The sequence below is a fragment of the Spermophilus citellus genome (assembly GCF_964194105.1).
Source record: "Spermophilus citellus genome assembly, chromosome: 6".
Classification (NCBI taxonomy): Eukaryota; Metazoa; Chordata; class Mammalia; order Rodentia; family Sciuridae; genus Spermophilus; species Spermophilus citellus.
Window position 1 is genome coordinate 89,763,430 of NC_138187.1, and position 144,179 is coordinate 89,907,608.

The 144,179-nt window shown below is 40.3% G+C and overlaps 3 protein-coding genes across 14 annotated transcripts; 2 read left to right on the plus strand and 1 right to left on the minus strand.

Annotated features, from left to right (window-relative positions):
• Positions 1-1,353: 1,353 nt before the first annotated feature.
• IL15RA (interleukin 15 receptor subunit alpha) lies at positions 1,354-42,176 on the plus strand. 7 transcript variants are annotated; one of them, XM_081299794.1, is made up of 7 exons: positions 1,354-2,281; positions 29,465-29,659; positions 31,446-31,550; positions 33,507-33,704; positions 34,237-34,269; positions 38,375-38,447; positions 40,875-42,176. In XM_081299794.1, the coding sequence occupies exons 2-7, from the start codon at positions 29,485-29,487 to the stop codon at positions 41,110-41,112; spliced, it is 822 nt and encodes a 273-aa protein (XP_081155920.1). In that variant the 5' UTR covers positions 1,354-2,281; positions 29,465-29,484; the 3' UTR covers positions 41,113-42,176. The 7 variants fall into 7 exon arrangements, with proteins under 7 accessions (XP_081155920.1, XP_081155917.1, XP_081155915.1 ...); XM_081299791.1 differs by having other exon boundaries at positions 1,363-2,667; XM_081299789.1 differs by lacking the exon at positions 1,354-2,281 and adding an exon at positions 2,594-2,962.
• A 10,666-nt stretch (positions 42,177-52,842) lies between these two features.
• Positions 52,843-109,783, minus strand: FBH1 (F-box DNA helicase 1). Of its 5 annotated transcripts, XM_081299305.1 has the most exons (22): positions 109,628-109,783; positions 108,012-108,112; positions 96,900-97,055; positions 94,241-94,839; positions 90,235-90,365; positions 89,994-90,129; positions 88,557-88,747; positions 85,996-86,082; positions 85,611-85,702; positions 83,594-83,762; positions 82,708-82,930; positions 81,810-81,897; positions 81,642-81,728; positions 80,641-80,777; positions 69,379-69,478; positions 69,163-69,284; positions 67,365-67,440; positions 66,578-66,775; positions 65,938-66,063; positions 64,140-64,246; positions 53,972-54,103; positions 52,843-53,351 (listed from the first exon to the last, which is right to left on the minus strand). In XM_081299305.1, exons 4-22 carry the CDS (start codon positions 94,772-94,774, stop codon positions 53,181-53,183), a joined length of 2,907 nt encoding a protein of 968 aa, XP_081155431.1. In that variant the 5' UTR covers positions 94,775-94,839; positions 96,900-97,055; positions 108,012-108,112; positions 109,628-109,783; the 3' UTR covers positions 52,843-53,180. The 5 variants fall into 5 exon arrangements, with proteins under 5 accessions (XP_081155431.1, XP_081155429.1, XP_081155432.1 ...); XM_081299303.1 differs by lacking the exon at positions 108,012-108,112; XM_081299306.1 differs by lacking the exons at positions 108,012-108,112; positions 109,628-109,783 and adding an exon at positions 109,334-109,562.
• Positions 109,784-109,965: 182 nt separating this feature from the next.
• ANKRD16 (ankyrin repeat domain 16) lies at positions 109,966-120,432 on the plus strand. Of its 2 annotated transcripts, XM_081299309.1 has the most exons (7): positions 109,966-111,011; positions 112,067-112,287; positions 113,118-113,160; positions 115,540-115,648; positions 117,508-117,669; positions 118,752-118,830; positions 120,234-120,432. In XM_081299309.1, exons 1-7 carry the CDS (start codon positions 110,698-110,700, stop codon positions 120,389-120,391), a joined length of 1,086 nt encoding a protein of 361 aa, XP_081155435.1. In that variant the 5' UTR covers positions 109,966-110,697; the 3' UTR covers positions 120,392-120,432. The 2 variants fall into 2 exon arrangements, with proteins under 2 accessions (XP_081155435.1, XP_081155436.1); XM_081299310.1 differs by lacking the exon at positions 118,752-118,830 and having other exon boundaries at positions 109,967-111,011.
• Positions 120,433-144,179: the final 23,747 nt, after the last annotated feature.

A 144,179-nucleotide genomic window follows, 5' to 3' on the forward strand; every position in this document is an offset into this window, starting at 1 on the left:
CAGTATCCAGAACTGTAAGAAATAAATCCCTGTTTTTATTAATTACCCAGTCTCAGGTATTCTGTTACAGTGACAGAAAAAGGACTAAGAGAGGCACAAGACTTGGAAAATAGGGCTGGGAATGTGGCTCAGGAGGTAGCGCGCTCGCCTGGCATGCGTGCGGCCCGGGTTCGATCCTCAGCACCACATACCAACAAAGATGTTGTGTCCGCCGAGAACTAGAAAATAAATATTAAAAATTCTCTCTCTCTCTCTCTCTCTCTCTCTCTCTCTCTCTCCTCTCTCACTCTCTCTTTATAAAAAAAAAAAAAAGACTTGGAAAATAAGCTGGCGCATTTGTATAAAAGAAAAAAGTCGGAGCTGGGGATGTGGCTCAAGCGGTAGAGCGCTCGCCTGGCATGCGTTCGGCCCGGGTTCGATCCCCAGCACCACATACAGAACAAAGATGTTGTGTCGGCCGATAACTAAAAAATAAATATTAAAAATTCAAAAAAAAAAAAAAAAAAGAAAAAAGTCTGGGCTCAATGGTAGAGCACTTGACTGGCATGTGTGAGGCAATGGGTTCCAGCCTCAGCACCACATAAAAATAAAAATAAAGTAAATGTACTGTGTTCATCTACAACTAAAGAAGAAAATTTTAAAAAGAGAGAGAAAAGTCTTTAAACATTAATTTCCTGCCAATCAAGAATTCCACAGTAGAAAATTTATTTTAGACAAACTTAAATTCACTAGGTGAATTTTGTAGAAAGATATTCATTGCAATGTTATTTTAAATAAGAAATAAGAGAGGGAGTGTTAAATTATGATAATTTACTGCCACTAAAATGTTTTCAAGGAGTTTGTAATAATAGGGAAATCCTTATTTTTGTAAGTTCAAAGACTATAGAAAGGGTCATTTTAGGCATAATGTGATTAATATGCCTTCAATAAAACCTGGATATGTTTGACAGTATCAAGGAATATTAATTTTTTATTTTCCCTCATCATCTGTACATACTTAAGAATTCAGGGAGGAAATGAAAGGATATCTAAGCTTGCCCCAGTTGGAGATGGGAGCTATTCCTGCTTAGATGAGAGAGTGGGTCTCCTGTGGTCACTGCCATGCCAGGTGTTGAGTACCTTGATTACATTATGCCACTTTTTTTTTTTTTTTTTTTTTGGTGGTGCTGGGGACTGAGCCCAGGGACTTGTGCATGCTAGGCAAGCACTCTACCAACTGAGCCATATCCCCAGCCCCACTCTTTCTGCTTTTAATGTTCGAAACTGTCCACAATAAAAGAGCCTTACAAGTCTGAAGCACACAAAACGCTGGCATTGGACCTTGGGTGATTTCCAATCCTCTGAATTCCTTTATTGTATGTGTTGGTGGGGATTGAACCCAGGGCCTTCTGCGTGAGAGGCCCGCATTCTACTAACTGAGCTATATCCCCAGTCCTGTGCATATTTCACACTCATCATGTTAATCATAAACTTTTTAGTGAAAAGAGAGCAAGTATAGGCAAAACCTGCTCCTTCTTCCATTGTGCCTGGGGAGTGGGAAATAACCTCAATCCACACATCATTCAAGTCTTTTCAAAGAGAATTTGTATGTATTCTTTCACAAAAGCCTCATAATCATACTGGGAGATTTTATTTAGGAAGCCACAGGTGGAAGCGAAGGAATGTCTGGTCTTACTAACTCCACGCCTAGACTTGGGCATTCCTGACCGCGCTTCGGAATTTTCCCAGCACAGAGCAGGTTGCTGGGATTTCAAGGAGTGGGGGGAGAGGCACCTGCAAAAGAGGTTGGTAGACTGGGAGAACTAGTCTAAGGAAATAAAACGAAGCACAAAGATGGGTTCCTCTCCTCCTGTTCTTCCGGCCCCGACCCCTTCAAACATTTGACATTATTTTGGGGGAAGAAAGAAGAGCCGGAACAAGGCAAAGTGGCGGAGTCAGTCGCGGCCACCGCTGGAGGGAGCAGGTAGCCAGTACAGCGTTCCCACCGCCCCAGCCCGCGGGAGCCACGCGGGACAACACCTCCTCAGTCTCCCACCCACGCGGAGCGCAGATTGACAAACGCAGTGCCACCTGAGGGAAACTTGGGAGTAGGAGTAGTAGGAGCTACCAGAAGACAGGAGCGAGGGGAGCCGAAGAAGTCAGGAGTGAACGCCGAGCCGCAGAGTGTACAAGAAGGAGTTTGCCCTTGCTTGGCTATGCACTGCCTCTCCATGGGACCCTAGCCCTAAAAGACTTTGGGAGTCCCCTGGAGCGAGAAGGGGAAGATGCTGCGCTCGAGCAGGTGAGGTCCCTAGTACTCTCTGCGCACTGCCCGGGGCTCTCCCGCTACAGGAGCGATGGCGCAGGGGTCACGGCGTCTGCCGGGGCTTCTTCCAAAGTTGGGGTGGGGATGCTGAGTCACTGATCTGTCACTACTTTGCACCTCTCCTCAGCCCTCCGGGGGCTAAAGCAAAAGCGAAAGCGAATGCGGCTGGCGGGCGGCCGGTCCTGGAGCTGCGCTCGCCACTTTCCCGAGGCCTGGGCATTGCACTAGCGGCTGTCCTGGGGCGTCCTGGCGGGGCACCGCGGGCCGCGCGGCCATGGCCCGGCGGCGGTTCCTAGGCTCTGGAGTACACGCCCTCCGTGGACTACTGCTGCTGCTGCTGCTCCGGCTGCCGGTGACGCCGGGTAGGGAGCGGCTTGCGCTCGGGCGGGGCTGCGAGCGAGGCCGGGGCACCGAGCGGGATGGCACCGAGCGCCCCACCTCCCCGGGCCGGGCCAGAAGTCGGGCCCCGGAGGAACGCGGAGTGTGCTGACTCCGGGCGGGAGGGACACGTGGAGGAGTCGCGGAGAGGGCAGGGTAGAGCGCCGCCGTCTGCCCTGCTCCAACGAGCAGAGCTTCCAGCTGTGCACGCAGGAAGGAGAAGCCGGGTTTGGCAATGGGAGTGGAGTGTCAGTGTTGCACGGCAAGTTCCAGAAGTGTGTGAGTGCACCTCGGTGCGGGGCTGGTACTGCACACGGTCCCCCGAGAGGTCCGGGGACACGACCCCTCTTGACGTTCAGGCAAAAAATAGATTACATGGATGGGCAACTGGAAGAGCAGGGTAAGGACTGTGTCCCCGGGGAGGAAAAACGTGTCGGGCAAGTTGCACACCTGGGGACCTGGAACCAACTCCCAGTTCTTAAATGGGCAGGAAATCGGGAGCCGGGATGGTACCGGCAGCTCCTAGTAAAGGGGGAAGAAACGAAGCTGGTGATCATTTGGTGTGTTCGAGAATGTGTGTCTCGTAGATCTGAGAATCTATTGAGTGACTCGTGGGTTGTTGTTTTTTTTTTTCCGGGACCTATAGAAAGGAAGAGAAAAGATAGATGAATCCACTGTGTTCTTGTAGGTTTTTCTTATCGTTTTATAGTGAAGGAGCTTTATCAGCGTCTGATAAAAAGCTATAAATTCTCTCTCCCTCTCCCTCTCCCCCCCCCCTCATCTCTCTCTCAAAAATGCATGAATATACACATTTAGAAAAATGTTCATGGGATTTGGGGGTCAAGGACCTACCGAATGTCACCCAAGGATATCCATGAAAGTTAGCAACCCCCACTGTCTCCATGCGCTTTTAACCAAGACCTCCAATAATTTACATGCAGTCCAGTGGGGCAAATCTGCCTGCTGGGTTTTAGCCAGAACCAGCCCTTTCACAGTTGCTGCTGCCTGGCTTGATCTGAACCCCGTAGTTCCACTAAGTTTTATGAAGTTTCATTTTTGAAAGACAGTGATTCTGGATTTTCCCCTACATATGAGAAGCTGAGTTATGTTGGAGACTTGGTCATTTCCTCCCAACTGTGTAAACAGTGTCCTGTGATGATTTCTGAGGAGATGCTAGAAATAACCAGCAATAGGCTGCTCTATTACATAATGTGAAAGTGAAATGCAGCTTTGGTCAGCACCGAGCTGAACTGCAGGTGTCTGTCCATCTGAAAGTAATAGGCGAGCACTGAAGCTTGTGGACAACACATAGGCTTGCACTCTGACCTTGCAAAGGTGTTGTTGGATCTTGATGTTTGTTCGTTCCTTTAAATAGCCTTATTAAAGTATAGTTGACAGATAATAAAGTGCATATATTTAAATTGTGCAATTCAATAAGGTTAGAGGTAAATACTACACTCATGAGACCACATAATCCATTGCTACCGCCTGTCCTCATACTCTGCATAATCTTTACCACCCACCCCACCCTGCCTCCAGCAATTACTGTCAATAGTTTTGATACACTTTCTAGAATTTCATATAAATATATGGAATTATACAATAGATACTCTTTCTTGTTTGACTTCTTTCACTCAGTATTTTTTCTGAGAATTCACGATATTGTAATGGTTGTGTATATAGTCATGTGATGCTCAGGAAAGGGACCATAGTCTTATTTAAATCACTACTCTTGATGCCTACAGTAAAATACCTGTCACATGGTAGGCATACCATAAAATTTTGTTGCTCATTTGAGTAAGATGCCTATATGAAATTAGGCTTAAAGGAAAGTTCACAGATATTAAACTAACAGAATGATAGTTAAAGTCAAAATAAGATTTTATATTCCTGCTTATCTTTTTAAAAATTAATTTATTTTTAATTTATTCTGATTTGTTATACATGATAACAGAATACAGTTCATTTCATATTATACATATAGAGCACAATTTTTCAAGACACTGTACACAGAATATTTTCGCACCATTCATTTCTTATACATGTACTTAGGGTAATGATGTCTAACTCATTCCACCATCTTTCCCACCATCTTGTCCCCTCCTTTCCCCTCCCTCGCCTTTGCTCTATCTAAAGTTCCTCCATTCCTCCCATGCTCGCAGTACCCGCTCATCCCCATTATGCCTGTGTGCATCTGAGTCCTCATATCAGGGAAAACATTCGGCTTTTGGTTTTCTGGGATTGGCTTGCTTCACTTAGCATTATATTCTCCAATTTCATCCATTTACCTGCAAATGTCATGATTTTATTCTCTTTTAATGCTAAATGTTCCATTGTGTATATATATCAAAGTTTCCCTATCCATTCATCTACTGAAGGGCATCTAGGTTGGTCCCATAATTTAGCTATTGTAAATTGGGCTGCTATAAATGTTGTTATGGCTGTGTCCCTATAGTATGCTGATTTTAAGTCCTTTGTGTATAAACCAAGGAGTGGGATAGCTGGGTCAAATGGTGGTTCCATTCCCAGTTTTCCAAGGAATCTTCATACACCTTTCCAGATAGGTTGTACCAATTTGCAGTCCCACCAGCAATGTATGAGTATGCCTTTCCTCCCACATCCTCGCCCATACTTATTGTTTGTATTCTTAAGAACTGCCATTCTGACTGGAGTGAGATGAAATTTTAGAGTAATTTTGATTTGCATTTCTTTAATTGCTAGAGATGTTGAACATTTTTTCATATGTTTATTGATTGATTGTATATCCTCTTCCAAGAAGTGTCTGTTCAGTTCCCTGGCCCATTTATTCATTGGGTTATTTGTGTTTTGTTTGTTTGTTTGTTTTGGTGTTAAGGTTTTTGAGTGCTTTATATATCCTAGAGATTAGTGCTCTATCTGATGTGCTTGTGGTAAAGATTTGCTTCCATTCTGTAGGCTCTCTAGTCACCTCACTGATTGTTTCTTTTGCTGAGAAGCTTTTTAGTTTGAATCCATCTCATTTATTGATTCTTGTTTTTTTTAAATTAATTGATTTATTTATATATGACAGCAGAATGCATTGCAATTCTTATTACACATATAGAGCACAATTTTGGTTGTATACAAAGTATATTCACACCAGTTCGTGTCTTCATAATTCTTGTGCTATAGGAGTTTTATTAAGAAAGTTGGGGCCTAAACCAACATGATGGAGATTTGGGCTTACTTTTTCTTCCACTAAGTGCAAGGTCTCTGGTTTAATTCCAGATCAAGGACCACTTTGATCCACTTTGAGTTGAGTTTTGTGTATGGGAAAGAGGTTTAATTTCATTTTGTTACATGTGGATTTCCAGTTTTCCCAGCACCATTTGTTGAAGAGGCTATCTTTTCTTCAATGTATGTTTTTGGCACCTTTATCTAATATAATATAACTTAAGTTATGTGGGTTAGACTGTGTCCTCTCTTCTGTACCATTGGTTTACAGGTCTATTTTGGTGACAATACCATGCTGTTTTAGTTACTATTGCTCTGTAGTATAGTTTTAGGTCTGGAATAGTAATGCCACCAGCTTCATTCTTCTTGCTAAGGATTGCTTTGGCTATTCTGGATCTCTTATTTTTCCAGATGAATTTCATGATTGTTTTCTCTATTTCTGTAAGGAATGCCACTGGGATTTTGATTGGGATTGCATTGATCTGTATAGTGCATTTGGTAGTATGGTCATTTTGATAATATTAATTCTGCCTATCCAAGAACAAGGTAAATTTTTCCATCTTCTAAGGTCTTCTTTAATTCATTTCTTTAGCATGTTGTAGTTTTCATTGTAGAGGTCTTTCACCTCTTTTGTTAAATTTATTCACCTCTTTTATTAAATTTATTTTTTTTTAGGCTATTGTAAACGGGGTGAATTTCCTAGCTTCACTTTCAGCGGATTTGTCACTGATGTACAGAAATTGATTTATGGGTGTTTGATTTATGGGTGTTGATTTTATATCCAGCTACTTTGCTGAATTCATTTATTAATTCTAGGAGATTTCTGGGGGAATGTTTTGGGTCTTCTAGGTATAGAATCATATCGTCCTCAAGTAGAGATAATTTGAGTTCTGCTTTTCCTATCCATATTCCTTCCCTGCTTATCTTATAATGTTCTACTGTAGAGTATTGGAGTAATGATATAGGAAAATTCTATAGAATTATTGGAATTAGGGGCCAGGGTTGTGGCTTAGCGGTGGAGTGCTTGCCTTGCATGTGCGAGACCCTGGGTTCGATTCTCAGCACCACATAAAAATAAAATAAAGATGTTGTGTTCACCAAAAAACTAAAAAATAAATATTAAAAAAAGAATTAATTGGAATTATTGGCCTACTTTAAAAAAAAAAGAATTCGCCGTATTGTAACGTGTGTCTAATAGTTCAGTCCCTTCTGTTGCTAAATTGTATTTCATTCCATGGCTGTCCAGTCACATGTTAATGAATGTTTGCCTTGTTTCCATTATTTTGGCTTTTACATATAAAGCTGTTAAGAATATTCATGCTACATGTTTTCTTGTGGCCCTATGTGCCTTCATTTCTCTTGGGTAGAGAATGGATAGGAGAAGAGCAGCTGGATTGGATGTTGGGCATAATGTTTGACTTTTAAGAATGTGCCGAACCAGTGTCCAAAGCGGTGGTACTATTTCACATTCCCACCAGCAGTGTGAGAGTTACAGTTCTTCCATGTCCAGGTCAGCACTGGATATGATGAGTCTTTTTTTTTTTAATAAACTTTTTTAAAAACATTTATTTTTTAGAAGTAGTTGGAAATAAACCTTTATTTCATTTATTTATTTTTATGTGGTGCTAAGGATCGAACCCAGGGCCTCGAACAATGCTAGGTGAGCACTCTACCGCTGAGCCACAATCCCAGCCCCTGATGAGTCTTTTTAATTATGTCCAATCTAATAGGTAATGCAATGGTCTCTTGTTCTAGTTTTAATTTGCGTTTTCCTAATATGTAGAAATGTTGAGCATCTTTTTCATGTGCTTCTGTGCCTTGTACACACCTTCTTTGGTGAAGTGTCTGTTTAAATTCTTTGCTCTTTTATAAATTGAGTTGCACTTTTATTGAGTTTTAAGAGTTTTTTATGTATTTTGGACACAAGACTTTTATCAGATAAATGATTTGCAAATATTCTCTCGGTCTCTGGCTTGTCTTTACCTTCTCTTAGCAGTGCATTATGAAGAACAGAAGTTTTTAATTTTGATGAATTCCAGTTATTTGTTCTTTTATATTTTATGCTTATGTTACTATATAATGAAATCTTTGCCTAGCTCAAGATTATGAAGATTTTCTTTGATGTGTTCACCTAGAAGTGAATAAATTCTATTTATGCCTTTGATCCATTTTGATTTAACTTTGTGTATAATGTGAGGTATAGATTGAACGTGGTTTATGTTTGTTGCATATGAATATCTAATTATTCCAGAACCATTTGTTGAAAAGATTATCTCCACTGACTTGCTCTTACATCTTTTGAATATCAGTTATCCACACATGTGTGAGCTGGTGGCAGTGCACAAAACATCAACATGCAAAAGTCAATCGTTTCAATCGTATTACTGTATATTCCTGATGAACAGTTGGAAATTAAAACTTCAGAAATATGTCATTTGCAGTAACTTCGAAAAGTGTAAAGTTCTCAGCAATAAATCTGACAAGAGAGGTGAAAGACCTGTATACAGAAAAGTACAGACAATTGCTTAGAGAACTTGAAGAAATAAATCAATAGAAAAATATGACATGTTCATGGATTGGGCCAATCAATATCCTTAAGATGCCAAATCAAAGTCCTAAAGGACTTTCTTGTAGAAATTGACAAACTGATTCTAAAATTTACAGGTAAATGCAAAAAAGAAGTAGCTTTGCCTAAACAGCTTGGCAAAGAACCGCATTGGAGGAACAAGGTTCTCTGATTGAGAGAATTGTTATAAAGTTACAGTACTCAAGACAGTGTACTATTGGAATAAAGATGGACAAAGAAATCATAGGACAAAATGGAGGATGCCTGATGGCTTTAAATGAGCTTAGAAGGGAAGAAAACTCAAATTATTAAACTTGATACTTGGTGGGATGATCTGGTCAGAAATTATAGAGAACAGCACATTTCCTATCACTGAATAAATTATAGTGTCTGACCTGTTCGTGCCCCCATCCATAGGAGGTGCAGGAAGTTGTCATTAAAAGGTCTAAATTGGAGGGAAATCCACCATCCTGGGCAAAAGGTCATTAACTTCCTAAACAAATGCATCCTCATCTGAAAGACCACAGGTGATTTAGCCAAGAGCTACTAGAGTAGTAATGATTGGTTGATGTCCCTGGTTCCCAGTTTTTCTTTGATTCTAATGTATAGGGTATTAGTATGCTTGAGGGTGTTCATTCATGTTATGTTCCTTAAACTCCCTTTTCTGGCAGGGGAGGATTACCAGGGATCAAAGGGCCCTTGACCACTGTCTGAGCCAATTGTTCATTTAGTTTCATACTATTTTACAAAACTGACTGGTCAAGGTCTGTTTTGTAGGTTTTTTTTTTTTTTTTACTTTTTTTTATATGGTACTGAGGATTGAACCCAGTGCCTCACATGTGCTAGGTAAGCACTCTACCACTGAGCCACTACCCCAGCCCCCTATTGTGTATCTTATTTAGAGACAGGGATTTACTGAGTTGCTTAGCACCTTGCTTTTTTAAAAATATTACTTTAATTGTAGGTGGACACAATACCTTGATTTTATTTGTTTATATGTGATGCTAAGGATTGAACCCTGTGCCTGTCACATGCTAGGTCAGTGCTCCATTGCTGAGCCACAACCCCAGCCCAGCACCTCACTCTTGCTGAGGAGGCTTTGAACTTGCAATCCTCCTGCCTCAGCCTCCTGAGCTGCTGTGATTACAAGCATGTGCCACAGTGTCTGGAGCATTAAGCTTTTTATAAGTCATTTTTTCATAGCTTGGGGGGGCTTTGCCTGAAGCATCTATTATTTATTCCAAACCAATTTTATCTGGTTATTACTGCTTTTTTGCCACAATTTTTTTAAAATTTATTTTATTTTTTTATTGGTTGTTCACAACATTACAAAGCTCTTGACATATCATATTTCATACATTAGACTGAAGTGGGTTATGAACCCCCAATTTTACCCCAAATGCAGATTGCAGAATCACGTCGGTTACACATCCACAATTTTACATAATGCCCTATTAGTAATTGTTGTATTCTGCTACCTTTCCTATCCCCTACTATCCCCCCTCCCCTCCCCTCCCATCTTCTCTCTCTACCCCATCTACTGTAATTCATTTCTCTCCTTGTTTATTTTCCCATTCCCCTCACAACCTCTTATATGTAATTTTGTATAGCAATGAGGGTCTCCCTTCATTTCCATGCAATTTCCCTTTTCTCTCCCTTTCCCTCCCATCTCATGTCTCTGTTTAATGTTAATCTTTTCTTCCTGCTCTTCCTCCCTGATCTGTTCATAGTTGCTCTCATTATATCAAAGAAGACATTTGGTATTTGTTTTTTAGGGATTGGCTAGCTTCACTAAGCATAATCTGCTCTAGTGCCATCCATTTCCCTGCAAATTCTATGATTTTGTCATTTTTTATTGCTGCATAGTACTCCATTGTGTATAGATACCACATATTTTTATCCATTCATCTATTGAAGGGCATCTGGGTTGGTTCCACAGTCTAGCTATTGTGAATTGTGCTGCTATGAACATAGATGTGGCAGTATCCCTGTAGCATGCTCTTTTAAGGTCTTCAGGGAATAGTCTGAGAAGGGCAATAGCAGGGTCAAATGGTGGTTCCATTCCCAGCTTTCCCAGGAATCTCCAAACTGCTTTCCAAATTGGCCGCACCAATTTGCAGTCCCACCAGCAATGTACAAGTGTACCCTTTTCTCCACATCCTCGCCAGCACTTGTTGTTCTTTGACTTCATAGTGGCTGCCAATCTTACTTGGTTGAGATGGTATCTTAGGGTGGTTTTGATTTGCATTTCTCTGACTGCTAGAGATGGTGAGCATTTTTTCATGTACTTGTTGATTGATTGTATGTCCTCCTCTGAGAAGTGTCTGTTCAGGTCCTTGGCCCATTTGTTGATTGGGTTATTTGTTATCTTATTGTCTAATTTTTTGAGTTCTTTGTATACTCTGGATATTAGGGCTCTATCTGAAGTGTGAGGAGTAAAAATTTGTTCCCAGGATGTAGGCTCTCTATTTACCTCTCTTATTGTTTCTCTTGCTGAGAAAAAACTTTTTAGTTTAATTAAGTCCCATTTGTTGATTCTTGTTCTTAACTCTTATGCTATGGGTGTCCTATTAAGGAATTTGGAGCCCGACCCCACAATATGTAGATCGGAGCCAAATTTTTCTTCTATCAGGCGCAGAGTCTCTGATTTGATATCAAGCTCCTTGATCCATTTTGAGTTAACTTTTGTGCATGGCGAGAGAAAGGGATTCAGTTTCATTTTGTTGCATATGGATTTCCAGTTTTCCCAACACCATTTGTTGAAGATGCTATCTTTCCTCCATTGCATGCTTTTAGCCCCTTTATCAAATATAAGATAGTTGTAACTTTGTGGATTAGTCTCTGTGTCCTCTATTCTATACCATTGGTCCACCCGCCTGTTTTGGTACCAGTACCATGCTGTTTTTGTCACTATTGCTCTGTAATATAGTTTGAAATCTGGTATTGCTATACCGCCTGATTCACACTTCCTGCTTAGAATTGCTTTTGCTATTCTGGGTCTTTTATTTTTCCATATGAATTTCATGATTGCTTTATCTATTTCTACAAGAAATGCCATTGGGATTTTGATTGGCATTGCATTAAACCTATAGAGAACTTTTGGTAATATCGCCATTTTGATGATGTTAGTTCTGCCTATCCATGAACAGGGTATATTTTTCCATCTTCTAAGATCTTCTTCTACTTCTCTCTTTAGGGTTCTGTAGTTTTCATTGTATAAATCTTTCACCTCTTTTGTTAGGTTGATTCCCAAGTATTTTATTTTTTTGGAGGATATTGTGAATGGAGTGTTTTTCCTCATTTCCGTTTCAGAAGTTTTATCGCTGATATACAGAAATGCCTTTGATTTATGCGTGTTGATTTTATATACTGCCACTTTGCTGAATTCATTTATTAGTTCTAGTAGTTTCTTTGTAGACCCTTTTGGGTCTTCTAGGTATAGAATCATGTCATCTGCAAATAGTGATAATTTAAGTTCTTCTTTTCCAATTTTTATGCCTTTAATTTCTTTCATCTAATTGCTCTGGCCAGTGTTTCGAGAACTATATTGAATAGAAGTGGTGATAGAGGGCATCCCTGTCTTGTTCCGGATTTTAGAGGGAATGCCTTCAACTTTTGTCCATTCAGAATGATGCTAGCCTGAGGCTTAGCATAGATAGCTTTTACAATGTCAAGGTAAGTTCCTGTTATCCCTAGTTTTTCTAATGTTTTGAACATAAAGGGATGCTGTACTTTGTCGAATGTTTTCTCTGCGTCTATCGAGATGATCATATGGTTCTTATCTTTAAGTCTATTGATGTGGTGAATAACATTTATTGATTTCCGTATATTGAACCATCCTTGCATCCCAGGGATGAATCCTACTTGATCATGGTGCACAATTTTTTTGATGTGTTTTTGTATTCGATTCACCAGAATTTTATTGAGGATTTTTGCATCTAGGTTCATTAGAGATATTGGTCTGTAGTTTTCTTTCTTTGAGGTGTCTTTGTCTGGTTTCAGAATCAGGGTGATGTTGGCCTCATAGAATGAATTTGGAAGAGCTCCCTCTTTTTCTATTTCCTGAAATAACTTGAAAAGTATTGGTATTAATTCTTCTTTAAAGGTTTTGTAAAACTCCGCTGTATACCTATCCGGTCCTGGGCTTTTCTTGGTTGGTAGTCTTTTGATGGCTTCTTCTATTTCATCCATTGATATTGGTCTGTTCAAATTGTGTGTATCCTCCTGACTCAGTCTGGGCAAATCATATGACTTAAGAAATTTATCGATGTCTTCACTATCTTCTATTTTATTGGAATATAGGTTTTCAAAATAATTTCTAATTGTCTTCTGTATTTCTGTAGCATCTGTTGTGATATTGCCTTTTTCATCCCGTATGTTAGTAATTTGAGTTCTCTCTCTTCTTCTCTTCATTAGCATGGCTAAAGGTCTGTCGATCTTATTTATTTTTTCGAAGAACCAACTTTTAGTTTTGTTAATTTTTTCAATAGTTTCTTTTGTTTCAATTTCATTGATTTCCACTCTGATTTTAATTATTTCTTGCCTTCTGCTACATTTGCTGTTGTTTTGCTCTTCCTTTTCTAGGGCTTTGAGATGAAGTGTGAGCTCATTTATTTGTTGGTTTTTTCTTTTTTTGAGGAATGACCACCAGCAATGAATTTTCCTCTTAAAACTGCTTTCATTGTGTCCCATAGATTCCGATATGTTGTGTCTGTATTTTCATTTATCTCTAAGAATTTTTTGATTTCCTACTTTATGTCTTCTGTAACCCATTGATCATTCAGTAACATATTGTTCATTTTCCATGTGATGTAGGATTTTTCCTTCCTTCTTTTATCATTGATTTCCAGTTTCATTCCATTATGATCAGATAAAATGCAAGGTATTATCTCCACCCCTTTATATTTACTGAGGGTTGCCCTATGGCATAATATATGGTCTATTTTTGAGAAGGATCCATGTGCTGCTGAGAAAAAAGTATATCCATTTGATGATGGTTGATATATTCTATATATGTCAGTTAAGTCTAGGTTATTGATTGTGATATTGAGTTCTATAGTTTCTTTATTCAACTTTTGTTTGGAGGATCTGTCCAATGGTGAGAGAGGTGTGTTGAAGTCACCCATAATTATTGTGTTGTGGTCTATTTGATTCTTGAACTTGAGGAGAATTTGTTTTATGAATGTCGCAGCACCATTATTTGGTGCATAAATATTGATAATTGTTATGTCTTATTGGTGAGTGGTTCCTTTTAACAGTATATAATGTCCTTCTTTATCCCTTTTGATTAACTTAGTCTTGAAGTCGATTTTATTCGATATGAGGATGGCCACCCCTGCTTGCTTATGAGGACCGTGTGCTTGGTATATTTTTTCCCATCCTTTCACCTTCAGCCTGTGTATGTCTTTTCCAATCAGATGTGTCTCCTGGAGGCAGCATATTGTTGGATTTGTTTTTTTAATCCATGATACCAGCCTATGTCGCTTTATTGGAGAGTTTAAGCCATTAACATTCAGAGTTACTATTGATATATGGTTTGTACTTCCATCCATGTTTGATTATTTATCCTTTTTGTAAAAAATTTAGTTTGTTTCTCCATGATTATCTTTCCCCTCGCCCTCTGTCTTTACCGAGGCACTTCCTACTGATGGTTTTGGTTATTGTTTTTCATTTCTTCCTCGTGCTCAAAATGCTTTGCAATGCTGGTTTTCTGGCTGCAAATTCTTTTAACTTTTGTTTATCATGAAAGATTTTTATTTCATTGTCATACCTGAAGCTTAATTTTGCTGGATACAGAATTCTTGGTTGGCATCCATTGTCTTTCAGTGTTTGAAATACATTGTTCCATGACCTTCTTGCTTTCAGCGTCTGTGATGAAAAATCCGTTGTTAACCTTATTGGTTTACCCCTGAATGTAATCTGTCTCCTTTCTCTTGTAGCTTTTAATATTTTCTCTTTGTTCTGTATATTGGATATCTTCATAACAATGTGTCTTGGCGTTGGTCTACTGTGATTTTGTGTGCTCAGTGTCCTGTATGCATCTTCAATTTGTATATCTGTTTCCTTTTTTATTTCTGGAAAGTTTTCTGTAATTATTTCATTCAGCAGGTTACTCATTCCCTTGGTTTGAATCTCTGTACCTTCTTCTATCCCGATGACTCGTAAGTTTGGTTTCTTTTATGTTATCCCATAACTCTTGGATGTTTTTCTCATGATTTTTTACCAGCCTTTCTGAGTTGGCTAGACTCTTTTCAAGATGATATATTTTGTCTTCATTATCTGACGTTCTGACTTCTACTTGCTCCACTCTGTTAGTGATACTCTCAATTGAGTTTTTAATTTGGTTTATCATTTCCTTCATTTCTAGAATTATTGTTTGATTATTTTTTTATAATCTCTATCTCCTGATAAAGATGCTTAACTTCTTCTTTTATCTGTTTATGTAATTCATTCTCAATGTGTTCTTTCGCTGCTTGAATTTGCTGTCTTGTATCCTCTTTAAGGTTCCATTCCATCTGTCTAAGGTGTTCCTTGAGTTCTTTATATGACCATTTTTCTGATGACTCTAGGTCCTCCTGAATATTTAGGCTGTCCTGCATTGTTTGTACTCCTTTTCTTCCTTGCTTTTTCAAGCTGCTCATGTTACTTCTTGTTCTGTTTGACTGATGAGTTACTGTTTACTCCTATGAATTTATTAGATGCTTGGGAGGAAAGGTATTAGAAGGGAAGGGAAGAAGTCACTAAAGAGAATGAGAGTAAGCAGGTAGAATTCAAGGAAGGTAAGATAATTGAAAAGAAATGAAAAGACAAAAGAAGAAAAAAATAGGAAATAAAAAAAGAAAAACAAATTTTTTAAAAAAAATAATTAAAAAAAATTAAAAGTAGAAGAAAAAGAAATTTTTTTAAAAAATTGTAAAAAAAAATTTAAAAAAAAAACAAGAAAGAAAAATGAAAATGAAAGAAAAACCCAAATCAAAAAAAAAGAGAGAAAAGAAAAAAAGAAAAAAAAAACTAATAAATGCAGTCTTAGAGTTTGATTAACTTCTCTTCCAGTAGCTGGCGCTGTGCCCACCAGGCCAAGTTTCTCCTGTCAATATGCGGGAACCAATCACTGTGCAGCAGCTCCTCCCAGACTGGGCGAGTCTCCAATCCTGAGTGCCTAGGGCCTCCTCTTGTGTCTAGTCACTTCCCACTTTTCCTCTAGCCAGGCCCCTCTCACAGGTGCCGCTCACCACAATACTGGCTACACGCCAGGTCTGCTGCTCCTGGGAGCCCTGTTTTCATGAACGACTGGGCACACTCTTCCAGTTTGCCATTCCCTCAGACCCTAAGTTTGTAGAGCTTGGGGCTGAGAATCCTCAGCGAATTTTACTTGCCCCCCGGTAGCCACGCCCCCGGTAGCTGGTGCAAGAGACCTCAGCAGTCAGCACTGGTGGGAGCGGTAGTTCCGCGTCGCGGGACCCGGGCCACCTCAGATTCCCTCGGTCTGGCTATCATGCTCACGGGAGAGCTGGGAGGGGCCCTTAAGGTTTCCCCGATGTGTGGAGAGGGAAGGCTAGGGAATTACACACCTGTAGCCGCAGGTTTCAATGAAGTTATCTCCTCCACCGCAGTCTGATGACGTCAGTTTTCTGCCATGGTGGTGTCTCTTGCTAATGGCGACAGTTCGTTTCCCTTTGCTGGGCGACCAATGCAACGGGTGGGTCCTTACTGTCTCTCCCAAGCCCCGTTTCAAACCTGTTGCCACTACCTATGAAGGCTCGGTAGGCATTTACCTCCGTAGGATGAGAAGGGCTGACCAGTTGTTTCAGCCGGATGGATTAGTGGTGAGTCACAGCTGTTTGTCTGCGGGAAGCAGGCGAACGGGAGCTTGAATTCAGCCGATCCGGGCTCAGTGTGTGTTCTGAGAGGCCCAGACTGTTCGCCCCAGATCCACGTCAGCTCAGCATTGCCTAGTGATCCTGAGCAAACAGATTTAGGTTGTTTACGACTCCCTATGCCTGCACAGCTAAAGAGGTCAGAGACTTGATCTCTCTGCGCCCGCCGCCATGTTGGAATCCTTTTGCCACCATTGATAGCAAAAGAGTGGTAAAAACTTTGTCATAAATTGAATTGGTTTTGTAATAACAAAAGTAAATAAATAAAACTACAAAATAAATAATAATAAATATCTACAATTTAGGACTTTTCCCTCCACCTTTAATTAGTATTCTCTGATTTATTAGTACTCCCTGATCTCTGGCAGTGTTTTCATAACTTTACACGTTTTGCAGATTGCTTAATATAAAGTCACTACATCTAATATCTGTGAATACTATACATACTATTTTATAAAGTTTTACAAATTATTTAAACAATTCTTTATCATGGGTAGGCTTCAGTTACCTCCCGATTCTTGCATATTTAGCTTATTTTAATGTGTTTGATGTTCTAAACAGCAAGGAATAACTGGATGAAAATAAACTCTATGGGGATGGGGGGGAGAAGCAAAGGGCAACCCCTTGGGTTTATGAAATAAAACTCTGGGAATTCTCTTATTCAATCAAATCATTTTACAAATTAACTTCCTTTGGGGTGAGTCACTTTTGCCCAGTCAGTTTTGTAAAATTGTATGAAACTAAATGAACAATATATGGGATTCCTCAGTGTGTATTCTAGAGGTGTGTCTGTGTCACTCATTACACATGGTTGATGTGATTGGAAAGCGCTCTCCTTGGAAGACTCGATGCCCTTATGGGCAGTAGGGAGCTCCTGAGGGATCTGTGCCGGGGAGACAGTACTGGAGTCCATGGAGGAAAGGCTACTTCTGTCAAGAGTATGGATGATGAACTGTAGTCAGGGGATCTGGAGGCTGGAAGCTAAGCTGAGGTTTTGTAATAGTTCCAGTGAGTGTTGGTGAAATCCTGAACCAGGGCAGCATCAACACTGAGAGGAGCAGGGGTTCTCTTCAGGCCTACGGTACAGATTGTATTTTATTCTTTTCCTTTGGTTTTCTTTTGATTGTTAACTGTTCAACCTTCCAAGTCTCTAATAGTCATTATTTAAGGGACTAAATGATAATGAAATTCACTGACACAGTAAGATGGGTTGGGAAGACCAGTTTATTAAGCCCTGAGAGAGAAAGAGTTTGGGGCCATGAGCTGAATACAGTCTGTACTCCAGGAAGTGTGTCGAATTGGCTGGCATTTCAGCTAGAAAACAAGGACAGAAAATAGATTACTGGGAGCCCAGAGGCCCAGACTCTTATGATATGTCAGTTTCATACTGAGCTTCATGAGAGCAGGAACCACACTTATGCTTCTTTGGAAATCTAGCACCTTGCAGGCATTTGAATGGTAGAGTAAGTAAAATAACATGTTGGAATGGATTCTGGCTCTGCTTAAAGAATGGGAGGGTCAGGCTAACCTGACGACTTTTGAACTCTGGATATGAGAGTAGGCCAGAGCTCCTTGCCCATGTTAGGCTCTGTAAACTGACTTGATAAACACGCCTGATTCACAGATTCTGGGAAGCAGAAAGAGGTGTGGCCTTACACACTGTTTTGGTGACTTTCTTAACAAATGATCATGGGGCTAGTATGTGTTTTTTGTCTACTTGAGAGTATTGAAAGTCCTAAAATCTCAATCTGGTTCCAAATGCCTTTTCCGAGGGTGCATGTAAAGATAACCCCTCTATGATATAGGATAAAAGATGGGACACAGCAGGAACATTGGGGAAAACACTGATACTCCAGTTCCTGCCCTAAGCTCCAGATAATACTAGAGCAATTTGAGATCAAGGTGCTCCAACAGTAACCATAGCAACTGCAAGACCCAAAAGCTTCTCAACAACTGACTAGCTTGGCCCTATGTCCCACACTTTCAGGCCAGATGAAGATGGGTCCCCATGACAATGGGGAGCCGTGGTAACCACCCTTGGGCAGCAAATGCCTAAACTGGAAATAAATCAAGGACTACCACTCTTGCTGGAAAGAAGCCCTAGGTGTTAAATTGAAAGAACCACCTGAAGTGTAAGGATACTCCTGCCCACCCTGATCATTAAAGGGATTTGCACAAGGAACCTTGATATGGGATCCTCAAACTTCAGAAGCAAGAGGGAATTCAAGGAATTCTGACAAAGATGTGGTAGTGAGGTTTGGGAAATTTTTTTGAATAGACACTTGTAAATCACCCATTATATCCTTGGCCCAGATTCCATTAGGGTACTTATCTTTGTATTGATTTTGTGAAAGTTCTTTACATACTAAGAATCTTAACTTTTTGATGTTTGTTGTAAACATTTTCTTTATTTAATTGTCTTTTAGTTCTTTTGTTTCATTTAAATGTTTACATGGTCATTTTCTTTAAAGGTTTCTGACTTGGTTACTGTGGCAAGGAAGCCTTCCTTATTAATTGAGAAATACTCTCTGGTGTGTTCTTCTCATTCTAGGCTCATTAGAGGCTGGAATCATTTCTTCTGTATCTTTCCCCAGGCTCTGCATGGGGATTCCTGTAGGATAGATGGGAATTCCCAGTATTTTGGTGAAAAAGTTGGAGATTACCAATGTAGAGTGACAGAGGGGTACACAGAGATGATGATTACTTATATTTGAGTTACGGTTCACAAAGTGCATTTCATGCTCAGAAGCCCTAGGACTTCTCATCGGCCTTGTGAATTATCGTGCTCAACTCACACATAAGGAAACCGGAGTGGAGTGTGATTAATAGATATACCCAGTCACTCAGCCTCTAATTCCAGTACTCTTTCTACTAAACTTTCCTATTGTCTTCTAGTCTCTTATTACTCTTTTATTCAGCAAATAGAAGTCATTGGTTGATTTGTAGATGGACTGGATAACTGGTCGTACCCCACATTCACCAAGTCTGAGTTTTTATGGAACAAGAACAAGTGTGTTGGATCTGTGTGCCCCAGACCCACCCCTGAGTCCTCATTAATTAACCTGCTCCATGAGTGAGAGTGGTAGGGCAGGGGTCCACCCTGGAGACCTGTTCTGACAGTCAGCTATGTTGATAAGAAGGGATCAGAGTATCTGCTCCTCTGTGTATAGAAGCACAGCCTTAAAAACTATAAATCACTGGGTTGGGTCCCTGCATTGATGTTATAGGCTGTAGTCTCCCATCTCACCTCCCCATCAAGCTTCTTCTCTCCTGGGTCCTTGGGTACCTGCTCATTCCTCTATCTGGAATACTCCTTTCCTGCTCCTCCCTTATTCACTTGGCCATTTTCCTGCCCATTCTTGCACTTTTTCAGGGGCTTTTGCCAGCCCTTGCAACTAAGTAACAATGTCTATCACTCCCAGCAGAGCTGGGCTATGTCTACCTGGTTTATCCACTATTCCCTCTATTCTTCATCCCAGGAAGAGAAAGCACTGCAAAATTTGTGAAGGAACAACCAGAACTGAAAGCAACATCATCCTTCAGAAAAAGGGTGCTCCATGTGGAGTGAGGGACCTCTGTGGCCAGTGAAAGGAGTAACAAAGTGTGAGGTATTTGTGTGAGGAAGGGGTTCATAGGCTCCCTTGACCTTGGAGGTTGCAGAATCACCTGTGGTAGGGGCCGTCAGTCCTCTGGAGGTGAGGAGCTGACTATGACCTCACAGATCCTTTCAGGCCCAAGACAACAATGTAAAAGACCAGATATGAAGCAAGCAAGGGAAAGGCCAGGTAAGGAATATTAGTCACAGTCCTGCGAACTAAAACCTAGTCTTTGTGTAGCTTTTCCTCCTGGAGACTTAAATGTCTCTCTTAGTCTCTGGAGAGAGACTGTCAAGCCACAGATGATGTAATAGCACCCAGAAAGGTCCGAAGGTCTGAAGTTCCAAGGTTAGTTCAGGCTTTCTCAAAAACGATTTATCACAGAGCAGGCCTCATGTTTTTATGGGACTCTCCGTTCTGGTTTACTGCCAAATATTTCCAGGGTTGATTTGAGTTGATTTTTATGGTCATTCCTCCCCACCCAACCCCACTCCCCCACCCCTAAGTATTTTTTACCAGCCGTGTAACATACAACAAAGCACCACAGATACAGATTTAAGTAGTTTTGAAATGGAGAAGCAGAGTTAGATCCAGTTTGAAGTAGTAGAACAGAAATTCAGAAGAGCACAGCAAGAGGAACGTGTAAACACAGTCCTCATCAATGGCATCAATGACCAGAAAAAGGGTATGAGCAAACCATTCTTCATAACTTCAATGAATTTTGTGTGTGTGTGTGTTGCTGGGGATTGAACCTAGGGCCTTGTGCATGCCAGACAAGCACTCTACCAACTGAGCTATATCCCGAACCTGGGAAATTTTTAATTAGTGTTAAAAAGCCACTTGCTGAGATGCATCTGTGAGTACCATCCAGCACTGGTTCCCAGAACATGGGTTCCTGGATCAACAATATCACCATCACCGGAACTTGCAAATGCAGATTCTTGGGCCCTACCTCAGACCTCCTGACTAAGGAGCTTTGTGGTGGGCCCAGAACTCTGTGTTTTCACCAGCCCTCCAGGTGGGTCTGATGCAAGATAACACTGAGAACTGGTGTCAGAGGATTGAGGTGAAGAGAGGCAATAAGAAGTAGGGCAAAGACTCCCGTGTGGCAATGATGAAGTTGTTCAGGAAACCAAAGCTTCCCCTGAAATATCAAATGTCAAATGAGTGGAATCAAAACTACTAGAGCCTGGTCATAGAAGAAGGAGCTCTAAAAGGTGTGAAAAGGTGGTGAGAAAAAGAGGACAAACCAACACTCTGAAAGCTACTATTAAGGAAATTAAGAAAAATTTCTCATCAATCTTGGCCTGAGTTGTCAAGGACTCCTAGAATTTTCTTAAAAGAAGGATCTTCAAAGGTCCCAGTCTTAGCCCATTTTATATTGATATAACAGAATACCTGAGACTGGTATATACTGGTATAGACTGGTATATACAGAATAGAGAGGTTTATTTGGATTGCAGTTCAGGAGGAAGTCCAAAAGCATGGCATCTTTGCATCTGGTGGGGGCCTCTCCCTACATTGTAACATGAGGGAATCACTTGGTGAGACAGGGCAAGGATGCTAGCTTAAATTTTCCTTTTGTTATAAAGCCACCAATACCATCATGCCCCCCCCCACACTCTGATGACCTTGACCATCCTAATTACCACCCACAGGCCCCACCTTCAAATACTATCAACATGTGACTCTGGGGATTGAGTTTTTCATACTGGAGTTCTCAAGCCCACACTGAAACCAGGGCAGGCCTCAGACACCACCTTTCAAGTGGTTTTTATTTGGTTACTCAATTTGCTTCTTTTTAAACTTTTAAATTCTGATTTAAAGTCAAATTTACAGTGAAGTTGCAAGACCTCCTGAATACCTTTTGCCCAGCTTCACCAACTCTTTTCATTATACTGTTTAATTTATCATTCCTCCTCTCTATCCATAAATATTTTTATGCATGTGCTTTTCCTTCTAAGCCATTTTAAGCTATTGACATTATGTCTTTCTTTGCCAAACTTCTTCATGTATTTTTCCCAACAATGGCATCCTCTTCTAAAAAGTCACGTGTATCACAGCACTGTTACGAAAAGCAGGAAGTAACCTTGACACTGTATCATTATCTAATACTCAGTCCGTGTTCAAATTCTGTCAGTTGTCCCAACATTGTCCATTTTAGTGACTTTCTTTCTAAATCTGGACCTAATCCAGGGTCACCTGTTGCATTTGGTTGTCTTTCTAGTGTCCTTCAAGCTGGAACGCTTCCTCAACCTTCTCTCTTGAGCTTGTCTACGGGTCAGCTAATTGCTGAAAGCCTCTCAGGCAGGTACCTCTGATGTTTCCTCTTAGATTCAAGTTACGGGTTTTAAAGGGAATACCGCAGGAATGATACATGTGTCCTTTTCAGTGAGTTACATGATACCCATCTGTCCCATTTTGGTCTTGTTAACTATGATTTCCTACTTAAGGTGTGTTTTCCAGCTGATGTCATTTCCCCCATCATCACTGGTCACTGGTTTGTGGGAAGATACTTTGAGGTTGTGTGGATCCATCAGAATTCTGATCCAAGAATCAGAGAGCAACAGAACCCACACATGCAGTGGTTGGAACTGGTCACGTAGCCTGTGCAAACTGTCCTCTGTGTGCCTGGCCTGGAGCTTGAAGTCTGTGGGAAGCCAGTCTAAATGGGAAGAGTGACGTGGAGGAAGCAAGAGTCACCTGGAACTTGTGGGGCTGAGTTGTTACCCTGTGGGTTCTTAACCTTGACCTTCAAGACTCCAGCATTCATGATGGGGTACCCTGCTGGGCCCCCCATTATAGAACTAAATAGGCACCTGGCCAAAGAGTGAGAAATGGCAGTAAAGACCCCACCCACTAGAGGAGCTGTCCTACCCATGAAGCATGGGGACACCCAGTGGCCAGCAGATCTCAGAGCTACAACAGCAGGGAAAAGCCTGCTTCACTCCCTTTCTCTTCTTTTGACCAAGTTGACTGAGCTTTGCAGAGAGGGAAGGGGAGAATGTGCGTCTGGCTGAGCTAAATGCACACAAAAAACCCCGCTTTGTATTAGTTTCCTTTTCATTGAAAAATCCTTATTCCATATCAAACTTTAGCATCCCTGATCTCTTTTCTTATTCCATCATTCTTTTTTTTTCAAAGATGGACACAGTATCTTATTTAATTTACTTATTTATTTTTTATGTGGTGCTGAGGATTGAACCCAGAACCTCACAAGTGCGAGGCAAGCATTCTACCGCTGAGCTATAACCCCAGCCCCCATCATTCTTTTTATGTTTATTAGTTAACATCTGTAAGGAGGGCTTTTTCTTCTCCCTTACTTATTTATATATTTGTTTATTTATATTAGCATAGACAAAGCAGTATCATTTAATTTTGTTCCATTAGTTATAATCTGTTTTTGTCTTGATTGTTTGATGCTTAAATCATCCTGGATTTGGCCAGCAAGAGTCTGTTCAGTTAGGCTATTGCAGCCTTTTGACATCTTACCCTCATTCTTTGAGCACTTCCTCACTTTCTGGGATAACAAGATGTTCCAGGCTCATCTTCTGCTTTCTCCATCCTATCCCTAGATTCTGCCTTTTCCCTGAGGACCCCTGACTCCTTACATTGCAGACCAAGATCTGGCAGCAGGTACTTAGTGCCAATATGCCATTGTTACTAGGCACCAACAGAGAATGGAGCAGGAGCACACACATGTACACTCACACAAACACATGTGGATACACATCACATACACAGGCAAGCATCCAAATACCCTCCACACACATACATACATACAAATAAACATGTGCATGCACACACTGTAATTACACAGGACTCCTTCAACCCCAATTATGTTCCAGCACCATAGGGTACATGTTAGTTGGCCCTTCCCCTCGTTGTAGTTGAAACTTCTTTTTTCAACAGTAGGAAACCTAGACTTAGTTTATTTTACTCATTGATGACAACTAGTTCTTTAGATTATCAAGAAGAAAAAGAATGATAACAATGACTTTAGATCTTTTGTAAAAAATGTTTTTAGTTATACATGGACACAATATCTTTATTTTGTTTATTTATCTTTTATGTGGTGCTAAGGATCGAACCTGGTGCCTCACATGCACGAGGCAAGCACTCTGCCACTGAGCCATAATCCCAGCCTGTGACTTTAGATCTTTACCCCCAGCCTGAACAGCCTAGTCACACTTAGGAGGAAAAATCTCCAGATGAAGAACAGTTACTATTTCTCCAGGATCAGATGAGTTTCCTTTTCATTTAAAAACAGTGGTATCATTTGTGTACATAGCACAGTTACGGTGAATCACTTCCTATTAGCTATGTAAAATTTGTTGTGCTATAACTGAATACCCATACAGAAATAGCAATGTTAGCAGGAGGGTTGCTGAGTTCAGATGAGGACTACTCACAGCGAGTTGAAAGTAAAGAACAGGTTGAGCATCATCTAAGGAGATCGTGTGTTTATTGAAGTACATGAGAACCTTCAGTCTTCTTAGATACGTGATACACTGTTTCACTTACGTAGCAACCAGCACTGAAAGATGACCAAAGGAATCACACAGTGACACTGAATCTCATGGAACTCATGGGCAGTGACTATATTACATTGACATTTTAAATTCCCTTGAGTAATCAGCCACAAATGTTTCATTTCAAAGTGTGCTACAAATGCTAGGAGTTGAAAAACACCGGGAGGGAATATTTCAAGACTTAGAAGATGTGAAAAGATTTCCTGGCAGAAATCCCAAATCTGAGCACAACCCAGAAAACAGTGAAGACTGAAAAAAAAGTGACCCAAGAGAGAGCAGGAGATTCCAAACAATAATTTGAAATTAAAAGCTGTTGCAAAATTAAACATGAAGCCTATGCAGGAAGGTGTTTTTGAAGGAATTCCAAACAAGGTACTATCTGGACAGTTGGTGGGAGAGAGAGAGAAAGAAAGAAGGTCAACAACAAATATGGCACTCCCAAAATGGAAGAGGCCCACATTACAGCCCCTCCTTTTCTTTTTAGATCCTTAGGTATTAATGTGTAAAACTAAATTTTTTGTAGAGCACAGCTAGTGTACAACTTCTGGGATTTTAAACTAGAGTTTAGAGTCTGAGTTTAACTCCAACTATTATGAAAGCAGAATGTTCAAGGCAGTCCACTTCTCTCCTGGTTTCTTCTGACAATGTGGTAGTAATTAAATAAGCTGGCTATACAGGTAGAAATAAAATAAATTGAACTCACTTGCATTCGGTGGTCAGATTCAAGCCTATTATTAAGGAAGAGAAAGCATCCATTCATTTTTAAAAAATATTTTTAGCTACAGATGGACACAATATCTTTATTTTTTTATGTGGTGCTGAGAATTGAATCCAATGCCTCACACGTGCTAGGAAAGCATTCTACCACTGAGCCATAACCCCAGCCCCATTCATTCATTTTTAAAACAAGTTTGTTTGATTTTTTTTTTTCCAGTACTGGAGATTGAACCCAGGGGCCCTTTATCACTGAGATGCATCCCTAGCCCTTTTTCATTTTCTTTTTTGAGATAGGTTCTCCTAAGTTGCCAAGGCTGGCCTCAAATATGCAATCTCCTGCCTCAACCTCCTAAGTAGCTAGGATTACAGGTATTCACCACCATGCCTTGCTAAGCAAGTTTTCATGTGTACCTACTATTTCCAGCTTCTATACTAGGCTCAGGAATATAATGTTGAGCAAAACAAACAGAACCTTTACCCTCACATAGCATTGCAGATGATAAGATGTGAGTTAATTATATAATCTTTACATCTTAGGTATAAACTGGGAAAGTCTATAGAAGGAAAGAACACAGAGCATAGGAGATGAAGGAAGCTTTTACTGAAGGTGTAGTTGCAGTCAGCCAGGAAGGATGGTGGAGACAGGTGGCCAAGAGCATGATGGTGGGTTGGGTTGGGGGGTGAGAGGGGGTTGGCATGATGAGTGGCACAGGGAAAACAAAGGCTGGTGTGTCCAGGGCAAAGAGAGCTAGAGAGGCAGGCAGGGCTGGACCTGACAGAGCCTTGGGACTTCTTAAGGGATTGCAGGGTTTTGTTTGTTATTTGCAGTGCTGGGGATGAACTCAGGGCTTCACACATGCTAGGCAAACACTCTACCACTGAGCCACATCTTCAACCTACAGGGTTTTTTGTTTGTTTGTTTGTTTTTTGTACACAATTGCAGCACAACTTTACATTTCTATGGCTGTACACAATGTAGCATCACACCATATGTACAGTTATACTTGTACCTAGGGTAATGATGTCCATCTCATTCCATCATCTTTCCTATCTCTAATACTCACTTCCCACCCTTCCTCCCCTTTCCTCCATCAAAGTTCCTCTATTTTTCCCATGCCCCCCCCATTATGGATCAGCATTCACTTATCAGAACATTTGGCCTTTGGATTTTGGGGATTGGCTTACTTCACTTAACACAATATTCTCCAACGGCATCCATTTATCTGCAAATGCCATGATTTTATTCTCTTTTAATGCTGAGTAATATCCCAATGTATATATATACACACACACCACATTTATTTTTATCCATTCATCTATTGAAGGGCATTAGGTTGCTTCCACAGTTTAGCTATTGTGAATTGAGCTGCTATAAACATTGATGTGGCTGTGTCCCTGCAGAATGCTGATTTTAAGTCCTTTGGGTATAGACCAAGGAGTGGGATAGCTGGGTCAAATGGTGGTTCCATTCTAAGTTTTCTAAGGACTCTCCATACTACTTTCCAGATTGGTTGCACCAATTTGCAGTCCCACTAGCAATGTATGAGTGTACCTTTCCCCCCACATCCTCGCCAACATTTATTGTTGCCTGTATTCTTGATGATTGCCATTCTGATAGGAGTGAGATGGAATCCTAGCCTAGTTTTGATTTACATTTCTCTAATTGCTAGAGATGATGAACATTTTTTCATATATTTGTTGATCAAATGTATATCTTCTTCTGAGAAGTGTCTGTACAGCTTCTTAGCCCATTTATTGATTGAGCTGTTTGTTTTTTTGGTGTTAAGTTTTTTGAGTTCTTCATATATACTGGAGATTAATGCTCTATTTGGTGTGCATGTGGCAAAAGTTTGTTCCCAAAATGTAGGCTCTTTATTCACCTCAGTGATTGCTTCTTTCACTGAGAAGAGATTTTTAGTCTGAATCCATCCCCATTTATTCTTGATTTTATTTCCTGTGCTTTAGGAGTCTTGTTAAGGAAGTCGGGCCTAATCAGATGTGATGAAGATTTGGGCTTACTTTTACCTCTATTAGGCACAGGATCTCTGGCCTAATTCCTAGGTCCTTGATCCATTTGAGTTGAGTTTTATGCATGATGAGAGATAGGGGTTTAGTTTCATTTTGCTGCATATGGATTTCCAGTTCTCCGAGCACAATTTGAAGAGGCTATCTTTTCTCCAAAAGCATTTGACAAAATATAGCACCTTTTCATGTTCAAAGCACTAGAAAAACTAGGGAGAGTAGGAACATACCTCAATATTGTAAAAGTCATATATGCTAAACCCAACGTCATTCTAAATGGAGAAAAATTGGAAGCATTCCCTCTAACAAACTGAAATAGACAGGGATGCGCCCTTTCGCCACTTCTAAGAACTATTCAACATAGTTCTTGAAACTCCAGCCAGAGCAATTAGAAGAAAGAAATTAAAGGGTTATAAATAGGAAAAGAAGAATTCAAACTATCATTATTTGCTGATGGCATGATTCTATATGTAGACAATCCAAAAAACTCCACCAGAAAACTTCTGGAATTAATTAATGAATTCAGCAAAGTAGCAGGATATAAAATCAATACCCATAAATCAAATGCATTTCTATACATCAGTGATGAATCCTCTGAAAGAGAAATTAGGAAAACTACCCAATTCACAATAGCCTCAAACAAACAAACAAACACTTTGGGAATCAACAAAAGAGGTGAAAGACCTCTACTATGAAAACTACAGAACACTATAGAAAGAAATTGAAGAAGACTTTAGAAGATGGAAAGATATCCCATGCTCTTAGATAAGCAAAATTAATATTGTCAAAATGACCATACTACCCAAAGTGCTATACAGATTCAATATGATTCCAACTAAAATCCTAACATCATTTCTTATAGAAATAGAAAAAGTAGTCATGAAATTCATTTGGAAAAATAAGAAACCCAGAATAGCCAAAGCAATCCTTAGCAAAAAAAGAGTGAAGCAGGAGGCATCACAATACTAGACCCTAAACTATAATACAGAGCTTTAGTAACAAAAATGACATGGTATTAGCACCAAAATAGTCATGTAGACCAATGGTACAGAATAGAAGACACAGAGACAAACCCTCATAAATACAGTTATCTCATACTAGACAAAGGTGCCAAAAAATACATTAAAGAAAAGCCTTCAGTTTTTATGTTTTTATTCTTAAGAGCAGCAGGCAGTTGTTGTAGGAGAGATGAGGCTGGACACAGAGGAATTAGCAGGAATCAGGTTTGTTGACTGCAACCAGGTCCAGAGGCAGCTTTTGCCTATATCAATTTGTCCCTCTGAATCCCAAGTCCAGAAATTTTTAGAACTTTTATACCCAGTGTGTAGGGGGAGGGGCTCAGAGGCTCACAATCTGCAGAAGTCCACATAAAAGTAGGCACCCAACCTAGGTCTGAATACAAAAATAATACAAAAATAACTCAAGGACACACTCTGCGAAATCAATGCCTGAGTAAAGGAGAGTCCTGTGGGGTCCCTGCCCCTCCCCACTTCAACCCCCACCCCCCACCCGCCCCACCAGCTGGTTTTCAAGGAACCATAGGAACCTAATTTGCACCATTCACTCTTATCTTTTGGATTGTAAAGGACTTTCCCTGGGATATGATTGCTTTTCTTTGAAGCCCTGTGAAGGCAAGGCTTGGCTAGAGGCCTTGAGTTAGTCTCCCTTCTCATAGTCTGCTTCTATAAACACACTTCCCACCTGAAAACTCTCGCAGAAATTCTCGCTAATAGTCTAAGAACAATTCGGTAGTGGTGGGGGGTGCAACTACACAGCCAGGGAGGAGTGAAGCTATCAAATATTCATCTCTAAGGATTATTCTGTCCCTTGTTTCTCCCCCCCCCCCCCCCCGCCCCCTTTGGCTGCCCTGTGGAAATGGACCAATTGCTTGTGTTGAGGGGGCAGGGGAGGAGATATGGGGAAAGCCTGTGAAGGTTATTACTGTTGACCAGCAAATCAGTAAAATGTGACGCCACCAAATGGGTTCAGAGGCTTGGTCCAGATTGAGAGCAAGTGAGGGCTGGAAACAGGTGGAAAATGGAGGGGTGGGCATGGGAGTGATTTGCCTGTCTCTGGCTGTCTGGATGACTGGCATTTAAGACAAGTTCCTGACAGGCGAAGGGGAGCCTTTCCTGATCACCTTCCACATGCTTGGAGGGGCCTCTTGGCTAAGTGGACCCTGGCTATACAATCACTTCCTGTTGCCTGCAGGTCCCCTGGAGGATGCCTCCTAACATGCCCAGGTCTCTTCATCTCTCCTCTCTTGTGCACTTTCACAGGCACCACGTGCCCTACCCCCATGTCTGTTGAACATGCAGATATCCGGGTCAAGAGTTACACCTTGAACTCCAGGGAGCGGTACGTTTGTAACTCTGGTTTCAGGCGGAAGGCCGGCACATCCAGCCTCACCGAGTGTGTGTTGAACAAGACCACGAACACCGCCCACTGGACTACGCCCAGTCTCAAGTGCATCAGTAAGTAGCCAGTACCAGGACTGTCCCCACCCCTTCTGCCCAGGCTTAACACGGAGCACAGCGGCATTGTGGGAGTTGGACGAGCCAGTCTCTGGGCAAAGAGATACGTATTGGGGTCTGAGGCTAAATATGCCCATGAGGCTGAGCAACATCTGCCAGAGGTGGAGATACTAGGTGTTGGGGTCACAGAATTTTGGATTCAAATACTGGTTGTGCTGCTTATCACGTTGAGGCCTCCGGCAAGGCTTTTAGCCTGTTGGAACTCTGGTTGGACATCTAGAAAATGAACCTGATGTCAACACTGTGGGTTGTAGGAGGATTAAAAGGAGTCTGGTAAATATGAGCTATTACTACTATCCATGTGGGTTGTAAAATCAGCAAGAGAATTGGCTGATTCTGATTCTCAATCACATCCCTAACAAGGGTGTGCTTGCTTCCTGGAGAGCTTTTTGGATTTCTCATGAGAAGCTGAACTCTCTTGAGATCTTGATAATTGGTAGCCAACCCAGTAGGCTGAAGTAGGCCCAGACAGCAGAATTTTTCTTGGCCTAGTCACCATATTTGGTATTCAGCGAATGCTCAAGAGCAAGGAGATGAGGAAGTTACAAGAATTTAAAAAATAAAATAAAATAAAAATTACCTATCCACTACTGAACTGCCATCCCAGAGGAAGTCAAATAATTTTGGAATGGAAACTAAGCCATTCAGTGATATTTCCAGAAATACTTAAGTCCTGTTCTGCTCCCCTTATTCCTCTGGGAAAATAAACGTTAACCCAGGGTCTTCCAAGAGAATTCTGATTGAACAAACATTCATGACATGCTCACTGCTGCCCAGCAGCAGCTAGATGCATTCTCATAGAGCATCTGTGGAGATGTCTGACTCCTTTCTGGGACACAGGATGGGAAGTGGGGGTCCTTTAGCAAATTTCCTCTGTTGGAAACTCCCAGAAGAGCCATACTTTCTTACTGGATTTGTAGTGTTAGATTACCCCTCTCCCTTTCCAGCTGCTCAGAATGAGTTAGTTATACAGATGTCAAGAGAAGGGAAGGAGGGAATCCTACCACTAGTTCCAAGGAACTGCAGGACTGGAGAACACTGCACTCCACGGCATTGGGTACAGTTGAAGGGAAAAACCCAGGGTGGCCAGGGACAAGCAGTGTCCGTGGAGCCAGAAGTGGAAAAATCAGGGCTTTTTCAGTGTTGGGAAAATTATGTTGACTCAAAGCTCCACATCTTTGGGTGAATGAGTAGGATGGAGAAGAAGTACGGCTCTGAACAGGGCCAAGAGGGGAGAGGAAACAAAGAATTTTAAACCAGATTTTAGAGCCCACCGATTGGAGGCATCTTTAGGTTTCCTCTGGACCAAAGTTTCCTCCCTCACAAATCTTTACCACTAGCAACTCTGTTCATTGTGTTTCCCAACCCCTTATGCTTTGGATGATTTTTTTTTTCTGTTAGGCAAATGGAATCTATTTTGATCACTCATTTTCCTGTGGGAAAACCAGGATTATAAACCTGAGTTGATATCAGATGTATTCCAACCAAAAATAAATTTGATGTTTCACCTGTGCAGTCTTTTTTTAGAAATGCTAGAAAAATTGTAATCTGTCTTTGCATTTGGGTTGGGAAACACTGTTTCCTTCCTGTGCTTCTAACCTGTCCTAAGAAGCCAGCTATTTCCATTGTAAATTTATGTATTGATCTTTTATTTATATCCAGTTCTGATGCCACCTTAGTGTTCACGCTCAGGATCATAAATGCCATGTGGTTGTCCTTTCTCTAGGAGACCCCTCCCTGACTCACCAAAGGCCAGTGCCAGTGCCACACTCCACAGTAGTGACGGCAAGGGTGACCCCACAGCCAGAGAGCCCCTCCCCTTCTGGAAAAGGTAGGAATAAAGGAAAATTTTTAGGAACTACCATCTAGATCCCTCCTTCTCCACCAATCCTGCAGATTCATGGACCTCTGATGATGTTCCAGTGACAATTTGAGCGATAGAGCAAAATTTTATTAAAATCAAAAATAAGACTTACAATAGCTTAATTGTTTAAGTCAAAGTGGCTTGAGATCTAGGTTTCATATGTACATAAATAATAGTATTTAGAATCTACTATTAATATGCCAAACCATATTTAGTTGTACACATTTATCATTGTCAAGAATTGGAAACAGTCTGAAATTTGACCTCACTTGTTAGTCTGTCACTTTGTCATGGGTGCTGACATTCTTGGAGGGTAAACAAATAACTTTTTCACTTGGTGCACAAGTAGCAAGAGCATCAGCATGTTAGCAACAATCCCTTGACTCTCAGGCCCACAGGGCAACTTCGATGGGCCTAAATAAATGCATGCATTGTTCAGCAGGCTGCACTGTCTGGGAGGAAGGCTGAACTCAGGGAATCTGAATGTTTTATACTTGGCAGCAAATATGTCTGCCCTTTCCTAGAAAGAGGCACTGTCACTATCTTCAAAGGTACTTGCAATATATGTGTCCTTAAGCAGATAGTTCAGAGAAAGGTCTATCAGGCCCTTGTTTGCAAGATGTGTAGCAATGTGAGGGACCCAGGAAGAGTTGTCACCCCTTGGTCCTAGGCATCACCAAATTAACAATAGTGCTCTATTATAGAAGCACTGCATGAAACCACCAATGTTCTGTATTTTAACTAAGTCTTGGGTAATCTTTTAGCCCAATTTCCTCAACACTTTCTCAATTGGAAACATTGGAAGCTAAATATCTTGGCTAATATGCCTCATATCCCATGGCACCCTTATTTTACATTTAACTCTTGTTTTTTTTAGGGCCAAATCATTCAATCTCTGACTTTACCTGGCTCTTTCTTCCCTCCTTCTCGCCAGATGTGGTCATCTTTCTTTTCATTCATTCTGTTCTCTTCAGGCACACCTTCCCAGAGCTTTGGTTCTCAGCCTTGGAGGCACAGTGAGAATACCAAGAAACTCCACATGGTCCAGGGAATGATCTGGAGTCAGAGGCTATAGAACAAGAACCATGTGGTTCTAGGGTAGCCCAGGCTAAGAACCATTGCTCAAAGCAGGACAGAGAGGCTGAAGGGAGGCTTCCTCTTTGTAATGGGTTGCTTGCAAACAAAAATAAGGAGTTAAAGTATTAGCTCCATTTATGTTGAGGGTAATTCCCAAACTCCTTTGATCTGAATCACACACAGTTCAGAGAGATAAGAATGACCAAGTAACCTTTCCCAGTCCTGCCTCCATGCCCGCAACACTTGGTCAAATAGCTGTTGCTGAGACAAACCTCAGATGTAAGAGAAACCTTTAACACAAATTATGTGACTGTGGGTGATTGGATGTGAATGCTCCAGTGTCTTGATCTGCAGGGCACCTGGAGTGTGGGCAGCTTGGGTAGGGTTAGGTGGAAGTGAGGTAATGACAAAAGATTGGAGGGTATGAGGACTTCTCACAATGTGTGTGGCTGGGAAAGAATGGGAACTCAGGCCACAACTGTGTATCCAGAGCCTGATGAAAAAATATAATCAGCATCCCAGCTGCCTTCAGCAAATACAGCTCTACTTGTGTTTTGGAGCCAAGTCTATCAGTATTTCATGAGCTTTTCTAGGAAACAGCTGAATGTACTTAACTGTGAGGGATCTTTTCTTTCTATGCACCACGGTAAATAACAGTATTTTTTAGAGTTATCACACATCCCATGACTCAAATGGAGGATATGTTGCTCACTTAAAGGACAGTTTGCTGGGAGTGAATGGGCTGCCATGGTGGGTTCACCAAAGTCGGTCTTTAGGTCCACCCTCTGCTGGAGCTGAGAAGGCACTAGTCTAAATATTTATGTTCTGTCTTGGAATTTCCTACAGAGCCAGCAGTTTTATCTCCCAAGTCAGATACCACAGTGGCCATAGAGACAGCTATGGTACCAGGCTCCCAGTCGATGCCATCCCAACCAACCTCCTCAGGAACCACAAGCATAGGCAGCCATGAGTCCTCCCAAGCCCCATCCCAGACTACAGCAAAGACCTTGGAACTTACACCCTCAAACTCCCACGAGACACCAGGTTAGCACTAGCTTTGCATGAGAACCAGTTCCTCAAGGGCTGCTTCTGAGACTTGGGTTGAGACCTGGCCCAAGATAACTGCATGGCTTTATAACATTCAATCTCAAGCTGCAACTCACAGAGCTACCCTCTTGCCCTCTGCCTCCCACAGGCCCCTTGCCTGGTCTCTGTTTTTGATGTTCCACCTGGCCTGGTCCAGTTGGGACAGCTGGAAATGAAATCCCCCTCCCAGATATGACATGGCTAACCTTACTAGCCAGCACTGCAGAGACTGGACTAGGACTCTAAATGCCATCTGCAGCCTCCACCATGGGAGGGCCCTTCTGGAAAGCATGTCCGACTCTTAGGCATGGTCCAGCACCTCAGTCAATTACCCTGCTTGTTCTTTGCTAAGAAGAGTTTGGTTATGCCAGCCATGAATCTCCTAAGGGTCTAAGATGGTAGCTCAGTTGTCCCTTATTTCTCCAGCTTCATGACACACTAGTACCTTTAGGACTCTATCCTTGACTGAGCTGTCCTCTCTTCTCTGCAGATGCTTCTTCATACAGCTCCAGAGAGACCACTGGTAAGTATTGTCCTTTGACCAGTATATTTATGACCAGGGTGATTGCAGACACAGAGTGTTGAACAGTCCTTGTCCTGGATGGCCCATGCCACTGTCCCAGCATGTTCACTGGAGGCTTCCCCTTTCCCTCTCAGAAATGTCTCCATTATCTGATGGGGACATTCATTGCATTCCTCATATGATATAACTGTTTTTCGTAATAGTGATAGTTTCTGTCAAGCTACTGATATTGACGGAACTGATGCACCAAGGGCTTTGTGGATCAGCTACTTAGTTCTCAGCAGGGCTAGACTCATGTCAGGGCCTGTTAGGAAGACACAAGTGCCTGATGCTGCTACTAACATGACGTCATTCTTTGTCAGAACCTGCCTTGACCTCTCTCAGGGTGGGCATGGTGCACTGTCCGGAGAGACTGCCAAGATTTCTCAGTAAAGAAGGCTGTTTACCCTAGACGCACAGCTTAGGACTCCAAGAGAAAGAAAAAGAATGTGCAAGTGAGTCTAAGAGGAAAATAGAAAAAAGTGTGAGAATGAAAGAAAAAGATGAAGACAGAAGATAGCTCAGAAAAGAGAGGAGAGAACACCTACAATGAACAAAGATAATTCTATGGGAGATCCAGGGGCAGGGAGAGAGCAGGGTGTGCAGCTTGGTGGAAAAGTGCTAGCCTGCCAGGGGTCGGGTTTCATCCCCAGCACTGCAAACACAACAAAAAACCCAAGATGCTCGGAGACAGATGCAGATAGCAAGAAAAAACCTAATACTTAGTAGTCTGATGAGCTTTCAAAGGAACAAAAAGAACAACACAACTGTAATACAACTGTAATTTGAAATGGGTAAAAACTATTTCTATTTTCTAGTCATAAGTTCACATTTTTTGTGGTCCCATTTTACTTGTGTCAGGTGTCATCTGGGAAAAAAAAGTAACATTGGGCATATTAGCAGTTAATTGTTTTTAGAATCCTTTTTTTTTTTTTTTTTTTTTTAAGGATCAAAACATAAGCCAAGGCAAGACATTTTAGAAGGCCTCTTTGGGAATATTTTCAGAGAAACACTGTGCCATTTAGTGACAGGGATATGGAAACAAAAATATGTTCATGATTTAAGAGAACAGTACCTGGGCATGGTCGTACATGCTTGCAATCCCATTAGCTTGGGAGCCTGAGGCAGGAGGATCACAACTTCAAAGCCAGCCTCAGCAACTTAGTAAGGCATTAAGCAACTCAGAAGACCCTGTCTCAGAATAAATAAAAGAGGAATGTGACTCAGTAGTTAAGCACCTCTGGGTTCAATCTCTGGTACCACAAAAAAAAAGAAAAAAAACAACAACAACAGTAAATAGCCAACCTAATTTTTCTCCTGACATCACAATCTACATTAATCTTTGTGCATAGTTTTACATTTTTTATTTACTTTTTAAAAATTGGTAATATTTTCACAGGGTCTAAAAATGAAAAGTTACAAAGGATCTGCAGTAAAAAAAAAAAAAAATCAAATCCTATATCTGACTCAAAATCTTGCAGAAAGGAAACAGATACCTGTGCATCCTCCCATACAGGCTGTATATAAACAAGTACATAAAAAGTAAATGATGCTGACAGCTGGGTTTTTGTTGTTTGTTTTTTACTGTTTTGCCCCTAGTTGTCACTTAGTGGCATATCTTGGAGATCCTTCCCTATCAGTACATAACTCCCACTTCATGCTTTTAGCAACTACATCTTATGGATCTGTCACATCTTATTTAGTCAGTTTGCTCTTTGGGCATGTGATTACTTGTATACTTTGGTTATATTATGAATAGCAATTGTAAACCTCTTGGTGAGAGTGTACCTATAGGATAAAATCCTACATGCAAAATTTTCTAAGTAGATCTTTGAACAAACTATTTGATTATAGGCTATAATCTGTCATCAATTTTTTTTTCTAGTTTAGGACTTTCACTGTGTTAAAATACCAAAAATTCTCTCAAATGTCTGAAATATGACATAATAAACATTAACTGAATACCTACAATGAACAAAGATAATTCTATGGGAGGAACTGTGAAAATACAAAGATTAAAAAAAAAAAACATGTCTTTCATGTATGAATACGGTTTCCTTCCTTTAAGATGCTTAAACATAAGAGCAAATGGTCACTAGGCATGAAAATGAGAGCTAAATTTATCGCTAATAAGAGATACTAAAATAAAAATTGTGTTAGTTTTCTAAAAATTCTAAGTAATGGTGCCTTCAAAGTATGTCACATGCCATCCACCCCAGCCACCCTGTGAATGAGAAGTCATTATGTGTGGCCAAGATGCTCACTGGACATTGGGGCTGCTGTTATTTCTGCATGAGTAAGCAATCAGTTGAGCTCATCTCTGTATAAAAATATTAATAATGCTTGGCCATCATTGTTGCTTAGTAAAAATTGACATTTTACTCTACCTTTTGATCTACCATTGTCATATTTTTTAAATGAGTTAAATGAATGATTATCATTGCTTTAAAGAGTTGCTCTTTTAATTCAGTAGAAAATGGTCCACAGCAGATGCTCAATAAATATTGAATGGGTAGGCAAATGAATAAGTGAATTTGAGTGCTGCACATTTTAATAAATATTTAAGAAATGTGATTCAAAGCTCCATTCTTTTAAACATATATTGGCTCACTTGGCAGCCCTTTTTGTCAATAAATTTATTCAGTTGTTCCAATATCACATCTCTGGCCCTAACGAAGCTATTCTTAAAGAGTCCTGGTTGTAAAATAAGAGGTTAGCAAGCAAAATACAGCGGCCTTCACACAGCCATGCCCATTTAGTACACTAGAAATGAAGGGTTTATTTTTCAGAATATTACTGTGCCTTTGACAGGGGCTGCTCCTGTCATGTCACTCATCTACCCTCAGTATAAATTAAGTTCTTATTCTGTACCAAGTATGGCCCCATACTGCTATGAAATGCAGATTTCTCATTACAAATCAAATGTCACTTCAGTTTTGGAATTTTAAAGGTTGAACCCAAACAATTAAGTATTTATTTTCTAGTTCAAACCCAATACTTTTTTTTTTTGGTGGTACTGGGGATGGGATGCAGGGCCTCACGTGTGCTAGGCAAGCACTCTACAAATGAGTTACTCTCCCAGCCCTGAACCTGACATTCGGCAATGAGAAAGAAAAAGAAACACCTGCCCAGGAGCAATGGTTGATGATCTCCTTCAAAATCATCTCCATCTGACACAGGCACATAGCACTGTGGTCTCAGCGTGGTGGGCGTTGCTACCCTGTGCTGGGCCTGGCCTGTTGAGGAGCTACCAGGGAATGACTTCTCCATCCTTACTGAACCTGGGCTCTGGCTGTCTCAGCTGCCTTCTCCAGCTTCCATCAGCACCATGGGCTGAAGTCAGTGGCCTTCCGCATAAGCACCAGCTTCTCCGCCCTCTCCTTCCTCCCCTCTTCTCTTCCTTTTTCTCCAGTCCACACCCTACAGGAAGCAAAGGGTAGAGAACTTGGCAGGTGTTTCCATGGTTGTGGCTTCCATTTCTTTACTAACTTTGCTTGGCTATAATCAAAACAGAGAGGCTCAAGACCTGGGTTAAGTCATTGAATTCCAATGGCTTTGTTTTATCATTGACCCAGGAGCCTTCCTCTCCCTTGCTTTTGATTCTGCCGTTTTTATTTTTATTCAAAACGAAACAGGAAGAAACATTGTGAAAGTAGAACCATCATTTCTATTCACTCGCCTTTCCCATAAACCTCTCCACAGACAGTAAATGCATGTCAAGCCTATTAGCCAATGTGGGAACATAGTTCACCATTGAGTATAACATCTCTGCTATAAATAAATAAATAAGTAAAATTATATGACTTCTTTTTTTAAGTCCTAATGATAATTAATGTTAAGTTTCTGTTATTTCTTTTCTAACACCTTTTCTATGCTTGCATTTTTGCCCAGATGTGGAATAGATCAAATTGCATGGCCCTCAAGAAATGTTAGTAACAGCAAGCTAATGGGAAGGCATTTAGACCATTCTATAAGAATGTAAATTGCCAAGAGTTTACCAATTCTTAGCAATGAACATGATCCTGGGATTCTCAGATGGTTTAAGCTGAGTTTTATTGTTTTACAGTGATCATCTCCACATCTGTCACACTTTCTGTAGTGTTTGTGGTGTCTGCCCTGGTGACGTGCATCAAATTAAGGTAAGTGGCACAAGAGAACCACAGGACCAGATTCTTTCTTCCCAAGAGAAAAGAGCTACATCAGAATGATTCTGGGATGCCCTCACAAAGAAGAATCCCTTTCTCAGCCATAGACTTTCATGCTGAGCCTCTTCTGTATCAGCCAAAAGGAGCTTCAGAGTGGAGCAGGACTAAGCCAGTCCTAGAGAGCCTTAGAGTGACCTAGAGAGCCCTAGAGAACCCTAGAGTGCCTTTCACTTCTCACAGTTCTCAGACCACTGCTCTGAAATGGGAGCAGCAGAAACCAGGTCGGCCATGCAGGGGCCAATCTGCCAAGTCAGAAGGAAAGGATGGGGCTGGGCATACAGCACAGGGATAGAGCAGGTGCTTAGACTGTGTGGTGCAAGGCTGTAGGTTCAAGCCCAGCACCCACCCCTGCCTCCAAAGAAAAAGAAAGAATACACCCAATGCCAAATTGAATGAGAATACACCCAATGCCAAATTGAATGAATACGCAATTTGTATCAGTTCTTCTTATGACATCAATATTTTCTTCTCATATGTACTTTTTAAATATGATTTCTTATAAATATATTCATTCACCAGCAATTAATTCTGTATTTCTAATCATTGAAATCTGCATTTCAGCATTTATGAAAAGTCTGTTTTTTGTCAACATTTGTTCTTTTGTGTTTTTTTTGTCTTTATATTTTTGGTACTAGAGATTGAACCCAGAGGCACTTACCACTGAGCCACATGCCCAGTCTTTTTTATTTTGTATTTAGAGCAGGATCTCGCTAAGTGCTTAGGGCCTCCCCAAGTTGCTGAGGCTGTCTTTGAACTTGTTATCCTCCTGTCTCAGCCTCCAGAGCTGCTGGGATTATAGGTTTATGCCACTGCACCACATAGACATTTGTTTTTATATTTTCATTTTTCTAATCTTTAGGCATTTTATCTTTCTTTTGTCAAACCCCAATAACATATACAAAACCCCATTTTGTAATTCTGTCAGTACCAGTATTTTAGTATTCCATACTGATAGGTTGCTCTGAATTTTTCCTCAGCATTATTCTATGTATAAATGTCAAGATTTGTTAAAACTCATTTTTAGTTTCTACTAGTAAAATAGTACATGTTATGTCAATATAAAATTATATGACCCTTGGAGCCTGATTTTGACAAAATAAAGAGTCCATGACAAGCCAAAATGAAAAGCAATTATCGAAAACATTCCATAAATCTTCAAAAGCTGATAATTCCAGACCAACTAATAAGAAATACAATAAACATAATAAATGATTTATTTATTACTCAAGAATTTGTTGAAACAATTCAAAAAATACTAAATATCAACAAAATAGAAAGTGATTTTTTAAAGGACTTTCAAAATATTGTTATAATTTTCATATAAAATGCTGTAATTGGAGTTATATTCTTAAGAACTTACATCTATTAAATATATTCATTGACTATATTAACAGGAATGCCCATACTATCTTTCTAATAAGTATATTAAAATATATTCTTAAAAAAAGAATTTGTTACTTTGATATATACAACCAATAAATATGCTCATAAGAGGAAAATATCAATTTATTTACTATATTAAAAATGTATAAATATGTCTTTAAGAAGAACTGATAAATATATGTAATTTCTTGGTCGTTTCGTGAATTGACTCTTTCCATAAACTTTTTTTTTTAAACTGGATAATAGGTACATTTGCCATCCAACAAATTGTTTTTTTACCAAATTTTTGGAAAACTGACCTAAAGTCCTCATTTAGTTTAGCTCCCATTCCAAGAAACTCAAACTGCTTCTCTTCTCATGGCCTAGGGAGCTGTTCATCTGCAGGCGGGACATTCCATAAGCCATGGAAGAAAGTGCTGAGGTAGCCACTCAGGGCCTGAACACTGAGATAGCTCCATGACAGACAGGCAAATGTAATCGGACTCTGTCTCTCTATTCTTATTATCCAGGAACTGATTTATTTATTCATTTGTTGAATACTTCTTAAATTCTAGGAACTGGTTCAAAAGTTTCATGAATATTAAATCACTTTTACCAGCATGATCAAGCCTAGTTCAACCAGGCCCCTGGTTACTCTTTCCTTTTCTTGTCCCTCTACCTGCAAGGCTATTTAGGAAGAGGATTTGGCTAGTGGGAAGTGAGGGTGGGAATTTCTCCAGCAGCATTGGTGAATCTTTGCAGATGAGGAATTGAGAATGCCAAAATAGGATTTAGATACCATGTGCACATTTAGGTTTTTGCCAGTCTTTGAGCAACACAGACCACTGAGGATTAGGTATTTTATAACACTTGCAGGAAGGGCCTATGTCTGCTTATGTCACCCACCCAGTGCTGGACATACACTTTCAATAAGAAGTATCTTTGACTGGGGGATGACTGTGTCCTCTTTTCAAAACCTGTAAATCATTGGCTTTGCAGGCGAATTTTCCAGCCAACTGCTGTTGAAATGGAGAATTTGGAAGCGATGCCAATGACTAGGGGGAGCAGCAGCAGAGAGGAAGACCAGAGAAACTACCCGCAAAACTCTGAAACTCCTGGAAACCAGCCCAGCAAAGGATGGAGCCAAGGAGCCAGCTCTATTGTAGCTAAAGAGGGCCTGGAAGATATACAAGGAGCTGGGCATCAGGAAAAAGCCCACCAAGATCATCAAATGTGATGACCCATATGGACTGTGCCTGGGTGCCTCTTGTCTTAGTGAGTAGGTTCTCCAGCACTCAGATGGACACCACTCAGGGACCCAGGGGCCTGCTTCCCAAACTCTCAGCTGCTGAAGCTCTCCTGGGAGGCCAAAGGCTCCAGGAAGCTGCTGGTTTCACTTACACTGACTCAGGACAGCTTCTCCGCTGGACCATCTATTCTGTCCCTATTCTGACTTGTAGTTTACAAAGGACAGGAGTCAACCTGAGGCTCTCAATTCATCCCACGGCTCCTCCTGGATTGGGAGATATCTGCAGGGAAGACTCCAGCATTTGTGCTCCTAACAATCCTGTCTCCAGTGCTCTGTGTTCACTGAAGGGGAGCAAGGGAAGGCAGAACAGATTCAGAGAGAAATCTGAACCCAGTGACATTTTACATACATACGCATTCATATTTATACTTCCTTGTATATTATACCTACATATTATATATGATTTGTATTTTGAAAGTGTGCTTTGTATAGACAAAATAAAATATCTATTTTCAATATAAAAAATGCACTGAAAGAATCACCAACAAGAAATGTTCCACAAAGGAAGGAAGAAGACAAAGAATGGGAACGCAAAGTCCCAAATGAGTGAGCTCAAGTTTTCTTTGTGTGTTGTTATTTTATTTCTGTTTATTCATTTATTCTGGTAGTGGAGATTGATCTCAGCTATATCCCCAGCCCTTTAAAGACAGACTCTCACTAAGTTGCTCAGAGCCTCTCTAAATTGCTGAGTCTGGCTCTGAACTTGCAATCCTCCTGCCTCAGCCTCCTGAGCCACTGTGATTACAGGCATACACCACCACACCCAGCAAAACTTTTTTATTTTTAGATGGAAAAAGGACATAGAGTTTCATAGGACTTGGAAGTTCTAAGCTATTAAACTTTCAGCCAGATGTCCTTATCTAGCTATAGATCTAAAAAATTCACACTTCCCCCTCTTGCTCTGCACAATATTTGCTATGAAGAAAAGTGATTCCTCATCTTTTCCCATTTATCTTGATTTTCCTTGATCAAAAAATAAAACTCTTGGGCTGGGGATGTGGCTCAAGTGGTAGCGCGTTCGCCTGGCATGCGCGGGGCACTGGGTTCAATCCTCAGCACCACATAAAAATAATGATGTTGTGTCCACCGAAAACTAAAAAATAAATATTAAAAAACTCTCTCTCTCTTTAAAAAAATAAAATAAAATAAAACTCTTTTACTCTTTTTCTTTTAAAATCCATGTCTGGACATTAAAAAGTAAAAGGAGAACAGAAAGACACACTTGAAGACTACCTTATGTTCCAACTACCATCCACTTTTCCTCAAGGACCTCGCACTGTTAGCTGAGCCTACACACCCTAGTCTCAGAAATCTACTCATTGCTTTCCCACAAATCTGTGCAACCTTGAGGCAGGAGCAGCCCATTTCAGACCATACCATCCCCAACAAACACTTCCACTGCCTGGCGCATCTCAGAATCCAATGTGTGAATATTATTCCAGAATTTATACATACATGAGTCAGGCGCGGTGGCACACACCTGTAATCCCAGCGGCTTGGGAGGCTGAGACAGGAGAACTGCAACTGCGAGGCGCTAAGCAATTCAGTGAGACCCTGTCTTAAAATAAAATACAAAATAGGGCTTCCTTGGTTGAGGAGCTGTTTCTTCAAGAAGAAGCCTGTTTTCCACATGACCCTCTCCTGAGCTCCTGGTCTGCAAAGGAAGGGAGTTAGTTCCCCGAGTATCCTAGTTAGACTCTCTGGGTCACATAAAACAGGCTATGCAGTGAAGTGCTCCCCAAAGGCCGTGCAGAACACTCCCTGTACACCCCAAGCCTCACCTCCCACTGTATTCTGGGGTCATACCCCTGCTTCCTCATGGGTCAGGCCCATCTGTCACTGCTCACCAGCCTCACATCCAGCCTACCTTTTAAGAGCCAGCTCAAATCGTATCTTCGCATGTTAACTACTGAGGCACACCAACCATCTGCCTCTGAGCTCTTGTAACATTCATTCTCTGCTCTGCCAAACGCTACCTTGGTGCAGTGGAAATGACATAACCTAGGCAACCTGAGTGCCAAGTGTTCAGTTCACTCTACCATTTGCTGGCCTTGTCACTTGAGCTACATGCACTGGCACTGCCTTGCTCTGAAGTGAATGATAACACATGTTATCGCCTTCTCACACAGGTCTGAGCTCCCATTTAAGACCTAGTTCTTATCTTCGAGAAGCTTACAGCCTGGTCAGAAGGAACATGTCAAAATCATCATACCATAGCAAAAACCTTCTACTACAAAGCAGTAGGTAGTAAATACCAGGTGAAGTGTGAACACTGTCAAGTTGTGTAGAAATGGACATCGGTGAAAGTCCTCAAGATCTGAGAAGTACTGTGGAGTCAGGACATGAATGGGAGGATGGGTGGTATTTAAATAAATTCTCAGGGAGCATTCTAAACAGGGGACCCAAGCACCACATTCAAGAAAGGAAGGGCAAAGGAGTTGGGCAGATGGCTGAGAAAAATGAGAAGGCCACGACAGGCTCGGAAGCATCATATTTCTTAATGCCTCCATATTAGCAGGGTTCTGGGAAGACTGCTCAGTAACTGCTTTAAACAAAACCAAAACAAAGCAGCCTGAAAGAACAAAGGTTTTGCAATGAATAGAACCTTGGCCAATGTCAAGGCCATGTCTCTGGCTCCACCCAGCTGCCCACTTTTGGCAAATATCCTCACCACAAATGTAGGTAGTGCTTTTTCTAGGGCTGTTTCTTTTTTTTCTCTGGGCAAAGAGCCAAAAGTCCTAATTACAAAACAAGTGTATAATCTTCAAAACCCTCTGAGGCAAATGCACCCCAGCAGGTACCCAAGTTACTCCAGCACAAAAGTGGTCCTCAGCCAGCTGGAGTGCATGTGCCTGTTGGCATTTTCAAGGTATTCCAGAAGCCCTGGAGAATGCAAGGCAGCTGAGAGGCAGCAAGTGCACAGAGCCCTCAGTCCTCTATAATAACAGCAGCTATACTTTCAGTTGGAAGTAAAATTCGGTCTGGAGAATTCCATGGCAAGGAACATCTAAAAAATCTTCAATGCTGTTTTTAAAAACTGTGGTCTCCTTTCTGTGAAGAGCTTCAATTCTGGTTCTTCACATGGTCCCATTCTTTTCCTATTTTTCTGAAGAAGGACCATGGTCTGGGGACTGAGTTTGAGTTTTCATCGAAGTTCTACTGAATAAAAACATATCTAGTGGTCCTGGCCCAATTCCTCATCAAGCCTGTTTCATCCTCTGCAAAAGGAGGCTGAGGCTGCCCACCAGGTGGAGGGGAGGACTCTGTGGAATACTGAACAAAAGGGCCTAACAGTGCTACCTGGTAGGAGGCACTTCATAAATGCTGATACCATTTCCTAAATGAGATTTCTTTATGTATGGAATGGATAATCAGGGACCAGTAGTGGCTGCCTTCCCTGCTCCTTCCTTCTAAAATGAATTCTCACTTTGTTAGGGTTTTTTCTTTTTTACAAAGCCATGAGCATCAAAAGAAGGCTGACTGTACCCCAAGTTCCAGGAATGAAAGTGACTTTAAGCTATCCCTCCTTGCTAGTGAGTGGTTTAGGAATGGACAGGTGACCCAGCTCTTGTCAGCAAGATGTAAGGTAGGCTACGGAAGCTTCTGAAAATGGTTTTCTTGCTACTAAAAGACACAGAAAAAAGCTTACCCCTTCCAATACTGCAGTGTCTGAATGCAATGCCTGAGATGCTGTAGACAGCTGGTCATAGGAGAAGCTGGCCCAGTCAAAGCTGACACTGAAGGTGACAGGAAGAGGAAAACACGCCCGGGTTCTTAATAACAATGCTGTGTTAGATTTTTGTCACAGTGACCAAAACACCTGACAAGAACACCGTGGAGGAGGAAAGATTTGTTTGGGCTCCCAGTTTTGTAGGTTTCAGTCCATGGTCATTGCTCTGCACATGAGGTGAGGCTGAACCTCATGGTGGGAGACTGTGCGGGAGGAAAGCTGCTCTCTCCTCGTGGCAACTAAGAAGCAGACAGAATTAGCTGGGGACAAAATGTAGTCCTCAAGGGCACACCCCTGAAGTTCCCCCTCCAACTAGGTTCCACCCCCTGCAGCTTCAACCACCTCTCTCTAATGTCATCAAATCATTCTGTCAATGGGTTAGTCCACTGAGGAGAACAGAACCCTCACGACCCCATCACTTTCCCAGAGCCCCACCTCTGGACATTGTAGCACTGGGGACCAAGCCTCCAACACAATGATCCCGTGGCACATTCCTGATCTGAACTCTAACAGAGGCCAAGCTGCTGAGATGAGCAGCCCTGCAACCTGCCCTCCTCAGCACGCCTGTATGAAATCATCACATTTCCTGTATGACACTCTCAACAGTCTTGCTTTTGGGTTACTCACAACACAATGTGTTTCAATACTGAATTTGGTGTTTAAAGCGTAGATGTCATAACAGACCCTAAAATGTGAAACTGGCAAGACAGGGTCATAAGGCCCCTACTGTGTGAGGCTGTCAGTGACCTTGGTTATGTGCTGTGAAACAACTAATCCCAGCGTTGCCTGTGGGTCCAGATTAGGAAAACACGTATTAGGAAAATCACTGCTAAAAAAATCCAGAACCACTGAGTTATACATTTAAAAAAAGGCAACAGAAGAACAATCCAGGATGTTGATGCTGTGTTGGCCACTGTTTGAGGGGCCTCAGTACAGTCCTCTAAAAGATGTTCAGGGTATGTGGGAGTGCATGCCTGTAATCTCAGTGACTCAGGAGGTGGAGGCTGAAGCTGGAGGATTGAAAGTTTGAGGCCAGTTGGGCAATTGAGACCCTGTCTTAGAATAAAAAATAAAAAGGGCTAGGGATGTGGCTTGGTAGTATAGCAACCTTGGATTCAACCCCCAGCACGATAGGCGGGGGAAGGATAGTGTTGAAAGCCATGTATAAATTATGGGTTTGTTTGAGCTATCACAAGGCAGGAAGGCTGCTTTTCTGGGATTTCCTGGGTGAAATTCCCCTGGCCACCCTCCTTAGCTCATAGCCCTAGGTCAGAGGCAGCTGCCTACAGATCCCCAAACAACTTGTTTTCCCCATTCTTTTCCGATCTTCCTGAAGAAACTCCTCACTGAATCCCTTTGATGTGTTTTACTATAAATAAAGCACTTGTGGGTTTCCCCTTGTTAGGATCAGACCCATCAGGTCTCTACCTGTCAATGCCCCTCTCTTTGAAAAAAAAAAAAAAATATATATATATATATAATTCTCATCTTTTGTGTTTATTTCTTAATATTATTTTCTTAGCCTTTTATTATTTCCAGCTGCCCCACACCTCAGATGGTTACCTACTCCCTCCCCACGTAGGATGTGAGCAGGAAAAAATAAAAAGGGATGGGGATGTGGCTCAGTGGTATAGCAACCCCCAGTACCCAGGCCAGTGGAGGGTTAGCTTAACAGGAAGGGAGAAGAGAAAGTATGGCTTTTCTGCCTGCAGTCCAACGTGTGCTGCCATTCCACTGCAACAAGAAGCCTGTGAAGGGTATTAAGCAGTTTTCATTTTAAGGTTTGAGATCCTCCATTATACAGAGTCAAGACATGGGCCACAGTAAAAGTAAAGAGAACAATCAGAAAAGTTTCCATAGCTCAACAATGCAACACCATAGCATCTGCCTAGTCTAGGAAGCAGGATAGCTAGGAAGGCAGGGATGGATTCATGATATATTTTAGAGGTAAAGTCACAAGAATTTACAGGTGAATTAGAGTAACGGAAAGTGAAGGATCAAAGTCTTGGGTTCCAACTGGAGGCCGTTTACCAAGGTGGGTAAGGGTAAATAGGGACAAGCACTGGGGCAGAAGAAATCAAAGTCTGGATTTTGGATATTTCAAGTCTGAGACATTGATATCAAAGGGAGTAATCAAGTAAAGAAGTTACATATTCAAGTTTGAAGCTCTCTGTCCATCTATCCTATGACTTAGGCCAGAACAATAGAAACGTCAAATATACAAAAATCACTGATGATGTGAAATGTGGGGATAGCAACTTTGGGGTTCTCTTGGGGAGAATCTATGATTAAGTAGCTTGGGGAAAGGAAGTCTCCACCAAATGCTTAGAAAGCCCTCATACCCTAAGTAAGTGAAGGTGCTTAGAAGGACCTGAGAAAGGGTATGTATGTAGTGGGGTCTTTTATCTGGGCAGTGAGCTGTAGGAACTCTGCCTGCCTCATTTCAGGATAGCTTTATACTCATTCACTAAAAATCCAAAGCAATTGGCTTTGGTTTCTCAATATACTCCACATTCCTAAAAACCCAGAGGTTCAGGGTAACTAGGAAGGTGTAATGGACAAAGACAAAGAAAAACATTAACTCACAAGTCAGATTCTAGATGTGTCCAAGTTCCTTTTCAATCCAATTACTTGCTCCCAGAGGCCAACCAGATGCCACTATAGAAATGTAGTGTGGGGAACAGCAGGGCACAGTGACCATCCTTCCTGGGTAGGATGATGTCCCATAGGGGACCTTGTCATTTTGTCTACTTTAGTGTTTACTGAATGGTTTCAATCTAACCATTTGACAACTCTGCTCCCACACCTAAGCTTCCAGAATAAAAAATATATGTATCAACTAAAAGGATAATGTTTAACTTCAAATGGGTTAATGCTGCCCAGCAATCTTCTGTTTTTATCAGCTACTATTCCATTCTCTTCTACATCTGCCCCAAACTTTTTAAAAATATTTTTTAAGCTGTCAGTGGCCCTTTATTTAATTAATTTATTTTATATGTGATGCTGAGAATCGAACCCAGGGCCTCACACATGGTAGGTGAGCAGCTCTACCATTGAGCCACAGCCCCAGCCCTGCCCCAAACTTTCAACAATCTTTCTAGATGATCTGATTTCTAACTTCACTAGAAAAATAAAATTATTGGGTGAGGGCTACCTAAACATCCTAATCCCATATAATGTACACTCAGGCTGTTTCCTTTATATCTTGTGTCCTAATCCTGCCCATTCTCCATCAAACCACCATCCCCTCACTATATCTGCAGTCACCCCTCTTTTTCGTTCAAATGTAAGCCTGTTCAAAATCTTGTATTTTAAAATAAAAAACGACTCCCCAAAGTCATTCTCAATCTACACTCTTACTAGCCTTGCTTGTTGAGACTGGTTTCCAGTGCTTCTTCACCTCCCACTTACATTTTATAGTTTTATCATATAGATGCATAGTTTAGAGTCAGCGGTTAAACAAGGCACCATACCCAAAACGTGCTTTACCCTCCCTCCTCCAAAAATAGTTTAAATCTTTTCAATGGTTATTTTGCTATGTATCTTCCTGTTTAAAAATAAGCTGACATTGGCTTCAACTTCTAGTTTTTCAGTGCCTGAAACTCACCTCCCAATGTGGAGACAGGAGATTTAGCTCACTCCCCTCTTCCACCAGGTTCACACATTCCCTCCTCTGTGTGTGTAGAGCAGATTAAGACTTAGAAACAGCTGAGCTGGGGAGTGAACTAAAGTGCTTCTCCCCTCTTCTACCATCTCTTGCTTCCCAAAGAACTGATAATTGCTACAGAGATGCAGCTTGCATGACAACACCATCCTGGTTGTAACTGCCATTTTGCCTGCCAGGTGACCCAGATGTGCATCCCAAATCCTATAGGACCAACCACATTCTCAAGAGAAGAGCATGTTGTGCTGACCAAAGGTTTCTTAACTGGCATATGAACATACCAAGTTCTTGAGAAAGGTCAGGTACTTTCTGGATGGTAGCAGCCCACTTTTGTCTAGCTTAGTATATAAATCCCTTCTTCTTGCACTAGGGTGCGAGGACCCACCATCCATCACTTGCTGCTGCTTGAGATGCACTTCTGGTTTAAATCCCTAGTAAACTGCATTTTGTGCAAGCCTGAGTCTTTTCTTTGGTCTCATGGCACCTTCCACCTGCTTTGGCAGCTGATTCTCACATAATGGGACCAGGTTTTTCCAAATAGTTGTCCTTTCAGTTCGAGTAGCTTTCTATACTTAGCATTAACTCCAGCCTGAACACGTTGACAATTATCTAAACCTCCCATTGAGATGTTCAGGAACATTCCAGTATTCTACTAAGTTCATCTTGAAGAGACTGCCCCCAGGGCCCCACCACCTACTCCAAAGCCACCTGGGGTCCACTGTGCACGAAGTCTTGGCATCCTCTCCCTTGTACACCCAATAGTTTTCTCAAGGAACACCTCCCCAATCTTGGCTTATTCCCTTATCTTCCCGAATTATAACCTCCAGTAGCTTCTGGAGAAAAGCTGCATGATAGGCAAGGAAATAAATGAAAAATGGGAGGCATGATAAATGCCCTTGATTTCTAGGTTGGAAATAATTCCCAATTATTTAAGGGATGGCTCCACAGTACAGCTATTGTATAATCTGGGGACGTTTTGATTCCTCTATGTAAATATAACTTTTTTTCTTTTTGGGAACTTATTGGAACTTTGTCACTAATATTCTGAAAATTTCACAACTTACTCATTTCTGTAGTGGAGGTGTTATCATGCTTGCCTGACACTTTATACTCACTGGAGGTCTATTTTCACCCATTTTGCTGGGTAGTTAGCAAGTCATTTCAATCCAGAAACCTCTATCAGTTCTGGTACTATTATTTTTTTAATCTCCTGGCCTCTGATTTCTATTTATGATTTGGAAAGAAAAAAAAAACGTGTACCATAATTTTTTTCTCACCATTTACACAAATGATATATACCATACACACTACTGTTCAAGTTGCCTTTTCTATTTAATGACTCTAGGTGATCTTTCCATATCAGCTTATATGAGGATAGAAGCTCAGCTTCTTGATTTTTTTTTTAATTTTAAATTTTTGATACTGAGTGTTGAACCCAGGGGTACTTAACTACTGAGCCAATCCCCAGCTCTTAAAAAAAATATATATGTATATATACATACATATATATTTAATTTAGAGACAGGGTCTCACAGAATTGCTTAGTGCCTTGCTAAATCAATGAGGCTGGTTTTGAACTCCTGCCACTCCTGCCTCTGGGATGACAGGTATGTGCCAGTGCACCCAGCTTAAATTCTTGTTTTTGACATTTTCTCAAGTGATGATCCTTCCAAAAATTCTACTGGGCTTTCACTTCTTTCACATTTTTGACCCCAAACATTCATGTATATAAAGTGATCCTGTTATTTCATGGATGCACTATCTTCTCTCATTCTTTAAATATACTAAACATATTTAGATGCTTTCTTCTCCCTCCGAGATGATTCTTTGGTTTTAATATTCAACTTTCATCCCGGAGATATGGCATGGTTTAATTATGAATTGTCCCTGCAAAGCTCATGTGTGAGATAATGTAAGAATGTTCAAAGAAAACTGAATTGAAAGTTTTAACCTAATCAGTGGATTAATCCAATGATATGGATTAATTGGGTGGTAACTGAAGGAGGATGGGGTATGGCTGGAGGAAGTAGGTCACTGAGGGCATGCCTTTGGGATTTTTGTCCTCATTGAGCAAAGGTCTTTCTCTGCTTCCTTCTGCATTCCTCCACCACACCCTTCCATCATGATGTTCTGCCTCATTTTGGGACAGGAGCTGTGGAGTCAGTCATCTATGCACTGAGATCTCTGGAACCATGAGTACCAAATACACTTTTCTTCTTCTAAAATTGTTCTTGTCAGTTCTTTTGGTCACAGTGACAAAAAAATCTGACTAAAACAAGGTGGTTTTCAGATGTCTGTCAATCCTTGGTTTATTGCTCCTAGTTGAGGGCAGAACACTGAAGACATGATGGACAGTAAGCACCTGGGTGGGGTTTGACAGTTGCAATCTGACGTCTTTGGGAGAACTGGTTAGCCTGTCTCCTTAGGAATTCCAATGTCATTGTCAGCATTTCTACTGAAGCTGGCTGAATTGCCTACAGAAAAATCTCCATTTTCTACCTAGAGGACAAATATATGCTTTCCAACTTGAAAATTTTTGTGGCTGCCATCTCTTAATTTCTTTGCCCTTATGGTTTTAAAAAAGAAAAACCACCTTCAATTGTCATTTTAGTATGACTTCAGAAAAGTTCAAAGCAAATACATATGATTAATTCATCAAATAACCGCAAGTTCTTCACTCACATTTGAATCTACAGCAGTCTGGCTTCCAGCCTTACCGAAATTGATCAGCTAACATCACTGCTGACTTTCACTATCAGTCTCGTTTCTTTAAAGCACTGGATGCTCAAGTCCATGCCCTCTCTTGAACTCAGTCACAACTCCACCATGATGGTGGCCAATCCTCCTGATTGAGCTGTCACTCTTCTTCACAAAACCCTCTAAGTCTCAAGTTCCTCAGGCTTCTTAGACCTCTGCTCTTCTCATTCTTAACACCTTCCTATGCTTTGCTGAAGTACAGATGTGTTCATAATCACCCACAAACCCAACATTTTGAATATCAAAATCATTATTGTTTTTATACAAACCTACACCTCGAATATTCCCTTTCTCAATGGAGGGTGCCCTCATCTACAAGATCAATCAGCCAGACAGTGGGGATTCATATTGAGATTCTATTACTGAGTCACCACACCCACCTAAGCACTAAGACCTATTGATTCTACCACCTTCTTCTTTTTTTGGTACCTGGGACCATATCCAGAGGTTCAATCCACTGAGCCATTAATCCACATCCCCATCCCTTTTTATTTAGAAACAGGGTCTCAATAAGTTGCTTAAAGCCTTAGTTGCTGAAGCCAGCTTCAAACTTCTCTGCCTCAGCCTCCTAAGTCACTGGAATTACAAGTGCTCACTCACCACCATGCCTGGGTGATTCTACCTTCCTAATATCAAGAACAGTTCATCAGAATTACTTATGACTTGTTAAATACCAACTTCTGGGACTCAAACCCAGAGTTTCTGACCTCTAAGTCTGAAGTGGCAACTAGGGATTTTTAGTTCCAACAAGGTCCCGAGTGACGCCAATGCTGCCTGTCTGGGGGCCACACTTTCAGAAACACAAATATGTGTGTCCATTCCTTAATCACCAGCCCTAGTTATATCTTGTTAATATCCCAAGTATTTTTAATTTATCTGACCACCTTAAAACATCCTCCAAACTATATCTAGAATGATCTTCCTAAAAAAGATCTGATGTCAGAAGATCCTGAACTCATTTGGTTTAATTTGGAGAAAAATGTGCTGAATTCTTTGATGGTGCCATGTCTCCCCTTCACCTGCCATCAGCATCCTACAACAGCCATTTGCCAAAATATTGAATACCAAATCTATGTACATCTATGGGATGTGTCATCAATGGTCATTTCTGTAAAAATTTACAACTTTATTACAACATTCACTCAGAATCTACAAGTCTAGTGAACTGGGTACCAGGTACCATCTTTTTGCTCCTACCTCCTCTACAGTAGTCGCCCACCTCCACTTTCCCTTACAAGTGTTACCCATATGTTTAACTGTACCTGCTGGAAAAACAAGAAGTCTAGCTACTGTCACTTTATACTTGTATTTTATGTATAATGCCGCTACCCGATTTAAACTGTGAGCCCCATAATGACAAAGACTCACACTATGTCTTATATATTTGTGACTCCCATGGCATGAAAAGCTCATTCTCCGTTTGACATATTATGTGAAAAGTGACAAGCTGCTGAAAAGAAAAAACAGTAAAAAGTGAAAGTTTAAAAATGACAGTGCTGAAGCTAGATGTCACAGTGGCATGCCAGCATTGCAATGCCTGTTTAATTGAAACCTTGTAATAAAAGTTTAAATACATAAAATGTTTTTTGGGTTTTTTTGTTTTTTATCAAAAGAACATCCCCCACTTCCCTGACCTGATGCATATGGAGGATAGGCAAGTGGAAACTGGCTATCTGTAGAGAACAGAGAAATGGCAGGTCCAACTCTGGTTGGGTTCCTCTTCCCCAGAAAATGCTCTGTGATTGAATTCATTGTCTCAGGTGAGCAGGACCCTACCCACGCTGGCTTTCTTCAGCACTTGGGAGTCCACGGCAAACCTCTGTGCAGAGAACACTCGTCTTGGTCTCAGAAGACAAGGAAGAGCAGGGCTTCGTGCCTGGGCAGCACTATGTTTTCCACAGTGCGTTCCATGGAGCGCACCTGCTCTGGAGAGGCAGTCAAGAATGCCAAAGGCCCAATCCGCTGCTCTGCACAGGAGTGGCAGAGGTAGCCACCCTTGTTTTCCTTCCTGTTGCTCTGGTGATAGATAGATGAGAAAAAGAGGTAAGGGAAAAACCCAAGGATGAGGATTTTTCTGCTACATAGTGATCAAATACTGTCATAGCTGCCCAGGGACAAGGCACTATTAAGATTCTGATGTTTTCAGACATGTGCAAACCCTCAGAGGTAACAACTCCTACAGCACCATTATCAACAATAGACTTAACTCTATCAAATTCTTTTAGGGTAGTAACTGCCATTTATCTAGTGAAGAGATAAAAAACTGGGGGCTGGGAGGGTAGCTCAGTGGGTTTGATCCCCAGCACAAAGAAGGAAAGGGGGAGAGCAGCACACCAAGAAAAAACAAACTGAGCCCTCTAGGTAAATAGTCCTCCTCTGAAGTGTTAGGTCACAGCCTCAACTACCAGACAGGAAAGCTTCAGCTCAGTCAGACAGTACTGCCCACCCTGACTCCAGATTATACTGTGTGACCAATGGCAGACCTCATATCTATGATGCTTCTCATGTCTAAAGCCCTTAGGAAAGATTACACAAATGTCTCGTTTATCTCCCTCACCCAAAATCCAGGCAAACACATAGCTCTCAAGCAATAAAATGCACATGACTGAACTAAATTCTATAGACAGAAAACATACATAAGTGATAGGCAGCTTCTTCATGGTGAGGACGGTGTCCACAGGGATGGCATTGTTGCACTGACCCACACAGCAGCGAACCACTCCAGTTTTTAAAACATTACTTGTCAACTCTGCTTGCAAGAAGTACTCCTGAGAAGAAAGGAGGAAAAGATCAACAGCCATACCTCTGCTACCTCCTACTTGGAAACTACAACAATTATGAAGCTGTAAACTCCCTTTGGACATATCCAGAACGAGAAAACCCCTGACTCTCCTGCTTTCCTTGGAGTTTCTCTAACTTCTTCTGCCGCCAAAACTGCTATTGCCAATAGAGAATACTCAGGACAGTCTGATGGGCTTCCTGGTAAAATTACCAGTTTAAAAAACAAAAAAAAAGATTTAAAGGACAAACTTGTAAAAACTACTGGTTGCAATAGGATTTCAGGACTACTTCTGGGTTACATCTTACACTAACCCATCCCTAACTGCACCAATAGAAAATTATTTGTATGTTCACTTTACGACACAGGGAAGCTGAAACTGTAAATCTTAAAAAAAAAAAAAAAAAAAAAAAAAAAAAAAAAAAAAAAAAAACCTTTCCCTAACCAACCCTGCATATTTGCATCCCCCCAGGCCACTGGCTGACAGGGGGCAAATGACCCCTTAAGCCTCAAGCTGCTTTATCTGTAAAATACATAACAACATGGTATCTACTTTACACGGTTGCTATGAGTAAGACACATGAAAGTATGTGTAGAGTGCTTTTGTCTGGCAAAGGTGGGCACCCAGATAAAGTGCTGATCATCTCCTAAACTGACCACGGGGTCAGGGACCTGACAGATGCTGCTGCCCTCAAGGAACTCCACACAGTGCTGCTGTACTAACAGGGCTGGAAGTATTTGCCCATCAATAAATGATGATTTCATGTTTTCTGAACTAAAAGTGACTATTTATGGATTTTTTTTCCCCCACAACTATGCTGCATGCTTTGATTTATTTGTTTTTCTCTCTTGGAAAACCTGCCTACCTGCTACAGAAAAGAACAGAAAATATAAATACTCAAGTGTCAATCAATATTCACTGACAGTTGACAGTATGAAATCTTTCTTTAAAATAAAATTACAGATTTTGCTGAAGTCTCCCTTTGCCTGGTATCTCCATTCCCTTTCCCAGAAGCAGCCATCATCACGACTCTGGCATGTCTTCTTTCTGACCCATTCCAAAATAGTTCTTCGCCTTTACATATATGTTCAAGAACACAAGGCAGCATTTTATGGGTGTCACACTTTTTGTCTCCCTCTCACCTAGCCATTTTTCTCAAGTGCTATACATAGAACTCAATCCTAGCACTCTTTTACATTTTATCTATCCCTTTCTTTAGCGTGAATATTCAAATTGTCTCCAAATATTTCCAGCAATGGCAATTAATATTTTTGTACATGTTTCTACTGTATGAATTTCTCCAGGACTGTTTTCAAATTTCCTTGACCCACTTACATTGACATTTTACACATGCACACATGTATAAGAAATTAAAAAATAAATACTTCATAAAATGCTACTGAACCTTACATGCAATGCATCCATTTTAAGATTTTATGCCATTTCACTTTTTTAAAAAAAACTTTGTCATAATACACAATTAATAAATCATAATGAATTAACTACAACCTACACTTCAAAAAATACTGCTCTAGAGCAGCAGTGCAGTTTGGTCTCAGGGCTCTTTATGTTACTAAACATTAAGGACTCCAAGGAGATTATGTATATATGAATTGTTAATATTTGCCATGTTAGAGTTTTAAACTAAAAAAATTTTGAAATATCCTCTTTAAAAATAACAATAGCCACTGGGCACAATTGTGTACACCACACCTATAATCCCACTAGTTTGGGAGGCTGAGGCAGGAGGATTGAGAGTCCAAAGCTAGCCTCAGCAAAAGTGAGGCACAAAGCAACTCAATGAGACTCTCTCTAAATAAAATACAAAACAGGGCTGGGGATGTGGCTCAGGGATCGTGTGCCCCTGAGTTCAATCCCTGGTACCAAAAAAACCCCAACCATATTAAACAACCATATTAAAAAACATGGTTTTAAACAACCATATTAAAAAATAAATGAATAAACTTAGAAGAGTAGCATTATTTTATATTTCTACAAATATCCTTTAATACCTAGGTTTGAGAAAATGCAACTGGATTCTCATCTCTGATTCTACATTCAATCTGTGCTACCATCACATGTCAGGTAGCCTCTGGAGAATCCACTTATGAAAGCATCAGAGTGAAAAGCACAAATAACACCCTAACATCTGCAAACTCTATTATATGTTCAATATAGACTATAGACAGTGTTACATGTATAATATGGGCTACTAACTGTGCATAGCATATATAACATATATGTACCAGAAATACAGTATATATTGCACACATGGTATATGTACTATGAACATAGTATCTGTGTCATATAAACATAACACATACTGTAAACAGTGCATGTTACATACACAATATATACTATGAACTCCGTTTGACTTTGTAGAATCCAGGAAGTAAAACTGCATCAAAATGTAATATACTAGGGCTGGGGTTGTGGCTCAGCAGTAGAGTACTCACCCAGCACATGCAAGGCACTGGGTTTGATCCTTAGCACTACTTAAAAAATAAATAAATAAAGGTATTGTATACAACTACAACTAAAAAAAATTTTTTTTAAATGTAATACACTTTGGGGCTGGGGTTGTGGCTCAGCGGTAGAGCACTTGCCTCACACGTGTAGGACCCTGGGTTCGATCCTCAGCACTACATAAAAATAAATAAGTGAAATAAAGATATTGTATCCAACTACAACTAAAAAATAAATATTAAATAAATGTAATACACTTCAATATGACAAAATAATAGCTAACGTTTCCTTAATCTGTTAAAAACATCCTTTGAGGTACAGTTATTGCTATTAATGTATTTTTACAGATAATGAAACTGAAGCAAAGTGGTTAAGTAACATGCCCTTGGTCACAAAGGTGTGAATGGAAGAACTGGGATATGAACCAGACCTAAGTTCTTTACCATGAAGGTGAAGAACTCACAGAAGGGAAGGGTACTCCCCTTTCATCCATTCAGCAAGCACTTGCTAAGCATCAACTATGAGCGAGGCACTGTTCTGAGAATATACTTATGAAATTTGGGTTAAGAATCTAAGATCTTGACTACTGAGAATTTGTCTTCTGTGCAACTAGTCTAACCCCACATCACTTTATACCCTCAAAAATGTAATAATTTCATGATTTGCTTCACTTCCTCAAAATCTTTTTATTTTGCTTATTTTAGGGTGCTAGGGACTGAACCCAGGACCTTGAGCATGCAAGGCAAGCACTCTATCACTAAGGTATATCCCCAAGACCATTTGCTTAAAACTTAAAAAGAAACAAATGAACAACAACAACAAAAAAAGCTTATGGTGATTACATTAGCTATATTTTCTAAGGGGATGTTGTAGTTTGAATGTGGTTTGTCCCCCAAAGGTTCATGTGCTGGAATCTTGATCCCTGGGGTGGCAGTGCTGAGGCGGTGGTACCTTTAAGAGATGGCGCCTACTGCAAGGTAGTTAGGTCATGGGGGCACTGTCTCAAAGGGGATTCATGCTGACCTCCAGTAGCCAGTGAATTCTCATGAGAATGGGTCATTATAAAGTGAAGTCGCCCCATACACTTGCCCCTTTCTACATATTGCCAGTTTCCTTTCTGTACCTCCACCATGTTGTGATGCAGCCAGGAGGCCCTGGCCAGGATTCTGCAAACATGCTGTTTGGCTCTTTCAGTCATTGGAATCAAGCCAAATAAACCTCTTAATTTTTTAAAGTACTCTGCCTCAGATATTTTGTTGTTGCAACACAAAGTAGACTAATACAGGAGTCAAGAACAAGAAGGCTGCCTTACCTGTTTTTGGTTATAGAGGAGATCAAAATGGCTTATCAGTCCAGGTAGCAGACTTTATGTCTTTATGTCTCTAAAATGTCATATCCGTGGCTCCACCATTCTCCACAGGCTTTTGAAGTCTCTAAATTAGTTCCCTCACCCTCATCCCAGAGTCCTCAATATCCTCTATGGCCTGCTTTTCTTACCACAGGCTGGACTCAGCCATTTCTGCAACAGGATGTCCCCACATTTACTCACAGATTGCAATAAAGAAAAAGCAGAAGTATTCAACCTCATGCAAGATCTTTCAGACTTAAACATCTGTTTACCCAAACAGGCAGCTTCCCAGGGCTTCCTGAGAGCAACTCTGTGGGCAGACAGATGTTTCCCTACCTAGTCTCATAAGGGGGGAACCATTTTTCTAGGTTCCGTATTCTTTTCTTCTATGGGGAAAATTCACTTTCTTCATAATATGTATGCCGCAGCTAACTGACCAGTTTCCAATTAGCTTTAAAAATCCTTTTTAATTCTTATACATAACTAGTGGGCTTCTAAATGATACAATCTCCATATTTTTTTCACAATAGGTGGAAAAATCACACTTGGGTTTGTCTTTACCCAGCAGCTCCAGTTTTAGAAATATATCCTCCACTGATCCCCTTTCTATTATTATTATTATTATTACTTTAATTAGTGCATTATAATTATATATACACACACATGGGATTCACTATGGTATATTAATACATGAACATACAACAGTTTGGTAGGTTTCATTACAAATGTACCTTTCAAGGTATACTGGCAAAACAGATTTATGACTCATAGATAAGATTATGCATTGTGTCATCATGAAAGCAAATGACTGGAAGCAACCCTATGTCTATCTGAGGAAGAGAACATAAGTCACAGTAAAGTGACACAGACTACTGCTCAGCTGTGCAAGCTTTATGAACTGATGGTGATTTCCTTTTTTCTTTTTCAATACTGGGAATTGAACCAGGGTCTAGTGCAAGCAAGGCAAACATTCTACCACTGAGCTACTTTGTTTCTTTTTGACTTAATTAACTTTTTTGAATGTGTGAATCCTGTTTTCAAAGTCAAAACTTTGTAACAAGTCTCATTTTACCCCAGGTTATTCTCTCTCTACCATTAGTAGATACTTGGAAAAAAAAAAAGTTATTGATTTATCTTTCAGTACCTTTTGTAAATTTTAGTAAATCTATAGATTTTCATATTCTCCTTTTGTACAAAATATGCCTTCTCTATATACTATTGTGTGTCTCATTTTGCCACTTAGAAGTGTGTGTTGAAATCACCATCAGAGGGCTGGATGATGGTGCATACTCGGTCAAAGAACAATTACAAAGCCTGTAGCTTTGTAAGGTCTGGGGCTGTGGTTACTTTCAGGAGGGAGAAAGGGTGCTCTGACTGGAAGGGCATCTGGAATAGGTGGTAGATCTGCTCTAGGAACACTGGCTGCATCATTTAAAACAGTTACATCATTTAAAACATTTATGCTATTTTACATACTTGTATTACATTTAACATCAAAAAGTTTAAATTAAAATTTGGGATTAGAGCTATTAATATGAACAATTTTTTTTCTTTTCAAAAATGAAGATTCCCTAGCTCTGCAATATCAAAGGTTTTATTTTAACATTTTATCTGAATGTTTATTTGGATCCTGATTTGAACAAACTACTGTTTAAAAAAAAAGTATTTTTGACACAACTATAAAAGTATGATTATGGACTGGTGGTAGGGGCTGCACATTATTATAAATTTCATATGAGAGACCATCTCAGCATCACTGAAAGGGCAAAGGATACCCTGATACCATGTGCCTCTGGATGTGAGGAGACACAGTACACAATCCCTATCATGGAGCATTCCTGCCAAAAAAAAGTTAAGCCTGAATCTAGGGAAACCTCTGTGGCTAACTTCCAGTTACAGGAAATCCAGGGTAGGCAATGGTAGAACAAGTTATACAACCACACAGGAAACAAATCTAGAATATGGACCATTCCACAGGACAACTGACCCAGTTTCTTCAATAAGACAGGGGCATTAGAAGAGGGGATGGGGTACAAGACTCCTCTGAATCAAGCAAGAGACTAACAACCAAATGTTTATTTGGATCCTGATTTGAACAAATCATTGTTAAAATGGCATTTTTTTATATAATCATAAAAATATGACTATAGATTGGCATGAAGGAGCCATACATCATTATGAATTTCATAAAATGTGAAAATGGTACTGTAGGGCTAGGGATGTGGCTCAAGCAATTACGCGCTCACCTGGCATGCTCGGGGCACTGGGTTCAATCCTCAGCACCACATAAAAATAAAATAAAAATGTTGTGTCCACTGAAAACTGAAAAATAAATATTAGAAAAAAAAAAGAAAAGAAAATGGGGGGCTGGGGATGTGGCTCAAGCGGTAGCGCGCTCGCCTGGCATGCGTGTGGCCCAGGTTCGATCCTCAGCACCACACACAAAGATGTTGTGTCCACCGAAAACTAAAAAATAAATATTAAAAAAAAAAAAAAAAGAAAAGAAAATGGCACTATAGTTATGGAGAAAAAAGTCTGTTTTTTTAGAAATGAGTACTCCAAATATTTATAGGGGTGACTTGTATATTGTTGCTTAATGTATTGTTTTCTCAACTTTTTAGTATCTCAAATTTTTTATGAGTTAAAAAAAAAATCCAACTTTACCCATGCTGTGAAATGATACTATTGTTCTATAATACCCACCAATATGACAATTTAGTTTTGTTAAACGGCTAACCATTAGCATAACAGTAATTCTAGGAAAAAACTGTACAACAGTTTGTAAAAATATAATCAACATTTATTATAATAGGCAAGATTATTTGTACATAAAGATTATTATTCCATTTAACACCTTGAGGGTACTAGTTTAGAGATTAAGAAAAGTCAGACTTGGATCTAAACTAAAGCCAGCAAACTACAAGTAGGCCAAATCTATACAAGCGCTTGGTTCTACAAATAAAGTTTTATTGGAACAGACACACTCATTCAGTAGCTTGTGTCCATAGCTGTCCTTGAGGTACAACAGGAGAGCAGAATAGCTGTGATAGAGACCATATGACTAGCAAAGACTGAAATATTTACTTCCTAGCCTTTTTCAGAAAAAGTATGCAGATGACTCAGATGCCACTAAAGATGCAAACTAAGCAAAAGGGCTTCAGTTCCAAGTTCTGATGCTTGGGTTGTCAAGGTAGGCCCAAGTGGAAATGTATCTAAGGAAAAATGTATTTTGAGTTCAAATTCCAAAAACATTCTTACCACCAAATACATCTATTTAAAGGAAAATTGACAAAGGAGTCATGAAACATAAAAGTGATAAAAATGAAACCTAATCAGTCCATAAATTTGATGTTTTTTTGAGATTTGATGTTCCCTGGACTGGTCTCAAACTCCTAGGCTCAGGTGATCCTCCTGCCTCAGCCTCCTCAATAGCTGGGGCTACAGGCACACACACTGCCTGGCTTAATCTTTTGCTGTGCAAAAGACTTATCATGTAAGCACACTTTTCCCTTTCAAGCTCTGATACTATCCTCCTCAAAAATGTGAAGAGGATGCCTATTTATGTATATGTTTGTCCTCTATCTCTTAATGTAGACACAGGCTTTATGACAGCAAGGGCCTGGCTAAGTAGCTGAGGCTGACTATGAACTTGTGATGCTGCTGCCTCAGACTCCAGAACCACTAGGATTTCTGGAATGAGGTACCATGCCCCGGTTCAATGCCATTCTTCATAGAACTAGAAAAACAGTCCTAAAATTCATTTGGAAGTATAAAAATACCCAGAATAACCAAAGCAATTCTAAGCTAAAAAAGTAATGCTGGAGATAACACACAGAACTACAGTAACAAAAACTGCATGGTACTGGCATAAAAACAGAAACCAATGGTACAGTACAGAAGACACAGACAAACCCATACAAATAGTCACTGGATCCCTGACAAAGGTGCCAAAATCATACATTAGAGAAAAGAAAGCCTTTTAACAAATAGTGCTAGAAAAATTGGTTATCCATAGGTAGAAGAATGGGACTAGATATTTCTCTTGCACAAAAGTCAACTCAAAAAGGATCAAAGACCTCAGAATTAGACCAGAAACTATGTAACTCATAGAAGAACATATAGGGTCAACACTCCAACATATAGGCCCAGGTCACAACTTTCTCTATAGGATTCCTTTATAAAATTCAGGAAATAATGCCAAGAGTTAATAATTAGGATGGCATCAAACTAATAAGCTTCTGCACAACAGAGGAAAAACAAGAATGTGAAAAAAGAACCTACAGAATGGTAGAAAATCCTTGCTAGCCCCCAGTTTTTGTTACTATAACTCTGTAGTATAATATGAAGTCAGGTATTGTGTTCCCTTCAGCTTGTTATCTCTGATAGAGTATAACATATAATGAGCTAAAAAAACCCCACCAAAAGTACAAATGACCCAATGGATAAGTAGATGAACTAAACAGACACTTCTTAAAAGAAGAAATACAAATGGCCCAAATATATGAAAAGATGTTCAACATCAGCAGCAACCAGGGAAATGCAAATCAAAACTACATTCAGAATGGCAGACAACAAGAATACAAATAATAATAAATGCTGGAGAGAATGTGGAGAAAAAGAAACACATTTATACTGTTGGTGGGATTGTAAATTAGTACAACCACTAAGAAAATCAGTATGAATTTTTCTCAAAAGACTAGGTATGGAACCACTATATGGCCCAACTATCCCATTTCTCATATTTACCCTGAAGAATTAAAGTCATCATACTACCGTGATACACACATAATAGCCAAACTATAGAAAAGAATAGGTTTCTGTCAATGGAAGAATAGATAAATAAAATGTGGTAAAAATACACAATGGAGTTTTATTCCGCCATAAAGAAGCATGAAATAATGTTATTTGAATGAAATAATGTTATGTGAATGAAAATGGATGGAACCTGAGAATATTGCTAAATGACTCAAAAGGTCAAGGATCCTAAAAGTTTTCTCTCATATGTGGAAGCTAACAGGAAAAAGGAGAAGAAAGTTGGGGGAAGATCTCATGAAAATCAAAGAGAGATGAGTAGAGAAAAGGGAAGGGGTCAGGGGAGGGAGGAGAGAAATGAAAGGAGAAATATTGGGAAAGAATACTGGCTGATATTGGCTAGATGATATTGTTATAATGTGTGCATGTATGAATATATGTAACAAGATCCCACCATTATGCACAATAACATACCAATAAAATAAGGGAAATGTTATTAAAAATATTCAAAGTATGACTATCAAAGTTGTTTTACCACTACTGACATCAGTAAGTGACTTTGAGACTTTGATCGTCACTCACTGTTTACTGTATAATCCAGTCATTAGTAGCAATGTTTACACACCACAGCTCCACCTGTCTCACCTCCTTGAGAAAGCACAAGATAGCTCTTTCAATAAAGCATCCTGTTGTACAAAATCTTATGTTACGAAGACCACTAAAAACAAAACAAAACAAAACAAAACAAAACAAAACAAAAAAACCAGTGTTTCTACTAAGTTTTATGGTTAAAGTTTGGATTTTAGGCTTGAGTATCTTTGGTTCAGGGAAAGACGGACTAAGTAATTGCTGTTAGCTCAGATTTGCTGACTATTCCAACAAGGTTGAAAAGATGCAATCATTCATACTCCTGACTGCAAAAGGCAGGAATGATAAAAACAAGAAAGGAGAGCAGGGACAGAGTTGTTTATAGGAGTAAAGAGAGGTATGTGTGTGAATGAGCTCACTTTTCTGCATCTTGGCCCATGACTTAAGTCAGGTATCTGCATGCTTAATTCATCCTGGAAGGACTAATCCCTTCTGGAAAACTCTACAGGTGGCAGCAGCAGCTGATATTTCAAATGGAACAGGGAGTGGAAGGCAGAATTTAGATGCAGAAAACATTCTTGCTGATTTTTTCCCCTAACAGTGTTGATGACTGACTGAGCAAAAGATAAATTAAGAAACACATGAAAACAGTTGACATTTTAAATGGACCTTTTAAAATTGAACTGGGAAAGAATTTAGAAAGGAATCATACTTTTTTCAATGGTTTGAACACCTCTTGCTCTAATGACTGGCCTCTGTACACTGAAGAAACCTTTCCTTCTTGTCTGATATCCTGATCTAAAGCCCTGCAAAGGCCTACAGGTGGAACTCTCATTCAAATAAAGTCCAAACATTTCGCATTCCTCTTACCCCAGCCAAAGTCAAAATGTTTTCCAGTGATTTGGTCATTATGAGACGTTTCTTGGCACGAGTTACTGCAACATATAGTAAATTCCATTCATCCTCAGAAAATGACTCTAAAGAAAGGGGGAAAAGTCAACTCAAAAGCTTGCTTAGAAAAACTTGTATTACCATCTAAGAGTTTTCAACCCCTCAGTCACGACCCACCCAGTCAATTCACTCAAGATTTGTTGGTACAGCTATAGAATTTTCCTATAAATATCAACTGCAAAAGCAAACAGAAACTTGGCACACTAGTGGTACAAAATACTGGGTTTTTTTAGCCCTGCTACAGTAAATGCTGGGAATATGTTGACTGATTACTCAATATCCACAATGAACCAGATGGATACTGATGTTCACCATTCCAGTTCTGCTTACAACACCTGTGAGGCGAATGGAGAAATTGCATTTACAGGTGTTACGTGATAAAAAAGAAGCCAGAACTAGATTCAAGTCTACAGTCTCCAATGCTGGGGCTCTTTCCATTTCCTTTTGCTGTCTCTGCACTGACAGCCCAATCTGGAAACATCTTACACTGGCACAGGACAACCAGGAAAGAAAAACCACATTTGTAAGTCTGTGGTGTCTGCTTAACCCTCTCATCTCAGTCTCAATACCAAGCACAACAGAGCAGCTGGTCTTTAAACAGAGTGAAAGCTACTGAACTGTACAATTTAAATGGGTGGACTATGTGGCATGTAGATTATATCTCAAAAAAGCAGTCATCAAAAAAAAAGTATGGCCAGGTATGGTGGCACATGCCTGAAATCCCAGGGGCTCAGAGGATGAAACAGGAGGCTCACGAGTTCGAAGTCAGCCTCTGCAAAAGTGAGGCGCTAAGCAACTCAGTGAGACCCTCTCTCTAAATAAAATACAAAATGGGGCTGGGGATGTGGCTCTGGGGTTGAGTGCCCCTGAGAGAGAGAGAGGAGACAGAGAGAGAGAGGAGAGAGGAGAGAGAGAGAGACAGAGAGAGAGGAGAGAGAGAAGAGAAAGAAAAAGAGAGAGAGAGAGAGAGAGAGAGAGAGAGAGAGAGAGAGAGAGAATGAATGAATATAAACCAGAAGGGGGAGAAAAAGTAGCAGCAAAATAAATATCTGTCCCCTCATCCCCCCAAAAGCAGCTGATCTCTCTCAATAGTACCTACTCTCTTCTTCCACTCTGATTTATGTTCTGATTTATGGTTGTCTCCCCACTCTTATGGCTAGTTGCTAGAGAGAAGGAATGTCAGTTTTTTATTTTCATCACTTCAAATGTTTTTATTCCAAGATTCAAATCAAACAAAGAACCAATGTTTAGAGTTTAACAACTAGCCTTGAGTATAAATTTATTAAAAAGCAGACAATGATAAAGAGTGCTAGTTCAACTTATGATTTTCCGATTTTTTTAAATAAAAGGAAAGGGAATTAATGAAAGAAAAAACACCTTGGAAAGCAGGTGAATGGAGTGCTTTAAAGCTTTTCTGAAGCAGGGGCACCTAATGGCTGCTGATGACAATGTGAAGGTGAAGAGATATGTGTTGCGAGGGCCACTGTGAGCATAACCCTAAGAGAAGAGGCCCTGTAACAGTTTACAGTTTGATTTTTCTAAGAACCATAGTGTTAAGAGTCAAAAGTTTAGGACTAGGAGGTGTTTCTCTCCTTATGGAAGAAACCTACTAGGAGGCCACAATCACCTGATCAAAACCAAGACAGTCACAAGGAGCCATCCAGTCATCTCCTAACTACTAAACTAAGGGGATCCCAAGAGCAACCAGTGTCCTTACCAACTCTGAAGTGAGGAAGCTGGGCAAGATTATGCCTGGCACAAGGCACTTTCACAAAATCATCCAAAACGTGAACGGTATCGAACTCCAAGCCTTTGGCTTTGTGCACAGTGCCTAAAATGTACTCTAGAACAAAAATACAGTGCTCAGTTAGATGGACTTTGTAGGAAAAGAACAGAAAAAAGTTTGTTTTCTGCATGCAGCTCTGTGGGAGAGGAGGAGGAAACTAGGCCCAAAAAGTGAGAGGGGAAGGATTGAGAAGAAAAGTAGAAAATGAGTTTCAAAAGTACCTCAGGAATCACATCTGTAGCACACAGTGACTGTCCCTACCCCTGCATGTTACACAGGTAGGGCAGAGGCCCAGAAGAGGGCTGCTTGGTTTGCCTAACGTCACAGGTGGAGGAGTTAGGACTAGAAAATCCCATTCTACTCACTTGAAAGCGGAACAGCAATAAAGAGCTCTATGGCTCTCCTTTCTACCGATTTGGTACTTATTTATTTTATGTGGAGACGGGAATTGAACCTGGGGCCTTGTCCCTTTTCTCATAAACAGCCATCGAAGGTCATAGCTACTTCATGCAGGTAAGAAGAACATCCCACCTCCTCTTGAAGGGAGGCAAGAACCAAGTGCTTTCCTTACCTGCAAAGTCCCAGTCTTCTATATGGCACTTTCCTATCCTTTCCACCAGTTCTGGGATCCTGGTGCTATACTTTTCAACCACTGCGATCTTTGCTTCAAGCTCCTTGTCCTCAGCAGCAGTCACGTACCTCTTGAAGCCACTGAAGCCTTCTTTGTGTACCCACCTTCGGATGAATCTGTCTTTAATGACGAGGTTTTCTGAGGAGAACACAGTCAAGTCAGCAGGTGCAGGCTCCCCTTACTCTAGCTGCACATTCCTAAACAACACGACAGTGGGTGCTCTGAGACGTGGGACACCCAGGTTCCAGTCCTGACTGCATCACTACCTCACTGTGTGTCCCTGGGCAAGTCAGTGCAGCAGCCTCTCCGTCTCCAACTGAAGATCCAGAGCCCTATACTCTAGATCCTCACCTACTTCACAGGGATCTGAGATAGCACCATGAAAAGGGAAAGGAAAGCGCCATAGAAATACCAGAACATATCATCTGGGGCCCACACAGAGTGTTAATGTGTAAAGCTGCCCAGGCATACAGAACGATGTGGGGGAAGACAGCCTCTGGGACCAATGCTGACAAGTAATGAGACCACCAAAAGGTGGTCCTGGAAAAGTCTGTCAGTACCTCTAAAAACCGGAGGCCTCAGGCATCCCCCTCTTCAAGGGAAAAGAGCAACACTAGCTGCCCTTCTCAGGAAGGATAAGAACACTGTCCAAGACTGACCTGTGCCTTCCCCATCCCTGTCTCTCCAGTGCTGCCTTCCACTGCTCCAAAGCCAGGTAGGTACTCACGTTTCTTCCGTTCTTCCTCTGGCTGAAGAAGGATCCAAATATCAATGATTCTGTCCAATCCAAATGATTTAATCCCCTGAAAAAGTTTTTTGGTGGGATTTTTATTTTATTTTGTTTTGTTTTCTTAACAAAACAAAATAAAGCAAATGTGGGTGTGGGATTTTGAAATGAGATGGTTTCTTGGAAACGTATCTCAAATTGCACCCAAAGCATCACAGTGAGCGGGGAACTTCATCAACTGCAAAGCACTGGGATATAATGTGACTTTGAAACTCAGAATTATCAAATTTTAAGTTGTACCTGCTACCTCAAATTCTTCATGTGTTTTTAAGAAACGTAAAATATAGCTGCATGTTGTTTTCTCATCAATAAAAGGGCAACTTAAGTCTATTCTCCAGGAATGTTGCAAGGAAGAATACAAATGATAACTGAATCCAAAGGGTTGAGTACTTACCACCACTGTTTGTTTTGAGAAAGAACTAGAGAATACCTACAGGTCCAGATAATTCTACGATTCTAAAAGCTGGCTCTTAGAGGAAGGGCCTGCTTTTGCCACAGCTTAGCACTGTTCTACTTGAGGACCACCTGCTGAGCACTGGCCTGGCTCCCGCACTTGTGGGACTCCATGCCTGGCACAGGAGGCGTAAGACAAGGGCTCTCCACTCTGAGGGCTTTTCATATTTTGAGGAGGGACATGTAAAATACTGACATAAAATGGACACTAAAATAAAATGATGTACATTATACCTCTCAACTAGAGATGTGATCAATAATACATGAGACAGGCAGTGAATAGAGGTAAGAGAGGGAATGAAAACAACTTACTTTATATCATGCCTGGCATAGAGATTCCAAAAACTATTATTCTCTTACAATAATGAAAGTGGCTAGATTACGCTGTGTCTTCTAGAGGATATTATAAAGCCATCACAACAGCAATGAAAGAAAATAAGTTTATGTGTTGAGTGAAAAATCGTATGCATTTTTACACACACCATTTATGCAAAACACACATTAAGGACAAAGACAAAAATAATTAGCAAAAATCATAATTATATGAAATACTTGGATTTTATGATTCTTGTTTTTAGTCTCAAAGTTACTATAACATGACTATATCATTTTTATTTAAAAAAGAAAGAAAAATTAAAACACCATTTAATTTTGATTCACTATTTACTGAGTGTCTAGCATGTAGTAGGCCCTGAAAAATATTTTTTTTTCATAAATAAGTAACTTATAGTCATAGTTCTGCTTCAGAGTTAAAAGTGCTAAAAATGTTATTTAATCCTAACTTCCCTGTGAAACAGGTAAAGGAAAGGAACTGTTTTTACCTTAGAGATGGAGAGAATGAGGCACACAGAAGTTGTGACTTGCCCCAAGCCACACAGGTCAGTGACAGAGCCAGAGCTAGAACCCAGGTGTTGAACCCCATGTGTTGCAGAGTAACAGTGCTGTCAGCTCAGCTGTTCTCATACTAATTGACAACACACAATCAGAAAAACCTCAGGTGGCCAGCAGCCTCAATGCATAGTCATATTTAAAGAAGAACTTCATTTTTTCAAAGAGTAGAGGAAAAGATCCTCAGTCTTTATGGGGTTTCACTTATCAGGAATATTTTACTAGCATAATTAGAGTGGCCAGAAGTAAAGACTTGAGTCTCAGTGCAGCCTGGTGAAGAGTCAAAAACCCAAATGCTTTTCTGCATAATCAGTCTAATGAGGTTGAACATTTTCATTGGATATGTTTCTCTATAATGTTTCTGTGAATGAAGCAGTCAACATAGATTTACTCTTACCCCAATCAAATGTATCCTTGAAGGTACTTCTCCTTCAGTCACCCGTACAGCTTCATCAAACACATTGGCATTGGTCCGAGACAACAGAGCCACTTGTCCCTTTGCATCACCCCTAATGCCACCTTTGAAGAGAGAGCACAAACTCAATGACAAATCAAAACAAAAAGGATAACTAATTTTGTTTAAAAAAAAAAGAAGAGCTACTGAAAACCTTACTCTGATGGTTTCCTCCAACCAAAGTCTTTTTCCTCACTCTCTTGCAGACATCCAAGATAGTAGCTCCCACATAAGCTATTTCCACACCAAATCTAAAACTCTGTTGGAAACAATAAAAGGAATTAGCAACCCACCTAGATGCATGTGGACTCACTTCTATCACTGCCAAGGCCTGACTCATTCTACATAGGAAGGGGTGTGGAAATTCCCAATAAATAAAACTATTTGTACCCAAACAGGATCCTGGCAATCAAAAAATCACTAACTTTTTATCTAAGTGTTAATGATAGCACTTTCTATCTTGAAACCCTGAAATGACCTATTTCTCTCCTCACTTACCCGCATAACCAAATTTTGACAATGCTTCATCACCCTATCTATATTATCTTTTCTTATTCCTGCCACTAGCTTTGCTGAACTCACATACTTCACCTTTCACCTTTTTGGCCTCTTACCTCCAATCTCCTCCCTGACAAATGATTCTCTCCCCCTCTGCTACATTAATCTTTTCCAAACACTTTTATTTTACCAATTCCTTGATACCAGAAGAGAAGAACAATATATATATATGAAACAAAGATGTACTTTCACAATTCCAAATAATTTATAAAGATATTCCAATACTTGGTTCTCAAGTGTGGGCTCAGTATAGGGGCTTCCTTCCCCAGCATGCAGCATGGAGAGGAACAGTTTTACAGTGGAAAAACCTGACAAACACAACCCTAGCCAGACGATCAAGGTCAACATCCAGTCCTACCCCATATTGATAATATGAACCCTTGATACCATGTGATAAAAATGTCACTTTTACCTCTGTGGCCTTCCTTCCCAAACTAGAACCCTAGTGTAACCATGAGGGGGGAAAAAAAAAAAAACTTCAAAAATTCCAGTACAAGAAGTAAAATCAAGAATCAAAAATGAGATGGATTCAAATTAAAAAGCTTCTTCTTACAAAGGAAACAATCAATAATGTGAGGAAAGAGCCAACGGATCAGAAGAAAGTCTTTACCACATGCACCTCCAATAAAGCATTCATCTCTAGGATATCAGAATAACTCAAAAAACTTAACACCAAAAAAAACCCAAATAACCCAATCAATAAATGGGCTATGGAAGTGAACAGACACTTCACAGAAGAAGAAATATAATTGATTAACAAAAATCTGAAAAAGTGTTCAACATCTCTAGCAATTAGAGAAATGTAAATCAAAACAAAGAATTCATCTCACTCTTGTCAGAATGGCAATCATCGAGAATACAGGCAACAATAAATGTTGGCAAGGATGTGGGGAAAAAGGTACACTCATATGTTGCTGGTGGGAATGCAAATTGGTACAACCACTATGGAAAGCAGTATGGAGATTCCTCAGAAAACCTGGAATGGAACCACCATTTGACCCACCTGTCCCACCCTCAGTTTATACCCAAAGGACTTAAAATTAGCATACTATAGTAATGCAGCTACTTCAATGTTTATAGCAGCTCGATTCACAACAGCTAAACTATGGAACCAACCTAGGTGTCCTTCAGTAAAAGAATGGATAAAGAAAATGTGGTATATATATTCAACGAAATATTACTCAGTTTTAAGGAAGAATGAAATTATGGCATTTGACAGTAAATGGATGGAGTTGGAGAATATCATACTAAGCGAAATAAGCCAATCCCCAAAAAATCAAAGGCCTAATGTTTTCTCTAATATGCGGATGCTAATTCACTAGAGAAGACTAGTGTTACCTTAGATTAGGTAGAGGGAAGGGACAAGAGGGGAGGGGAGGGGAGGGGAGGGGATGTGGGGATAAGAGAGAGAACCAAACAGACATTATTACTTTATGTATATATGTGACTACATGCCAACATGATTCTACAACCTGTACACACAGAAAAATGAGAAATTATATCCTATCTATGTATATCAAAGTGCATAAATGCATTCTACTGGCATGTATAACTAATTAAAACAAAAAATTTAAAAACAAATTCCAGTACAGAGCACATTAAAAATACCTGCCCAGTACTTCTCAAAATTATTAAGGTCATCAAAAACAAGGAAAGTCTGAAAAACTGTCAGTCTTTTCCAAGAAAAGCCAAATAAAACACAATTATATGTAATGTGTTACCCTAGATGGGATCCTGGACCAGCCAAAGACACTACTCAAAAACTAACAATCTGAATAAACTATGGAATTTAGTCTTGTAATGATGTATCAATACTTATTTATTATTTGTGGCAAGTATTCCTACTAAACTAAAATGTTAAAAGTAGGAGAGGTGGATGAATAGATAAAAAAAAAAGGTGGCATATACATACACATACAACAGAATTTTACTCAGCAAAAGAAGAGAATAAACTCATGGCATTGCAGGTAAATGGATGGTGTTAGAGAAGATAATGCTAAGTGAAGTTAGCCAATCCCCAAAAACACAAATGCCGACTGTTTTCTCTGATATGAGGAGGCTGATTCATAGTGGGATAGGGAGGGGGAGATGAATTCTAGATAGAGAAGACGGGTGGGGGGGAAATGGAGGGGGCAGGGGATTAGCAAGGATGGTGGAATGTGATAGACATCATTATCCAAAGTACATGTATGAAGACACAAATTGGGTGTCTACATACTTTATATACAGAGATATGAAAAATTGTGGTATATATGTGTAATAAGAATCGTAATGAGGGCTGGGGGTGTGGCTCAAGCGGTAGCGCGCTCGCCAAGCATGCATGCGGCCCAGGTTCGATCCTCAGCACCACATACCAACAAAGATGTTGTGTCCGCCGAGAACTAAAAAATAAATATTAAAAATTCTCTCTCTCTCTCTCTCTCACTCTCTTAAAAAAAAAAGAATCGTAATGCAAAAAAAAGTACATGTATAAAGACATGAGTTGACATGAACATACTTTATATACAAAGATATGAAAAACTGTACTGTATAAGAATTTTAATGCATTCTGCTGTCATGTATTTAACAAATCAAATTTTTAAAAAAGTAGGGGAAGGGGAGGGGCTGGGGTTGTGGTTCAAGTGCTAGAGTGCTCACCTAGCACACATGAAGCACCGAGTTTGATCTTCAGCACCACATAAAAAATAAAAATAAAAAAATAAAGATATTGTGTTCACCTAAAATTAAAAAAATATTTTTTAAAAAAGTAGGGGAAACTGAGGACAGGGAATATGAAAACCCTCTGTACTATTATCTCAAGTTGTTTGTAAATCTGAAATTATTCCAAAAAAAATAATGTCAATTAAAAACAAAACTATTCTGAGCTAATGCCACCCTAAATTACAATAGCAGATGGGAACTCAACAGAATAGTCACAGAGAAGTCCACAGACCTCTCAATAACATATCAAAACAGTGGAGTTTAAGAGATTCCAACATGGCGGCGGGCGCGGAGAGATCAAGTCTCTGACCTCTTCAGCTGTGCGGGCATAGGGAGTCGTAAACAACCTAAATCTGTTTGCTCAGGATCACTAGGCAATGCTGAGCTGACGTGGATCTGGGGCGAACAGTCTGGGCCTCTCAGAACACACACTGAGCCCGGATCGGCTGAATTCAAGCTCCCGTTCGCCTGCTTCCCGCAGACAAACAGCTGTGACTCACCACTAATCCATCCGGCTGAAACAACTGGTCAGCCCTTCTCATCCTACGGAGGTAAATGCCTACCGAGCCTTCATAGGTAGTGGCCACAGGTTTGAAACGGGGCTTGGGAGAGACAGTAAGGACCCACCCGTTGCACTGGTCGCCCGGCAAAGGGAAACGAACTGTCGCCATTTGCAAGAGACACCACTATGGCAGAGAACTGACGTCATCAGACTGCGGCGGAGGAGATAACTTCATTGAAACCTGCGGCTACAGGTGTGTAATCCCCTAGCCTTCCCTCTCCACACATCGGGGAAACCTTAAGGGCCCCTCCCAGCTCTCCCGTGAGCGCGAGAGCCAGCCCGAGGGAATCAGAGGTGGCACGGGACCCGCGGCGCGGAACTACCGCTCCCACCAGGGCTGACTGCTGAGGTCTCTTACACCAGCTACCGGGGGAGTGGCTACCGAAGGGCAAGTAAAATTCGCTGAGGATTCTCAGCCCCAAGCTCTACAAACTTAGGGTCTGAGGGAATGGCAAACTGGAAGAGTGTGCCCAGTCGTTCATGAAAACAGGGCTCCCGGGAGCAGCAGTCCTGGCGTGTAGCCAGTATTGTGGTGAGCGGCACCCGTGAGAGGGGCCTGGCTAGAGGAAAAGTGGGAAGTGACTAGACACAAGAGGAGGCCCTAGGCACTCAGGATTGGAGACTCGCCCAGGCTGGGAGGAGCTGCTGCACAGTGATTGGTTCCCGGGTATTGACCTGGTGGGCATAGCGCCACCTACTGGAAGAGAAGTTAATCAAACTCTAAGACTGCATTTATTAGTTTTTTTTTTCTTTTTTTCTTTTCTCTTTTTTTTTTTTGATTTGGGTTTTTCTTTCATTTTCATTTTTCTTGTTGTTTTTTTAATTTTTTTTTACAATTTTTTTTAAATTTTTTTTCTTCTAATTTTAATTTTATTATTTTTTTATTATTTTTTTCTTTTTTTATTTCCTATTTTTTTCTTCTTTTGTCTTTTCATTTCTTTTCAATTATCTTATCCCCCCTTCCTTGAATTCTACCTGCTTACTCTCATTCTCTTTAGTGACTTCTTCCCTTCCCTTCTAATACCTTTCCTCCCAAGCATCAAATAAATTTATAGGAGTAAACAGTAACTCAGCAGTCAAACAGAACAAGAAGTAACATGAGCAGCTTCAAAAAGCAAGGAAGAAAAGGAGTACAAACAATGCAGGACAGCCTAAATATTCAGGAGGACCTAGAGTCATCAGAAAAATGGTCATATAAAGAACTCAAGGAACACCTTAGACAGATGGAATGGAACCTTAAAGAGGATACAAGACAGCAAATTCAAGCAGCGAAAGAACACATTGAGAATGAATTACATAAACAGATAAAAGAAGAAGTTAAGCATCTTTATCAGGAGATAGAGATTATAAAAAATAATCAAACAATAATTCTAGAAATGAAGGAAACGATAAACCAAATTAAAAACTCAATTGAGAGTATCACTAACAGAGTGGAGCAAGTAGAAGCCAGAACGTCAGATAATGAAGACAAAATATATCATCTTGAAAAGAGTCTAGCCAACTCAGAAAGGCTGGTAAAAAATCACGAGAAAAACATCCAAGAGTTATGGGATAACATAAAAAAACCAAACTTACGAGTCATCGGGATAGAAGAAGGTACAGAGATTCAAACCAAGGGAATGAGTAACCTGCTGAATGATATAATTACAGAAAACATTCCAGAAATAAAAAAGGAAACAGATATACAAATTGAAGATGCATACAGGACACCGAGCACACAAAATCACAGTAGACCAACGCCAAGACACATTGTTATGAAGATATCCAATATACAGAACAAAGAGAAAATATTAAAAGCTACAAGAGAAAGGAAACAGATTACATTCAGGGGTAAACCAATAAGGTTAACAACGGATTTTTCATCACAGACACTGAAAGCAAGAAGGTCATGGAACAATGTATTTCAAACACTGAAAGACAATGGATGCCAACCAAGAATTCTGTATCCAGCAAAATTAAGCTTCAGGTATGACAATGAAATAAAAATCTTTTATGATAAACAAAAGTTAAAAGAATTTGCAGCCAGAAAACCAGCATTGCAAAGCATTTTGAGCAAAACACTACACGAGGAAGAAATGAAAAACAATAACCAAAACCATCAGTGGGAGGTGCCTCAGTAAAAACAGAGGGCGAGGGGAAAGATAATCACGGAGAAACAAACTAAATTTTTTTAAAAAAGGATAAACAATCAAACATGGATGGAAGTACAAACCATATATCACTAGTAACTCTGAATGTTAATGGCTTAAACTCTCCAATAAAGCGACATAGGCTGGTATCATGGATTAAAAAAACAAATCCAACAATATGCTGCCTCCAGGAGACACATCTGATTGGAAAAGACATACACAGGCTGAAGGTGAAAGGATGGGAAAAAATATATCACGCACACGGTCCTCGTAAGCAAGCAGGGGTGGCCATCCTCATATCGAATAAAATCGATTTCAGGACTAAGTTAATCAAAAGGGATAAAGAAGGTCATTATATACTGTTAAAAGGAACCACTCACCAACAAGACATAACAATTATCAATATTTATGCACCAAATAATGGTGCTGCGACATTCATAAAACAAATTCTCCTCAAGTTCAAGAATCAAATAGACCACAACACAATAATTATGGGTGACTTCAACACACCTCTCTCACCATTGGACAGATCCTCCAAAGTTGAATAAAGAAACTATAGAACTCAATATCACAATCAATAACCTAGACTTAACTGACATATATAGAATATATCAACCATCATCAAATGGATATACTTTTTTCTCAGCAGCACATGGATCCTTCTCAAAAATAGACCATATATTATGCCATAGGGCAACCCTCAGTAAATATAAAGGGGTGGAGATAATAACATGCATTTTATCTCATCATAATGGAATGAAACTGGAAATCAATGATAAAAGAAGGAAGGAAAAATCCTACATCACATGGAAAATGAACAATATGTTACTGAATGATCAATGGGTTACAGAAGACATAAAGTAGGAAATCAAAAAATTCTTAGAGATAAATGAAAATACAGACACAACATATCGGAATCTATGGGACACAATGAAAACAGTTTTAAGAGGAAAATTCATTGCCTGGTGGTCATTCCTCAAAAAAAGAAAAAACCAACAAATAAATGAGCTCACACTTCATCTCAAAGCCCTAGAAAAGGAAGAGCAAAACAACAGCAAATGTAGCAGAAGGCAAGAAATAATTAAAATCAGAGTGGAAATCAATGAAATTGAAACAAAAGAAACTATTGAAAAAATTAACAAAACTAAAAGTTGGTTCTTCGAAAAAATAAATAAGATCGACAGACCTTTAGCCATGCTAACGAAGAGAAGAAGAGAGAGAACTCAAATTACTAACATATGGGATGAAAAAGGCAATATCACAAGAGATGCTACAGAAATACAGAAGACAATTAGAAATTATTTTGAAAACCTATATTCCAATAAAATAGAAGATAGTGAAGACATCGATAAATTTCTTAAGTCATATGATTTGCCCAGACTGAGTCAGGAGGATACACACAATTTGAACAGACCAATATCAATGGATGAAATTGAAGAAGCCATCAAAAGACTACCAACCAAGAAAAGCCCAGGACCGGATGGGTATACAGCGGAGTTTTACAAAACCTTTAAAGAAGAATTAATACCAATACTTTTCAAGTTATTTCAGGAAACAGAAAAAGAGGGAGCTCTTCCAAATTCATTCTATGAGGCCAACATCACCCTGATTCCAAAACCAGACAAAGACACCTCAAAGAAAGAAAACTACAGACCAATATCTCTAATGAACCTAGATGCAAAAATCCTCAATAAAATTCTGGCGAATCGAATACAAAAACACATCAAAAAAATTGTGCACCATGATCAAGTAGGATTCATCCCTGGGATGCAAGGATGGTTCAATATACGGAAATCAATAAATGTTATTCACCACATCAATAGACTTAAAGATAAGAACCATATGATCATCTCGATAGATGCAGAGAAAGCATTCAACAAAGTACAGCATCCCTTTATGTTCAAAACATTAGAAAAACTAGGGATAACAGGAACTTACCTTGACATTGTAAAAGCTATCTATGCTAAGCCTCAGGCTAGCATCATTCTGAATGGACAAAAGTTGAAGGCATTCCCTCTAAAATCCGGAACAAGACAGGGATGCCCTCTATCACCACTTCTATTCACTATAGTTCTCGAAACACTGGCCAGAGCAATTAGACAGACGAAAGAAATTAAAGGCATAAAAATTGGAAAAGAAGAACTTAAATTATCACTATTTGCAGATGACATGATTCTATACCTAGAAGACCCAAAAGGGTCTACAAAGAAACTACTAGAACTAATAAATGAATTCAGCAAAGTGGCAGTATATAAAATCAACACGCATAAATCAAAGGCATTTCTGTATATCAGCGATAAAACTTCTGAAACGGAAATGAGGAAAAACACTCCATTCACAATATCCTCCAAAAAAATAAAATACTTAGGAATCAACCTAACAAAAGAGGTGAAAGATTTATACAATGAAAACTACAGAACCCTAAAGAGAGAAGTAGAAGAAGATCTTAGAAGATGGAAAAATATACCCTGTTCATGGATAGGCAGAACTAACATTATCAAAATGGCAATATTACCAAAAGTTCTCTATAGGCTTAATGCAATGCCAATCAAAATCCCAATGGCATTTCTTGTAGAAATAGATAAAGCAATCATGAAATTCATATGGAAAAATAAAAGACCCAGAATAGCAAAAGCAATTCTAAGCAGGAAGTGTGAATCAGGCGGTATAGCAATACCAGATTTCAAACTATATTACAGAGCAATAGTGACAAAAACAGCATGGTACTGGTACCAAAACAGGCAGGTGGACCAATGGTATAGAATAGAGGACACAGAGACTAATCCACAAAGTTACAACTATCTTATATTTGATAAAGGGGCTAAAAGCATGCAATGGAGGAAGGATAGCATCTTCAACAAATGGTGTTGGGAAAACTGGAAATCCATATGCAACAAAATGAAACTGAATCCCTTTCTCTCGCCATGCACAAAAGTTAACTCAAAATGGATCAAGGAGCTTGATATCAAATCAGAGACTCTGCGCCTGATAGAAGAAAAAGTTGGCTCCGATCTACATATTGTGGGGTCGGGCTCCAAATTCCTTAATAGGACACCCATAGCATAAGAGTTAAGAAGAAGAATCGACAAATGGGACTTAATTAAACTAAAAAGTTTTTTCTCAGCAAGAGAAACAATAAGAGAGGTAAATAAGGAGCCTACATCCTGGGAACAAATTTTTACTCCTCACACTTCAGATAGAGCCCTAATATCCAGAGTATACAAAGAACTCAAAAAATTAGACAATAAGATAACAAATAACCCAATCAACAAATGGGCCAAGGACCTGAACAGACACTTCTCAGAGGAGGACATACAATCAATCAACAAGTACATGAAAAAATGCTCACCATCTCTAGCAGTCAGAGAAATGCAAATCAAAACCACCCTAAGATACCATCTCAACCAAGTAAGATTGGCAGCCACTATGAAGTCAAAGAACAACAAGTGCTGGCGAGGATGTGGAGAAAAGGGTACACTTGTACATTGCTGGTGGGACTGCAAATTGGTGCGGCCAATTTGGAAAGCAGTTTGGAGATTCCTGGGAAAGCTGGGAATGGAACCACCATTTGACCCTGCTATTGCCCTTCTCGGACTATTCCCTGAAGACCTTAAAAGAGCATGCTACAGGGATACTGCCACATCGATGTTCATAGCAGCACAATTCACAATAGCTAGACTGTGGAACCAACCCAGATGCCCTTCAATAGATGAATGGATAAAAATATGTGGTATCTATACACAATGGAGTACTATGCAGCAATAAAAAATGACAAAATCATAGAATTTGCAGGGAAATGGATGGCACTAGAGCAGATTATGCTTAGTGAAGCTAGCCAATCCCTAAAAAACAAATACCAAATGTCTTCTTTGATATAATGAGAGCAACTATGAACAGAGCAGGGAGGAAGAGCAGGAAGAAAAGATTAACATTAAACAGAGACATGAGATGGGAGGGAAAGGGAGAGAAAAGGGAAATGGCATGGAAATGAAGGGAGACCCTCATTGCTATACAAAATTACATATAAGAGGTTGTGAGGGGAATGGGAAAATAAACAAGGAGAGAAATGAATTACAGTAGATGGGGTAGAGAGAGAAGATGGGAGGGGAGGGGAGGGGGGATAGTAGGGGATAGGAAAGGTAGCAGAATACAACAATTACTAATAGGGCATTATGTAAAATTGTGGATGTGTAACCGACGTGATTCTGCAATCTGCATTTGGGGTAAAATTGGGGGTTCATAACCCACTTCAGTCTAATGTATGAAATATGATATGTCAAGAGCTTTGTAATGTTGTGAACAACCAATAAAAAAAAAAAAAACAGTGGAGTTTACACTTTAATACAAATGACAGACATCTCCTCTAAGGATAGAGAGTTTATTAAAAAGCAGTGGTTCTCAGCAGCTGGTCTCAGGACCCTTCACATTTTCACAAAATACTGAGACCTCCAAAGAACTTATTAATGTGATCTATACCACAGTAGACAATTGAATCTACTTTTTCAAATCATTATTATATTTTTCAAAAAAAAAAACAACAAGAGGGTCACAGTGGCATTTTTTTTACAAATCTTTTTAACACCCAGCATTTCACATTTACATCTGCATTCAGTCTGTTGTGATACATTGTCTTGACTGAAGTTTATGAAGCAAATTCAGCCTCACACAAATGCTTAATAGGAAAAGAAAGAATGTTTCATCACCTTTTTGCATAACTGCAGACACTGTGAGTGTGTCATGTTCACTGTGGCAGATCCATAGTTTGCTAAATTTTAATTTTACTTGAAAGTATGCATTTTATCTTTGGCAACACACACTTATCTAGTTTCCTGAAGTCACTGCTCATCTCACTCATCTTTGAGAAAATGCCAAATACTCAATTCCAAATAACCACAGATGGTCTGTCAGTTATTCTTTCAAGTAAAAACCATACAAGAAAAAAGTTTAGCCCACAACTCAACTAAAGCAGTATTCTTACTAGGAAACCAATGGGCTTCAGTCTTTAGTGGAAATACTTTGTATGTACTTCTCACATCAGCACACAGAATATTAAGGAGATGTACTCAAGGGTCATCAGGTCATGAAATTTAATCATTATGGCTTGCTCCATCACCAAGGTCATTCTTAAGTGAAATGCTTTTTTATATTCTTTAATTCTGAATGTATTGAAAGAATGTAATTGCTAGTCCAGTTTGGTGCCAAGGCCTTGATTCATGATAAGGCCTTGACACCACCATTAACACAAAGTGTCAACACAGCAGAAAAGGCAAATAACTATTATGAAAAGTTTTGACTATGCTGACTTCCCGAGAACCTCGCTTTGAGAACTACTGCTTAGCAGTAAGGACCGGCTATGTACTGTGAACCTGGCATATTACCTGTAAAGTGCCTGGCACATAAAAAACTAGGAGGATAAATATAATGCTTGCTTATATGCTCCTGGGGACTCAGAAGCAGAGACAGAGCTCTTACCTGTGTGAGATAGAAGACGTGTGTGTGGGGAACTGTGAACAGAGCATTGACTGCGCCACGGAAGGTATAGATCTGTTGGTGTGGGTCCCCTACAAAGATCTTCCCGCATGGCTGAGATAGAACTATATTCATGATAGCTGAAACCGATAAAGCGAACAGTGAGAAATCTCAAGGAGTCCAACATACATAGCAAAAAGAAACTATATGTAAGAAAGAAAGGCATAAAAATGCTTTCACAAAACTAACCCAGCCAACAATGGACAACAAAGTTGTCTTTTCCTGCAGAACAGGCATTCAATCAAAAAAATAATTCTGTAATGGAAAAAAGAATATTTCCTGGTCTTTGGAATGCAGATTACTTTTAGTCCTAAGTGAACTATGGAGTCTAAGAAATATGAGGGAAATATAAAATGAGATAAATTGTCCTCACTCTTTAATAGTATAATACCCCAAAATTCCCTAAAAATCATGCTCATAATACTGTCTATTCTCTAGTAGCCACTTTAGAAATATACAACACAAGGGGCTGGGGCTCAGCGGTAGAGCGCTCACCTAGCACATGCAAGGCCCTAGGTTTGATCCTCAGCGCCACATAAAAAAATAAATAGAAACAATATTGTGTCCAACTACAACTATAAAAAATATAAACATATAAAAAAAGAAATATACAACACTAAACAAATTTCAATCTAAATTCCCATCTTTTCCTACTTAGCATAAGTTTAAGTCTCTATCATATCATCTGATGCCCTACTCAGTTAACATTCTAAAAACAATTTCAGCAAAACATAGGGAGAAAGATAAACCTGCTCTGGGTAAGGGAAACAGACAACTGTTGAAATCCTAAGTCAAATAAAAGGGATTTCTGAATGACTAGTATTTGTTCCTCTTCTTTATAACAAATAAGAATAATCAACTTATTCCACACATATGTCCTCTTACATAATCATGATGCTGTTTCTATGTATTTGAGACTACTGATGTCCTGAATAGTTTATCACCTGGGGTACAGTCCTGGGCCTCATCCACAAAAATGGCGTCAAAAGAGGCAAGCAAAGGCTTGCTCAGCTGCCAGAGTTTCAAATAGCCTGAAAGAAGGGAGCAAGAGTTATAACCCACAAGGGAAGCAGTTGTATTTATAAGACACCAATGTCTGGGAACTTGCCTACCATCATGAGTCATTTGGTAAGCCTCTTCTTTGCATTCTCCTAGCTTCCGCATATTGTCCCAGAGTCGGCTTGCTTCAAGGACACCATTCTAGAAAGCATGTGATACAGTAAACCAAAGTTTAAGGGCCCAGAAAAGACTACAATCATATTTTCACTTCCACATACACAAGTGGAGCAGAGGCATCATCACAAAACAAAGAGGGCAGGCACCTTCCTAAACTCCTAGGATCCCACAGTAATGTTTCAACTTCAGGAAGGGTCTAGAGGACAGAAATGAGTGGTAAGTTAAAGCCATCCAGGCACGGCAGAGAAAAGATTAGAGATTGCAACAGCTGACACAACAAAATAGTCCAAATGTTTTTCGAAATTTATGACTGATACTTAATTCAAAAAAAGAATGCAAAGGCCAGGCACAGTGGTCCACACCTATAAGCCCAGTATGAGGCCAGCCTCAGCAATTTAGACCCTATCTCAAAATAAAAAATAAAAAGGGCAAGGGATGCAGTTTAGTGATAAAGTGCCCTGGTTCAATCCCCAGTACCAAAAAATTAATAAATTTTTTTTTAAATGACGAACAACTGAAAAGACTTCATAGTGACATAGAAGATACAGATTTTTCCACTAGTAAATCAATATATAAGGTCAGATTCTGGGTCCATAACATCTCACAACAAGCTCTTATAAACTGTGGGAGGTCACACAATTCCTGTTCTCATCTGTTAAAAGGGAGGACTACTACAAGGATTAAGTGAGATGTCTAATACCATACAATTCACACGTGTCAGGAAAGGCCCACAGTCTCACCTGCTTATCTTCAACTTCCTATGAGCAGTTCTAAAGAAGTGAAAAAACAGAAACCATACCAGATTGCTAATGTTTAAGACATTTAGATACTTACCAGCTTCTCACTCTGTTCAACCATGACTCTCTGTCCTTGGCTGTTCTTACACCAAATAGGCACATGATCAATCGTCAGCTCTTCATCAGCCGAAGCAAAGAAGTTTTCTAAAGTCTTACACACTAGCTTGGCCCTTATGAATCCACCTTTCCCTTCAGCAAGGACGGAATTAACCATAAAGGGTGTTAACTTAAAGAGATTCAACTTCTTCTTCAGCTGGTACCTGTAATGCACATCCCAAATGAATAGCAATTGGCTTTATTGCAACTGTGCTACTGAGTGTCTCCCTGTCTCCCCCATTCTTTCCAGAGACACCACAAAGTCACTCCAGATATTATATACAGATGAGACAGAATGTTTAAAAGCTATAGGAGTTCTGCAAGATCCATGTCTGATTTGACAGGGCTTATACCAGGCTTTTAGGAACTCACATACCACAACCTAGAAGAGGATCAACTCACAGAGATACCACCATCACAAGGTGTGGTCCATAGTCTAAGTGACTCCCAAAGGGACTCAAAGCTTCTTGAAACCTTCATGTCCATGAAACCTCAGGTGTGTGCACCTTAGCTGAGCCTTCTCCCCACCCACCTTTCAAGGAAAGCCTAAAACTGATCAGGATATAGGAATTTTAAACAAGACATTTTGACTTCCTATGCCTTAGTTTCAGAAAAATGAGAATGCACCCTCAGTAAGGTACTGCTTTGCGTAAATTATTTTACAGGATAAAAGTACATATCAGTAGAGCTATCTATCTCCTCTCTGCAAACAGAGATAATAGTATTACATTTTCTTAATGTTATGGGACAAATTCATATGTGATCAATAATCATCATGCGAAAAGGGCAAAAGAACTGACAATGACACCATCCCTGGCAATGCTCACTTCCGCCCAACGTGTCCATAGGCCATGGAATGAAAGGTTTTACAGATGACATTGCTGGGAAAAACGAGCTCAGCCTGCTTTGCGATGCTCTTGTTGAACGTTACATACAGAAACCTGCTCTCAGACCACTTCTCAGCGTACTTGACCAGGGTAGAGGTCTTCCCAGTGCCTGTGGAAGCCAAGAGGAGAGGATGTGACCCTCTGACCAGGGAAAACATGCCAAAGGATGCCCATAAGGTCTTGTTCAGACTTATCCCACCTCAGGCTTGAGATCAAGACAAGGACAAAAGATAAAATGATAAAAGTGATGCCACGAAGAGAGCAGCAAATTTTAAGTCAGATTAAGGTGGGCTGGGATTTTGTCTCCAGCAGACCTCGCTTGAGCTTCAGTTTGCTCCTTAGCAATATGTGGGGACACTGAACTGTGACGTTTATAAGAGAAAAATTAATCAACTACCCAGCAGCAGGAACTCAGTAAAAGGTAGCTATGGCCAACCTAACTGCCATTTAAACCTCTAAAGAAGAATATGTAAATGGGACTCAAGGATTCTTTTGATCATTCTGAACTCTCTTGTCTATTTCACCTCTCCATCATTCTTTCAAATATTCAGTTATTTCATGTACCTTTAATTTAATAAGTATTTATTGAGCTATTTCTATGTTCAGCTGCATGCCAAGCAATATGAGATATAAAAAAACATATGCTACAATCTGTTTGGGAATAACATACCAATACAAGGTGAAATAAGTGACAAAAAAATCAGAGTATATTGATAACACAGTATATTGAAAAATAATATGGGTTAGAAACAACAAAAAAACTCACCTGTCAAAGAACAAAAATGGTACTTCTTACTCTACTTAACAGGACTGTTCTGAAGATTGATGAAGTCATGTGGAATACTGATAAACACACCTGAGTTGGCTATTGTTACCATACAATATTCAGGGACCAAGTAATTAAAAGAAGATTAGTTAGAGTTCAGTAAATGTATATTTAGAGCTCAAACTCTTGAAGAAGGCTTAATCAAGAAGAAACAGATAGTGCAAGTTAACACAGCATGGCAAAGAAGACCGAGAAAAGTGGAGTGAGGAGCAAGGGAGAAAGAGGAGAAAAAAGCAGGGAAGGGAGAGAAAAGGGAAGAAGACATATCTTTCTCCAAAGAGAAGCTTCTCTAAAGCTTTGCATTCTGGCTCTATCATTGACTTGCTTATTTGACCTGGAGCAAATATGAGCTTTAATTACTTTAACCGTAAAGTAAGAATAACTAACCAACCTTACAGAATGTTGCTAGGACAAGAAATCTGCAGGCACACTAAAGGCATTTAATAAATTGTTGTCAGCAGAATAGTCAGGAAGAACAGTAGAAGGAAGGGATTACAGGTAGAGAAAAGAGCACAAAGTTTCAAACAAAAGACTAACCAAGTACCTGAAAGACTGTAAGGAGATCAGCTCAGCTGATCTGAGGGACCACAGTGACAACATATTTAGGAAAGCAGCTAGAACCACATGGAGGGAGAGCCCTTTAGACATTACCCTACAAAATTAGGGAGTTACTGAAACCCTTTGAAAAGATTAACATGTCCTGCCTCTGCCAGAAGCAAACGGTGACTGTACATGTGCAATGATAAATGACTGGCTCAATCAATCGCAGTGATAGACCCCCAAAACGAATTCCTATGTGCTACCTGTCCAAATAGGAATTCCAGTATGAATGTTCCCTGGAGTAATAGGAGAAAACAAGGAGTCCTTGGACAACCACTTTTGAGATTATTTGATCAAGGTAATTTGATAAAAGATAAAGGTACAGGGCTGGGGATGTGGCTGAGTGGTAGGGGGCTTCCCTAGAGTGAGGCCCTGGGTCCCTTCCTCGGCACCACCAAAAACAAATAATAATAATAATCATGGTACAGGTGCTCTGGCAGGTAATGATAAAGAGATGTAGTGGTAACAGGCAGGAAACAATGACATCGTGAACCTGATGCACTATTCCAGAAATTAAGGTGAGCTCCTTACCTGCAAATGCCATAATTTTTACCACCTGTAGAGGCTCCATCTTATGATTCAGAATCAGTTGTTGTTCATGTGTAAGCTGGATGGTCTTCTTTCTATAATCATTAAAGAACAGAAATCAGACAACCATAGACAAACTGCATAAATGAAAGTTGACTCAGGACTCCTCTTAGAGGGATAAAAATACTCTAAAACTAGATTGTGAGGCTGGTTAAACAACTCAGTGAATCTTCAAAATCACTGAATTACACTCTTACAAAGGCAGAAATTTACCTAATGTAAATTATGCCTCAATAAATTTGTTAAAGCAAAACACCTTTCCTTATGCGTGTATAAGAGTCACAAACAGAAGAAAAACCACACACAAACATTCATAATATCTACATACCCTGGCCACACAGATGGTTCCTCTTGAACTTTAGTGGCACAGGAATTCTCCTGAAGATACAGGCAATAGAAAATGTTGTAATGAATCCTAATGGGGAACAAAATTAGATTTAGAGACTTTCAAATTTAAATCATAACTTGTATCTTATTTTTTCTCAGATGTATTTAAACTCCTTATCATTTCTAAAAAGAAAATACCTATTACCATTTGAAACAAAGATGGAAAGAAAATAATTTAGATCATCTCTACAGCTGACAAACATACTCTCAGGAAAACACAGTTCTAAAAAAGGTGCGTTGCTTCTATGTTGAGGGAGACCAGGACATGCCCTAGACAACAAGAGCACTAGCTGTGACCTTAAGAGACAATCAAAGAAGCAGTAAGAACCAGGGGGAAACAAGTATAAACCCTGCTTCCAGCAATTAGAGTTCCTTTCTCATAATACAACCTTGTTGATAAACCTAGTGTCCTCATCTTTCTAAACAGTTCCGTTGCTCCCCATGTCTTGTAAAGTAATGCTGGTTTAGAAGCGTTTAAGCTTCTAAAGGAAAGGTGCTATTGTGGCTCATGTGATTACAAACACAAGAAATCAAAAAAGCCTCAAAGTCACCAAGATGACAAATCAACAGAGGTCAAACTAAGTCTACCATAAGCTACTCCAAAATCTACACATGTACACACGCAAACTCCCTGCATCACCAATTCCCACAACCAAGCATGCTGTGCTGACCCAGAGTGAGAGGAGCTGGTGTCCAGGCATCAACTCTTTTTAATGCAACAGATACTTTTAGGAACACATTATTTCAGAAAAGCAGGAAGACATACATGAATGAAACAAAAATCAGCTATCATACTACTACAGATTAAACTGTGTCCCTCTGAAATTTGTAATTGAAACTCAAACCCCAAATGTGACTGTTTGGTATAAAGAAGCAATTAGGGTTAATGAGGTTATATGGTTGGGGCCCTCATCCAAAAGGATTATTGTCTTTATCAGAGGAGATTTCACCAGGCTCTATCTCCTTGCATGTTGGGACAGAGAGAGGAAGCTACTGTCTGCAAGCCAGAAAGCTGGTTCCTCACCAGGAATGGAATATACCACCACCTTATTCTTAGACTTCCAGCCAAGAACATAAAACAAAAGTCTGTTGATTAAGTCATCTATTCTGTGGTACTTCATTATGGCAGCCTGAGCTAAGACATATCTCCTGCTCCTCGTCTATATCTATGTAAATAAGCAGATGATGCGTATGTCCAGACTTGCATATAAGAACATTATTCATCATTTGTCCACCTGAGTCCTATTATAAAGTTTCTTGCCCCTTGCCTTGATGCCATGCAGTGAGCCACAACAGAAACCAGTTAACAAAATGAAACTCAAATCAGAAAAACAGCAAACACCTGGACATTTCTGGCAAATGATGTTCCCTCCTCATACATGACCAAGGATGACTGGTTCACCTGATATAGCCAGTCACATTTCTTTGGGGGCTAATTGCAGGGTTCACTATCTTTCCCCAGAGAAGAGCAATCTTCCGTGAGCTCTCCTGCTTCTTTTGGATCAGCTGCATTATTGAGCCACCTGGCTTCACCATAGAGGACAGGCCAACCCACTCTGGGTTTCATTCTAACTGTGGCCTACAAGATCTTCCCTTGCCTGCTCCCCATCCATCTCTCATTATCTTACATGAGCCTCTCTCTTATTTCCTGCACTTTGCCACACTAGACTTTTTTCTTCCTTATATGTTGCAAATTCATTTCCGTCCTTTGGGCCCTTAAATGATCTATTCCTTTCTTAAAGGCTCTCGCTACAAACTTCAAAATGACGGCTTCTCCTTGACATTCAGATGTTACTTCTCAGAGAAATGTTTTTTTCATGCAATATAAAACAGGGTGGCCCACCTCCCTGTCATGTTGCTCTATTCTATCTTCCTAACACTACTTATCACTAAAATGCTCCTTCCCACATTTACTTATGTATTTATCTTCCATCACTAGAACAAGAATTTTATATTTTTCAGTGAATTGCTAGTGCCTGCATGACTATCTGATAGGTGGCAAGTACTCAATATCTGCTGGATGCACATATCCCTCTGAACCCTGACCTGTGCACACTTCAGCACTCTGCTAAGAGAAACCATAGAAGTCACTCTGAATTAGTAACCCATACACTAGTACCTTGCTTACACTAAGTGGTAAAGTGTATAATACTTTTCCACAATTTGTGACATCCAGCCCAAGAGTGAGAAATGGAAAACACAGTCAGGTGTGAACAAAGACAGCCTTTGTTAATGAGTGGACTTCACCTAAAGCTTCAATACCCATGAACATAAAATCTACCTCAGTGATATTCTACAGTAACGTAACAATTTATATTCATAAAGCATGCTTACTGCAACTCCACACTGAAACTTCCCAGTCTCTTCATCTACAGAGGAAAAAACTGAAGCTAACCAGTTTTAATGATTGCTGGATACATGTTGGTGAGTGGCAGGAGGGGCTATTACCAAGTCTGAGACCTTCTCACTTATCACAGTGTCTCGTCCCTTCCAGGGCATTACCTATTGCTGATGTTAATCCCCTTCTCCCTCATGGCGTAGAGGAGTACAGCTATGCAGTATAAGGTCTCGGTGACATCTGGCATGGTCACTGTAGAGCTAGGTCTCCTGAGGCAAAAGAGCAGCTGCTGGATGTCATTCACACTGCTGGAGAGGAGCACCATGGCTGCCACCAAAGCCCAGACATTAACACCCTGCAAGGCAAGGTGCAAAAGATAGGAGGAGAGGCCCAGGCACAGGCCACAATCAGGAGGAACCATACCAGAGAACTAGTGAGGAAAGCCAAGTCTAGGGTTCATGTGCTACCTACTCCATCAGAACTGAGCCCATATTTCTCAACTCACCTATGGGAAACAAGAGAACTTTTTTCCTGCCCTGAATTCTGTCTTTTCCTTGCTTTTGGATTTGAGATCTTAGTTTTCTTTAATTAAATAACATTTATAAAGTATCCAAAAGAATCTTGCATAGAGATGACACTCTAAAAACACAAGTTCCCTCTCAAATCCCCATCTCTCCTCTCCAGGTAAGTGTAAGTCCTCAGGTACACAAGTACTCGGCAGAATCAAAACAGGTAACTGGCTAACAAGTTCCTACCTGTACTGAAGAAAAGTTAGAAATACAAAAGAAGACTGCAGTCTTTAGGGAGGACATCAAGACTGACAACTTCCTAGTGTTGTGATGTTAATTTACTTCTGTTATTAAATAGTCAATAATGGACACATCTTTATCATTCCGACATTACCAAACATCTCCTTGTTAAAGAATGCATTCCAAGAAACAGAAGTCCTATCTTCCTCTCGCTACAACCATCCTGGGAAAGAAAATGTGCTGCACCACCATCTGCAATCATTTTACTCAGGAAAGAAAGGGGATGCAGATGCCAGGACTTCTAGTCCTATGTGGCTAACAGAATGCTGGAAAAGGTGCAGGTACCTTCCAAGACAAAGCATGAGAACCCCTGATCTGGGTGAGGAGCAATCAGACTGAGATTCAGGAGCAATCAGACTAAGATTCAGAAGTTCCAGCTTCTCCTTACCTCACTGTGTTGGTAGCAAGACCCTTCCTTAAATTTCTTTGGCCTTTCAAATAACCAAAGCTGACAATGGAATGGGCTGTTTTGTAAAGAAATTCTATTACTGAGTGTTCAGAGGTTAGATGACCCTCTTTTAGGAATATTTCACAGAGAATTCCTCAACAGACTGGGAAATTAAACTAAATGTTTCTGCAAAATCCCTTCCAAATTCAAGAATCTACAATTTTACAGCCTCTTTTTTCTCTAAGGTGACCAAAGACAAGATTAATGCTTCTAAGCATTCAGGGATACATAAAAGTTTTGAAAATGAACATAATCTTCAGCTGAACCTGATCACTAATGTACTTTCTTCCAGTGGAAAAAAGATGCCACCATCCCCCCCTGTCCCCCAGATCCTCTTAACACACCCCAGCAGCCATGAAGAGATCAGGCAGGTACTGACGCACGCACGCCTCTGCCTCAGGAAGAAGGGGATGGTCCCTCAGACTCCACAGCACCCTCTCAGGGTCTACGCTTGGGGAGCACTTAGTGGTGGCTGTGTATCTGTAAAACATTCAGAGAAGAGTCCACAAGATAGATGATCATAAGCAATGATGTGTGAGGAAGGACTTAGAAAACCATTTCCCTCACAGGAAGAAGGAAGCTCACCGTATGAGGTTCAGCACACACAGGTCTGACTCCTTCTCTATGCCACAGTTCAGCAGGATGCCATCCACCTTGCCAACAGCTTGCTCTTCATTCATCAGGTATCGATGATATAGCTTTTTCCAAGGAATGAACTATGTAGTTAAAATACAAAAACAAAAATAACATGCAGGCAATGATTAGTACAAAGTAGATTACATAAACCCACACAGACAATCTTCTACCAGTTGAAAAGCAGTTATAGGTCACAAATTATAAGCTGAACAGATCATGTAGAAATATTATACAAAGTTTGGTTAGAAACTAGAACTGGGTCTTGTTTCTAACACTAACTAGTTATAGTTTAGGAAAACCTAGTGCTTCAGTTTCTATATCTGGAACATCAAGTCACTAATAGAGTTTCAATGAGGACAAAATAATATGACAACTATTGCTATATTAATATCAGACAAAGCAGACTTTAAGTCAAAAACTGTTACATGAGACTTTAAAGGATGTTATATAATGAAAAAAAGGTCAATTTACCAAGAAGATACAATTTTTGATATGTATCAAACACCAGAGCTCTTAAACAAATGAAGCAAATACTGATAGAACTGAAGGAAGAAATAACACCCAATTTCAAAGGATGAAACCCGTCAGAGGATGAATAAGGAAATAGCACTGAAACAACACTACAGACTCATAAATCTAACAGATATATTCAGGATGCTCCACTCAACAACAGCAGAATATATACTGTTCTCAACATGAACATTTTCCAGGACAGATCACAAAACTAGTGTTGAAAAGTTTTAAATGGGACTGGGGTTTTGGTTCAGTGGTGGAGCACTCGCCTCACACATCCAAGGCCCTGGGTCCGATCCTCAGCACCACATAAAAATAAAATAAAGTTTAAAACAATGAATTATGAAGTATTCTCTTAAAAAGAAAATGGGCTGGGATTGGCTCAGCGGTAGAGCACTTGCCTAGCACGGGCGGGACCTGGGTTCAATCCTTAGCACCACATAAAAATAAAGGCATTGTGTTGTGTCCATCTACACCTAGGAAATAAATATTAAAAAAAAAAAAAAGAGTTTTTAAAAAAGTGTTTTTTTAAAAAATATTTATTTTTTAGTTGGACACAATACCTTTATTTCACTCATTTATTTTTATGTGGTGCTGAGGATTGAAACCAGGGTCTCTCACGTGCGAGGCGAGGGCTCTACCGCTGAGCCACATCTCCAGCCCCCCAAAAAGTTTTAAATGACGAAATTATACAAGATATCTTTCTCAACAATGAGATAAAACTAAAAATTAACTTATCTGGAAAATATATAAATACACAGAATTTAAATAACACATGCTTAAAACAACCAAAGTGTCAAAGAATAAATCACAAAGAAAATTAGAAAATACCTGAGGCAAATGAAAATGAAAACACAACACAGAGGTATGCAGTGAAAGCACTGCTGATAGGAAAGTTTGTAGCTATAATTACACTTAAAAAAAAAAAAGAGGAAAGATCTGAAATGAACACTGTACCTATACCTCAAGGCACTAGAAAAAGAAGAAGCCCAAAGTTAGCCAAAGAAAGGAAATTTAAAAGATCAGAGGAGGTGTGGCATGATGGCAGAGGACCTGCCTAGCAGGTACAAGGCCCTAGATTTGATCCCCAGCACTTGGGGGAAGGGGAGAGATGTGTAAAAAACATTAGAACAGAAATAAATGCAGAAGAACAAACAAAACAAAATTAACAAAACACAAAGTGCTGTTTTTTTTAGGCAAGAAAAATTAAAATTGGGAGCTAGAGATATAGCTCAGCTGGCAGAATACTTGCCTCGAATGCACAAGGCCCTGGGTTCAATTCCTAGCACCACACACACACACACACACACACAAAAAAAAAAAAAAGAAAAAGAAAAAGAAAATTTTAATAAGCCTTTAACTAGACTAAAAGACCATTCAAATAACTAAATTACGAGATAAAATAAGGGACATTAAAACTGATGCTACACAAAAGGATTATAAAAGAGTACTATGAACAATGATATACCAATAAATTGAGTAACAGAAGAAAATAAATTCCTAGAAACACAACCTATCAAGACTAATTCATAAAGAAATAGAAAAACTGAAGAGATCAATGAGTAAAATGGATTAGTAATTTAAAAACTTTCAAAGAAGAAAAGCCTATGACCAGATGGCTTTGCTGGAGGATTCTACCAAACATTTAAAGAATAATCGATGCTAATGTTTCTCATATTCTTCCCAAAAACTGAAGTGAGGGAACATTTTCAAACTCATTCTATGAGGCAAGCATTACCAAGATATTAAAGCCAGACAAAGACACTAAAAGAACAGAGCCTGAGAACTATGACAGATTGTTGAAAATAAATACATCATGTAATTGTTAATAATGATAAAAACAGCCTTATCTACCATTTCAATAGGTAAATACAAACTGGGACACTATCCCAAGAATCTTCTCAAGCAGAATGAAAAAACAAAACAAAACAAAACAAACTCTCCCTTATTCCCACCTTCAACTTCTGAGTTCACACCAAAGTGCTCAACTAGTGGACAGAAATACAATGACACAAACAGAATTCACATATGAAAGCAGGAAGATATTTCTCTCAAGAAACTAGGAGCTAGGATCATGAGCAAAGAATGAAGCTGGAGTGATGCTGAAATTTCCTCCAAAATCTTTTGTTTAGAAGAAAAATTTTCTCTATCTTAATATATCATGCACTCCATCCCTAAATGTTTAAACATCAGAATGTTGAAGGGAGATTTAATCTCTGTATCTCTGATTTGTCCCCTATAGGTGTTTAGGGGATAGGTAATCGGGCAAAACATTCTCTAGTCCTCAGGTTTACCTAAGAACCCAAACCTGTACTAGAAAGGAGGATAATGAACATAGGACAGAGAGCCAAAGCAATAATATGACCAACTGTAGCATCAAGAAATCTTTTCTAAAAGTAGAAATTCCCACTATCAATCTCAACAGGTACTCAGGGTGATTCCAATGCAATACTCAATGATCACCTGTTCTCTCTCTATAAATGGTGGAACATAATGGAGAATGTAGAAATGAATAAGACAATCAGCTTTCAACAAATGGGATAACCAACTTAAATCATCAGCTTCTAACAGTGAGAAAATAAGCTTAAGTAGAGAAGAAAGCTGTCTAAAACTGTAATACAGTATGTGATAAATTATGTTAACAGAAGTATAAATTGCTATAGTAACACAAAGAGGAGACAATGATTAACCTCAACAGGATGAAATGAGAAAGAATGATGAATACAGAGTTAAGCCTTGAACAGATATGACGGACCCTTCAAGTGGGGTGGGGAGATTAGAGCACACCGTGGTGGGCCAGGAACATGCAGTTTACAATCGAGACAGAACAGAGAGATGAGCTGAGATGAACAAAATAAGGAGACTAGATTGACAGAGGGGACAAGCCTGGAAGGCCTGAATCTAGAAAGTCCCAAGCTTTCAATTTTGTGAATATTTCATCAAATTTGACACAGGTGCATTAAAATGGGACAGAGATCATAACCTAGAGATTGTATTAGTATTATTATTTTAGTATATATTATGCAATTATAATTAATTATAATATAATTTTTATTTATTTAATGTGTGTATGTGTATATGTGTTACTGGGGATTTACCCCACAGGCTCTTTACCACTGAGCTACATACCCAGCCCTTTTAAAATTTACAGACAGGGTCTCACTAGGTTGCTAAGGCTGGCCTCAAGCTTGTAATCCTCTTGCCTCAGTCTCCCAAGGTGCTAGGATTATAAGTGTGCACCACCATGCCCAGCTTATTTAATTTTTTTTTTTTAACATGCTCCACATCTGGAATGATGGGACAAAAATAGATTAAATGCCCTTTGGAATATGGACATTATTCTGAAAGGAAAGGAAAAACCACCATTTCTGAAGAGATCATTAAATAAAGCTAATATACAAGCTTTTAGAGGGACTTTCACTCAACTGAGCACTTTACTTACCAGTGGGTCACTGATTATCTCCTTCCAAAGGTGGCACACCAAGCTCAGATTACAATAGAGGTCTTCCACAGGGAGGAAGGCAAAGATGTGCCTCAGGACTTCACTAGGCAGACTACAAATGTGGCTTGGCACTTCTTGGCAGGGCAAAGTCCCAAGCAGCCCATAATATGAGTCAGGAATGGGGTCAGGACCAATGTCCTCAATGTCTTGGCCAGTTTCTCCCAACTCTGCAAAGCGCTGTGACAAACAGTCCTCTGTCTCTTGCCTGGCCTCCCTAGGCCTTGTGCATAATGACGACAAATGTCGTGGGGTTTTCTTAGCAACTCCATCCCTGTGGCTGGTCCCTGTGGCATTATTACTCTCTTCCTCAAAGGACCAAGAGCGCTTTCTGGGAGGCAGAGCAGACCCCGACGAACCCAATCTCTCTTCTCCATCACCTTCCTGAGGCAGGGTACCACTGCTCTCTGCAGCAAAGATCATGTCACCCTCCAAGTCCTGACAGTTGTCCTGGCCAACAGAACTGCTTTTGGCCATGTCATTGGTGCGCCGCTGCTGATCAGCTAGGAAGAACTCAGGGTTGTATCTCTGACATCCTTGACCTGTAGAGAAAACGCAAACAGAATGGACAAAAATGATCCATGGCTGCTGACCTGCAGTTGATCCAAACAAGACAACCTAACTGAACAACAATGTTCAATTATTGATGTAGACAGAGGAAAGAGACAAGGATATGTTTATGGGTCAGGAATGTATATAAATAGTTAATTCAAAGGAGTACCAAACACATATTTGGAAATAGATGGAGACCACTCTTTCAGTGGTGTGATGGCCAACTTTATAGCTTACAATATACACAAGCAACAAGTCATAATGCTGCACAAGGACACCTGAATGGATAGAAAGGAAACGACTGCTCCCATTCACACATCTGCTCACATGAGGCATGTCCTGGCTTTCTCCTACAACAGCAAGTCTACTTTTGTGTGAGTAAAAAGGAATATGCTTTAGGTTATCAAATTTGGAAAGTCCTACTCTTCTCATCTGATGGAGTTAAAGCCCTTTTTATTTCCTCTGTGAAGCTGATGCATTAATTTATTTTTTTAAAAAAGAAATCAGAATTATTATCATATAATTAGAGTGGTATTTAATCTCTTCTACACTTTATTTAAACACCATTTACTAACTACTCATAATTCTGAGACAAATATAAAGTGTCAGTCCATGATCTCACAGACATTTCAGGCATGTAATGAAGCCTACATAGTGATTTCCCATATCCCCATGCTATTTTCAGACTCCAAAAAAATTATTTCTAAAAGCCAATGAAGTAAGCACCTTATAAATATACAACTAAATACACAACTATATACATTCCTTTCTAAATGGCTATGGCCAAAGTCCTTACTTCGGAAAGTAAGAGAATAAACTGAAAGAAGGCTCGACCTTTAATTAAATTTATGGAAATGAAATTAATATTTCATAATTAACATTAGGGGAAAAAACAATTATAACTGCCTCTGATAGATATCCTGAATTTTAAAGACAATAAGGCCTGGTTAAATCCTGCTATTTGCTAATTGTCAGATTCAGTCACACTAATAGTTAAGATCCTACTACATGCTTAGTGCCATATTCCAAATGCTACAGAACTCACAACATAGATGAGAAGTTCACTTGTACACACAAAACAAACTAAATATCAGACAATATGTAGTTTAAAATTGGTTACAGTAGTTCCCAAAACTGACACATATTATAATATTTAAAGATGAATAGATTATATTTAAATTGGATTCTGAAATTAGACATACCAAAGGGAACTAAGGCAATCTAGATTATACTAACAGGTATGAACAAAAGCAGGAATTCATTTGGTACAGGGAAGGGTAATAAGAGAACCAAAATCCCAGAAGTAGAATTTCTGCATGTTTATAATTAATACCAAAATGAGGAGACAGAAGAGTTATTATCCTGATTTGATCATTACACACTGTATATACACATTAAATTATGATATGTATCCTACAAATGAGTACAATATGTCAATGACAACAAATATGTCAATTTTAAAAATTAAAATTATTAGGTAATGAAAACGAAAATTTGATTCCATTGTATTAACAAGAAAACATATTAAGTTCTTAAGAATGGCTGTAACATTATAGAAAATAATAATGGGATATTTATTAGTTATCAACAATTCATTATCACATATTCCACTTGATTTGAAAAAAATCTGAAGTCAAGGAGAAAGGTTACTGCAATGGTCCAAATACTAGATGACAGGGCACACTGTGCCATGAAAGCACTGAATGAGGAAATATAACAACACAGTGGACCTAGTGACAGTTTGGACAAAGATGATTAATACTCAAGTAATTACAAGTGTTTCTGGACTGGCAAACTGGTGATATTGGTTCATGTCTTTTATCAGGGTATAACTATACAAATTAAGAGGTTCCCTGGGGTTTTTAATCAACATTATAAGAAGACAGAATTTTCACAAAAAATTCAAAAATAATGAAACAATTGTCAAACTATTACAACAGGACTACAAAATCACAGAAGCAATATTTATAACTACTTTTATACTAGAAGCTATCCAAAGGCCATACAGACTACAGATTCTGAAAAGCAAGATATTTTCTTGAAGACATACCCCTACTCCCTCTTTTTGTTCTGGGTCTAGGATAGAGACCATGATTCGGATCTCTGTTTGTCCATCTCTGACTGAAGGGCTGGGTCACAGTCAAATGACTCTGAGCCAAATGTTGGCAGTCGATGGCTGTAAGATGCTTCCGCTTAAACCGTCTCACTGTATTATACCAACAGGCAAAAGAAATGGGATATTCATTAGTTATCACCAATTCTACAAGGCAGTCAGCAAATTATACTCAATTTTTTAGGAACATAGTGACTAATGAGTGATTTTTTTTAAACTATTTTTTTAGTTGTAGGTGGACACAATATCTTTATTTATTTATATGTGGAGCTGAGGATTGAACCCAGGGCCTAACACTTTCTAGGCAAGCGCTCTACCACTGAACCCCAGCCCCAGCCTATGATGAGTGATTTTATTGATTACCCAATCAGCCCTTCTGTCTTCCCTATATGCCCACCATCTTTTAGTCATTTCACAATGTCTTAGGATTTCTTCTTAAAATTTAAGAATTTCCAATGACATTATAAGATTCTAAAATGAGTTTTTTTTTAGTATTTGTTACTTAAACTTCCTAGAGAACTTTATCATGAGATATTTATTCAAAATGAAGTTGCCACTAAGGAATAAGTGATATTTGGCAGCTTTTCCTTGCCTCTGTCTAGGCCACATATGTTCCTACATTAACCACAAATAAATTTAAGAGTTAACTACAGCTTTTAAAAAAATAATAAGAACTTTTATAATTTAATTTTTGTCCACTGTTTTTTTCAATTGTGGTTAGAAAAACATATATATAAACTTAAAAGAGTCGGCTATGATATTTTAAAAAACAAATTTACCATCCCATACACACACACACACACACACACACACACACACACACACACACACACCAGTATCTATAAGTCTCAGAAGCAAGCAAACATAATAAAACTACTGTAAACTACTCAAGAGAATGACCATAATGCAGAGAGCTCTCAGGCCCAAGAGCATCTCAGTACGGAGAATAGACTTAGGACAAGAGAAAGGCCCCAAGAGAAAGAGAATAGAATCCACTTTTCAGGACCTTCAGAGGAGGAAAGTTCCTATTTTCTCTCAGCAATATATCGCAGCATCAACTGAGCCTAAAATTCTGTTTCAATAGCACCAAAATAAAGGGGCTGGAGGTATAGCATAGTGTTATAATGCTTTGGTATATGTGTGAGGCCATGGGTTTTATCCCCAACAACAACAAAAAAAAGTACAAAAATATTTAGTGTTATATTACTCATTTTCTGTCAGGCAATGCTTTTTCATATTTAGCCAAGATTCTTCATGCTTCTCTGTTCTGCAGGTAAGATCTAAATACCTCCTCCTTCCTCATAGCATTAAAATTATAAGTAGAATAGTTTTTTGTTGTTGTTTTAAGATAAGTACAGAGGCTGGTGTGGTAAAGCAGCTGAAGAGTCTGAGGCAGGAGGATCGCAAGTTCAAAGACAGCCTCAGCAAAAGCCAGGCACTAAGCAACTCAGAGAGACCCTGTCTCTAAATGAAATACAAAATAGGATTGGGGATGTGGCTCAGGGTTCAAGTGCCCCTGAGTTCAATCCTCAGTACCAAAAAAAAAAAAAAAAAAAATAGTAGTACAGATATATAGAATTAAAGTTACCTTTTGTAGGAGATGATCAAGAGGATAAAAGCAGTTCCTTACCAGTACCTTATTTTCACAAGTCCTAAAATAAACTGAATCTCACTAGCCATTTCCTTTATACTTTAAAACATATAAAATCAAAACACTACTAAGTATAACTAGTACAGTTAATATTTTTTAATCAATATTCCTTCCCAGTAACCAGCCTCTTCAGAAAAATCACCCTTAAAATTTCCACTAATTCGGGCTAGAGTTGTGGCTCAGCGGTAGAGCACTCTCCTAGCACATGTGAGGCCCTGGGTTCAATCCTCAGCACCACATATAAATAAAATAAAGGTATTGTGTCCGACTACAACTAAAAAATATTTTTTTTAAAATTCAGTAATTCTTTTAAGGTGTAATATAAGTTTTTTAAAAACTTCATGAATTGTAAGACTTCTCAAAAATAAATTATACACACAAAAATAGTTCTGTGAGCCACTCTAAAAGGATGCTGAAGACCACAGAACCACTGAATTTAGAACATGCAGTACTACCATTGTTAAGCTACGGCAACATCAGTTATAAAATGCTCACTTTGATGAGAGCAACACTGATTAGCATAGATGATGGCCCTAACAGAAGGACTGGGTTTGAGTCCAGCTGACCACTTGCTTGCTATATGACTTCAGGTAACTTTGCTTCTCTCTTAGAGACTTAGGATTAAATGAGAAAATATATCCAAAACTGTTTGTCAAATATAAAACCCTATGAGAATATATCTATCTGCTTCCTCTATTTAACAAGGCCTATCTGATTAACTTTCTTAAAACATGGAAATATCTTTAAAATATTAAGATGACTCCATCTAATGGGACGACAAGAAGTACAGCAGCAGCTAGCCCAATTACAGCCAAATCTGTGTTGGAAATAGCTTTATAAAATAGCACGTAAGGGGCTGGGGATGTGGCTCAAGCGGTAGCGCGCTCGCCTGGCATGCGTGCGGCCCGGGTTCGATTCTCCAGCACCACATACAAAGATTTTTTTTTTTAATATTTATTTTTTAGTTCTCAGCGGACACAACATCTTTGTTGGTATGTGGTGCTGAGGATCGAACCCGGGCGGCACGCATGCCAGGCGAGCGCGCTACCGCTTGAGCCACATCCCCAGCCCCCAAACAAAGATGTTGTGTCCGCCAATAACTAATAAATAAATAAATATTTAAAAAACATAAATAAATAAAATAGCACGTAATATCTCAATTACTCATTATTAACAGAAAATCAAATATCTTCATTGCTTTAATGAATTCGTAAAATTTTTTGTTGTTTTTCAACAATTTCTCTAAACAAGTCTTATTCACCCACATAAAAGCAAAAAAAAAAAAAAAAAAAAAAAGGAAAGTTTTCTATATAGAAAAGGATATGTTTGAACTTCTCTAGATTGTGAGAAAAAAACAAAGCCTGATACCTTTTAAAAATAAGACTTCAGGGGCCGGGGATGTGGCTCAAGCGGTAGCGCGCTCGCCTGGCATGCGTGCGGCGTGGGTTCGATCCTCAGCACCACATACAAGCAAAAAAGATGTTGTGTCTGCCGAAAACTAAAAAATAAATATTAAAAATCCTCTCTCTCTCTCTCTCTCTCTCAAAAAAAAATAAGACTTCAAATTTTACCACCTCTGTTTAAACCTTTCATATCAAAAATAAAACCCAATTATTATTTTGTCTGAAAGAGGCCCTATGGTAAGAATGGAAAAGAAATAAGGAAGAGCTGTGAGGTGCCTTCCAATGTAGAACTATCTGGGCCCTAGATGAGATGCTCCAACTTGGCTCTCCCAGAGGAGCAGCTGCAGGCTTCCATGCATCAAACCCCTTATTCCTAGCTATCAAAATGATCTCTAGTCTCTTCAATATTTCCAGATGCTTCAGAGCTGACAAGCATAGTCTACAATTAGAATTGGAGATATTAGAGAACTGTTACGAATAGACAGAAGATATCTCATGAAAACAGAAGAACATCTATTGCCAAACTGGCCTAGAGAGGAAAAGCTTTCACAAATAAAACCATCAAAACAGGGGGCCAGTCATAGGCCTGCTTAGCGGGGGTAATACAAGTCAGGTAAAAAGGGTTCTGAAAATCAATAAAGAGACAGATAACCAATAACAAAATTAGGCTTAATTAAGAATTCTGATGCGTGTTCAAATCCATGATACACTTCTAAATGTGACTTTTAGAAATATTTATTTAGAGGCTGGAGTCGTGGCTCAGTGCTAGAGCACTTGCCTGGCATATGTGGGGCACAGCATGTGTGAAGCACTGGGTTTGATTCTCAGCATCACAAACAAATAAAATAAAGGTTCATCAACAACAACAAAAAAAAACTCTAAAAAAAGATATACTGTTGTTATACAAAAGAGAGGCTGAAAATATAGATTTGTACAGATTTGTATGCTTATGCATACAGGATGAACCTTGGAACCTTTTCTGTAAAGTATGGAAGAATGGCCTCATCCCATCTTTCTCCAGCCAACTAAACAACAAAGGGGCCCTAGTAAGAAAAACAGGCATGTACACTAATCATCAAACTGGCATGTCTCAATCATGTACTTTAGAGTCAAAAATACAGTTAGTATGCTCCAAGATAAGAACTAGTCTGCCTTTTTAACTGCCATACCATCGGCACACAGCAGTGCCAGACACACAGTGCACACTATGGACTGAATGTTTAGGTCCCCACAAACTCATGTTAAAATCCTAACTCCCAACCTGATAATATTAAGAGTTGGGACCCTACGAGAGGTGTTTAGGTCTTAAGTCCTCGTGAATTGAACTGGTGTGCTTATATAACAAACTCCACAGAGCTCCCTTGCCCCTTCACCCATGTGAGAACAAAGTGAAAAGATACTACCCACAAACCAAGAAGTGAGCCCTCACAAGATACCAAATCTGCAAGTGCTTTGTTCTTGGATTTCCCTGTTTCCAGTATTGTAAGAATACACTTATTTTGTTTATAAGCTACCCAGTTTATAATAGAAATTTTACTATAGCAGTTTGAATGGACTAAGAACACATGTTCAATAAATAATGAGAGCTGGCGTTGTGGCTCAGTGGTAGAGCACACTTGCCTCACACATGTGAGGCATGTGGTTCTATCCTCACCACCACATAAAATTAAATAAACAAACAAAGGTATTGTGTCCATCTACAACTAAAAATATTTTTAAATAATAAAAATAAATAAGTAATGAGTGAAAGATGGCCCAGAAGGATAGGGTAAAAGGGGTCAAGACTTTTAACATGGAATTTGGCAAGGGCAGACCCACTGGGAGACCTCCTTAAAGGTACATCCAAGGTGTTCATTCCTAAAAGAAACTGGGGGGGGGGGGGAGATAGGTATATTTTTGTGAGGTCTATGCAGGTATATGTACACGTATATATTTTTATTTATGTATTACTTCATAAAATACATTCGAATTCAAAATGCTTATTGAGAAGGTTACATGTTTGCAGAAATATAATAAAAGCACAAGAATAAGAGAGCTAATGGGAACTTTAGAACAAAGTGTTTTGTTTCCAGAGAGTTCTGATACATTCCTCTGTACTTCTGATATGAAGCCTCTATAGAAGGAGCTAAGATTAACTGGAGGAGGAGGGCACCTCAGCTGGGAGACATGGCTTCTGTGTACTAACAAATTGCCTCTATTATCCACTGGAAATGGTCATGACTTGCAGGCATATAGAGCTGGCACTTTCATCAGATTTACATATGAAAAACAGGAGAACTAAACTGCATCTCAGGTCCCTTGGAGATAAGTGCTGTCATACACTGAAGTGAGAGCTATGAGCCCTGAATCTATCTGTTCTGAAGTTAAGTCATTTAATACCTCCTCAAAGCCTCAACCCAGAGGCCAGGTAGTCTGTTAGAAGACCACCTCCTGCAGGCAGGTACATGCATTACTAAAATTTATGAAAATGGGGAGTATAATAACCTGTCACACTGAATCCAAAAAACCCTATTATAATATGTGAGTACTGTGACACCCACAGTGAGGGTAACAAAACCTACCTCTATACCTGTGTCAAAACCTAGCAAGGAAACTCTTAGAATTACATGACTACCATACCAATCTGAACGTCTCCTAAAAGGTACATGAGTTATATTTTGATAGCATTAGTGTTCTTGCTAAATTGTTTTTTAAAACCTACACTAAAATTTCAATCATTCTTTTATTCTTATTAATATGCCTTTTTAAAAAGCATTTCAAATAAAACTTTATCAAAATAAAAATTGCTCAAATGCTGACTCTTCCATATAATTTTCTTCCCTGAGTCACACAAACCTAATTTTATTCCTCCCTCCTAGACAGTGAATGTACTTAACACCTCTTTTACAGGGTGTTGTTAGAAGCTGTTTGTGACTCTAAGTAGTGAAGTTAAAGAATGCTACATGAAAAATGTACACAGATAAAGGGAAACCATGTCTAAACTAGGTTTCCTATGCATGGAAAGGGCTAGAATTGCTCATGAGGCTTTCCAAAACATGTGAGACCCCCCCCCCCCAAATGCTCAAATTATTTCTCTCCATACCAAAGGATCTGTACCCCTGTATCCCTACCAAACTTAAATTAATGTCATATCCTTTAGGTGTTAGGACCAGAAAAAGGAAAAAAAAAACTGACAATGTATGAAAACCATTTTGTCAAACAACTTTGCCCAGACAGGTGAGGTGGCCACGCCTGTAATCAGGTGAAGACAGTAGGATCAAAAGTTCAAGGCCAGCCTGGGCAAATTAGGGAAGCCCAAGCAATTTAAGGAGACCCTGTCTCAAAATAAAAAGTAAAAAAGACTGAGGGTGTAGTTCAATGGCAAGTGCCCCAGTACCAAGCAAAAACAAAACAAAACCAATTCTGCCCAGGCCAGAGTAAGCCCATTCCCATATTGCTTTTTATGGGACGGCCCTCTTAGAGTGACTTCTCTGACCCCTACTCTAGGGTCCCTCTTTCTAATAACCGATATTCCTCTACTAATACCCTTAGCTTTCAGCTCCAGCTCAGTGGACCACTGGCACCTCTGCCTTCCTGGTCATTGCTGACTTTAAGGCAGTCATTACCTGCGGTTTGGCTCTTTTCCAAATGTCAAACTCTTCACTTGGATGACAGTCTATTTCATCCAACCTGCTCCACCCTGTATCATTCCCTAGGCATCCCTGATGGAGCAGATCAGGCTCTCCGCAGTCTCCCTTGAACTATACTCATTACTCACACTCTACTACTTGCACTAAAAGTAAGGATCACATTCACCATCACTTATCCCTCAAAGGGCTTAGCACAGCACTGCAGATAATATTTAAATACTTGTTGAACGAAAAACATGTTGTTTAATTACTCAGTTATGCTTTCTTTTGTCTGGTTTCATTATTTTAAACTTCTTTATTGAAAAACAACCTACAAAACAAGTACAGAAAGTGAAACCGAGTATTCTGGGTTTTGGGCAGACTTCTGTTCCTCTTCTTCCTTAGCACAAACTATCTACACTTTCCAGTTCTGTGTACAACTGGAGGCATCTTAAGACTGAGTGGTAGCCAATGCAGTATGAATAAAAGCAGTGTGTGCCTTTTTCAGACCTGTCCTCCGTACTATGCCAATTAACTTAACTGGGCAGCTGATTCCTCAGGCTACCCTTACATGTTCAAGATGGAAATGCCTCTAACAGCCTGAGACCTTAGATTACTGCTTTAAAAACATCTCCTCTCCAACAAAACATCTACACACACACACACACACACACACAAAAAAAAAAAAAAAAAAAAACACTTCCAACAACCCCCATCATCTGGAACCTTCTTAGATTATTATGGAATTGAGAAATAAACTTCTATCGTGAGATCATTTCATGTTTGGATATATTTGTTATTGCAGCAATGCTTAACCTAACCATTACAGGATCATAATTTCCTTTCTTTCCCTATCTTTACTCATTAGAATTCATACCAAAAAGTCCTCTTGAACTTATAGGTTACAAACCTAAAAGGACAAGATGAAAACAGTAACTGCCCAGAATTCCTAGAGGGACTGATTATCATTAAATAACTACTTGAACTGTGTGTGTGTGTGTGGGGGGGGGAATCAAGTTAACTTCTACAATGTCCCTTACTGGAAAAATTGCTCATAATTCCATACCTAATTTTGCTAATTAATGATAATTTAAAGTAACCTAACCTTATCTGGCTAGTTTCTCCACATGCTTCTCACTTTCCTTCTGATGGACAGGTGTGCAAAGACGAGTAAATCAATACCTGGTCTGGTATCTCCTATGGAGATAAAAGAGGTGCCCTGCGACATAGTCCATTATTATAATAGTAAAATTCTGGTGCTTGACAGGTCTGAGTGCAGCCTGTGAAACCATAACCCAACTTAAACACAAATAAATGTGTGTTATCCTTATCTCCAGCACTGTAATTAAAATACTCACCAGCACTTGGCAGTAATAAAACCTCCCTGTCCTTCTGAGACATTTGTAAAAATTCTTGTCCTAAGAATTTAATTTGTACCTTATACAAATTATAAATTTAATATATCTTCATTGCATTGTTGGTATTATTATTATATTAATAGCAATTACTTATCTAGGGACATATTTAATATGTCTTCCACTCATAGGCTAAGAGCTCTATGTTATAACGTAAACAGCAAAAACTTACTCATCACCAGTGCCCAATACATAAACTGTTTCATAAATAACTGCTGTTTAAATGGACAACTACAGAACTATAGGGCTTCCTTCTAAAGTTGAGTTTGTCTTCCCTGACTTTTGAATCTTAAATGATCTTAATAACTGAGTGCTTTATAGCTACTGCAGATTATTCCTATATTCTTTTTTAAATATTTTATTTTTTAGTCATAGATGGACACAATATCTTTATTTTATTTTTATGTGGTGCTGAAGATCGAACCCAGGGCCTTGCATGTGCTAGGCGAGCGCTCTAACTCTGAGCCACAACCCTAGTCCCCCTATATTCTTATTTTATCTCCATAGCAATTCCATGATTGTGCCACAGTTATACTGGGGCTGGGAGAAGATTATCAGCAAGAACTTAGGTCTTGTGGCTCTCCAGGCATAGAGTGCCTCCTACTGTAATGTTCACCCTTCTGTGTCCAGAAAGCTTTAAAACAGCTTCAAAACACTCATATTTAATTCCTATATCACTCTTTTAATCACTGTGAAATGTCCCAACCAAAGAAATTTAATAACAAATAGATATGCAGAAAATACTATGCAAGAAAAATATCACTTCTACTGTATACTCAAATGGAAAAGCTTCAAAATATCTCCCCCTTAGTTCTAAAAGAAACAAGCACAGAAAGAGAACACACAGCCCTAGCTCCACTGTCTGATACAATCATTCTTGACACAAAGCCAGGTCCCTTCCAGCCACTACATCCTGCTTCTTTTTACACTCAAAGGCCCAAGTCAGTAGGCTCACTCTTCCCTGAATCATCTCATACTCTGAAATACTTCCTGCTCCCTTGAAATAGGATGGGTTGGGCTATTCTCTCTCTATATTCCTCACAAGGAACGGAATAACAAAAGAAAGGAAAAACAAGAAGACCTCTATTTACTGTCTAAAATATATCTTTATATGTTTGAAAGTCCTTTTCTACTATCAATTTATTCCACAACTACTTTTACATATGTACTACGTCCCAGTTTCATTATAAACTCCATGAAGACTTTCCTTATGGTATCCTTGATGTTAAATGTTATTTCAGACATTAAGTATATAAAAATGAATAAGTCAGACCATAAGGCAACTACCAAAACACAAATTACTAAACATAAAGCAATATGTTACATAAACAAGTACTATTGTAGTAAACAGAGTTAGAAAAGATGGGAAAGGTTTTACAAAGAGTTGAGCCTTAGGCTGAAGAAACAATATGTGCAGGCTAGAGATGTAGCTCAGCCGCACATGCACAAGGCCCTGGGTTCAATCCCCAGCACCACCAAAAAAAAAAAAAAAAAAAAAAAAAAAAGGTGCAAGAACACAAGAGGCAAAGTAAAGCACTGTTGTGACCAAAAAGGTGGGTTCTGTCAGAATAAGAGGTTCACTAATGGGGAATAATGGGAAATAAGACCGGAAAATGCATCTGAAGCTAGACTATGGAGGTCTGTTAACACCTTGCTAAAGAAACTGGACTTTGTCATGGAGGCAATTCGGGGTGTCATTTATTTTAAAGCAGGATCATTACACAATCAATTTTAGACAGACATGAAGACTGTCAGGAAAACTAGTCAGAAAGTCACTCTACCAACCAATGTGAGAGTTGGCAAAGCCTAAGAGCAACAGAAATTGAGCTGAAGACAGATGAATATCAACAAGGGTTTTTTTGACAAGATGAAGAGAACATTAAGAAAAATGATTCATTAACCATATTAAAGAGTAAAAGGAGAAATAGGTTTATGTTTTGTTTTTTTCCTGTAGTGAAGGGAGATCTAAAGCTCCAGTTGTGCAAATAATTTGTTTTATTTTAAAGTATCTGTGGGCTGGGTGCAGTGGCACAAGCCTATAATCCCAGTGGCTTGGGAGGTTGAGGCAGGAGAATGGCAAGTTCAAAGACAGCCTCAAACAACTTAGCAAGACCCTAAGCAACTCAGCCTTGTCTCTAAATTAAATACAAAAAAAGGGCTGGGATACTGCTCAGAGGTTAAGTGTCCCTGGGTTCAATTCCTGGTACATAAAAAAAAAGTATCTGTAGAATACAGGTTAAGCTCCAAAAGATACTTTGACTGAGACTGGTCCTCAAAAGCATCTGAACAGTCAATGAAGATAAAAGACTTGTGGTATTATGATAGCTAATTTTCTAGGAGTTAGGTAACTTCACAGCCAGAAGAGCAAAGACAGAATTCATATTCAGTTCCCAAAAAAAGAATCAGCCTAGAAAGGATAGAGAGAAATGGTAAGCAGAAAAAAAAGATAATGGAAACAAACTTGAAATTAGAATTTGAAGTCTAACAGTCTGGTGTACTTACAAATCAGCAATATCAAATCATCAGTACTTCAGTGACCAAGTTGAGTGCTATATATCCATGCAATACAGTTCAAGAAAAAGGAAAAACAGTCAAGTAGCTATTCACAACACCAATGACAATTACAGAAGTGAGACAGTAAAGGGCAAACCACAAACTCCAAGTTTGCACAAAAGAAATGGGCAACCTAATAAGAAAAAAAATTCAGCTAGAACCCAGAAATAACTGGGTGATAAGTTTACTGCAGAGACCACACACACACACACACACACACACACACACACACACCCTCCAGACCAGGCTTTTGCTCCAGAAAATCACAGACACTATGGCACAAATTCACATACTTCATCATCTAGTTACTCAAAGGGAGACAAGAGACCAAAGCTAAGTTCATAAAGCAGACAGGATAGACAGAATCAAATTGGAATATCAATTAAATAATTAATTATTGCCGGGCCAGTGGCACACACCTGTAATGCCAGCAGCTCAGGGAGTCGAGGCAGGAGAATCACAAGTCCAAAGACAGACTCCGCAAAAGTGAGGTGCTAAGCAATTCAGTGAGATCCTGTATCTAATAAATACAAAAAGGGCTGGGGATGTGACTAAGTGGTTGCGTGTCCCTGAGTTCAATCCCCAGTACCAAAAAACAAGAAAAAAATTAATTATCCTGGATTCAAATATTCCTCCTTATTGTGAAACATGTGCCTCAATTTAAAAACAAATAGGGAAGCTGAGTCAGACATGATAGCACACATCAGTAGTCCCAGCTCCTCAGGGGGTGAAGTCAGAAGATCTCTTGAGCCTTGGGGTTCGAGACCTGACTGGGCAACATGGCTAGACTCTGTTTAAAAAAAAAAAAAAAAAAAAAAAACAGGGAAACTGGAGACAAAAGGCAAGAGAAGGTGGGGTTATCTGTAATTAGGAGAAGAGAATGGGGTGGAGAGAAGCACTAGTATAGACAATGGGGTGGAGAGAAGCACTAGCAGCAAAAAGTTTACCAGACACCTCAACTTCAAATCTGCACTGACTCTAACAGCTGCAGTAACACATCGCTTGGCATGTTTTAAAACTTTTTGCACTTAAAAGCACTGGTATTTGATCATCTTGTAACCTCATCCCACTTTGGAGAAGGGATAAGCATCAATAAACTTTGACAAACTTGACCCCGTTCTGTCTCCAGTAAACCATACCATTCAGGAAATAAACCAACTTGAATATACTTATTAGTAAAGGGAGCTTATTGTCATGATCACACAGTTGAGTTTTCATTTTATCTCCCACTTATTTTAGCAGTATCTGGCACTTGCACACACAACAGTTGGTGCTATTCTTCCTTCTAGAAGACTTTATCATCCATATCTTGTTAAAATCACTAATTTCATTAGGCCTCAATTGCCCCACCTGTAAAACCAGAATGATGTTCGTGGGTTAGAAATCGAATGTCAGGTGTTTTGTAAATCAGAGTGCAATACCAAAACGGAAAGAATAACTTCTTAAATCTAACATATAATTGCGACCCCCTTTTTTAGTCCTAAAGGAACTGAAAACACCAGGAGGTTAAATGACTAGTTCTTCCTAAGGTCGGGTAAGGAACACATATCTAACCTAAGCATTTCCATCACTCAAATCTCAACGAATTCTTCCAAAGCCCAAGGCCTGCCCACTTCACCTTAATCTTCTTATATCCAGGTAAGGGGGAGGGAAAGAGAAGCAACAGAGTAGCAGAAAATGACTTGCCCAAGGTCAAAACATCAGAGTAGATGAGCCAGCAACCGAGACCACGTCCCCGTACCTCCTCCACCAGCCCCAGAGAAACGACGAGCTGGCCCTTCCTGGGCCTCAGAGAGCACCGTGGGGGCGGGGACCTAGCCCGAGCTCACCGGGCGCCCGGGCCTCCCCCGTGCGCACATCTCTACGCCAGCACCTGCCAGAAGCCCCTTACACTCACCCTCCACCGACCCCGCCCCGCCCTCTGACTTAGGGCCCCACCCCCCAGGCCCGGACCCCCGGGCAAAGCCCCATAGGTTAAGTTTCCACGTCACGGATCCCTGCCTAGACTCCCTGCCATGTCTACGGTCTCACGCACTATGGCACTCCGGACCCGGGCCCTCGCCAACGCTGCCTCAGGGCTCGCGCCGCTGGCCGCCCAGCCCAGCGTCCCCCGCAGCTAGCTCCTCCTCCGTCCCAGACAGCAAGCAGAGACAGCCACCGACTTCCTCCGCGAGCTCCGCCCCGCCTCAGCCCAGGGAAGCACCCGCCGCCAGAGCTGACGGACGGCCCCAAGAACCAATAGAGACTCGCAACCGGAGGAACAGGCTGACGGATGGCCCCGGTAACCAATAGAATCTCACGAATGTAAAGGACGCGGCCTCCGCCAGCGAGCCACGCCCTGTCCGTGCTTCCGCTCGTGCGGAGAGGCTAGGGGAAACTTTCCCAGAGTTCCTTAGAGCTGCCTGGGTTCCCGCGGGAGCTACAGCTGTAGCGGCGGGGAGGTAGCCAAGTACCACTGCTGATTGGGTGAGGAGTGGGCAGAGTACAGGAACACCGCCCGTAGGAGTCAGACCTCTGCAGTGGGAGGCCCAGCGCGCCGCAGCCCCTCACTCATCCCTACAGCCGACGTGGGCCGGCCAGGCTGCAGGAGGAAGAGCCGCATGGGCTCGGCCGATGAGAGCAGGCCACGGTCCGGCCCGGGTTCCTCCGAAGCTACCCCTGTCTCGGCACTGTGCAGGGTCGGGGTCAAGCTGCTTGTGTTTCTCCGTCCCACTTCACGGCTAGGTGCTAGAGCACCACACCCCACACCCTGACCTTTGGGCTCCGCCTAGACTACTGCGCGAGTCTGGAACGGGCCAACTAGAGTGGCCCACAAGCGTGCTCATCGCCGACTCTCCTGTCCCCTTGAGGAGTCACCACCCTAAACTGGGAATCGCGGCTCCTCCCCACATCCAGAACCAGTGGCTTGAGGGTGTTGGGGGCAGCTGCTCTCCTGTTGCCCAATCGGGCCGGGCCTGGACACCGGCACATCGTCGCAGAGGAAGGTCACGTTCAGAAAGCGGAATCTCTTGTCACTTCTCAGTTTCGCCCAGCCTACGATAGCGGGGCCCCAGCTGAGGAGGACTGGTGCTCGGGGTCCCTCCCACTCGTTCGGGGCCAAAGGTGATGGCTCGGCCCGGGGATCCGCGGCGACTCTGCAGGCTGGTGCAAGAGGGCCAGCTGCTTGCCCTGAAGGCGGAGCTGCAGGAGGCTAGAGGCTACCGAGGACCGGGCGGGGACACCCTCCTCCACTGTGCAGCCCGTCATGGGCGCCGGGACATCCTAGCCTATTTGGCCGAAGCCTGGGGCATGGACATTGAGGCCGCGAACCGAGACTACAAGAGGCCTCTACACGAGGCTGCCTCAATGGGCCACCGGGACTGCGTGCGCTACCTGCTGGCTCAAGGGGCAGCTGTGGATAGCCTGAAGAAAGCCGACTGGTAGGTGGCCGGGATCCAGAAAACCATTCCACCTTGTCACTTCCGGCAGAATCAGATTTTCGTGTACTTATTAAGTCTGTCCCCTTGACAGTATAGCTTTTCTCGGCTGCTAGTTTTTCATCCTGGAGACCTGCTCTGCAGCAAGGTCGTCCAGCAAGGTTAACCTTCCTGCCCTCGTGGGGTTAACTGAACAGGACAATAACTTCCCTTTGTGAGACAGTATGAAATATAATCAAACAGTGAATTGTGTGCAGTGCTCCTAGCTCCAGGATGTGAAGTTCTAGCACTTTGTCTAGCTACATTACTACCCCATTTGCTTTGTTTTGACATTATTACAATCCATACAAATAGTCAAATTTCATCAGTTACACATGTGCTGTGAGTAGAACCTATGTGATGTTACCAAGTGAGGCCTTGCATAACCACCACTGTCAAGGTACTGTACCATCACATAAATAAATCCCATTTTGTTGAATTAACATTATTTTTAGTGCCTCCTGCATAAGGTGTCTTCAAATCGAAGAACCTAAGGTTTACAACTCTATGAAGTGCCTACCTTCAAGTGATTCCTGATCTGATTTAAATAAATAAAAGAGGGTTAGGGGTGTAGCTCTGTGGTAGAGCAGTTTCCTAGCAGGTAATAGGCACTGATTCCATCCGCATCACTGCAAACCCACCACTGCTGCAGCAGGAAGAGAGCCATATAGTTAAGTACATCTTCCCCACTGTGGTGAAAAAGTAGACTTAGTTATGTTTTGAGGATCATCTATGGCTTTTATTAGCTCTGTTATAATTGATTCTATCCTGGCTCATAAACAGTTTTGCCTCTCGGGTACCTCCCTGCTGTAGGTTTCCATTAATCACCATCATTTCCCTTTTGTTATTTCTCCCAGGCTTCTCACAGCAGGCAAGTTGCCAGTCAAAACTATTTTCCAGTCCCCTGAATTCTCTAGGTTTCCCAACTGTGCCAAGGATGTGCCTTTCCCAAAAACCTGGTACCTTGCTGCTAATGTCTTAGCTGCCTTCATTTGACAGCTTATCCTGGTTGGCCTTAGGACTCCTCTGATGATGGCTTGCACAAGGAAGAATCTTGAGGTGATCCAGGACCTTGTAGAACATGGAGCCAATCCACTCCTGAAGAACAAAGATGGTTGGAACAGTTTCCATATTGCCAGTAGAGAAGGTGACCCTCTGATCCTCCAGTACCTGCTCACTGTTTGCCCGGATGCATGGAAGACAGAGAGCAAAATTAGAAGAACTCCTCTGCACACTGCAGGTACAATCTACAGCTCTGTGTAGATGCAGGCCCATGTGTGCAGCCTGCTTCAGCCAGCACTGCCCAACATCTTGTTGAAGTCACCCACAGAGGAATGAACAATTTGAGAAAATAGAGATCAAGGATGTGAACATCCTTGGAGGAGATAGGTCATTGAGTGCATGACTTTGGTGATTTGTGTTTTGTCCCTGGTGAGTGGAATTCTGCTTCCTGATTATCATGTCCTGAACTGCATTCTGCAGTCACTCCTTTCCGCTATGAGGTTCTACCTTACCTCGGGCACAAAGCATTAAAGTTGGCTATCTGTGGACTGAGAACTCTGTAAGTGTGAGCATCAGATACACTAATCCTCCTCTAAAATAGTTCTTGTCAGGCCTTTTGGTCATAGATGTGAAAAAGCTGACTTAAATATTGCTTATCCAGTTGGTTTTTATTTTTCTAGGACAATAACAATCAATTTAGGTGCTCCTTCCTTTAAGTCACAATGATAAGAATGGGGGCAGAGGGCTGGGGATATAGCTTAGTTGGTAGAGTGCTTTCCTTGCATGCACAAGGCTCTGGGTTCAATCCCCAGAACCACACACATACACACACACAACACACAAGAATGGGGCAGAGAGGAGAGCCAGAAGGGGAAATTTCTTTCTTTCTTTCTTTCTTTCTTTCTTTCTATTTATTTATTTATTTATTTATTTATTTTGCAGTGCTTGGGATCAAACCCAGGGCCTCATGTATGCTAGACAAAGGCTCTACCCCTGAGCTACATCCCCAGTCAAGAAGCATTTTATGTATGCACTAAAAAGCTCTAATTCTCAACTCTCTTCTCCCAGCAATGCATGGCTGTTTAGAAGCAGTAAAGGTGCTTCTTGAGAGGTAAGAGCAAACAGTAAATTGGAGGAAAATATTTTAGTTCTAACAAGGAGTTAATATTGGCCTTACATAAGAAGTTCAAGCAGATTAAGAAACAAACTAAGCTTGCGAAAAATGAACACAGGACATAGTAGATAATTCTTAGACTGTAAAACCAAAATAGCTATCAAACAGATGAGGGAAAAATCATCTGTTTCTCTATTCAACTAACATACATGTGTTCACTTAGTGCCTAATATAAAGTATGCTCTGTATCAATAGAGGGGCTACAACAGATACAAGGCAGTTACAGTTCTGCCTTCATGGAATCAGAGACTGGCAAGAAGACAGACTGATAAGCTCTGTATGTCTGATTAGCATTGCAAGGAGTTGCAGGATCCCTAAGGGAGCAAATAACAGAAAGGCTCACTTGCCTAGGAGTAGGGATCTCAGGACCCAGCAATACTGAATTTCTCACCTGAAGGAGGAATACAAATTGGCTGCAACTTGGAGGCAAAGGAACATCCAGATGGAGGTATCAGCATCTGTGGATACTCTGAGCCAGGAAAAACTGTAGGACTTGTGAGAAACTGATGTGCTGAAGCCTAAACAGTGAAGGGAGCATACTTACTGTGGACCTTGTTAGAAAGTTTAGATTTTGTTCAAAGTACATGAGATAATATGGAAGTGTTTGGAGTCAAGAGATAATAAGATATTAACTATTTTCAAAGATCCTCAATCCTCTGTTTACAAAATGGGGTAAGGGGTGGTAGGAAGGTGCTTTCCAAAGCACTTTCCATTTGGGAGACTGGTGCAGTGAAATGGGAAAGAAATGATAGTAGCTAGGCTGGGGAGATGATGAGGGATGAAGAAAAACATCTGGAGATGTCTAAGAAGTAGACTGTGTAGGTTTAAGTGAAAAACAAAAGGGATGAAGGAGGGCTTGGGGACTTAGCTTAGTGGTAGAGTGCTTGCCTAGCAGGTGCAAAGTCCTGGGTCTAATCTCTAGCACCACAATAAATACATGAATGAAGGAGGAGAGGCTTTAAGGATGATTTTCAGGTGTCCATGGGAAGTCTAGATGACTTTCAAGGTGGTGGTACACATGTGACTTTCTTAGACATTGAACACCAGAGAAGTAGGTTGGGGTAAAAGATAATTTCACCTGTAGACATGTTGAGGGTATCCAATTAAAAACTTCAAGCAGGAGTTAGAGAAACAGAAGGGCAGAGATAGAAATGTGGGGCTCCTAGATATAGAAATGATAATTGAGGCCAGAGTGAAAGAGATGACCTGAGGTTAGCATATCATTAGAGAAAAGCACTTAAAATTCACTTAACACTGGCCCTACAGTGCCAGGAGCGAGCGGGGGGAGTTGCCTAATGGGAACATACTTGGTTGTCTGCAGATTATAAGTATTCTTTCTTTTATTTATTTAGGAAATGTTTTCAAGCATCTTCATGTATTAGGTTCTGGATGATAAACTGTCCTTCCTCTAGTGGAACCTGTAGGCTAGTATGGAAGCAAGCATAGATGAATAATCCCACAAATAATTGTCATAGAATTACAAAGTGTAATATTACAAAGGAAAAGTATGGAACACTAGGAGACAATCCAAGTCTTTGTGTAGATTAGGGGGTGGTAAAGAAAGGCCTCTGTCAAAGTTCCATTCACATGAGACTTGAAGGAAGAGTTTGAGTTGACCAAGGGAAGAGTGGAACTGTAATGTTTCAAGCAGAAGGCCCAGTGGATGCCGAGGCAGGAAAGGGCTCCACAATGTGATGACCAGGAAACAGAAGGGAGCATGGCAAGCCCAGGGTTGGGGGAAGCTGGAGGCATGAGCAGGTGCCACATGCTTCTGGCCCTTGGAGGTCATGTGAGGTTTGAGGTCTTGTCTTTCATGCAGTGGGCAGCAGTTGAATGGTTTAAGCAGGAATGACTTTGTCCATTGCATTGTGGAGGGAGGACCACGGTTACTATGGAGAATGGCAGAGCAAGGCAGGTGTCAAGGTGCCAAGAACATTGGGAGGCTCTTGCCAACTGACTTAGTCTTAAAGAGTGAAAGCAGAGGCAGAGGGAAGGGTACAGAGTTTTAAAAGTGGTTTGACTTCAGAATTAAGAGATGTGGGTAACTGGGTACAAGAGATAAGGAGCCACAAGGATGGCAGTAGTGGAAAGGCAGGAATAAGGACGCAGGCTTCAAAGTAGAGAGGAGACGGTGCCATCGAATAGGTCAGAGAAGGCTAGGACATGAGCGTGTTTTCTGGGGAAGATCAACATGTACTCCTGAAGGTCCAGGGCTCATTTGAGATACTGAGATGGGAGAAGAGGGAGAACACACATGCCTGTTGTGTTTGAAGTGATGAATGTTCTTAGCTCTGTCATTTGGGGTTTTGGCTCTAGGTGTCAGTATGAACCAGACTGCAAAGACAGCTGTGGTGTCACCCCTTTTATGGATGCAATTCAGTGTGGACACATCGACATAGCCAGACTGCTCCTCAAAAAGCATAAGGTATAAAAATGGGTTTGTTTTATTCCTGTGGTTCTTCCTACAAATTTTAGATTATAGGATAAGAATCTGAATCATTATTCAGATTCTAGGTTCAAACCCCAGCTCTGGCAAGTTCCCCTCATGGTACCCCTTGGCCTCTTTAAGCATCAGTATATCATGTTCCCTTCTATAATATGGGAACAAATTCCATTTATTCAGGAGGTTCCTACAGGGATGAAATAATATCATGTACACAGAGCAGTTAGCAAGTTAAGTATTCAATAAATAGTAGGTCTTTGATAGTAATAATAGTAACAAACTGACTCTTACAGTGCTTTTGACACTATAGCATGGAACATAGGCTTTTTTAAAAAAAAGATATACGTGAGAGTAGAGTGTATTTTGACACATTTTACCCACACAGAGTATAACGTATTCTAATTAGGACCCCATTCTTGTGGTCATATGTGATGTGGAGTTACACTCGTTGTGTATTCATATATGAACAGAGGAAAGTTATGTCCACTTCTATCTTTCCTATTCCCATCCCCACTCCCTTTCCTTCATTCCCCTTTGTCTAATCCAATGAACTTCCATTATTCCCTAATCCCCCTTATTGTGTGTTAGCATCCACATATCCACATATCAGAGAGAACATTTGGCCTTTCGTTTTTTGGGGCTAGCTTACTTCACTTAGCATGATATTCTCCAGTTCCTTCCATTTACTGGCAAATGCCATAATATCATTCTTCTTTATGGCTGAGTAATATTCCATTATGTATATATACCACATTTTTCTTAAGGTAGGTTTGCCCTGGGGGCACCTAGGTTGGTTTCATAACTTGGCTATTATGAATTGAACTGCTATAAACATTGATGTGGCTGCATTTGTATAGTATACAGATTTTAAGTCCTTTGAGTACTAAGGAGTGGGATAACTGGGTCAAATGATGGTTCCATTCCAAGTTTTCTAAGGGAACTCTGTACTGCTTTCCATACTGGTTGCACCAATTTGTAATTCTATCATCAATGTGTAAGTGAACCTTTTCCCCCACATCCTCACCAACATTCATGGTAACATTTATTGTATTCTTGATAAATGCAATTCTGATTGGAATGAGATGGAATCTTGGTGTAGTTTTAATTTATATTTCTCCAATTGCTGGAGATGTTAAACATTTTTTCATATATTTTTTGACCATTCGTATTTCTCCTTCTGTGAGGTACCTGTTCGGTTTCTTTGCCCATTTATTGATTGGATTATTTGGGTTTTGGGTGTTGAGTTTTTTTTACTTCTTTATACATCCTGGAGATTAATTCTCTACCTGAGATGCAGGTGGCAAAGATTTTCTCCCACTCTATGGGCTTTCTCTTCACATTCTTGTTTCCTTTGCTGTGAAGAAGAAATTTATTGATTTCTTGATTTTACTTCATGATCTTTAGGAGTCTTATTGAGGAAGTCCGTTCCTGAGCCGATATGGTGGAGAATTGAGCCTACTTTTTCTTCTATTAGGTGCAGGTCTCTGGTCTAACACCTAGGTCCTTTGTCCACTTTGAATTGAGTTTTGTGCAGGGTGAGAGATAGGGTTCAATTTCATTCTACTACATATGGATTTCCAGTTTTCCCGGCACCCATTTGTTGAACAGGCTATCTTATCTCCAATGTATATTTAATAACTGTATTTATGAACACTGGCTCTTAACCTTTTTTTTTTTTTTTTTTTTTTTTGGTTATGGTTAGAGTCCTTTAGACAAAAGCTCTGTATCCTCTGCCCAGAGAAACATAGACAACTAAGTAAATAAGTACTGCCAGATGTTATCAGGTATATGGACCCAGGTTTTTCTGCTGCTTACCGTTGCTCTTCCCTCCTCTCTCTTAGGCTTGCTTTTCAGCTGAGGATAGCCTGGGGTCTCAGGCTCTGCACAGGGCAGCAGTCACTGGGCAAGACGAAGCCGTCCGATTCCTGGTGTCTGATCTTGGTGTTGATGTAGATACAAGAGCAACAGCAACCCATCTCACAGCACTTCTTTTTGCAGCTAAGGTAGATTTGTTCTCATGATGTTGTCTCTGCCTATGTAGGCTTGCTTTATTCCATTTATTCCATTGGTCCTGCTTTGTTTGGCTCCATCTCTATGAAAGAAATTGCCCATGTTCCTGATTCCCAAATCCTTTCTCTCTTTAAATATAAACCTGACTTTATGCCTCCCTTCCAACTTTTTTGTTTTCAGGAATAATGTTAATGTGATAAAGACTCATTGTATGCAGTTTATAGCTCTCTAGTCTTACCCTGGAATTCAGAAGTTAAGATCTTTAACTGAAGCAAAGTAATTGTATTTACTGCTCTCTCCAATGTAAAAGCACTGAAGATAAGCAAAATTTCTTCAGTAGAAAGGGAGCTGTTCTAACTGCTCTTGAGTCCTGTGTGTTACCTACACATTATTCAGTGGCTGCCTGCCTTGGCTTGTTTTTCTAAAAGTAGGATTTTTTTCCCCCTGATCAACTACACTCTCCTGCGTGGTCACCACCAAAGGAAGAAAGCTAGTTTCCTCCATAGAAAGATAGAAGCTGAATCCTTGATTTTGGTCTCTCCACATACTAACAGACTGAGTGACTCAGGGAGATCTTGAAGCAAAGTAAAAAGGGCTGGAAATGTAACTTAGTAGTAAAGTACCCCTAGGTTCAATCCCCAATACCAAAAAAAAAAAAAAAAAAAATTTATAAATGATAACACTAGCCATAATAGAATTCTCTTTTCTAAGAGGTTACAATCTTTTGTAATTTATCTCTACCCTAAAGATTATAGCAAAGCATATGGTTCCTTGGGAAATTTTGAAATTGTGGATTCTATGTAAATCATAAGATTTTTAATTCTTACATTTTCAGAAACCCAACTCTATTAGGTTAATAATCTGGCGTACAAACTTGATCATCTATATCCTAATAATTAAATATTGCCAAGATTTTTTTTATTATTTGAGAGTGATATACTGAGTCTTTCCTTAAGTATGAAAATTTGGTTTTAGGAGTTGACTATTAAAAAGAGCCAAATATGCACCAGAGTTTGTGTGTAAAGGTTTTCTTTTGTTCTCATCACAGTGGTAATGAATTTATTTCAACACCCAGGAAGGACATACAAGCACGATTCAGACTCTCTTGTCCTTGGGTGCTGATATCAACTCTAAAGATGAAAGAAATCGATCAGGTATTAAATGTAAATAGTCCACCTACTTTTATATTAAAAGCATTAGTTTGGGGTTTGGAGGTGGTGTGGCTATGTATAGCTCAGTGGTAAAGCACTTGCCTAACAGACACAGGCCCTGGGTTTGATCCTCATAATCACATAGGTAATACAAGACTACACATACACACACACACACACACACACACACACACTGGTTTTAATATTTTTCTTCCAGTAACTTTTCCTCAAAATAAATTTTCCTTTGTTTGCAAAATTATAAACCTATTGCTATTATCATGACAATGATGATGACCACTGCTCATTACCACTGCCCTTTTTACTGTTACTTTAAACCACAGCAATATGTGCCATCAAAGCACTTTGTATCTAATTCATGAGGACACCTGCTGTTGAGGTGGACAAGAGCAAGGTCTCAGAAATATATTCTTAAAGCCAATTCTCTTTTTTATTTTTGGTGCTGGGAATTGGTGCCTCTGTGTGCTAGGTATTTGCTGAGGTGCATGGTGGGTACCATAAGCTACATCCCCAATCCCACTCAGAACTTTAAGTTTAAACTTGGACTTTAGAATTAAACCCTCTAAGTAGTATTCAATGAGCCAAAGGCCATCCTGTAACGGTTTACTGAGATCTTTATGCTTCAGAGGCTTGCAGATGATAGATTCTGGCTCCAGGGGTGGAAAGGCAGCTATGCAGGCTAGCTCCTGAAGATTAGGCACAGAAGCAATGAAGCTCTTAGACTCTCAACACACCTGAAGGGAATATTGGCCAACATGTTTTCTTTTTGTCATGTGGTACTTATTCATGGTGATTTTTACTTAGAAAAAGAATTCAATAAAACATTGAGAAAAATTTCCATGCCATTGAGACTGCCTTTGAATGGCACACAGGAGTGAAGATGAGGAGGATCAGTCTCCTATTTCTCATTAATTTATTCCATTGCTTTAGAAAAGGTTCTTTAAATCCTCTCTAACTGGTTTTGTTATCTTTAAATAAATCTTTTGGCTGGGTGCAGTGGCACATGCCTATAATCCCAGCACCTTGGGAGGCTGAGGCAGGAGGATCAGGAGTTAAAAGCTAGCCTCATCAATTTCGAGGTGCGAAGCAACTCAGTGAGACCCTGTCTCTAAATAAAATACAAAAAAGGGCTGGGATGTGGCACAGTGGTTGAGTGCCTCTGAGTTCAACCCATGGTATTCCCCACCTCCAAAAAAAAAATCTTTTAACCCAATCAGGTTAAAAAAAATACTGCAAGTCCAATATAGTAAAGTCATGGGTATGGATGAAAAGTATAAAATACGAATTGTTGAATGAACCAAAATTTTTGTTGGGTACAGTTGACTTATGAGGTCAGCATTGCTGTAGGGGGTCAAGTTCTAAATCCATGTCATTTTGTCTCCCCTCAGCCCTGCATCTGGCCTGTGCAGGTCAGCACTTGGTTTGTGCGGAGTTTCTCTTGCAGTTGGGGCTGAAGGATTCTGCCGACATAACAGGAACCCTGGCCCAGCAGCTCACGAAGACCGCAGGTGTCCTTCAGGGCTTTGACCACAGTGAGGTGGCATAAGGATGTTTCTTAAAGGAGACAATAAAGTATGTGATAATTGATATCCTGCTTCTTAAGTCATTAACAGACTCATTGAAAGTGTTCAGTAGCTGGTGTTTTCTTCTCTTCCTGCCTTCCCTCGGCATGTTCCTCTCTTGCTGAGGACTTCCTGGATGGCTAGGAGTTTGCGTTCCTGACTCCATGACTGACATGTTGTGCAATCCCCAGCACAATTACAAACTTTTCATAGTCCACATTTCTTGTTTTTCTATCCTTAAAGTAGAAGTTGCTAATGTCTATTAAGTCAGTCTCTGAAATGCTTAGAGAAGCATATAACATGCATGAATGTAACATATACACTGTTATGAAGTGTATTATGATAAATACTATATGGTAAAGCAATGATAACATCAATTGCTATTAGCTTGAGCCATAAAACATAATTGACCTATTCAACTTCTTCCTTCATAAACTTTTACTTGGCCATTACAATGATCCGACTTTGGTTTCTTAGGAAATGCTTATTATGTGTTTAAACAGAAACTTACAAAGAATTAATGAAAACTTTTCTTTTTTTTTTTAATATTTATTTATTTTTCTAGTTTTCAGCGGACACAACATCTTTGTTTGTATGTGGTGCTGAGGATCGAACCTGGGCCGCATGCACGTCAGGCGAGCGTGCTACCGCTTGAGCCACATCCCCAGCCCCATGAAAACTTTTCTATATTCTAAATACCGCTAGTTAGAATATAAAGTTTTAATCTGTATAACATTTTTTAAAACTTTATAACTTTCTATTTGTTTAAATAGACAAATTCTTGGTCCCCTTCAAGTAATAAATACACCTAGAAAATACAATTAAGGGCTGGGGATGTGGCTTAAGCGGCAGCACGCTCGCCTGGCATGCGTGTAGGCCGGGGTTCGATCCTCAGCACCACATACAAACAAAAGATGTTGTGTCCGCTGAAAACTAAAAAAAAAATAAATATTAAAAAATTCTCTCCCTCTCTCTCTAAAAAAAAAAAAATACAATTAAGATGTTTCCAAAAATTTCCATTAACCTGAGTTGAAGAATGAGGTTTTATTCTTAAAACATATAGGTTTTTGTGTCTCCTTTCATAAGCCCAGGGAAGTCTCTGATTGTTGATGAGTGATATACTTGTATCACTTTAAAAAATATTGTAGCTAATTAGCATGAATTCTCAGGCATTCAGATTATTTTTCTTTTTGTTTTCTTTTGTTTTCCCCTTTCCTTTTTCTTTTTTGGTCATTTTCTCTGAATTGCAAGAATAATTATCAATCCAAAATAGACTTAAAAAATGGTGTGCATCAATTATGAGCAAGATTTAATCCTGTTATTTAGTACAATTTATTTATTATACACCCACCTTATTCTCAGCATTGTGCTTGTCTTGGTAAATAGCAAGAACTTCCAGTTCCTCTTAACTATTCCCAGATAGTATTGGTGAATTCCTATCCCTGACTGTCAAATAAATGTTCTAATAGAAACACAGTCCTCTGGGCTAGGGATGTGGCTCAAGCGGTAGCGCACTCACCTGGCATGCGTGCGGCCCGGGTTCGATCCTCAGCACCACATACCAACAAAGATGTTGTGTCCGCCGAGAACTAAAAAATAAATATTAAAAAAAAAAATTAAAAAAAAAAAGAAACACAGTCCTCTAAATCACACACTTTGCAGATGTGCTGATTTGAGATCCCAGTGCCAATTTTCCTGTTGCTTCAGAGATATCTTTGTGTCAGTGCCCTTTAATATCTTTGGTCTGAAGATGATCCTAAGTGTGGCTATTCCATATGTGACGTAGGGTCCACAACCCAGCCGGTGCTGGCCTGTCTTCCCTTCCCTCTAGTGCCCACACAGAACAGCATCTTATTTGCAGCTCTCACATGCACAGTCACCTGCCATTTGTCCCTTTGCTTCTGCCAATACAAACTGGCCAGTACTAGGGATTGAACTCAGGGGCACTTGACCACTGAATCACATCCCAAACCCTATTTTTTATTTTATTTAGAGACAGGGTCTCACTGAATTGCTTAGCACCTCACTTTTGCTGAGGCTGGCTTTGAACTCATGATCCTCCTGCCTCAGTCTCCCAAGCCACTGGGGTTACAGACGGGCACCACCACACCCGGCTCTGGCCAGTGATTTTAACACATCATGTTACACTTTTGTTTCCCAGTAGTTCTAGTTTCTTTATACCTTTTTGATATAAACTTTACTACCACTAGTGTAACAACTCAACAGCTGGAGGTGACATTAATTGTAATAACAATGTTTATTATAGCAAAGAGAGCAGTAATAATAGATGATAACAATGTATTTATGTAATAATAATATATTAAGGATGTTAATTGCAATAATAATGATAATTAATAGTATTCCCTCACTTCCTAATTATAGTTTCTATATTCATTTCCTTTAAGTCTTTACCTAAAAGTTAACTTAAGGCTTCTTATCTCAAATTTCATTCCTGTCTTCAACACTTAATATCATCTTCCCCTAGTTTTTCTCCTTAGCATCCACACCTAGCAAATATACCATGTAATTTCAGTTATTTATTTTGTTTATTGTCTACCATTGGTATATAAGCACCTTGGATGGGAATTTTTGTTGTCTTTGTTAACTATATAACTATGGGGCCTATAAAAATAAAATATTAAGTTAAAATGTTAGTATATTTTAATATATGGTTAATGAAGGATGATAGTAACAATCTGTGTTATTGAGAGCTTACTATGTGTTAGATTCTGTACTAAGCATCCTACCCAAATTGTCTCCCTTTGTTCTCTGGTTCTTGTGCCTGCATGCAGCCTCTTCTAGTTATTAGTGCATCTGAAACATCTGTCTCATACACACTCCTTTGAAGAAGAGTCTCCCCTTGATACCCTGGACTCTCAGATTCCACGCAGCCCCTTGCAGTCTGGCTTCCTTACTTCCACTCTGTGCAAATTATTCCTGGTGAGGACACCAGGGACGTTCTACCTGCCAAACCAAGTAATGAATTTTCAGCCCTTATGTTATGATCCTTTCCAGTAATCAAGTGGAGTTCCAATCATCAGTGCTTTCTGTCTTCTAGATTCTTGCCACTTGTGACAACTCACTCCGGGATTTTTCTTTCTGGTTCTTCTTTCTCTGTCTCCTTCGTGAGCTCCTCTGTTAGAGCCTGTCCCATAATTGCTGATATGCTCCAGCTTCTCTTCCCTGTTCTATTTGCTCCTGAAGCAGTCTCATCCATTCTTCTGGTTTCAGCTGCATCCTGTTATCAGCAATATCCCAATCTCTCTCCAGCCCTTCTTTTCTACTGCCTGCTGTACAGTTTTACACGAGGTTGCTAAGGCACTCTCACACTTAATTTCTCAACATCTAATTTTGCCTATAACCTGCTTAAATTCACACTGTGTTCACTGCCTCCACTGAGGGAACCACAGTTGACCAGGCCATCCTGGTTGGAAACCTGGGGTCCCTCCATGAAAAGTCCCAGTTAGTTCTATTTGTTGGATAGCTCACCAATCTGTCAAACCCACTGTATACCTGCTTTGACTCCCTGCTCAGGCTGTCATATTCTCACCCCAGATCACTATTGCAGCAGCCTGTTAATTACTCCTCCAGCTTCTAGTCCTGTCCTTCTCAAATCTGCCCTCCACATAGCTTCCAGAGAGCTCTTGCCAATTTAGCCAAGGGCCAGTGATTGCCTTTGGCGGTTCTTTGTGCCTCTCATCCTGAATAACTTACTGCACTTTCATCAGGGCTCTAGGCCACTCAGCTGAGACCCACTTCCATGAGGGCTGTCAACTCGTTCTCAAAGCACACCTTCCCCATGGTGAGTATGTGTAATGAAGCTCAATCAGGGCCAAAATTTCAACAATAGTAAGGATTTCAATCACTTGGAAATAGCTAGGACCTAACATATACTTCCTTCAAAAAATTATATGAGAAAATACTTACAAGACAAGATAGAAAAGGAATTACAAAGTGGGCAAGAAATGACAAAACTCAGGCTAAAGAAACATGAGAACTGCTGAGCATGGTGGTGCAGGCCTGTAACCCCAGCGGCTTAGGAGGCTGAAGCAAGAGGATCAAAGTTCAAAGCCAGCCTCAGCAACTTAGTAAGGCGCTAAGCAACTCAACAAGACCCTGTCTCTAAGTAAAATAAAGGGCTGGGAATGTGGCTTAATGGGTTAAGCACCCCTGAGTCCCAGTACCAAAAAGAAAAAAAAAGAAAAAAAAAAAAAACCAAGAAACTTGAGAATTAAGCGAAGGAACCCAGGAGATGAGAAAGGGTGGAGCAGGCACTAAATGCAGTTAAACCCAGGCCTTGCTGGAATTCACCAGCAGATCGCAGTCCAGAAAAATGCCCTTTGTATTCTCCCAGACTTTTCTTTAAAAGGCTACTGTAAAATATAGGAAATAATAAAGGAAAAAAAAATTATCCCATAGTTCCACCAGCTAGTTGTAACCACTCTTATTTCCTCCCAGTCTGTCTAAAAGCATATGGTTAAGATGATACTGTATATGTAGTGTTCCGTCCTAACTTTATATTATAACCAAATCGTTTATGCTCTTAAAAACTTTGTAGGGGCTGGGGATGTGGCTCAAGCGGTAGCGCGCTCGCCTGGGATGCGTGCGGCCCGGGTTCGATCCTCAGCACCACATACCAACAAAGATGTTGTGTCTGCCGAGAACTAAAAAAATAAATATTAAAAAAAAAAATTAAAAAAAAAAAAAACTTTGTAAACTTTGTTTTTATCAATATGTAAAGCTCCATCATATCATGTACGTCGATTTTTTTTTTTAAACAAGACTTTATTTTACTTATTTATGTGGTGTTGAGGATCGAACCCAGGGCCTTGCACGTGCGAGGCGAGCACTCTACCACTGAACTATAACCCCAACCCAACGTCGATTTTTTTATGTAGATATTTTGGTTGTTTTGAGGTTCTTTTAAAGATAGGACATAGACAAGATAGTCAGAAAGGTGTTGTCAGATTCGACTGAAAGCAGGAATCAAGGGAGGGGGAAACGGCTGTCAGGTTGCTTGCCAGGCACAGTAGATGCATGCAGGGACTTGAGGAAGCCTGTAATCTTTTGGATGTGTTGAATGGTGATGAAAGAAATAAGGTAGTTGAAGGACAGAAGATTTTTTTCAGAGGGGCTGAGAGTGCAGTATGTTTGTGGTCAGAGGGGAGGACCAACGGTGAGAAGGAAACAAGTAGCAAGTTGGGCCCTCTGAGCTATCGAGGTCCCTCGGCAGGTCAGGGAAACGGGGTCAGGAGACCTTGGGATGGCTCATCTGCAGAAGTGGAAGTAATATCTCTTGTTTAGAGGGATTAGTAAGAAAAGAAAGGTCTGGTGAAGATAATGAGAAAGAAAGGCAAATCACTGAATGTCAGGGCTGGGGAAAGGGGATGAAATATGTATGTTACATTTCCTATAATAATGAATTAATAATGGGAACTTTTATTTGATAGTCTTACACTTTTTAAAATTGCTTTCAATAACCAGCAACATGCAGAAGGGATCAAAATTCAATTAGAATGGGTGATATAGTTTATATTGAGAAGAAAATGAGGTAGGAACAAGGCCTAGCCTCTAACATTAGCTGGGAAAGGAAAGATTGGCTTGACACACATGGCTAGACCCATCATTCAGTATTTACAAAATCCTAACCCCTTTAACCATCCTTTAGACAGGTCATAATGAGGTCAGGCCTATGCATTCCTGAGAAAGGAATTATGGAATGATGGCATTTATCAGCCACCTAACTTCTGCTTCTGTGCAATTTCCAGCCTGAACACATCAAGCTAGGCATCTCTGCTGGCATTTCAGCCTGCACAATGTCTTCTGTAAACTAGATCTCTTCTCCTTCCTCCAGGCTTCCCTTCTAAGGGGCTCAGAACACCTTGGGCGGGGTGCGGGGGTGAAGTATTTGAATCAACATTTTAAAAAATAGCAAAGATAACTCACTTTTACACAGGGTTTTACTGTTTCAGAGATTTTTCACAGGGTGGGAAAGAAGCAGCATAGCTTAGTTATCAGTATGCGCTCTGGATTCAAATTCCAACCAACAGCTAATCATATGGCCTTGGAGGATTTACACCACTATCTAAGCCCCAGCTTCCTCACCTCTAAATGAGAGTGCCTAAATGGGATCATCCATGTTCACTTGGTCATCAAACACTGAACACCCGCTGTTTGCCGGGCATGGAGGCTTCAGCACCAGATAGCCTGGATGAGATCTCGACTCATTGTGGTCAGGGAAAAGCCAACCCCTGTCCCAGAGTGACAGAGTGGCAACCCAGTCAGGAATGCAGATGTCCAGCACAGGCTTCAGCTGTGTGGATCCAGCTTTGCTGGCACAGGACTGAGGTGCATCAAACCAGAGCCAGAGGCAAGCCAGGGCATGCCAACCTATCCCACTCCGGTAGTCCTTCTGGGGTCAGAACCCTGGAGCATCCGTGATCCTACAAGCTCAATCTCCCACTTCCCATGGAGCAGCAGGAAAATGGAAGTAGGGCAGACCTGAATGAATGTTCAGGCTCAAGGGTTAACCAATAACATTGCCAAACCCTGAATAGCATTAAATTTGGACCAATGGTGTTGACCCATGTGCCAAACCCCTAGATTAGCATACTCAGGCAGCAACTGCTATAGGGGTCTCCTCTTGCCTGTGTGAAATTTCTGTTTCTATTCTTCACACTTGAATGAATCCTAACTCCTTTCCCTTTCACTGTTGCCTTCCATTGTCTCATGAATTTCATTCTTTAGATTTACAAGACAAAAACCTGGAAAGAAGTTGGCAGTGAGCTGCTGAATTCTATTGGAGCTGCAGTAGAGATCTGCAATGGAGAAGAATCAGGCTTTCTGGGCTGCAAAGGCCTGCAGCTTACACAGACTCCACCAGCCAACAGAAGCAGAGATCAAGTTTCATCTCAAACTCCAGTTTTAAGGGGAGACAGCCTGTAGACCTCAGATTGGTGGTTATATACCAGGCGGTGATTAGTGTGAAGAGAATAAAGTAGAGAAGGGGCAGGAAGAGCCAAGGGTTGGTTCTCTGAGCAGAAAACATTGTTAGCTGTGAGAAAATATTCCACACAGAGTCAACAGTGGCTGTGTGTTGGAGAAAAGGGAAGGAAGCCAGCATGGCAGAAATGAGTAAGCAGGGAGCAAGTGGCTGGGGCTGAGGTCAGGGCTGGACTGCATAGGTCCTTCTGGACTGTTTTCCTCTGGGAAGAGGGAGGAAGCCATTTTGAGTAGAGGAATGATTAAATCTGACCTGGGTGGTTTTTTGTTTGTTTATTCATTTATTTATTTATTTTAATAGCAAGATCATTCTGGATGTTGAGCAGAAGCAAAGAGCCTGGTTAGGAAGCCATTGCAATAACCAACAAGAGACAGAAAAGTATCTTGGTCCAGGATGATGGGATAGAAAGATCAGAAGCTTTATGATGTGTTTTGAAAGTAGAACCAATAGGATTTGCTAATGAGTGGATGGGATGAGAGAAAGGGTCAAGTATTGGACCTGAGCAAATGGGAGGGTGGAACTGCTGCTTGCTGAGTCAGGAAAACCTGGAGTGGAGGAAGGTCTGCAATGTGGGTCTGAATGTTCGCAGAGTGTGGACTGCCCTTTAGGGGTCCAAGTGAAGTAGTCCAGGAGACAGCTGGCAAGCTCAGGGGAGAGGTCAGGGTGGTCAGCTTCAGGAGTCATGCAGAGTTGGCATTGAATGGATGAGATCATCAAAGGCATAAGCAAAGAGCAGCTGATTAGAACTGAACCCAGGACACTGCAGAATATGGGCCCCTGAAGTTGAAGAAGACCAGAAAAGAGACAAAAAGAAGTAGCAGGAAGGAGGAAGAGACTAAGAGAAGCCAATGCCAGGCCACATGGTAAATGGAGGAGGAATGTCCAGCTGGGGCAGTGCTGTGAGTCAGGGAAAGGGAGGCCCAGCTGATTGACTTCACAGCATGGGCTCTGGGAGCCTTCCAATGTGATCTCCGTGAAGTGGCAAAAAATCTGATCAGAAAAGGTTCAAGAGTGAACAAGAAGACTGGAACTGGAGCTGAAAAATGAAGCAATAGAAAGAACTATGGATCATGGTGTGGGGTCACCTTACAGTTTACGGTTTGAATGCTGAGAGTAGGAGTCAGTGGGGAGGGGCAATGAGGAAGAAAGGGACCATTGTGTGGGGTGAGGTCCTTGAGCAGGAAGGAGGGAACAGGATCTAGTGCTTCTTAAGCTGAGTGTGTCCATCTGAAAGATAGTCTTGTCAAATGCAGATTCTGACTTGAGGGCCTTGAGTGTCTGGATTTCCAGCAAATTCCCATGATACTACTGCTGTTGCTCCAAAGACCACACCTTGAGTAGTTCTGAGTGCACGGAGGGAAAAGTTTGTTAGCATTGACAGTTCCCACCCTAACTTGCAAGAGGAAAAGCAGAATGGAAAAGCAAGGAGGAAGGGCTAGGAGATGATGTGCTAGGAGAAATAGAGGTCTCTTCTGATTGCTTCCATTTTCTCTGATCAGCTGAGAGTGTAGAGGTTTGAGGAGATAGAAAGAAGTGTGAAAAATCAGGAGACCAGAAATCTGAACAGAGGTTCTCAAACTTAATGGGAGGCTTGTTGAGCACCTGTGGCCAGGCAGCCCTGGAGGCTGAGTCAGCAGGTCTGAGGTGTGTGGGGTGGAGTCTGGGAATTTGCATTTCTTTCTTCTTTCTTCTTCCTCTTCCTCCTCCTCCTCCTTCTTCAACTTTACTGAAGCATAATTAATATACAAAAATCTGCTCATACTCAATGTATACAGATTGATGAGTTTAGACATGTACATACCCCCATGAAACCAGTCAATGGTAATAAGCCTCCAAGTGTTTCTCCATGCCCCTTTGTTTTTGTTTTGTTTTGTTTTGTTTTGGTGTGTGTGTGTGTGTGTTATGGACATTTAACATCAGACCTATCCTTTTTCGCGTTGTTAGGTGCATTATTAGTATTATTAACTTATTCATCTTCTATAACTAAAACTGTCCCCATCAAATGGCACCCTGCTCTCCCCTAGGAATTTGTATTTCCCTCAAGTACCTTCAAGTTCTGGATGCTGGTGTGGGTGCTGGCAACCCACATTTTGAGAACTACCAGGAACGGGAAATGCAGCTGGCTCTCGAGGCAGCCCAGCAGTCAGCTGAAGTCCATTGTCCTGTGTTCTCCACCAGGGTCAGCTGCTCAGGTACAAAGGAGGTGGGAAGTTAGATTTCTTCAAGATGGGGGACAAACAATCCTTTGTTTGGCACCATGTCTAGGATATATTATATGCTCAAAAAATTTCATTGTTATTATCTAGCCACCAACTCTTCCTTACAACCCCACCTCCCAACCCACACACAGCAATTCTCCTATCTAACTGTATAGCATGGTGGTTGAGAGCCCAGGCTCTGGGCCTGGCAGGCCTGAGTCCAGCTGTACGTCCTTGGGCTGATTTCTTAATGTCTCTACGTTTTAGTTTCTTCATCTGGAAATGAGATAAGTACTCTTCCTTCACAGAGTTATTGGGATCATTAAAAAAAATGCATCTAAATCACTTAGCATGGGGTGGCATACAGTAAACAGCAAATGCTGAGGATCCTTAAAGACCAGAGGAATGGAAAGCATTCACTGAAAATTAACTCTTTGCACAATCTCTGACCATCCAAGCCCAGCAGAGCCTCTTCTTGATTTGCATTTAGAATTATTTTCTCCTACCCTCTTCTTTCTTGATACTTACTACCAATTATCACATGGTTTACTTAGGTTAGAACTACTTATATATGTGGAAGCGAAGACCACTAAGTCTTGCACCCCTGAAGGGCAGTAATTATTTCTTACCTCATAAACTCTGGAAGACTTGTGCACAGTGCCTACACATATTATACATTAAAGGCATTATCTGTGCACTTGAATAAGGTTATATATGGTGTAACACTGGAGCATCTCAAAGTAATTCTTGCTCATAGGGAAAAATAATTCAAACAGTACAAATGAAACCAATCTATTCCAAATAGGAACGTAATACATACTCTTGCAACTTTTTAAACTTAGGGCCTCTTGGACATTGTTTCTTCTTAGTTCTTAAAGATTTACCTCATTCTTTTTCACATTGCATTGTATTGTATTCTTTTAAACATTCCATCGTTCAGATGTACCACAATTTGTCTAAGCTGTTTCCTACTTATGGACATCTAGAATGTTCTGGAGTTGTTTAAATTGTTGTTATAAACAGTGCTGCAATGAGTACTTCTTTGTGAATGACTGAAAGATAAATTTCTAGGAAGATAAATTCCTAGAAGTGGATCAGAGGCTCTATGCATTTTTTTATGTTGATAACTGTATCAATTACAGTTCAGTTAGCTGAGAAGAGTGTGTGTTCCACCCAGCTTAAGGGGAGTTTTGTTACAGGCTACTGGAGGGAATGAGGAGTTGTTGGGAAGGCTCAAGAACAAATCTACATTGAACATTCAGAGATGACTTCAAGAGCCACACTTGCAGGCCTGAGCTTCAGAAAGAGCTATTACCTTTCCAATCAGTAAAGTCATTGCCAAACTGGGAAGCTGCTGTCTTGACTTCCATAAACTCCAAAAGCATGCTGCCTCTGCTAGTCAGGAAGCCAAAACAATCAGGGGGTCACTTTCCTGACAGTGTTTGTTGGCTCAAGCAGCAAAGTATGGTTTCCTCTTCTGCCTTCCAGAGCTCAAGTAACCAGCAGAATGCAACTCATATCCAGAAATCTAGCTCTCTAGAGAGCCAGGGGAATGTAGCTGGTAACCTTCCTGCTTCTGCAAGTGAGAAATCATGTAAGACAGGCAAGATTGGACTGCATCTCCAGTGCCACGCACTCTACCAACTACTTCCAGTACTCCTTCCCAAAAGTGCTTGATTCCTCCACGCCATCATCAAAATTAATGTCTCCTAACTTGCTATAATATCTCAGTGTTTGAGTTTTACATTTCTTTGTTTATAAATCAGATTGAAGATCTTTAATTTGTTTATTGGCCATTATGTTCATTTTCCTATTTTTATCTCTGTCAGTAAGTAACAACCCTCACCCCCCACCACAACCCAGTAGATTAAAACATAGTCTACAGGTCCATAGTCCACAACCCCATCTGGGTTGTTTTGCTGAGCCTAGCCTCAGTTGATCTCATCTGGACTCAGCATCTTCCGTCAGCTGATGAGTCACTAGAGCTACTGGTGTGGGATAGCATTGGCAGGTCTACGTTGGCTCTTCTCCCCAGGACTCTCTTCCATCAGGCCAGCCCACACTGATGTTCATGAGAGTGGCACAGATTCAAGAGAGAAAGGGAGGAGAGACCCAAATGCTTTTCCTAGTGTCTGCTCTGTGCAGATGTTCCTATCCCATTGGCCACAGCAAGTCATTGGGTCTCACCCAGGACAGAGTAGGAAGGAGGAAACATCCCAAAGGCCTGGATATAGAGAAGCCTTTGACAGAGACCATTAAAGAAATCAGTTCTTGCCTTATCGTTTGACCATTGTTTTATTTATCTTATTAACTTCTAAGATCCTTTCTGTATTTAATTAGCTCTCCACATAATTTTAAATAGTGACAATAAAACTTTGGGTATACAGTTATAAGTGGAAAAAATAGACTACAATATAGCAGAAGTAATTTATATATCTCTTTTAAAAAAGAAAAAGGAAAGGAAAAAAAAAAAAACTCAAGCCAGGCATAGTGGTGCATGACTGTAATCACAGAGGCTCAGGAGGCTGAGGCAGAAGGATCATGAGTTCAAAGCCTGCCTCTACAACTTCGAAAGGCCCTAAGCAATTTAGGGAGAACCTGTCTCAAAATAAAAAAATAAAAAGGGCTGGGGATGTGGCTCACTGGTTAAGTGCCCCTATGTTCAATACCTGGGGGGGTGGAACTTAAATAAACCAGCGGACATACAGAGGTAACTAAAATTCCCTGAGCAGGATGGCACAGACTCCTTAGATGGGTGGAGTATTCCTGTTTTGAGTACAGTGTGTAGTAACTAAATTGACCCTCAGTGCCTGCCTCCAACTTGCATGGTCTTTATTTTGCCCAATCGTGCTGAAAAGCCACAATCAACCAAGATGTAACTGAACATAAAAGATATAGGAACAACATCCAACTTCTTACCCCTTGGATGTACAGCTCTGGGGATACAGCATCCTCTCTCTTTCAGCTGATATAGATGTAGGTAATTCAATTATATAATGGAATCTTAAATGGAAACAAAAGTCTCTCAGTAAGAGAGGTCTTCTGGCAAAGAAAAACCTACCCACGCAGAAAGCAAAGAAAAATGGCCAACTGCACCATTTGTGTGAATATCATTTTTTTTTCTCAAAAATCCCCACTCTATTGACCTTATATGCACACAAATAGGCCTGCACAGACACACAGGAGGGTCAAAATAAATATCTTCACACCTAAGTATTCCTTCTCAGAGCTTCCATAGTACTGTGCACAATTATGGCCAATACCAGTTAGGTTACAAATTCTATAAGAACCTAAATAACTTTAGGCATAAGCTTTGGTTTCCTTTCTCATGCACTCAGAGTTCAGGCGAACAGCTGAGCTCTGCAGATGCTAGGTATCTGCAGATCCATCCTCCTGATGGTCATTCAGCCATCCTGAGTGTGTTGACCCCTCCTGTGCCATAGAGATTGCTCCCTATCCTGTGGCGGGGACAAGGTTGATGTCATGTTCCCTATTCTTAAAAAGGCACATACATCATTTCCATCCACCACATCCCACTGGCCACAGTTCAGGCACATGACCACTAGAAGAGAATTGAAATTTGGGCACAATTAGAGTCTCTGGTCTAGCAATATGGTTCTATCAGTTATGAAGATTATGACTATTTGGATGGGATTATGTGACCCACTAACATTTCAACATTTCATCACCTCTCTTCCTCTCCCTCCCCAGCACTTCCTTTTTTTTTTTTTTTTTTTTTTGGTACTGAACCCAGGGGCACTTAACCACTGAGCCATATCCCCAACCCTTTTTATTTTGTTTCTTTATGTTGAGACAGGATCTAAATTGCTTGAACCTTGGTAATTAGCTGAGTCTGACCTCAAGTTGCAATCCTTCTGAGTCGTTAGGATTAAGTACCACCCTTCCACCCCTGCCACTAGCACTTCTTAACTCTCTTTTGTTTGTTTTTACTTTTTTTCTCTCTCTCTCTCTCTCTGTTTCAAAGCCCCAGAGAGCAGAAAGCAGTTCATTTATTTATAGGCTTAAAGTTGTGAAGAACTTTAAAGGCATTCTAGAATACAGTATTCAAGGTTGAGGAAAGGCTATGCACCCACAGAGAGCCAGGACTAGACCCCCACACTGTGGCTTTCCAGCTGTGAACTTGTGCAAATTACACTTCCTGACTCTGTTTCATGGTAAAGGGAGGGATAGCAATGGGACTTCCTTCCCAAGTTCGTGGGAAGAGTAAATAAACGGATGCATATGATGCTTGACTCACAGAAAACACCCAACACATGTAATTACTGTTATCATTCAGCACAGCAAGACCAATTGAGTGTGTGGCCTAATGGGGTAAGTCGTCAAAGATGAATAAAAATCATAGTCAACAGCTGTCCAAGATCAAGAGGAAGGGCTCAACTACAGAAAGTAGTTATGAAGGCCATCTGTATTTTGTGTGTCTAATTTTTTTCCCTTCCTTCCTTCTCAATAATCTTCAGGTGCCTTTTCTTTTAATTGCAGTACTGGGGATTGAGCCTAGGGACTCATGCATGTTGGGCAAGCACCCTATCACTAAGCTATATTCCTAACCCTTTTTAATTTTAGACAGGGTCTCATTAAGTGGTGCAGACTGGCCTCAAACCTTGCCTCAGTCTCCTGCCTCAGCCTCCCGAATAGCCTGGATCCATTTTCGTTATCTAAAAGAAAACTTCATTTCAGTTTTTATTCATACTAAGGTATTAATGAATGAAAATTTTTATGGTTGTACCAATCTCTTAGTTATCTATATTTTAACAGAGATTAAATTATTTTTAAAAAAAATGAATAAAGCTCTCAAGATTAAATGTATGCATCCTTTAAAATTTAAGAAAAGATTCAAAAGTTTATTCTATCCTGGCCTTCCCCTGTAACATCTTCACATTAAGTTGTTTTCTCTCCCTTCCTTGACTATGTCTTGTTAATTCTGTTTCCATTCAGCATCTTCAACAGATCCACTCTCTCCAAATCCACTGCCACCACACAAGATCCAGTCACTGTCCTCTTGTTCCAGTTATTATGGCTGTGTAGCAAATTACCCCAAAATCTAACAATATAAAACAACTATCATGATTATAGGTTCCACAAGTCAGGTATTTAGACAAGTCTCTGCTCCCCATGACTGGGGTCTTGGCTGGAAAAATCTGACAGCTGAAATCAATCAGGTGTCTGGCAGCTGCTGATTGGCAACCTCAGTTCCTCTTTGCATGGGCTGCTCCCTGAGGTGCCTCCACGTGGGAGTGTGTGAGCTGATGAGAAAGAGTTCTGGTCTTAGAGCCTTTCATAACATAGCTTTAAAAGTCATGCAGCATCACCTCCCCACATTCCATTTGTCAAGAGAGTTAAGAGTCTCACCCAGGTTTAAGGGGAAGGAAATGGATCCACTCTGTGTGTGGGGGTGGGTGCTGGGAATCGAAGCCAGGGCTTCATGCATGCTAGGCAAGCACCCTACCTCTGAGCTACGCCCCCAGCCCTGGATCTACCTCTGGATGGGGAGCAGCAGCATTCTGGAAGAACACGTGGGTTGAGAGATCCTGTGCGACACCTTCCTCTTGCCTGAATTGCTGTCATGTCTTCCTTACTGCTCTTGCTACTTCCACTTTTGTTCCTCCCTTCATGCAGTTCTCACAGCACCCTGGAAAAGATTCCGCCAGTAGGTGGTGTCCGTCCTTGGGGTGAAGTCCAGCCTTACCCTGCACAAGGCATCATGGGACGACCCAGCCCTGCTGCCTCTCCCTCTGTGGAACCTTTGCTCTAGCCACACTGGCAGGGTACTGGCCTCCTTTCAGTTCCTCAAACAAAACAGAACAAACATTCTCCCACCTCAGTGTCTTCCTGGAGATGTCTTTCCTTGACTTGTGACAGGGTTTACTCCTGTGTCTTCCAGTTGCAGCTAATAAACATGAATCCCTGAGAGGAGCTGTCCTCTGATCCCCACCTTCTAAAAGCCCTTCCTGAAATCCTGTCATATGTCACAATGTGGAAGAACCTGTATGACATTATGCTAATTGGAATAAGCTAGGCACAGGGAAGCAAGTACTCAAATGTCTCGTGACTTCATGGATATGTGGAGTCTAAACAAGTCAAATCCATATTATCAAAGGATAGACTGGTGGCTGACAGAGGTTGGGTGATGGGGAGTGTAAAGTTTCAGTTCTACAAGATGAATAAGTCCTGGTGATCTCTCTTAGTGCCTATAGTTCCCAGCATACTGTTTTACACTTAGTTTGTTTGGTGATAGATCTTACATTAAGTATCTTAGTACACTAAGGTTTCTTTAACAAAATACTATAAACTAAGTGACTCATTAACAGCAGATATTTATTTCTCTCAGTTTGGGAGGCTGAGAAGAAGGCACTGGCAGGTGCAGTGCTTGGAGAGGCCCACTTCCTGCTCATAAATGGCAGCCTTCTTGCCGTCCTCACATGGTGGAAGGAGTCTCTTTTATATAGTCAGTAATCCCATTTTGGGGGCTCCACCTTCATGACCTAATCGCCTCCCCAGTGACCCAACTCTTAATGCCATCACCTTGGGGGTTGGAATTTCAACATATGAATTTGGAGGAGATTCAGAACACAGCAGCAGTGTATTTACTTCAAAGAATAATAAAGGGGGCTGGGGTTGTGGCTCAGTGGTAGAGCACTTGCCTGGCATGTGTGAGGCCCTGGGTTCAATTTCAGCACTCCATACAAATAAATAAAATTAAGGTCCATTGACAACTAAAAATACAATTTTTTAAAAAAAGAATAATAAAGAGGGCATGAGAAAATGTCTGGAGATGATAGACATGTTTGTGGCTTGCATTAGGTGATGGCTTCACGGGTGGTTACTGATCCCCAAATATCAAGTGGCACACATTGAATACATAAGAGATTTTTGAATTCTAATCATAATTAAAGTTGTTTTAAAGATATGTAAATTAAATAAAGGTAGTCTCTTCCTGCTTACTTTTAACTTCTTGCTTTTCTCTAATTTGAATTTCAGATAAATAATGAATTTTTTAGCATAAGATTCTCTCAAATATTTAACAGAATGTACTTATGTTATGAAAGTAAATGTTGTTTGTCAGACATTCAAATTGAAGTAAGAATTTTATTTCTTTTCTTTGCTAAGTTTGACAACTTCCTATATGAGATGCTAATTCACCTGGCAGCTTTGACTCTTTTTTAAAGGCCAAAAATGGGGCTGGGGATATAGCACAATGGCAGAGCTCTTGAGGAGCATGCATGAAGCCCTGGGTTCAATTGCTAGCACCACTACTATTAAAAAAAAAAAAAAAAAAAAAAAAAAAAAAACCTTAGGGAGGGGACATGGGGGTAGGAAAGGCAGTGGAATGAGATAGAGATCATTACTCTAAATGCATGTATGAAGACACGAATGGTGTGACTCTATGTTGTGTGCAACCAGAGATATGAAAAATATGTAAAAGGAATTGAAATGCATTCTGCTGTCATATATAACAATTAGAATAAATTTTTTAAAAAGAAAAAAATTTAATTTGATATCTTAACTGAATACAGAAAAAATGAACTGAAGTTGGAGTCCATCCTCTCAATTATTGCTGAAATCCTCAACTTCCAAATTTGAGGAGCTTAACAGAATTATGACTTGTTTCTCATTTATGAAATACCTGATGTGGAAATGCTCCTGATTGGTGGTCCTTTTGGACAGTTTTCTGCAAGAAATGGACTCAAGGAGCCAGGTTCCTTCTACTATGCAGTGTCATCACCTCTGAGTCCTTGGTTTCTAGTCAACAGGAGTTGGGAAAGACAGTGCAAGAAGTCATGCGGTCCTTCTGGGCGCAGGGTTGTAAAGGGCATAAGGCAATGCTGGCCACATTCCACTAGCAGGACTGGACATGTAGCTTTACGCAGACATAGGAAGGGACTGGAAATGTCATCGACCTGTAGGCTCTAGAATTCTCTGCCATTAAGGGCAGGTTGTAGGATGAAAGGACCCAGGATTTGGCACCAGAGATCTCTGTGTATAAAACACAACCCAGCCTTTCACTATCTATGAAATTTTGGACCAACTGGATTTATTCCTTGAATCTCAGTTCTCTCATTTGTAAAAAAAAGATAAAAACACCTACTTTGTTGTACTCCTGTAAGAGTATAATGCCTGGCACATAGAAGAGTTTTTACTGGAGCATTGTCATTTTATTTGTAATCTGTCATTGAAAATATTTCCATGGCTTTCTGGGTGGTATTTGTTTACCCAATAGCAATGCAGAACAGTACTAGCAGTATAACTTAAGGTTATAAATCTAAGAAAACATCCAATCCACTTGAGCTTCAACCAAATTCAATAACCTGGTTGAAATCACATAACTAAGGGTTTCAACACATAGCTGGCTCCCTGCCATCTTTGCCAAATGTCCATGCTATCATGTGGACATTTCCATGTTAAAAGATCATGTTATATTTCCTACATCTTTGGAACAAGTGAGAAAATTCCTTTCTATCACATTTAAATATCAGTGACAATTATGCCAAAGTTGGAATTTTAGTTTCCCATTCCAGTTGCCTGAATATAATTCAGTGAAAGAAAACCTGAAAAATGTACTATGCCCTTTTCTCATTGGCTCAAATACTATGCTTTACTTTTCAGTGGGGCCAAATTTTCTTTCCATGGTACTAGTAACATGGCACCCCCCCCCCATAGTAATATTAAACACTTTTACTGTATAGAGATCAATCTGGACCAAAAAATGAGTTGCTAAAAACAACAAGATTGGATTCAAATGGCTTCTGCTGCATTTCCCCCTGCTTTGTATTTTGGCTTTCGACTTGGTTTCATTTTGCCATGTCAATAGAACCTCATGAGGAGGCTGAACTGCTAGTGACCCAAGAGCAGCCCCCCAGTTCATGTAACTATAGATCTACCATGGCCAACATCTGCATTACTGAGGTTAGTTTATCTTTACTATATTTTTCCAAGAGACCAGAGGGGTCTGTGAGAAAGAAGCTGAGACATTAATTTATCAGAATTCCCCAGCTTTGTGACCTATTGCAACAGCCTTAGTCAGTTTATTCTTTTGATCTTTCCCATCTGCCAGCATCCAAAAATGAGACAGGCTTAAATTAAAAAAATGTCTCCAGTTCCCAGAGATAAACAGTAATTTTCCCCTTTTATCTGAACCCAAAGATGAGTTGGAATACTTCATAGGCAAATAATTTTGCTGGCTTTCAGAGATGTACTTCAGAATGATTAACCTACTGGGACAGTCAGCTTTTCATTTCTGTGACCAAAATACCTGACAAGAATAACTTAGAGGAAGGAAAACTTACTTTGAGCCCATGGTTTCTGAGGTTCAGGTGATGGTGGGTGAATTCCAGTGCTCTGGGCCCAGACTGAAGCAGAGCCTCATGACAGAGGGTGTGGTGGAGGGGTGCTGCTACATCCTAGGTAGCAGGAAGCAGAGAGAGCAAGGGGGAGGAGCAAAGGTGCCACCCCTAGTAACCTACAGTAACCTACGGGCTCCATCCACACACCCCCTGCCTATAGTGGCCACTCACTCAGTCCTCCCAAACTCAGATGGACTGATTAGGTCATCTAATCACTTTACCTCTGAATAACCTGCATTAACACAGGAGCTTTTGGGAGGACATCTCATATCCAAGCCATAACTCCCACAAACATCTGCAACCAGATCTGCTTTATATTTTCATCAGGTTAAAAAAAAAAAAAAGACCATTCTCTAGCTTAGTTATTTCCTCCGGCAAAATCACAAGCTATCAGTATTGCCACAGGACAAATTACAATACAGATTATCCTCCTGGTCAGATCACAAGCATATGTTTTCAAGGCTGTGTTATAAATAAAATACTTTGTTCCACAGTAAAGCTCAAAAAATACCTGTGACAAAATTAAGATGAAGCTTATGGTTTAGAGTATGCATTTAAAGCAAATACTTGAAAAAAATCATAGCTGTATTCTGTTTGCTCTATCTTCAAAGAGGGAAGAGTAAATATCCTGAGGTATGTGGCTTGTTTTGGGTTAAGATACATATAATATGAAGAGTGTTAGAATCCAATGAGTCCAACTCCCAGGCTTCAAAATTGAGGGTTTTGTAGAACAATCAAAGACTTACATGATTTTTTTTATTTATTATTTTTTTTCCTGGTACAGAGGAATTGAACCCAGGGACACCCTACCACTGAGTTACATCTCCAGCCCTTTTTATTTTTTATTTTGAGCAAGGTCTCACTAAATTGCTTAGGGCCTAAGTTTCTGAGGCTGGCTTTGAATTTGTGATCCTCTTGCTTCAGCCTCTGCTGTAGCTAGGATTACATGTGCCACCATGCCCAGCTTTGATATTTTTTTAATACCTTTATTTCATTTATTTTTATGTGGTGCTGAGGATCAAACAGAGGGCCTCCTACGTGCTAGGAGAGCGCTCTACCGTTGCCACCACCTCAGCTTCCAGTTTGGACTAATTTTTGAGGCAAAAATATGATCATACTTCAATACTTTATGTGGGGAATTTACTTTATTTTTCTCATAATTATAACTAAAGAGATGGGAGGATCTGTTGGTTGTCTCATGAATTTGAAGAATGAAATCCACAGACAGAAATGGTGAAAGCAAAGTAGCAGGATTTATTAAAGTAATAGAAAGCAGAGCTCATGAGGGGATAGCCGTCCCAAGGAGGACTGCCAAGGAGTGTCTGTTGTCCGGTTAATAGGGAGTTGGGTGGCCTTGAAAACCATAAGCCAGAGATTTTTAAAAATTGGGACTTTGAGTCCAGTCCTACCAGAGTTCCGGGGGTCCTAGCGCCCACTGTCCAATCAGCATGCAGATCACGCACCTTTGCCTCAGGGACTGGCTCAGGATTCCTGTGCACACCTCCAGGCTGGGATGGAGTCCCTGGTGACGAGCTGTCCACTCCATTTGTAAACTCCTGAGGGGGCCCTGACCCCATGTGCCTAGCACATTGCTATCTCCTGCTCTCACTTGGACATCTTTCCACTTCTGTCCTTTATAGACATGCTTTATACTTTATAACTTCTCCATAGGGTCCTATCGAGTGGGTATAATTTTTTAACCTGAATTTTATTGAACTGTATTATAAAAATGCCTAAAGGCAAATTTAAAGGATTCACTTTAGTCATACTCTCATTACATAAGTATATTGTTTTTAGTTTTCTTCCTGTATCTGATTATTACCATTCATCTAACCAAAAGCTTACTGAATCCTTCATTCTAAGGGCTGTCCTGCTGTACCTTAGAAAATTAACCTAGCTAGTTTTGTGAGGAGGATGGCAAGACATACAAGCAAAACCATCATGCCAAAATTTCATTTTTGAAGACTTTTCAGTTGCTTTGTCATTTAAAGTTAAATTTAAGTAAATGTATTTGTGCAACTTTTAACAATCTTCTGAAAATATTTTCATCTGATGTTCTTCTCTCGGGGAGATTTATTTTCCCTCTCCTTGGTCTGAGGTGAGTCCTAACTGTCCACTTGTCACCACAATGAGGTGGCAGAGCAGGTACTAGATGGGGAGGCCCCTGGTTTGTGATTCACCAGTCATCCCACCCCACCATTTTGGGCTGGGCAGGAGGTGGACTGTTAGGGGCCCCTCTACCCTACAAGCCCTGAAAGGTACAGGGGCTACAAACACGTCACTCCTAAAGATAAAGACAGAAGCAGAGACCTGGGTTATTATGAGAATAGTTTTTATATTTTTAGAAAACTTAGGAAATGATATTAAGTGCTCTTTATTTTCTTCTTCTCCTTCTCCTTTTTTCTTTTTTTTTTTTTTTGTCCTGTGAATTGAACCACTGAGCCATACCCCCAGTCCTTTAAAAAAATTTTTGATACAGGGTCTTGCTAAGTTACTGAGGGCTTCACTAAGTTGCTGAGGCTGGCCTGGAACTTGAAATCCTCCTGTCTCAGCCTCCAGAGTCGCTGGGATTACAGGCATGTACCACTGCACCTGGCTTGAAACTTCTTTAAAAAAATAAAAAAAAAAAAAAAAAAAGCTTGATTAAGATGTAATTTGTGGGGCTGGGGCTGTAGCTCAGTGGCAGAATGCTTGCCTAGCATGTGTGAAGCACTGGGTTCGATCCTCAGCACCACATAAAAATAAATAGATAAAATAAGGTATTGTGTCCACTTGTAACTAAAAAAAATAAAAATAAAAAAGATGTAATTTGCATGCCATACAATTCACCCACTTTAAATATATAATTGATTTTTAGTATATTCTCAGATATGTACAACTTTCACCACAGTCAATTGTAGAATTCTTTATCACCTCAAAGAGAAACTCCTTGCCCATTAGTACCACACCCTCTACTACCCACCTCTCTCATCTCCAGCCACTCATTTGTTTTCTGTGTCTTAGATTTGCCTGTTCTGGACATTTCATATAAAGGAACTCACACAGCATGGTCTTTTGATTTAGCACAATATTTTCAAGGTTCATTCATGTCACAGCAGGTCAATACCTCATTCTTTTTTATGGCCAAACAATATTTCATTATACAGATATACCTCATTTTGTTTATCTGTTCATCAACCAAAAGGATTTGGATTGTTTTCCTCCTTTGGCTGTTATGATTAATGTTGCTATTACAAGGATTCTTTTACAAGTGTTTGTGTGGACACATGTTTTCATTTCTCTTGGATATACCTAGGAGTGGAATTCACATACACACACAAACACAAAACCCATGAAAAAAACATATCCAAATTTCTCCCATTGCTCTATGAACATACCACAGCTACCATAGAAATCTCTTATTTCAGCTGGGTATGGTGGAGCAGGCCTGTAATCCCAGCAACTCTGGAAGCTAAGACAGGAAGATCACAAGTTCAAGGCCAACCTCAGCAAATTAAGCTAGGCCCTAAGCAATTTAGTGAGACTCTATTGCAATTTAAAAATAAAAAGGGTTTGGGGTGCACTTCAGTGGTAAAGCAATCCCCAGTACCAAACCAAAAAAGAAAGAAAGGGGTAGCAAGGTGGTGTGACGGCTGGGCACAGATTGGCCTTATTTCACAAGCCCGGTTGATTTCCACCTAGGGGTGGTCACAGACTGAAACCTCCAGGGGCTGAAGCCCTGTCAAACCAATTGTGACGAGTGAGACCTTCCAGGGATTCTTGGCATTAGCTTGGGAACTGCACATCTCATTACCTTTGTCCGAGTCTCTCCATCCATCATCCAGAGTTTTCAGGAGAGCTTTGGACTCTTGATAAATGATATAGGCCCCTTTCCCCAATTTCTGTGGCAGGTAGCCCTGGACCTGAGTAGACAGTGTTGCCTGCACACTCCTCAGACATGAAAGTGCTCTGAAAAATGGGGGGAAAAAATCGTATCCCTGCTTCACAGTGACAGCAAAGAAAAATCTACTTTCTAAGTGTTTTATCCACACAACAATGGTCCTTTTGTTCCTGTCCAGTGAATTTGTGGCCTCCAGGGATGCTGCCCAGGCCTATAGTGATCAGACAGGGAACATGCAGTCCTTTGATAATGGCCCTTTATCCCAGCCTCTGAATCAAAGTAACAAACATGCTGACAATGACTCTGGCAAACACAACCAGTGCTTTGAGGTCTGACCCTGAAATGAAGGCCCACCTCCACGGGAGAAGCACGAGCCTCCTTGTATTTTCAAAGGAAACAGGAACTGTACCCAGCTGCACTTGGCTTCATAGGTCAGATAAAACCTACCACCAGGGACAATTTGAGTGACTCAGAGAGGTTTTCCTCACCCCGCAGATGGGGTCAGTCACCCCTCCTTCTGTCTTTTCATGGGCTTTACATAGTGTAATACAACTTCATATGCCCTGGCTATTTATTGAACTGAAATTCACTTAACACAAAAGCGACCTTTAAAGTGTACAGTTAAGTGCATAGTGTGCATCACCACCTCTGGTTCCAAAGCACCCTCCTTACCCCAGAGTTCAGCTCTGTGCTCATAAAGCAAGGTCTCTCCATGCTCCTCCCACCTCCAGCCCCTCACAACAACCAGTCTATTTTCCTTTTCTATGGTTTAGCTCATTTGGGTTTTTTTTATATCAATGCAATTACACAATCTATGCCTTCTGGTTTCCTTCACTTATAATAATGTTTTAGGAGATCAGCACAATTCTGAAATTGTTTCCCTTTCTTGGGAATTTCCTGGGTTGCCCTCACTGGCTATCTGAGGTGGACTTGCATTCAGGGAATCCTTTAAGGTTGTTCACTCACTAACCAGTCACCCACACATGCTTGCTAAGTGCTTGTCCTGGGCCAGGCCCTGGGGCAGGTATGAGGGAACTGGAATATCAGTGTCTTCAGATGGAAGAGACTTAGAGCTCAGAGCCCAGGCCTTCCTTCTGCAGACAACCATGGATTCTCATGGTTTCTGGGTGGGGATTGCTCCTAGACAAAGCCCGATTTAGCTTCTAGATTACTTAGAGTGGAATCCCAGCAGACACCTGAAATTCTTTCCCTAGAATTAAATCTCTTTAATTTAAGGCACTGATCCCTATCAAAATTTCAATGCCTGCCAGGCGCGGTGGCACATGCCTATAATTCCAGCAGCTTGAGAGGCTGAGGCAGGAGGATCAG

Coding starts and splice junctions, on each gene's coding strand:
- ANKRD16 (XM_081299309.1), top strand. CDS start 110,698: ATGGCTCGGCCCGGGGATCCGCGGCGACTCTGCAGGCTGGTGCAAGAG. Junction 111,012..112,066: donor AGCCTGAAGAAAGCCGACTG/GTAGGTGGCCGG, acceptor GGTTGGCCTTAG/GACTCCTCTGATGATGGCTT. Junction 115,649..117,507: donor TGCTCCTCAAAAAGCATAAG/GTATAAAAATGG, acceptor CCTCTCTCTTAG/GCTTGCTTTTCAGCTGAGGA.
- FBH1 (XM_081299303.1), bottom strand. Junction 80,778..81,641: donor GGCCCAGGACTGTACCCCAG/GTGATAAACTAT, acceptor TATCGGTTTCAG/CTATCATGAATATAGTTCTA. Junction 66,064..66,577: donor AGAAGACTGGGACTTTGCAG/GTAAGGAAAGCA, acceptor TTTTTGTTCTAG/AGTACATTTTAGGCACTGTG.
- IL15RA (XM_081299789.1), top strand. CDS start 2,725: ATGGCACCGAGCGCCCCACCTCCCCGGGCCGGGCCAGAAGTCGGGCCC. Junction 34,270..38,374: donor CAGCTCCAGAGAGACCACTG/GTAAGTATTGTC, acceptor ATTGTTTTACAG/TGATCATCTCCACATCTGTC. Junction 38,448..40,874: donor GTGACGTGCATCAAATTAAG/GTAAGTGGCACA, acceptor TTGGCTTTGCAG/GCGAATTTTCCAGCCAACTG.